The 121,896-nt window shown below is 39.0% G+C and overlaps 3 protein-coding genes across 3 annotated transcripts; 1 reads left to right on the top strand and 2 right to left on the bottom strand.

Moving 5' to 3' along the window:
* Positions 1–15,540: 15,540 nt before the first annotated feature.
* IDS (iduronate 2-sulfatase) lies at positions 15,541–24,651 on the bottom strand. The gene is made up of 9 exons (XM_082488329.1): positions 24,604–24,651; positions 23,735–23,871; positions 22,494–22,671; positions 21,530–21,618; positions 20,078–20,278; positions 19,314–19,484; positions 18,527–18,653; positions 16,822–16,995; positions 15,541–16,133 (listed from the first exon to the last, which is right to left on the bottom strand). Exons 2-9 carry the CDS (start codon positions 23,864–23,866, stop codon positions 15,631–15,633), a joined length of 1,575 nt encoding a protein of 524 aa, XP_082344455.1. The 5' UTR covers positions 23,867–23,871; positions 24,604–24,651; the 3' UTR covers positions 15,541–15,630.
* A 19,404-nt stretch (positions 24,652–44,055) lies between these two features.
* On the top strand, positions 44,056–55,813 carry TMEM185A (transmembrane protein 185A). The gene is made up of 7 exons (XM_082488192.1): positions 44,056–44,135; positions 46,709–46,885; positions 48,351–48,558; positions 51,368–51,451; positions 52,234–52,410; positions 52,748–52,871; positions 54,643–55,813. The coding sequence occupies exons 1-7, from the start codon at positions 44,098–44,100 to the stop codon at positions 54,885–54,887; spliced, it is 1,053 nt and encodes a 350-aa protein (XP_082344318.1). The 5' UTR covers positions 44,056–44,097; the 3' UTR covers positions 54,888–55,813.
* Positions 55,814–60,131: 4,318 nt separating this feature from the next.
* Positions 60,132–62,771, bottom strand: LOC309675781 (protein EOLA1-like). Its single transcript, XM_082488164.1, has 3 exons — positions 62,654–62,771; positions 61,923–62,206; positions 60,132–60,529 (listed from the first exon to the last, which is right to left on the bottom strand). Exons 2-3 carry the CDS (start codon positions 62,173–62,175, stop codon positions 60,312–60,314), a joined length of 471 nt encoding a protein of 156 aa, XP_082344290.1. The 5' UTR covers positions 62,176–62,206; positions 62,654–62,771; the 3' UTR covers positions 60,132–60,311.
* Positions 62,772–121,896: the final 59,125 nt, after the last annotated feature.

Raw genomic sequence — 121,896 nt, 5'->3', positions numbered from 1 at the left:
TGCTGTGAACGCATACTGAAAAGCAGGAGGAATATATTGGTATTTATTGCAGTCTGCCCATGGCTAGAACAGCTGAATGGTCCCTGTATATGTATATTTTCAGTGTTCTGCGACTTTAGGAAGAGCATTGATAAGAACACATAGACTATTTCAACCCACCAAAGATTAATCTAATAAAGTATTAGGGTGTGACCGTTGGAAACGGTTCCCTGCTGGGTACTGCCTCTGTCCCAGGTGCTTTACTTGCTCCATTAACATTTCCTATAAGGAAACACTTGTTTTCTTCAGCCTTTTTTTTTTTCTTTTTCTTTCTTTTCTTTTTTTTTAATCTAACATGTCTCCATAGCAGCAGAAAGTTAATCTTTAATTGATGAATGCAAAAGCTTAGACAAACCACAAACGCGCTATTCAGCATGTCAGGCTTACAAAGGAAGTTCTGGTTCTATCGGGTTTCCACACCACATACAGCTGCAACATTGGCTTATATTACTAATCACTTGCAGTATTTGTGTCTTGGGTTGTAACAGATGGTGTTTGTGAGGCATGCAAAAGCTTCAGATAGCCAAATGGTACAGCAGTTGAGATAAGGAAAAAAAATCCTCAAAACAAAATACCCATCCCTACTGCAGAGGCTGGAATGTGAGCAGTGTTTAAATTATTCCTAGCCTCTGCGAGCACAGTGGATTTACAGACTCTTAACCCTAAATAGGACTAGATTCAATCTTTCATATTTCATTACCCCAGCAAATCCGCACAGTGCCAGCTAATAGACACGAAGCACAGCAACACGAGACAAACCACAACACGGGAAAGTTATGTTCCTGGTGCTTGGAGAGAGGCCTGGCCTCCAGACTACACCAGTGCAACTCAGGTGTAGCTCACAGATGCTTTGGTAACATCTCAGTTCTGACGGCAAAAAGTAGTCCCCCATACGCTCGGGCACTTGAAAATTCAACGAGATGCACCGTGAATTCGGTCCAGTCATCTGTAAGGAGTGTAGTAACCTGCTCTATAGTGGCCCAGTAAGCTGTAATTCTCAGTGCTGAGCTGTTGGCAGGTAATTTTTAGGGGACTTCTGTGAGCCTCCACCTCCAGGGAATCATTTTCAGCCACAAGCTTTTCTGCCTACATGCTGACCTGGCTTAATAGACATGGAATGGATGGAGGACACGATGTGCATCTTCATACCAGCACTTAACTTACTGACATCTCGGGAGATCTCTCAGCAGATTCACATGTTTAACAAAGAAAGAAAGATGCCAGAGCCCAGGGCAGCTGTCAGTCAAGACTACCTAGGCTTGTTGTGAGACGAAAGAACAGAGACAACAGAACTAATTTCTGTCTACTCTTTGCTGGATTCAAGTCAATAGTAAGTCTTTCTAATAGCATTCTCAAATAATACAGTAATAAAATTATGACTGTTTGCCTATTGCCTTTGGTTAAGTTACAATCATTCAGCAACATAGCACAGGTATTAGCTGGGCAAAAAAAGCATACTTCATAACTGATGGTAGCTGATATTGTACTTTTTTGAATAACAAAATAGCCCCTCCTCAATTTCCATCATTCATTCTTTATCTTCCATTTACATTAAAAACATAGGAACAAGATAAAGTTTAGTTTTTCTTCATTCAATAAAAGAGAATGCCTCTAAAAATAATTTGGGAGAAAGTCCTTTTTTATAAATAAAACTTAGAAGATCCTCTGACCACTGCTAGATACCACTATGCAGAGCTGACTCACATTATATTGGACACGGCTGGGCTCACTGATTTATTTCTAGGGGTCGTTCGTTAGCACTGAAAAACCAACCTGTATTGCTTTTTAAACTCTTCCAGCATACAGGCTTCAAATTCTCTCACCACTGGCTAGTGGGCTTAATTTTATGGTGATACTCATGCTGCCTTTGCTTTTCAAGCTGTCCAGTTTTGTTTAAATGATGACAATATTTAAGCATAATGCGAGTGCGAACAGCCCTTACTACAGGTCTACATGACCTTGACATGCAGCAGCACTGCCATTTATTACCAGTGATACCTGGATGATATTTTTGATGTCTCACTATCAAATTTGGAACCACTGAAGAGAAAAAGATTTTCCTATTACTCTTGGTTGAAGCAGGACTGGTTCTGCAGAGGGATGCCCAAGAACATCGCCACGGAATCTTGTTATCGCAGAGCACAAAGCACAGAGAATTAATACAGCATTAAAATACAGAAAAATGTGCTTGAGAGAGGCCATTTCAGATAATGCACAGGCGGAAGTGGAACACACCATTCGCCGAGGATTTATATGAGCACTCAACAAAACACACCTGATCACATCTTTCTGTGGTAGCAAAACTACAGTCACCCGCCCGGATAATCAGCACTTACCTTTCTTCCTCACCATGTCAGGCGTACACAGAAATCAGTAATCTGATGCTTCTCTGAACGCTGTCAAAGGGCCTGACCCTGAAAGAAGTACATGTTTTCTCAGGTCTTCTCTCTGAGAGGCCGGAAGAGAGTTGAGATAAACCTCAGCACCGCACACAACAGGCACGTGGCATAGCCCTATTTCCTTCTGTTGTACCATAAAATCATGAGGAAATCAATGCAAGTGGGAAAAAAATGGCTCAGCACATATAGCGCACAGAGAGGCTCTCAAGAAACCCAGTAACTACTCCTAGTTGTATCAGAGACCTGATGGATAACCTCACAAAGGTCACCTCTTCTCTTCCTCAGGTCTTCAGTTTACCTTACTATAAAATGATAGTGTCAATCATCAGCACCATTTTGCTTTTTTTAAACCACGACCAGTATCACAGCACCTTACAAGCACTTCCTTGCTTCCTCCCAACGCACAACACAGCCATGGGCAGAAAAGAGAGGGACATGCTCTGTCAGGCACGCAGAGAGGCCGGTGTTAAGGCTAACCACTCCTGCAGCAAGCTTCATTGCATGCATTTAATTGGCGATTCTCGTATTTAGCTGCTTCCTAATCTTTTTTGGTTCCGCAACAATCAGAATACTCGTGGTTGATCGGGCAACTCAGCTGTCAGTCATGTCCTCTACTGCCGCCATGAATGACCGAGTGAGCATATCAAATTTGGGTTGAAAATCTCGCAGCCTGTGGAACTGAACGTGGAACCAACCTTCTGCCATCGGCGTACAGCAGATGTCGAACTTGAGGTTGTTGGCACTAAAAGCAGAAGGTCTGAACTGGAGGCCTTCCTACATGGTGGCCATCTTGCAGTAGACGTATCAGCACCTTAGGTGCACCAGCCACTAGAGATGTAAAATCACATGCTACAGTAACACAAGCTACATTTTTAGTATTATTAGGCAAAATCCCGGGTCACTTGATTTCTATTAATGGTTAACGAAGGAAGCAGTTTCTCAAAGAGGCAATCAGTCTTGCTAAAGTACATGAGCATAAACTGAATCAGAGCTTCAGAAACTCACTTTACATTTTATGTAAAAATAGAAAAAGTAATATATGCAATAGAGCCATTAAAATGCATGTGCATTTGTGTGCAAGTTCTCTTTCTTCTTTTCCTTTCCTTCCCAGCTTGATAACTATATTGTTGATAGGAATAAAATATCAGCCTTTACTTGTACACATACCCGAGATCTTGTAAGTCATTACAACGTGTTTTTGAGATTTGCCACTTCACTGCTCTATAAAAAGCTTCCTGGAAAAGTATTAACAGATGGCCTCTTACTCTCTGAGACTGTTCGCAATACACCAGATGGCAACCTGAAAGAGAAAATCCAACTTACATTTTCAAAACTGAAAGAAATGTGACAATATCCTCACAATAAATATACAGCATGAAGGTAGCAATAAATGATCCGTTTGAAGCAAACTGGCTTGCTTTATTTAAGCAGTGAATCCAGCCCTCATTTTATAACATATTGCAGAATGCTTCATATCCAACGCTGGAAGTAATTTCTGATGCAAGCAGAAAGTTTGCTTTAAATGAGCAACAGATTTATGAGAGGCAAGGTTATTTGAAAGAGTGAAAAAAATGGGCCAATAGCCTTGGGGGTTAAGACTTTGTACACTGGATCCCTGGTACCTGGTTTGTGTCTGAGAACTAGTCAGTAGGTTGCAGCGGTTTTGCTGTTAATAAGTATTAAACCCAACTTGCCAGTCAGGCTCTTGTTAGGGGAAGGTAATGACTGTTCCAGATACTTACTGCTTTCGAGCTTTCTGATTCACCTGCTAGGCAGCAGCTTAGCTCCGCTCACAAGAACTGGAGAGCTCTGCTCAATACAATCAACCATTCTCAGCGTTACTAGCTGATCTTCGGGGCTGGGACTATCACTTACACGAATCGGGATATCCTTCAGATAGAGGGAGTAATCCCTACATCACAACAAGTCCCACTAAAACACAAGGACCTAGAGGTGTCTTCCAGCACTCACCGGGAAACTAAAAAGAGGTCTTTGTACTTGTACTGTATCAGCATGACGGGGCTTCTCTTTTGGATAAAGCTTTGAGGTGTCGCTGCAACTTCAGTAACATTCATCTAAGCTGTGATCCTGTTCCTAATGGCAAAGCCCCAAGGGATTCTGAAGAGATTAAAACAATTCTTAAGGGGAGGACAGGTAATTTTCCAACTCTCTCACACCACGGATCGGTGTAATTGTTCCTAGCAAGTTCACCTTTCACGTGCAAGACACACCTGGAAAGCCCACCGATTTCTTCCTCCAACGCCTCTCCAAAGAGGTACCGAGGGACTAGCAGTGGAAACACAAATGCCTACACCTGCCTTCATGGAAATACAGAGTTATCGGTTGTGCCATCAGGTTTTAAGCAGAATTCCCTATTGAAGTCAATATGCCATAAGCACAAAATTGCCTGTAGGACAAATTATAAAATTATAAACTAGACAGCTGTCCTACTATCACCCATAAAAGGAAACCATTTCTACAAAACTGCTATTTATTATTAATAATATAAAATATTTATAATGATACCAGATGTATGAAAATTGTCACAGAGAGAGTTTCCCTATTGGCTTATTGCCAACGAGAAAGCACATTTTCACGAGCTATAAACAATAACAAAAGCAACTCTATGGAGATAAGACAATAACAGGACTAAAGCTTGGCTTTCTGTGCAAGCGTACCACCATGTAGCTAAAAAGGCCTTTTTTGTTAGTCCAAGACAGTAGACTGCATCGGCAGATTTGAGAGTTTCAGGGAAGAGGAGAAGAAATCTGTGAAGTTCCAATCCTTTAAAGTCAACAGCAATATGCCTACAGATTTCACCTGGAGCTGGAAGAACCCATTCACCCTAAACCAAACATTGCTTTAGTTGCCTGTTAATATTGTACACCTTTATCATTTTCTAGTTAGACTATAGATCCATAATGGTAAAAACTGCACTGTACAAAAATTAATCTTCAGAGGAACACGGGATAAAGCAACATCCCAATGTGAATGTCATTAATGTGTTTTTCAGTTGTTATCCAATTCGCCAGTATGATGTTTAAGTAGCAGTGTTTAAATAGTCTCTTGTATCTGACAAAAAAAGTCAGTGTTTTAGGATCTTGAGCTTACCCGATTTGGAAAGCAATAGTATCAGATCCCCCCAGTTTTATTACTCATTAAACTGCTGTTCATGATATGAGCTCACCTCATCCAGTTCCCACCTGGCGCTCATCACCTTCTGGAATCACCTCCACCCTTTGCAACAACACACTACTGCACATCCCCGATTGATTGCACTACTGCCTCCATACAACTACCACACGCCTCGCAAAGCCACTTGAAAAGTTCACATACATTGCTAGGAAAGGGAATGATAATTGCATCACTTCTGTCTGTCTTCTTCGCATAGGTGCCGAGTTCTGCAAGGCAGGAGCTGTGTCTTGGGTCACACGCTCCTTCCTTCTCTGGCACTCCTCTGACTTCTTGGTGAGCTAAATCAACAGAAGGAGAAAAAAAAAATGTGGGTTTTTTTGTTGGGTTATCAAGCTGAACCAGCTCCCAAGGAATCAGACATGCACCAACAGACGGGTGAGGGCAGAGCCAGCCAGCTGCGAACAGCAGCAGGGAGGTGGTACCATCCCTGGTATTGGCAGTCAGCTCAGCCACCGCACAACCCCCCCCTCCCCGGGATGGTTCGCACAGCATCTAGCACAACTGGGCCCCTATCCAGTTAGAGTGTCTAGACCCAACTGAGAATGGGAGATTCAAAACACTGAACGTTTTCTAGTAAAAAAAAACCCCAACACACGGCACCACTTAAACTAGAAATCTACCTTTGCTGTTTGAGTGAAACAATGCAAATCTGCTAATCCCAGTGGCTTTCATGCAGTCACACCAGCAGAGAATTTGATTTTCTTTATGAAAGAGGTAAAAAAAAACCAGAGTTCCCATTACATTTCTTTTCCCCTATTCATTCATCGATCAAATGCATGAAAGTCCTCATTTCTACCCCACAAGCTTGGGTTTCCATTTCAAAACGGATTGACAGACAGGGGATAACAGATGATGACGGCCTGTCACCAGTCACTTCTGGAGCTGGCAGGCTGGAGTGGAGTGCTTTGCCAATGTACGAGCTCAAGAAACAGAGATGCCAGACCCCCAGAGATGACTGCACTGGGCTTTTCAAAGCAGTTATACTGTTCAACCTCCAACCAGTAACTGCTGTCTATGAAGATCTTCTTGCCTTGCTGGTGCTACACGGGGAGGTGCTGGTGTCACACCAAATGGGCCAGGGTTACTGATCGTGAGACGGTAATCATGAAAGTGCAAGCTGGCCACAAGAGTTAAGCGGCTGTGCAGCCTGATGACTGCCTGAAGGGAACTGAAGGAAAAAAAATAAAAATAGGGGACACGCTTTTCAGAAGGACACCGCTTTTCAGCCTGACCCCAGTTCCAAATGCAACTATTGTTAATAACATCCTGACAAAACTAAATACCAACCCTCAAACTCATCTCCATTGTCCTGCCCAGAACATTTCCAAGGCACAATCATTTCTTAAAACCACTTATAGACTAATGCACTTTGCTGCTCCAACACAAGAGGTCTCCTGTGTCTGCAGCTCACAACAGGAGCCCCACTGACCCGGTTTTACATCGTTAAGTTTTCAGTTCAAATTACACTGAGAGTTTCTTAATGCAAACAAGTCTTTATATTCCTCCTATACAACAGGTTCCCTACGAACTTGTCTGTACAGTTAGTAAGCAAGCAGCACCGAGAAAACATGTCTCCGAGACTTTGTTTTCTGGGAAAAATAAAAGAAAAAAGAGTCAAAGTGCAGAATCCAGCCAAAATTAAGTCTTTGGCTCAGTTTTGAGCCAAGCTCATGAGAATCCTGTCTCAGATAGCATAACCACCTCTACTCTTGTGTTTCAGTGAGAGGTTTTTGGAGAGCAATGAGCTCGGTGAAGCCTTGGGGGTGTAGACTAATGGCAGGCCTGTCACTCTTGGTTGCCATTACACTGAGGAAGGCTTCCCTCTCTCTTATCTGGATGTTATTCATTAGAATTACACCATTCATTATAATAGTTGTTAATATTTAACATTCAAGGAATACTAGATCTGGTTCCACTTTTACTAACTCCGGCATAAATCACAACGGAGCATGCAAGTGTAAAACTGGTGCGAGGGAAGGAAACGGGACTTGTGTAAGATGACTGTCGAAATGCCTTGACCTCGGTTTCTTTATGCGGGGGGGGGGGGGGGGGGGGGGAAGGGGGGGGAAATCAACTCAGCTGAGACAAGAATGCTGGGAAGCAGCACTTTCTCCTTCATAAAGAGTTAGAGCACAGCTCTTAGGAGTGCAGCATTCAAATAAGAATCAGCATTTTGGCTGGAGACAAATGCACTAATCACGGTCATGAACACAGCTGAACTAAACGTCTCAGCAAAACCACTCAGTAATGGCATTAGTCATGATAAAGGAAATGAGTATCTTCAGGATAGGACACTCTCAAAGAATACAAACAGAATCCTTTGTGCCTGCTTCTGTGGAGGAATGATTCAGAGTATGTATTTGAACAACTTGCTACTAAAATAGCAGCACAGTTCAAGACATCCTTTAAAGAAATGCGTCTGGAAGAGAAAGAGCTGCTCTATAAATTGTTTTTTAATTGTCCAGATGACCAATTCCTCTATCACCAAGCAGGAACAGTTTAGCAGAAAAAAAAAAAGAAAAAAGAATGGGATGACTACAGGAACAATAAAGGTTATTTTTAAAGTAAATTGAAACAAAACAAAACAAAATCTCTATTTTACCTTTAAGCATTCCCAAACTTACCCCTTATTAAAAAGTGACTGATCTATTTATACTCCATGAAGTTGTAAGGACATGAAAAATAGGACTTTGTGCCTATTTGTAAAGTAATCTATTTTTAACCACCTGTGCTTCACACACCAATCTTTTCTTCCAAGCACATTAGCCAGCACCGTGTGAAGAAATTGCCACTGCAACTGAAGAGATTATATAAAGACTTAGTGGTAAAAATTCCTAGAAATCAGGTTTTTTCTAAACCACATATCACATGGAAATATGCAACTTCCTATGTAAGAACAAATGATATTAAAATGGTGATAATTTTTCTTCTTATTGAAAATTTGGAAGCACTACTTTCAATGTGCTTCTAATAGGAAAAAATAGACAATAGAAGCATTCCACTACTCTGGTCACATATCTCAGTGACTTAGAGCTGCTGATGATTAACCATATCACAAGTCTTCATTTCAAATGCAAAATGAAATGTCTAGCGGCAGCCGATCCCCCACCGCTTGAGTTTCTGTCTCCTGTTCTTCGATGTGTTACTGACCTCTAGTCGAGGAGCTCTGGAACTACAGGGCAGAGCCGCTCCCACATAGGCGGATGACATCTGAGGAACTATTGCAAAATCCTAACAAAGGAGTGAAAAGCGGGAGGACTTTTGCCTCCTTCCAGCTGCGGTCAGGAAGAAGAGGCAGCGCAAAGCGTAGACGGGCACTATCTGTAACGCAGATGGAAGGTTTAGATGAGGTTTGTACGTGAGATTTGATGTAGGAACGTCACGTGTTTGCACTTCCTACTTTTTAGTTTGAATGTCTTGTGACTCATTTAAACCTCTCACGGGAAGTGAAGTGTTATGGATCCGCAATCAAGGATACGAGAAACTTTGAGAAATCCAGCTACTGCTTCAAACTAGTAAGTGTGTGAGAGAGAGAAGGGAGAGATGCCAGAGAGACCTGGGAGCCTTATGAAGCCTAACGAGTATAGAAATGCCATCCTGTGCTACCAAAACCTTGCCATGTAAACCTGACACGTTCCTGAAAAGTGAACAACTGACCTTAAAACACAGAGCACCAAAATATTTTTTTTTTTCTAGCGGAAAAGAATTCTTACTAATACTCACCCACTCAGGTGGGTTTCTTCAGCCCACTGGTTCCTTTGGCAGCACCTGCTCTGGGGTGCATGTGCCACGCTCTTCTGGCACTGGGTCAGCAAAGCATTTTAAATACATACTTAGTTAACGCAATTAAGTGTTTTACTGAATAGGAACATACTTAAGTGCATGACTTAGTGCTTCACTAGGTCAGGGCCTACCTGTAAATGAAGGTTAGCACTTAGTTCTTTCACAAAGTGAGTATCAAAAGAATCCTTAGACAAACCATCGCTTACAGATGCAGTGACAAATTCTGATCTCATTTGCATGGGTTTACATCGGAAAGAACATCATTCCTTCACTAGAGCAACATGGAACAAATATAGAAGATGCTCAAGGTGTTTCCACCAAGTATTATCTTGGAAAAGAGTAATTGCAGGCAAGAGTAACAGTTACAGAAACAAATAACCCTCAAAAGAAATGAGGGTTTGCAAATTCCTAAAATAATGAAGACCCTTTTAAAGCAACCTCATCGCAGCTTCCCTGTACAGAATGCTATACTTCCAAAATAAATAGCTTTAATCTGTGCTAATCTTATTTCAGTAAAGAAAAGCTAAAGCTAGCGACAAGAAAATTATTATACTATCAAGTTCAATAAGCCAATCTATTTGTTTTTAACATCTTTGACCTTGATTTTGTTTAGTAAAATGAGGTATCCAAGTTTTCCAGCAGAGAGATAAAGGAAAAAGATGAGTATCCCACAGCTGCATGTAATGAGGGCTCCCTAAGTAATGGATCACATCCTTCTTGCTGTGAAATATTCAAGAGGGCTCAAGTAAAGAGAATCATTTCCTTCAGCACAAGATCAAACTCACTTTGAAAACAGGAAAACGTGGGAAGTATTAGGCAAGGCTGTAGGTTCAATCAAGGATAGATATTACACACTTCATACCTGCCAAGATTTGTCTTCTAGGAATTATATCCTAATTCTATTACCAGGAAAATATTTCAGAAAAGGCTCTGTTCTTTAAAGCTGGAATAGCAGAAACAGAGATCAAAACAAACTTTTTCCAGACGTGTGATTAATACTTGCCCTTTTATTAGGCAATTTGTTGGGAGAGAAAGCCCTGCTTAAAATTCAGTGCAGCTCTCAGGCCAGGGGAAGCGTTCCTCTGGCTCTGCAGGGGCTGTGCAGCCTGGCTTCCCAGGAAGGAGGAGAGGGAGGAGCGTCGGTCCCACAGCAGGACAGGGGTGAGCCTGCGAGGCAGCACAACAAAGTTTGACCCTGGTGGGGTAAGAGGGGAAAGGGAAGAAAAAGCTGCTGCTCCATTTTTCAGAGAAGAATTACCACTAGGCTTTTCCAGTTGGGCACCTGTTCTCTATGGCAGCGTCTCCTCGATTCAGACTATTTTGTGTCATCTGTAGACCACATTTGGAAAGCTTTGGAAGAGCAGAAACAGCCTTGGGTTAAAAGCACCAGATAAGGAATCAGTGTCTTTTTAGATCCATGTCTGCTCACAATCCTTGTCCGACCTCGAGTAAAAATTTCAGCTCCCTAGGCTGGAGTCCCCCACCTGTAAAAGAGCAGTAATCTTCCCCGACTGTCCCCTCTCGCTTAGTCCGAGCTTTGGGGCACAGACACATTTCTCTTTCCACAGCACTGCAAACAGAAATGGCCTAAACCCAGCTCCAGCCTTCAACACTGTGCTAACGTGAGTAATTATTTGTGTACCCAGACTAGAACTGGCATTTTTAGTACCATGAGAAGCTGCAGGAATTGGGATTTTTCCATCACGCTATTGTTGCCAATATACTGAAGTTGTCCCCGAAGACAAAAATTACAAAAAAAATCTGGTTTAAAAACTTGAATTGACACTTGTGAAGCGAGCCATTTCATTTTGACAAAGGCAAACATTTTCCTTCTGAGGCCACCATTTTTTTGGTTTGGCTTTATTATTTTCACACAGTAATTGCATTCTCATTTGTTATAATACCCTTTTATATTATGTCAAAATTATGCAATATAATAAAAATTGAAATAAAATTGAAGCAAAGGTCCCTGGTCTTATCAAAGCAAAACTTTTCAATAAAACTGTCACCAAAGCAATATTTCTACATAAGACAGTTTGATTTAATCAAATCAGAAATCAAAGACTTTGATTCTACTATGGCATCGGGACCAAAAAGAAAGGGTTTTCAATACACAGACAATGCCAAATTGAATATACCTGGGACAAAAATCACAACACACTGTCCAGAGGTAGATTTTCAAAAGTGCTTCAGAGAGAAATTCAAAGAACTTGTGCAGTCAATCACAACATGTACAAAACTTATAGATTTTATACCTAAAACATGGAAATAAGTTAGAGCAGAAGCAAGAAGATCAGGGCACCCCCAGATGTCTGCAGTGCCTAAAACCAGAGATATAAAATATTTCCCTTTCCAGTCTTGCTCTTACAGATTTCTGTTCTTTCTATGTTCTTGCTGGATCCTAAGCTTTCATGACTTTATATCAGATTTCACTGTTCATGACATCTTACTGTTTCTTTCCTCTCTGCTGCGTCAATCTATTATCCCCACTCCATGTCCAACTGCACCTACAGTAATACCACTAACTTTGCCATTTCCCCTTGCTTACTCAAAGCTCCATTATAGTTGGGGCCTTCACACACTACTGGATAAAAATCTTATTCTACTACTCAGCATTGAGCCAAGTGTTAAAGATAGAGGGCAAAAGGCTCTTTTTGCTGCTTCATATGGTGGATCTTGACACTGGTAGTCTATCTTCTTTCATAAGCAAAACTCCCACAGACTTTAAAAGGAGATCTGTGCATGTAGGCAGAGAAGAACATTGGAGTCAAGATCCACCCATGCAGATCTGAAGATAATTTTCATTAGCTAGGAAGTCAAACACAGAGGCATAAAAAGTTTTGACACAGAGTCATCTTAACTTGGCTAGGAGTTTCTGATGTGAAGAGCAAGAATGCCTATAGCCTAGAAAACTGTAAAGCGCTGGAAAACCTAGTTACCGAGAGGGTGATTTCATTCTTTATGTAGCGTTTCACATTTGCATGCTAAGTAACCACTAGAGGGGGGAAAAAAAAAAAAAAAAAAAAAAAGAATTCCACATTCAACAAAGGATCTCATCTGCAACCACCAGGCGCTTCCCAAATATAGTCTAAGACTCTCTCTATCCTAAAGGTCTGAAACATAAGCTGAGCACAGTGCCCTGCAAAAGCTGGGTGTTGACCATGCCATTATGGCCATTTTGCCAGTGGTGATATTGCTGCCTATCAGAGAAAATACACATTAACACCGGCAATTAAGAAACATCCCTGACAGACGCATCATTTCTGTATCCCATCTTTCATGCTGTGGAACACTCGTTCCAGCAGGGGACTCCACTTGACCAACACAAAACAGCAGCAAGTCACTAATACATAATTAACATGCAACAGTGATTAATTAGGCAACATCTGACCAATAGCCGGGACACTAAACTGCCTTTGCCGGTCACACCACACATAAACATTTGCAACTCACACGGACAGCTATTAATTCAAACCGTACCCCATTTCCCCCAGCAAGCACAGAGCACAGGCCAAAGGGAGGATTCCAATCTGTTGCACAGCTCAGTATGGAGCTACAGCATTTCCATACACTCCAGTGTGCACAGCACGCCTGAAATTAAACCCAAATCTTTCCTTTGCAAACAGCACGCCGTAAACATTCAAGTAGTGTTACAAAGTACACCCAAATACACTGCCATCTCCATTTTTTAAAGATTCTTATTGCTTCTGCTTTGTCCATAGCATATTTTTTTACTTTGCTTTAAAAAACTTTGATTTTAGGATGTTGTACATCTATACACTAGAAACAATGTCATGAGTTATGATTGACTGATGTACAGCCGTTTAGGGAACAAAATTTTAATTCCATTGCTTAATCACTCCTGTACATTAGCTTATTAACAGAGGCCTGTTTATTGACTCTGCTTTGTGCCAAGTGCTTACAACGGCTACTCTGGGGTCCCCAGTGGAATCTCTCCATACATGGACCACAGGTAACAATTCCTGCTGATGCAGCATCATGCTGTTCTTCCAGCTGTTCTGGTGCCATCCTGAGAAATAGGGTCAGCACTGGCATCTCATTTATTTCCCGATGCTTGGCTTGCATCCTCTTCCCTCTAGAGAGAGCACTGTTCACAAGAGCACTTTACTTTTACTGCCTCTGTTAAGCTCTTTTGTTCTTCAGTGGAGGCTGCTCAGCCTAGCAAAGCCCGCAGCTCAGGCTCCCCAGGAGAAGCAGCATTTCGGTTTGTTTGAAAAAAAGTGTGCCTTCTCCCTTTGTCTCTGCTGGTTTCGCATTTCGCTCAACCAATTCCGTAACAAAACTAACTCACATAGCAGTAAAAAACCCTTGGTCTTGCAAGTGCTAAGCCTCACTCGTCCTCAAAAACGTTATGCCTCAACTCAGCAGTGGGCAGAAGGAAACTCCAGGCTAGGTGGACGGCAGTCCCGCTCTCTGACTCGTGCAATTATTCAAGAATGTCCTTGCCCTGAGCACGTGAATACCAGTCTTGAATCACTGGCTGTCAGAGACAATTCTGTTTCATGTCTCCCCAAAAGATTACTGGATTTTGATTAAGAAAGGTCAAGGGCAGCTTTTCCCTTCCAATATAAACAGAATGACTTGAGGAAAAAAATACTCATCACCTAGCACCAGGACTTTTATCTCCACTTGAAAAAATCAAATCGCCTGAAGTGATGGAAAGCTTAGGGCAGGGTATGTATGAGAATGTTTTCATGCAAATAAAATCCTAAATAATTTATCTACATGCTATAGTCTTAAGTCCCCGCAAAAAGTTGGGGTTTTTTCACAGGTGTTTTTGCAGGAGAACAAAACGCAAAGCTCAGGTAGCCAAGTCCAAGATAATACCCATTTGCCAGATCAATTTTAAATGTACGTTGTATTACTGACCTAGAATGCCAACGATTTAGATTAATCCTTAACGCTTCGATACATCCCCCCAAAATAGCTTTCCCAATATTTGATTTTCCTTTGAAGGAAAGTGTGTCAGAGATATAATTAGCTCTAGCTACAGACTCCAAATCTCTGCCTGGCACCGTTCTCAATAAAACACATCTTCAACCAGTGTGAAATTGGTATAGCTACACTGAATCTGCTACGTGCAACTGCAGTATTTCACACCAGCTGAGGATCTAAGTATACATGCATAAGTGAGGGGAAAAATATGTTTTCATCAGGAATAATAATGCTGCAGAACACACAGCATCTTGGGCTGACTCAAACAAGTGACAAGTTCATAAGAAATACATTCTTCTAATTGAGTTTAAGGCACTAAATAACCGCTGTCTTCTAACAGAGAATCAGATTCATGGTGGGTATCTCTACATTAATTAGGAATAAGACTGTCACATAGATTGTAATGAAATAAAGTTATGTCTGTGGCTTCTCTAAGATATTAAAGTCAATTTATCTGAGGAAGACAAGTAAAGGCTGGCTTTTTCTTTTTGTAGGAATTGGAGCGGTTCATTGAAGGTAGCAGGAGTTAGCACTGTCTGAACAAGATGTTATCTGTTAAGGTACAAATTCTGAGAGCCTCGATTACCAAGATGGAATTGCATCTGGTGTTACCCTAACCTCTTAACTTCATGTTTCAGTGATGAAAGCCCTCATTTCATACACATTAATTAAAAAATCAGATCCCCTCCTATATGATAAGAAACATGAATCTCCAAATTAAAGCTTTTATAAAAATAATTAATTTTTGAATGAAACACATTAAGTTTCTATTTTAGCTCTAGTCAGAGGTAAGGCTGATGACAGCAGACACCCCAGTCTGTCACCACTATCAAACGTCTCCTTGACGGCTCCAGCCCCAAGTCTCCCAGATGAAGCAGACAGGACCTGTTCACTGACCCACGTTCTCCACGCACAGCCTTTCAAGCACAGAGGTTTCTCTTTTTCCACATTTCACACCACCAGTTTCAGCACAGATAATGAATTCTTCAGTCACTACAGACCACCACAGAGATGTTTCACGGTATGGGCCTGCATACCCCGCGTGGCCTTCTGAGGACTGTTGTGAGGCTGTGTTTGAAAACAACTACTTCAGTGTAACAAGGGCTGTAACAAGACAAAAGCAATAGCTAGTGTTTCATTACAAACAGGATTTTAATTCAATCCAAGTGTTTTCTGTACAACAGAAAGGTTTTACAAAAAAAAAAAAAAGGAAGTGTCATTTCAGTTGCCGAGCAGGCACAGAAAAAGTTTCTGAACGCTAGCGCTTCAGGAAGCCAAGGATTTTTTTGAAAAAACCACCATGTGAGGTATTGTTATAGATGTTATAATCTTGGTTTGGATCAGTCTCCACCATGTACAACTCTCCTGCATGGACATCCTCAAAGTCAGCACTGAAGTTGTTAGGATAAAACCGAACCCACACAGTATACCTGTAGTCAATTGTACGCATGGAATAGCCCATGATTCTGATGTCCTTCAGCTTCGGCTTGTCAGAGTTCCACTGAGGAGTATCTGCAGGCCGGGGATACTGGCTGAAAGCAACAGGTTCTTCATTAAAACGCCTGTAAGTGCCATCGCGCCCAGTCTTCTCTTCCTCCACCTTCTCTTCAGAGGCGTTAAAATACCGGACAATGCTTGTCCCCTCAGTGCACAGTGCAAGATGAAACGAAGTCTCTGGGCACGCAGGAGGAACTTGCAGGCCAGCAAGTTCAGCAAGCGTTGAAAACAGAGACACAAGCTCAACCACTTTCTTGCTTTGCCCTAGAAAAAACATCAAAATAGAAGTTATGGAACATGATAGTTTGACAGATGCTGGCAGAACATTCTAGAAAGCTGGTGTTTCATTGAAAGTGCTTTATATTGGATTTGTGGTGTAACAAAATCAAGGCAATTAAGGTGGGGCAGTTAGCTCTGAAGATGCTACTCTATGCATTTAGGATGTATTTTTAACAAGAAAATTTTTGCACAAGAAAATTGTCTCTCAAATGTGCAGCCTTCAAGACAATAATACTCATTTCTTTGAAAAAGAACTCTTCAGAAAGCAAATTCCAGTATCAGTAGTTTAACACAAGAGTGCCTCCATCAAAACAGTTTCCAATGCCACCATTTCAAGTACAGATGCCACACAGAGAATGTTCACTAATCACTGTTGGAAAGACAGCGCCCGCCACCACAAAAGGTAGGTCAAGTATCCTTTTAGGCATCTACACCACACAAAAATAAATCGCCTGCTGTGTTAACGCAGACATCTAGCTGTTTGCACTAAAGCAGATCTAACCAAAGCAAAAGTTTGCATCCAAGGATTCTCTTCACCATATTGTGCCTCATTAGTACGAGGAGCACAGTCAACGACACAGACTCAAGCTGCCTGTAGGCAGAGTATCATTACATCACCACTTCTCCCTTACAAAAATCCACTGCAAACAAAAAATAAAGGCTGGAAATTTACCTTGAGGTACCAAGCCTAAAATATGACGAAAAGGGTCAAGGTAGGGGAAGACCCTCTCTCCTCGCCCAACAGAGGAAGTTGTCATTCCTGGTACATAAAACATCAGCGGCACACGGGTAGCAACATCAAAATTGCTGTATTTTGCCCATTCACCATGTTCTCCCAGGGACCATCCTAGATGACAAAGAATACAATTCAGAGCAGATACTGGGTTGTAATTTAGTAGTCATTTCTTTTTCACTGTAAATTGACTCTGGCTGTTGAGGCCGCTAATCTTACCAAGGTTACATTAAAAGGCAAACAACAATCTGTATTTAAATATATCAAGATTTTTCTCTTACGCGAAGACTATTTCAACAGCCACCTAAATCTTGCAACTTGATACTCTTTTATACAGAAATAATTGCATCTTTCCTTATTTCCCCTACTATAGATTAGAATTAGGAAATCAGCATCAAAACAGCAGAAAAGAAGAGCTGGGATGTGTCACAGCGCCTCCAAGAGTCTCCAGATCAATTCCACAAAGCACTCATTTAAGTTTTGGGCAGCTGCCAGCTCTCCAATACTCCTGTTAACACTGTAACTGAACATCCCTTGGAGCCAAGGCTGCTATCCATGCCAGACTGCCATATCAGGATGTTGCCCCTGAGGAAGCAACAGAGATCAAAACTCTAGCTCTCCTCTTCCTCTCGGAAGAGATGCCAACATGACTTCCTTCCAGGCAGATTTATTGCCAACTTCACTTTGGGGGAAGACAAAGGAGTTCTATGACAGCTATGTTAGCACATGATTTTTTTGGATCACTTTGCTAGCCGTGGTAATGGAAACACCAACTGTTCACAGTTAACCACAGCGAGGAAAAGAGGAATTCAGTTTACAACGGAAAGCCCAAGTCAAAGTGGCAAGTCAGAAGGAACATCTAGAGTCACTTTAGTACCAGAAGTATTAATCCCATTGCTCTTCAACACCTTTTTGTAGAGATCGTTTATACACACACACTCACAGAAGTCAACCCAAATTAACTAAATACGTGACTTTAAATTGATTTAGTTAAGCCACATCCTAACTGGTTTAAGTCAGCTAAGACACCCCCCAATTAAAGGGATCACAGGGGGGATATTTTAACGATTATTGAAACAAGTGTATTGAAACAAATATAAAATACTTCAGGTATTTGTCCCACAATTCAAATCCAGGTTTTCACCACCAGGATCTAGAGTGTGCAAGACCTCAATTATGAGGGGGGAGCCATATTGCTATCACTTTTAGATGCTCTGCAAGCAGCAATGACAAGTGCAAGAAAACACACTTCAGCGGTTAATGAGAAAGCCTGTCACCCACTGCACCAGATGGCTCTCTACAAATTATAAGGGAGGAGGAGCGGTCGCTATCCTTTCACAGCACTGTTCCCAGCAAGAGTCACTCCTTGGGTAGGAGGTGGGAATGCAGCAAGTGTCCTGGCAGACAGTCTTATCACTCACTAGCAAATCCTCAACCTGATTAAAGAGAGGTGCCTGCAGGGGGACAGAACTGTGCAGCCACAGAAGCCTGTGACAGTCCATTTAATTAGAGACAGACTAGCCAGGTATACAAGGTATGGTAGCTCTGCTGTACCTTATATAAACACACACTTCATTAATATGCCAGCACTGAGTTGCACAATTAAGTTATTAACAGTGAGCTGGAGAAAGATTTAAATGCTTACCGTGATCAGCAGTAAAAACTACTATTGTACTACTTGAGAGTCCTACATCATCCAAAGCATTCAAGAGCAGGCCAACTTGCATATCCAGGTAAGAAACTGCTGCATAATAGCTCTGACGAATCTGCCGCTGCAAGTTAAGAAAACAGGGGACAGGAAAAAAGTTAGCTTTTCACACACACACAGGAGAAACAGTGGATGGCTGTGTAAGTACAGGAACTGAAGGATTTTACTTGTAAAGCTTTTTTTTTTTAAGTGTCTGTAGCATGTTTAATGTCTCAGAAAACGTAAACAGGGAGGGGCAGTTAGAAAATTCTATCTATTCAGGCTTGCTATTTCAAGCAAGATGCTGCAAACCACTCAGTTCTGCTTCTCTAATGGTCCAGCCAGTGCACCTTATTTTGGCACAAGCACTGGAAAGTCAATGAAAACCTTGCAAAAGAAGATACACTGAATGGTGACTTCAAACAGATAAACCGATTCAGATAATCAAAACAAACACAACACTGGTAGTTGCTACATACATTCCCTTATATACAAACCAGGAGCACATACTACTATCACTAGTTGATGGCTGGTATCTTCCTCTCCGCCCTCACTAGCCTGACCGCAGCTACAGTGAAGGCTTGCTTACAAAGCCAGAGGTGACAGTATACCAGGCAGGGAACACGTGGTATTTGCATACTGTCAGTTGCTGAATACCTGGGAACATCTAAGAGCAGCCGACTGCTCTCGGGCATTTGAACAAGTTAAGGCAGTTTGATTTCAGTGTACTGTACTGACAGCTTACCTGGAAGTCATCTGGAAGTGGTCCGTAAGGGAAACTAACATTTAATGCTTTCACATCATCCCTCTGTCTGATATCCGTCCAGGGGTTGTACGCCACAGAAGGTAGTTTCTCAGGCACCCAGGGATCTGGGGCTAACGTGATGTTTTCCAAGGGGTACAACTTGAGAAATTCCTTTACAATACAAACAGACACGAAGATCACCCTCACCTCTGAGGTCTCGTGTTGTAAAATAGCAACTGTTTCCCCTTGCATGACTCTCTGCTACTCTTACAGTTTACAAGGCTCCACTCTCCCTCCCCCAGAGTGTAAAAGGTAGCAATACTATGCTAGTCAGCCCCAACCAATTCCTGAAAAATACTCAGTTAATAAGCCTCCTGTATGGCAAAGCAACACTGAAATAAAAGGTCCAACATCACTTCCTCTGAAATGAGTAGGAGTTTTGCCACCCACTCTGACAGGGAATGGAGTACAAGACCTTGTAAGGCCTCATTATGTCATACTCCATCAAGCTGAACACTATCTCCATGCAACAGCAGTCACTACTATGGTGGTAGAAGCCTGGCTTTCGACTGACGGGTCACAACTCATTCTCATTAAACGTTTCGAAACGCAACACAGGCAACTGCTAAAGTTACATCAAACCAAGGCTGGTTTTCAGCTTGCTTTCCAGAAACAATAGCAATAAAGCATTTGTGGAAACAGCTTTGAAAAGCAAAAGCAACACTTGTCTAAGTTCCTTCTGCTGCAAGCTCCAGTTTCCTCACCTGCGGGTACCTCAGTGGGATATGTGGTTTGTGGTAACCAACAGCCAGGAAGAATTTTTGCTTGTTGGCTTTCATAACATTCAGTAAGCGTATGGCCTCTCCAGTGCTCTGAATATCAGGCAGAGTACCACTGGGCATTTCTGTCACATCCACTGGGCACACCAAGTTAGCATAAAGTTTTCCATCTTTTCCCCTACAAGTCTTAAAAAAAAAAAAAAAAAAAAAAAAAAATTAAATAACTTAACTTCTGTAAAAGCAAAGAAGAAATCCTCTGTTCTGTAACTTTCCAACCAATTTGTTTCTCAATCCTTCTATCAAGAAAAGACTGCACATTGGACACAAAAAGGAATTTCACAATTTCTACGAACACTAAAGGTACCAAGTACATTAACGACTGAGCAGACAGCTTCAGAAGTTGAAGCATGCAACTTCCATGTTTATGGAAAAGCAGAATCCTCTCTAAAGCCGGGCAGAAGATTAAATGTAGTCATATGGGAAAACACACTGCTTCTGTGAACAGAATCTCTGACCTATTGGCAAGAATGCAGAATTTGGTTACACTATATATATGCGGTTTTACTCCTTCTGATCCCAAGAGCTCATAGAAAACTGCCTGGAAGCTAGTTAGTTTCTGAGCAAATGCCAGCAGTGGCTGATGTATAATGAGTGAAAAAAGATAAATTAGACTAAATGGTTCCCTGGGAAAGGTGGCCTCAGCAGAATGTTTGGGAGAGTTGCTAAATGAACATAAAGTATGTCATGGATGCAAATATTGCTGTTGCTAAACCCAGTCTTTTTCAGCAGTAAAGGCAAGAACAAAGCGTCGCCAAGGCTGTCTACAGTCTCATGGCTTGAGCTCGTAGCTTTGCAGTGTATAGACTCCAGAACACGATGCTATCACAATGTTTGCATAAATGTAAACCAGATCCTTTTGGCTACACTTAAGAGTAATGAACATTCTAGAAAACTGATTCAAATGATAAAGTTTCAGATTTTAAAGATTATTTTCATTATGACCTCCACCCCTCAGCCCTCAGCTCTTTATTGAACTGATTTAAGTTCAAGCCTATTGACAATGCTTTGTCACTTACTAAGCAGAGAAAGATTAGTGTGGAAGTTGACAACTGCACTTTTCAGATAAAGGAGTTCACGACCTAGACACAAATTAAGATCACTCTTTCTTGGAAATACATTTATATCTCAGTAACCTATGTTACTAATTTAGAAATACCAATTTAGAAATACTTAAAATATCTGCAGGATGGGCACATGAATGAACATGACACACAGGCCTTCTTTTGGAAGACTAAGAAAGAGAGTATCAGACTGGCTAGTCGTTTCCTTGCACAAGGCTGCAGCCTCAAAAACCACAGAGTATAGTCTGCTTGACACAAAAAACTTGGTTATATCCTGAAAGCCTTTCTTTTTTAGGGTCCCACAAATCACACTTACCTTATCATTTTCATACTTTTCAGTTGAAGGATGAAAGGGTGGAATGGACCAACTGTACGGATAGTCATCATTGTAATTGGATGAAACCCCTGAAAAGGGTAAAGACAGAAATGCTCTAATAGTTCACTGAACCAGGAAGAGCTCAACCACAAGTTTAACGTGTTTTCAGTTCATTTTTTTTAATATGCTAAATGAGAAACATTTCAAATGATCTTTGACAACTGAGAAAAAGAAAACCAAGACATAAGTCAAAAAGTTTAAGACAGAGATTTTTCCCTGAAATACACCTTTTACTGGCGAGGGAGACTCAAGCCTCTTGCAGAACCTTACTTCAGGGAACAGCAACAAAAAAAAACACCAAAACCCCCAGAATTAATAACAGTCTTCATGTACATCCTTAATTACCTTTACTATCAACTGAAAGTTCATATATCCAGACAATTTTAGTTCTGGGGTAAAGAAGTGCCAAAAAGAGGGTCAGTATTACAGTATTTTTCAAGTCAGTAGTGTTACTGCTTTTTAACTAGTGAACAAATTTCCTGTTTAATTGGTAGTATTGGTCATACATTCTTTACCTCCTGATCCAGACAGACAGCTTATTACGAAACATGAAATCTGTACATGCAGAACTAAGACAATGAAGCTGTTCAGTAATTTCATCTTCAGCAGATACTCAACTTCTAGACATATTTTTAGAATGTTAGACATTTATTCCCATAATCCCTAGACAAGGTGTGAAAATATTCATTAGATAACTCATTTAATATATTCATTTCTAATGCCTTAAGATTTAAAATTAAGATTTAAAGACCACCTACCACCATTGTACAATCCGGCTCATGATTATGTTTTAGGTACCCAACATACACAAGAATCACACAGTCAATATTTATATGTAAAGTCTGTTTGTAAGAATATACCCATTAAGCGCGTGTATGTTAAGCAGATGACAATCAAACCATACCAGGATGAAACACTTTCCCCACAGACAGGGTCACGTAGCCATTCTCCTTGAAATACTGGGGCATCGTGGAATAATTTCCTGCATGTACTCTCCAGTAGGAATAGAAATCATACAGTCGGGTAGTATCAGGTCTGCGTCCAGTAAGAAACGACACCCTACTGGGAGCACACACAGCTTGCTGAGGAGAGAGCCAGCCAAAAAGAGAATCAATTCAGAAGAAAAAGCAAAGCACACGTACAAACTGACTTAGGTGTAGCTGGGCAAAACATCTGAAGGCTCAAGAACTGCAGCAAAAGTGTTTCATAGCACTTCAAGCTGGAACGAACAGCATCCTTATTAAGAATATCAATTCCTAATTGCAAGCTTTAAGCAAGATGTATGTTTACTTATCTGTAATTTTTCCTCAAATAACCAATTCCTAAGCACTAAAAGCTTTAGTTATGCAGCTAGTAGCACAAAAAAAAAAAAAAAAAAAAGTCAGGTTGCATTAAAGACTGTGCTTTTGAAACCTAGTAGCTCACACTCACACAGAATTAAACAGAAGTGGCAGATGGACTGCGCTGACAAAAGCCCAAAGTCTAGTTGATCTAGACTGCCTTAAGAATAATGAAAAGGATACACATATGGAAGGTCCAGGTTACGGTCCAAAGGTCTCACCAGTTCTGTCTCAGATTGGCAAGAGCCAAGAATTATTGCTTTAAAATCCTAATTCCTAGTCAGAATTAGACTCAAACGTCTCATTTCTCCGCAGACAGAAACTTGGGAATGTAGGCATCCTATGCAAAGTATTTAAGTAAAGAGCAATTAGTGAGATTTTGAGTCCTGTATTTAAGAGAGATGCTTACCACAAAAGCTGCCCCTTCATAAAAGCATATAGAACAGTTTTCCTCAAAAGAAAAAGTTAAAAAGTAAAAACTAATCTTTTGTAAACAGTACAAAAGAATTCAAATCTAGTAAAAGAGCACTTCTAAGCAGTGTTTAGCTGCTAACAGTGAAAATGTTTGAGTGACATTAGACTCTTCCAAGAGCTACACAAATATCAGCATTCAAATGTCCCCTTTTCCTTTTCCTCACCTTAGTAAAGACAGGCTTGTACAGTTCAGTCCAACCATTTTCTACTGGAAATACTTAAGGTTAATAAATACTTGCTTTTTCCAGTGGTCTGCCTAACACCTACTGTGATAAAACCAGTAATTATTTTGCACAGAGAAAACATTTTTTTATTAAGCTATTTATCTCACCTGTGCATACGCATTGCTGAACACAACACTTCGAGAAGCAAGTTGATCAATGTTTGGAGATTTCACAAGCTTATCTCCGTAACAGCCCAAAACAGGACGCAGATCATCCACAACTATAAACAGGACATTCATGCCATCTATGAAGAAACGCAATTAGGAATATAGTAACTCGATCTCCAGCAAGTAGAGGCTATTTTATGCAGGTTTCTTCATCAGTTTTTAACCCTGAAGTATACTTAAGGAAAAAAGTAAAATAAGTAAAATCAGCGAGATTGTAAGGAAATGGGAAATGTAATACTGGGATTAATTCCTTCAACATGTAGGAGCTCTTACTTGGCCTAGACTGAACTACAGTGGTTTTCACTTCCCTTCCTATTTCATTGCTTCCTCCCATGGTATTTTCTTCAGCTGCCTTCAGCTGGCTACAGAAAGGTGGTGTGAAATGAAGAGTTTTTTTACAGTTCGACCTACTACTTAATTCTACAGCCTACGAACTTTGCGAGGGGTGTTAAACCACAGGTGAAACTCAGACACTGTTATGCTATCTAATCCTGCTCCAAACAGCCGAAAAGAAGTCATTCTTAAAAAAACTGCGTATATTTATACTTTCAAAACGCGCTCGTAAGGTGGCACGCTGCGTTATGGTTCAAACATCGCAAACTGCCGAGGGCGCTTCGAGCCCGCGCCCCCCCGAGCGGCAGACGGGGCTGAGCCCGCGCAGGGCGCCGCTCCACCGGCGGACACCCGCGGCCGCCCCCCCGCAAACCCGGGGCCGGGACGCCCCGCCGCCGGCCCGGGACTCGCCTCCCCTCCCCTCCCCTCCCCTCCCTTTCCCCTCCCGCCGCCCGGCAGAACGAGTCCCGCCGCACCTCCGGGCCCCGCCGCCGCCCCCGAGGCGAAGGCGAAGGCGCGGCGGGGAAGCCCCAGCAGGCAGAGGCAGAGCCAAGCGGCCGCCGCCATCTCCCAGCGAGGCGGCGGGCGTGGTGGAGGGGCGGGCACGCCGGCTTTCAGGCCCTCCCCGGGGCGGGCCCACCGCCGGTGCCGGCCCCACCGCCGGGGGTTAACCCTCCCCGGTCCGACGTCTGCGCCGCCGGGAGGTGCCATTGCCGCCTGTGCCCACAGGGCGGCGCGGCGGCCCCGCGCGGGAGGCGCAGAAAAGCTGCGTGTTGTCCCCTCCCCGGAATATTAAAAGTTTCGGGAAGAAGTAGTTTTATTAAAAGCCCTGAAAGTTTTAATGGTTTCTGTCTTTACCCGTGGAAGAGAGCCTGGATTTACTGCCGGCGCTGCTGTGCAAAATAAACTCACTGTTAACTACACAGATGCTTCCCAACCTGCAACTGTTAAGATCCCCAAAGACCAAGATGGTATAATAAAGCTGCTCACAAGCAGATTATAAAAGAATTAAAAGCCTGTAACTATGTGGTCTTAAACATTTAACAAGCAGCTAAAGTGATGACAAACACCAATACTGAAAATACACAGCCACCTTTTTGCCCACCCCCATGTGAAACCCGCTGTGACAATGGTACCCGTGACGGCACGTGGATTTTTCTGTTTGAGTAACTGTTGGGTGCTCCTTTGACTACAAATGGCAGATTAACTGTGAAATATACTGGCAAATATCAATGTCTTTAGGATCAGACTATTAAAAAAAAAAAAAAAAAACAATTAGGGGAAAAAAGCCTCCATTTACAGAAAAGCAATGCATCTCTAATGGAACCTATAATTATTTTTTTTTCCGTGCTTCAGGACTATATCGGTTGCTCTTTCTTATCAAAATTAAAATGTTGGCAGCATGAGTTCTGAGACAAAAATGCCCTAATTCATCACTTTTTTTATACTGAGGACTAGCATATGGAAACAAAATCGATAGCTGAGTGTGAAAAGTTCAGACAGCAAAGCCTGCCTCATCAGAGGCAGACAGGTAGGTGGATTAGTCCTTCTGTGCTGCTGGGTTTGTGCAAATTGTGGTATTTCTGCAACTTTGCAGTTATCTGCACTAAGAGAAACTGCTGTGAAAGCAGTCGTACTGTTCAGACTTTCCTAGATGCTGCTCTGCCCCTTCTCCCCCCTGAAATGTTATTCAAAGGGAATATAAAGATTTTGAAGGCTTGTCTGGGATTTCTGCGTACCCTGCCACTCAGAAGCACGGCAGTAGATTCACCAGATGCAACTAATTCACAGCAGTGTCCAATGCATAAATGACACAAAGCACACAGAAAACTTGAAGCCTTCTCGAGATGTTGGACATACTGTGCATGTGCACATCAAATGGAGAACACATCTGAGAAGCCAAGCTCTTCTTGGGGGGGTTGGATCTCCCGCACACTTGCTGCATTGGTGGCTCATACAAGGCTCAGCACACATCGCACGTTTGTGCAAGTTCTCTACATATGTACATGTGATACAACCCAGATATGCCAACCATACTGCACATGTATTGAACTACATGTGCAATGGAGAATATAAAGCAGAAATAGAGGAAACTATGTGCTTGGAGAACCTGAAGCAGAAAGATAGGAACTTTACCCTAAAACCACCAAGGAATTCCTATCAATATCCCCCAGTTTGGTGGCTTCTTTCACTGGAGCAGATATCAACACTTAAAACAGAACCACCTCAGAACCAGAAGGTGGCTTTTTCTCACCTCTGAAGAAGCTGACAGAACTATGAAACTGAATTAAATCTAAAAAAAAATTGTAACGCGAGATAGCTATTTTGTTAAAATACTTACAGGAATACTTCAGAAGAGAGCAGATTTACTGGAAAAACTGTAAAATCCAGGAAGTGTAAGCCAATTAAGAAAAACACAATTCATCAGAGTTAAGCATTTTCAGATGTTTGCAAACAGTACTGAATGCCTTAGTTTCCTGTAATTGGTTTGCTTTGCTAACTCTCTAAGAGAATGGGGTAGAAAATAGCCTGTTTCTCTGCTCTATAAAGCAGCATACCTGAGGCTTGAAATACGCTGTGCATGCTCTCACCAAAAGCTTACCAGGAACATTGGCTAAAACGGTCTGTCACAATCCTATTGTTCAGTGGGATGTGTGGTTCAAAAGTCCAATGTATTATGTATTACACAGTGTCTGCATACACATTTAAGCACATATACTTCCTCTAAACTATTACAGTGAAGTTTATTTTTATGTGGATTTTACACTTCCTTTCTACACACGCTGGAAATGCTTGAATGAAATAAAGAACCCTGTTACTACAAATTAACACGACATGCAATCAGCTTATGAATATTATTCAGTGTATTTGATGACTGCATATTTTGGAATTAATTTTGTGTATAAGCATTGTATCTCACAGGTATCAGCAACTCTCCAAGCATAGATCAGCTGCTGGAAATGTATTGAATAGTGCATCCCCAAGTGACACTTCTCCTCATTTGGAAGCTTTTTATGGAGAAAGCCAAGGAATTATTTTGCTATTGCACATGCATTTAATTACCATAACGCTTGACTCTCTCAAATGCAAATACGTTAAGTAGTACTTGATATGAATTTCCTGGTTTGTCTGACATGAATATTTAGCAATCATCCTAAGTTCAGTCCACTAGAAGAACAAAATACACAGAAAAATTATTTTTCAAACAGCACACAAGTTGTAAAAAGGAAACTGGGATTATGCCAGGTGAATGATCGCAGACACTGAAATTACAGCCATAATAGTATGTCTTTGACAAACTGGTCCAACAGCTTAGATGTCCACTCCACCCAGGATGTACGGGCATTCGAGCTGCCTGTCATTCAGCTCCTGAATTAAACCACTGCTGTATTGGGTGTGATGAGTCAGGAGTGTAATAGGAAAGGTTAAACCTAAACCTTGCCTGCACTGGAGATACCTTGTAGACTCATTCTGCTAGAAGTCCCAGAAGCCCTTAGGAATGTCAGCCGCCTCCACCTACCGCCACCACTGAGTATCAAATCTGATAATTTGATATCTTAGCAATATGCTGAAGCATATATTGAAGGCTTGGAGGTCTACAGTAGTGCTTGCACAAGTGCTAGTAATATAGATGAGGCCACTAACATAACAACTAAGTATCTTAAAATCAACTATTTTCTATGACAGACACACATTAAGACATGGTAAAAATTCAGCACAGCAATATTTTTATTGGGCGAAAAATCCTATTAATGCAACTCCGTAAGAAATAGCTATCTGTACCCATAGTAGATCTTACAAAGTAGCATCTTCATACCTGGGGATGTTTTCCCAGAAAGTTTCCACATGTAGACTTTCTGTTTAAAGGAGGATCTCATCAGTTTCGTTTGGAAACTGTACTTCTTTTGTCTTCCAACTTCTTGAGCCAAACCCCATGAAACTAATAGGTAACAGTCTCTCAAGCCAACATATAAGAAATGGGTTATAAAGAAATCAATGCAATAATTATATTTCACTTTACAAAGTATGCGATCAACTTGGCTTTCTCTGCTGTTTCCCTATGCTGCAAAATGGCTTTGATCCTCCTCTGTTGGATGGAGGACAACAACATGCCAAGGAATAAATGGGAATCAAAACAAACATTAAGATTTGCAGATTTTTATGTTCTTTGTTTCCTCTGACAAGGAAGATAAAGTGTGTTTTTAAGACCAAGTGAATACAGTCAGGCAATATAACATAACGAAGGTGTTGAGTTCTGCCTAGGAAGGATGTCTTGGCTCTTCATGTATGTAACCTGTCCTTGCACATGTCCCCCACTGATTTTGCCAGAAGTTGCATTTGGCTCAAAACAGTAACTGCAAATACCACATTAGATTCATTAGCAAGTGAAAGGACTTTTTTTCTACATCTCTCAGTAATTCTAAGGAAGCAGGTTTTCACAAACAAATGGTTGGGCACTGTGATCAGTTCACTCAAACAGCGATGCTGTTTCCAATGAATCAATATAACTAATCACAAATAGATTATAATTTATTTCTCATGCATTATAGAAAGTATTTCACTAGCCACTACAGGAAGCTTCTGACTGGCAAATTTATTTATACCTAAACTGATTTTTTTCAAAGAAGCACTGTTTTCCTTTTTGGTTTATGCACTGATTAAATTTATTTCTGTACAAGTTGCTACAAAGAAAATAACAGAGAGGCCTGTTAAAAATATTAACACATGCATTACTATATGTATCCTTCTCTGGCACATATGGTGAGGAAGTGAAATACCTATAAGATGGAGCTGCCTGAACCATTGAGACAGAATGTTGATAAATGTCTAAACAGCATTTTTATTTTTGAAAGATTCCATAGCTCTACTTTCATAACCAAAGGAAACATACTTTTAAGTTGTCTGTGAACATTAGCACTCAAGGATAAGCCAAAAACATCGTGTCAGAGGCATCTGCATAGACTTTCAGTTTGTTAACATTCTTATGATAAATGGTAAGACACCATTGTAGTCTGTCCTTGCGGTCTAATCTGCAGAGCTATACACTAGAAAATACATTGTAGGCCTTAGATAATACATTCCTAATCAAAAAATGCTCATTATAAGCCTATTTCATATACAGTCTTTTCTCTATGGTTGAAGTGAGTCATGCAGATCTGCTCACCTGCAGCTCGCCCTCCCTCTCCCCTAAGTCTGGGAAGTAGCTCGGAGGAGAAGGATCTGGGGGTCGTGGTAGACAGTAAATTATCCATGGCCCAGCAATGTGCCCTTGTTGCCAAAAAGGCCAATGGAATCCTGGGCTGCATAGGGAAGAGTGTGGCCAGTAGGTCGAGGGAGGTCATTCTCCCCCTCTACTCAGCACTGGTGAGGCCACAACTGGAACACTGTGTCCAGTTTTGGGCTCCCCAGTTCAAGAGGGACAGGGAACTGCTGGAGCGAGTCCAGCGAAGAGCAACTAAGATGATTAAGGGCTTGGAGCATCTCCCTTATGAGGAAAGGCTGAGAGAGCTGGGACTCTTTAGCCTGGAGAAGAGAAGGCTGAGGGAAGACCTTATTATGGCATACAAGTACCTAAAGGGTGGGTTGAAGGAGGATGGAGCCAGGCTCTTTTCAATGGTTCCCAGTGACAGGACGAGGGGCAATGGGCACAAGTTAGAACATAGGAAGTTCAGTTCAAATACACAGAAACACTTCTTTATGGTGACAGAGCACTGGCACAGGCTGCCCAGGGAGGTTGTGGAGTCCCCTTCTCTGGAGATTTTCAAGACCCGCCTGGATGCAGTCCTGAGTAATGTGCTCTGGGCAATCCTGCTTTAGCAGGTGAGTTGGACTAGATGATCTCTAGAGGTCCCTTCCAACTCTAAAAATTCTGTGATTTTGTGAAGTCTGAGGCTGGTGGTCTCTCACAATGAGTTTTCCCAGGCACACGTAGTATCAGAGCTGTTTCTAAGATACTATAAACACTGACATCAGAGTACTGGGCAATAGGTAAGGCGTGCACTGTTACCACCACCAAAATCAATGAATCAAAGGCACACCTCAGTCACGGTTTCTCCCATTTCCTGTTTGGCCTATAAACATGGCAAATTAGATACTACCAGCTCCGTCTCTGATGTGCTGGCCAGAGAAGAGATGGGTGGATTGAGGAACTGGAGTTCTTCCTGAGCCTCCCTGCACCCATTTCAGGAAATGGGCCTGCAATTCAGGTAATGCTCAAAGTCATCACGTTGTCCCAAGTGCTTAGTGAGGGTGGGCAAGCATGCTGTAGCGCAGCCCCTAAGAAATAATTTTCATACACATAAGCACTGGCACAGGCAATTTCTCAAGTTACATGGTGAGTACAATAAAGAAATAAGGCCTGCAAACAGTAAAGCCTGTGTAAACAAGATGTTGTGTAATACTACTGAATTCTTTAATGTAGGTATCTGGCAAGGACTGGTCTATTATGTAAACAGACTGTTTTGTTTGCTATTCTGGATTAATAGTTGCTGCAGATTTTAGAGGGTATTTTGGATGGCATCCTCAGTGCAGTTACAAAACACAGTTGTTAAAAAAAAAACAACAATAATCTGATCCCCATTTATTGTTAATAGTGAAATCTAACCGACCCTCTATTCCCCTTGGTACAAATGCCTTAGAAGGGAAGTGAATAAGCTCATCAGTATTCAGGCATTGCTAACAGGGAGGTCACCTTCTTCTGTTAAGCAACTCTCCATTTCAAACATTAAAACCTTGCAATTAGTAATCTGACAAGGACGCCGAAGTACACAACTATTTGCTCTGACTAAGGTGATGTTTTCTGTAGTGTCATTCTACTTACAAAGCATGAGAGAAGTGATTCCTGTGAAGGCATAGATCCTGCCTCCCATATACGTGAAAACTGTGGGATGCAAAGCAAATGTCATGAAGGCAGAAGCACAGGGGAGGATAAGCAGGGATCTGTAATTAGGCAGAGCAAGGCAGAATTAAAAAGTGCTCAAGGTTAGGATAAAGCCTTTTAGAAATTAGCAAGGACTTGCTACTGTTCAGGGTTCTTTTACTAACGCTTTTTATCCTGCTTGACTAATACAGAACAGTAACAAGACCAAGAGGCACAGAACTAGCAATTGTAATATAATAGTGAGTAACAATGTCTTTTGACAGGATCAGACTCTTCCTTTCTTTACTATCTCCTTTCTTCACAGTTCACCTCAGGGAACAGTTCTGTGAGGTAGAAGATTCAGAACTACAAAAAAACTTTTGCTCACAGTCACTGTAGACATTTCTTACCCTGCTCTGAGTTTACTGTGTACACACTATGCAAGTAGTTTCCAAATTCTGATTCACAAGACCATACAAGGTGAGCTACAGGTAGTAAAGTAATGCTGTTTCGTGTTCGGAAGATGGCCTATACCTCCAGAAGCATCCCATCAATGTGCCAGAGATGACCCCAGTACACAACAAGCTCCACAGCCGGCTTTCTGGTCCACCAGAAAAAAAATTTCTTGAGGACCACATTTCCACAACAGTCACTTTCCCAATTCAATATGTAACAGATCAAGATACACTCCACAGCGTATTCAGAAATTGGTACTACCCTGAGTACGACTGTAGGATGGAATAGCTTGTGTCTGGTTACTAAAATAGTGATTCTGCATTTCATTCTTTTGTTAGTACAAAAGGAGACAAAACTCAAAGATTATTTTTATCTAACCTGCATCCTCCATCTCCTACCATAACAGCTGTCAGTGCACTGGATCCCAAAGGCCCTATACTGAGTTTACACAGCGCTTTTAAGCATGACACTTCAACAAGGTAACTAGCCCTTTCTGGATACCGTCACTTTCCCTTGAGCCAATGAGACTCAAAGGTGCTTTGCAGGAGCTGTTTGATGAACAGCTCAAACTAGCATGCCCTTTACAAACACTCTTTTCCCCATAATTTGTCAATAGCATTCTGTAGCCCAAAAGGTTCAGGTAAAAACTACAAAGGGACAAATGCGTTCTACTATGTGTTTGTTAAAGTGAAACAATACCTCTGATCACTTTTTATGTAAAGGACTTTCACAGGTACCATGTGTTATGGTTTGAGACACCCATAACAATTTGTTGTCATTTAGACAATCATTCTATCACCCAATGACCCCTCCCCACCTGGGAAAGGGAAATCTGGAAAAACAAGAAACCCGGGAGCTGAAGTATAAACAGATTTAATAGAATAAGATTAGATAATTAACAGCACTAAAGAATCAATATTGATCCCAACACCAATACAGAATGTGCAAGGATTATACTCAGCCAATTATATCGCTAGGAAGCTGTGCACTCCCAGCAGTGGACAGCAAATGTCGGACACTGCTAGCACTACGACAGCAGGAGGAAGGGAAGGCCTCAGGGGTCCGGCACCAGGGTACAAAGTTCTCAGGATGGCAGCCATCAAGGGAGAGAGCAAACTTCACAGCAAACTTTCTAATTTATAATGAGTGTGACGTTAATGGTATGAAATAATCCTGTTGGCCAGCTTGGGTCAAGTGCCCGGGTCTTGCTCCTCCTCATCCCTGCACCTGACTAGTTCAAAAACACCGAGACCTTGAGACGCACACACCGTAGCTGGCTGTAAAGTAAATATTTTCACAAATTCAGACACTGGAGTCTTCTAAAAGTGCGGTTTTCCCAAGTATTAGAAGATAAATTAGTCCTGTGTCTCTCAAACCAGGACACCATGTCAATTCACAAGATGAAACTCATGAGCCACCTTTGCTTTGAAATGCTCTAGCAGCAATAAGCTTTGGAAAACAGATTTGCTGGGAGGAGGCAGCCATAGTGATAGTGGGGAGCAGCAGGATATGAAAATTCCAAAATCCATCAGAAATTAATGGGAAAACCAGAGGAGTAAAATTAAGACAAAACCCCTGCAGGTCTTAAAAGGTGAAACTGAACATAAATTGTAACTTTATAAGCAACAGCAACCAAAAATAAGTATTGATCTAGCTGTCAACCTTCATGAACATGATCATGTTATAAGACTTCTTTTAAAAATAAATGAATAGAAACCACTTTACACATGGTCAGCAGAAACTCCAGCTTCAGCTGAGCAAAATTTTCTGCTGCTCCAGGCAATCACAAGGGAGGCACAGGACCAAGCAGGTAAGTAGGAAGCAGTTGTGATCTGGTTACCCCTTCTGCAGTGCTGCCTCATGGGCAATGCTCCTGTCTGCCTTCGGAAGGCAGCAGGCCAGGAGTGTGGAGGCAAAGCTTTCCTGCTATTTCAATACTTAGAGCACAGAAGTGTTTGTTTCTTCACTAAGATTTCATCCCTTTGATAAGAGGATGGAATTAAAGAACAGGGAAAAATGGGAGACAAACAGAGTATGGCCCAAATTGTAGTTGCTTATTTTATCCATCTAGAATCTGATTTTCCAAACTTTTTGTTGTTACCTCGCCCTATAATACAGGTTTGCATGAGCACAGTTCCCCACCACTGCTACTGCAGGTTGAGTGAACTAGGTCCCAGGATTTCCAACACAGATACCCAGTGGGTAAGGAATACAAAGTGGGGAAAAAAGGAACTGGTGAAGCCTGGTTTGTACTCACACAGAACAAGGTAAGATTTGATTGCCTTAAAGGAGAACATTCTTTCTCTTCCTGAAATTCCTTGACTCCTTCACAAAACACCTTTCACCTTCAGTGACAAAAGCATACACAAGGTGATGCTTCACTAGACAACCCCCAACTTACTCCAGGAATTCTCTGGGGAAAACCAGCATTTGATCATGTCATTGAAGATTGCTTTGCAACAGCTTGGCTGTGTGAGAATACCAATGCTTTAAAATACTGATGTTTTTTTCTTGTAAGATATACATGTGTTCACAATACAAGTTAAAACAGAAATGCCTGATAGACTTAGGTAAAGCTGAAAGCCCAGAGAATATAAATCACCTCATGCTGTCCTCTTACTTATTCATCCTTTGTGAGCTTGTTGGTAATCCAAGACTCCCCTTTCAACCATTTTGCTGGAGCTTTCTGATTTTTCTCTTATATTTCATTTGGACAACTCCTAGATGATTCTGAAATGTCACCTTGCTAGATCTCAGACCTGAAATCAAGGTAAAAAAAAAAAAAATCTCATCTCTCTGATCTTGTTCACTTTCATTCCCTCTATCCCATACAATTTTGTTAACAATTGGCTTCTTGCTTCACGGGTGAAACATCAGAAACTTAAGTGAGTTGTATTATTTTTAGATATCTTTGTGTGTCTTTCCAATGTGGTGAGATATAAGCAGGTCCTTGTCAAAGAATAAAATGCAGCAAGTAGCTGATTAGTGTTTTATCTCTGTAAGAGCTATGTAAATTTGCCACAATCATATTGACATTTTACCTGATCCTTTTCCTTGAATACATTGCAGAAGGAGCTATGTTATATCCAATTACTGATAAGATGAAGCCTGATTTATCATTGTCCTGCATCACTGGTTAAGGTATATGTTGCACAATGGTACTACATCAGTGTGCCAGTATTTCAACCCACATGCTATACTGCTGCAAATTATTACACTGCTGCAAGGCATGCTGAACTGATCTCACCTCTTGTATACAAAATCCAAAACCTATTATTTCATTTGGTGGCATTTAAGCATTTATCTTGTGCTATCTGGCTTGAATTCTGAAAGAAGCCCAGAGGAGTCATGGACAGAAATCTCATTTGAAGTCAGTGTTACACAGACATGCAGATCTTTGAAATTCTTGGAACACCCCACCTGTGTCAGCACTGAAGTTCTTAATCTGAATAATGCTTTAGGTAAATTTACTAGGTGCCTTTACTTAAAAAAGGAAGAATGAAAATAGTAGCATCTTAATGTTGCATGCAGAGCTCCCATCAATTCCCCTAGGTGTAATATGACAGGTACAATCAGTTCCTTTAATGCATAGCCTCTGTCCTTCTTGGTGAAAGGTTTCATCCCTAGTGAAATTTCCTTAGTTAAAATAGAAATGTTTAGTGAAGACAAGAGCTCCTAGTTTTCTTAACAGTCAACAAGTTAGTATTTTCACATGAATTATCAGGTCAAGGCAAAGCTCAAATTGCCTTCCCTTCATAACATGCAGGACTGATCAGGTAGAGGTGGAGTGGAAGTTAACAAAAATAATAGCAAATTTAGATAAAATACAAGCAGAATTGTATTGCAATTTTTAAGTTACTTAGAAGCTTCATGTTAAAGACCTCTATACTTTTCAATGATAAGAACACAAATTATAGAATTAAATTACTTTATGTTGGACTACGGTGATGATATTAGTCAACCACATAATGAATTCTATAGCAAAACCATGGAAATTTTCTATCAAATATTCTATCTGTACAATCAGTCTTAGTTTACTCTATTAAAATTAAATGCAACATTTAAAGGTAAACCAAAGAGATGCTGTATTTCTATTATGTAAACTACTTAGTGCTTTTTTTCCCAAATGCAAATTAATACAATTTCTTATTCAAAAATACTGCAAATTAAATATTCTCTTTTCTATTTATAAAAGGACATTTCTGCTGCAGATACATTTTTTGGTAATGATAAACATGAAAAATTTTAAAAATAGCAAAGAAATGTGATGCTTTGCTATTTAAAAAAAAAAACTATTTGGAAAATTCTAGTTATAGAATAAACTACTCCAGGGAAGAAAATCTACACTTTGGTTAGTTGTGTTTAGAATTTGGATGACTTATTTTTGGCAATTAAACAAGAACAAAGTGTGAGATGAAAGAAAATATGAAAATCAGCACTGTGCTAACTTGAACCGACAAAGTTCAATAGCGATTAAAAAACCAAAACTCTCCAAGAGATGTGACAGGAATATCAATGAAGAAGTCACATAGTGACAGTGTTTGAAAAAGCCATTAAAGGAAGCAAAAATCAAATCTCACTAGTTCCTGGATCTGTTTACTTTTAATTAACGAAGAAAACGTTACCTGAAATACTTGATGAATATAGTACACTGGTCAAACTAAAGACATCTAAATCCAGATCAGGTTGACCTATTTCCTCCAGTTAATACAAAACAGACCTCAGTTTTACTTCATTTCACTCGATAAGGATACCATCAACACTAATTTTTGTAAGAGCCATATTGGGCTCCCACTTCAATCACCGTAATGCACAAAGCTACTGTGGGGGTAGTTTGTTGGTCACTATGTACTGAAATCTCCAATGCTGTAGACACCTGACACATTGTCTGGCACAGGACTTATGCCAAAAGTTAGAAATACAAGAAGAGAAAACCATGCTGCTTCAATGACAACTGAGATGTCACTGAAAGTATCCGTAATTCTAAACACTCATGACACTGGCAGATATATTAGCTATGGCACCCACAGCACTGATTTGGTATGAGAGGACTCTGGCCTAGGGGACTTGCAGGTAGTTCTTACTGTTTTAAGGTTGATAGCATCCCTAACATCTCCCTGTGCGTATGAAAGCAAAAATCTAGTTTATTCAGTTTTCTGTTTGGCTGGAGCTTTCTTAAACAGCCTTTATCTCTTGGAGCTAAATATCTCTGTTGGTATCTTCTTGAAGAGTTCACTTCCTTCTTCTCTCAGAATCATATCTCCACTGACAAATTTATGAAACTCCCTTAAATGGTTATGGGTTCAGCTGGTTCAAGCAGCCTGATAGCTCGATAGGGTTGAAAGTTAAACAACTGCAAGTAAGAGTAATGTTTTGTGCAGGATACTATGCATGGGTTTTAAGAATAGAACATTATATTAATTTTGCAGGACAATACGTGTGACCTTATCCACCATCAAAGCCTAATGGAATTAAGAAGGCCTTGAAGGAAAGCATCGCCTCTGATAAATCACCATTCTTAGGAGATTGATAGGATTTATTTATAGAGCAATGATCCAATGCCTCCTTTTCCAGCTTTATTTCAACAGCTCCTGAACACAGCGGAAGGGAAAGGAGTGGCAGAAAGCTCAGGCATTGAGCATCATAAATAATGAGTAACTTTGAAGCTGTGTCAAGGCAGGAAAAAGACAGATTGCATAAGAAAAGGGGCATGGAACATGACTTGTTTAAATGAGCTTCCTCTCAACAGGAAGACAAGTAATGAGTGCTGAACACTTTAAGATGGAAAAGTAGAGTATATATAATTAAACCAGACATCTTCTGCAGCTGATGTCAAGACATTGTGTCAAATCCTGCTTTGGCCAAATAGCTGCACAGCAATGCATTTTCTACCATCCCACTGGCAGAACAACTTACAAAATTCATAGTGTTTTAGTAGCATAATTTGCTTCACATCACAATCCCAGTTGGCATTAATATAAACAGCAACTTGCTGAACTACTACAACTAGGTTTCAGGCTGGAGATTATTAATTTAGGGGCACAATATCCAACAGACAGATGCAAATAGAATGAATTGAAGCATTTGTTCTTACTAACTTCCCAAATAGGACACAAAACAATATTCTTACAGAAATTATTGAAATCTGGATTGAAACTGAAGGCCCTAATTTCAAAACTAAGCAGCTGCACGTAATGTCAATGACAAAAACATTTGTGTAGATATTAGATCATTACTGTTTTTAACTGTGCAAAATTAGAGGCTGGTCTAAAGATTTTATAATAGATCGAGCAATCTCTTCTTTGTCAATTACCAGTCAATCTCTTTTTATTCTGTGAATAAATGTTAACAGTGAGGCCTACAGTAAAATCAACAGAAATTCAAATGAGGATTTTCAAACCCAGAGATTTATTTTTGTAAACAATTTCATGTTCTGTCATAGACCATGAAAGATGATCCTAGAAACAGTTCATGGCTATGCTGTCAGCCACATAAGTCAATTATTACTGAACTGCTGTCCTCCCTTTAAATGTTACTTTATTCCAGTCATCTACCAGTGACAGTTTGAGAAGTCTGTAAAGCAAACAGGACATATGAATGATAAAGTATGTTAAAAAGGAGTCAAGGCTGACTGTCAACAGAAAAGCAAGCTTGACAAACTAGAAGGCTGATTCAGGGTTTTTTTCCTTCACTTAACTTTGGCAAGTCAAGGATAGGGAACCTCCTGGTATATGTTTTTTTAAGCATAATAAAAATACAAGTGGATGGATTATGAAAGCAGTAATGCCAGCGAATATAAAATAGACACTATATATGACTTTTTGAACTAATTTGAGGAACTAGATAAATGGAATGAAAACAAAATGTCTGCTTGGTCTCCAACATAAACTATCTCAGGGGATTCAGTTAAATTCCTAGTGTTCAAGTCCCAATCAGCAGTAGACAGGAGGTCTTAACAGAAAGCGGATGACTTGCTACTTCTTTTATCCCCTCCCCATATTCTTCCTCCCACCTTTAAATCACCATAAAATGTAAACTCGAGAAATCTTATAATTGTTTAAGTTTAGACAACACCTTGATTTTTCTTTGTTGCCCAACTCCCCTCATCATCACCCTCACAAGTGTAGTATCTATCCATAGCAATCAAGAAACCTGAGACCACCAAATGATCTAAGCCCCTAAAACCCTAGCTTTCCTGAGGAAAAAGTACAAAAGTAAGTCACCTGAGCTTAACCATGAATTTAACAGGAATTTAATCATGGCTAACGATGCAGTAACAGTTTCAGGTTATCTGAAAGTCACGGCTTCAACCTCAAGATTAAGGGATAAAAAATTAGGGTATAACAGTTAGTACAAGAATGTCGCTCTCAGTATTGTGTCTCTTATGAGCCACAAAAAGGGCAAACAGATCGTCCTAAATCTCAAAGGAATCAGGTTAGAATTGAAAGGCAAAGAATTGTTTGACTTTTCTAGGGATCAAAGATATTGCTACTGTTTTCTCATTACCTACCCTAATACAGAGCTGTTACTATAAAATATCAGCTGTTTTCTTGCAGCGCTATGAACTTCTGGACTGCATTATGAAAAAACATGTGGATTAATTGCTGAGATCAGGAAAATAAATAATTTTCATTACTATGCTATTAGACTTACCTGAAGGTGAACAGCTGGATGGACCTGACATGAGAGTTTTCTGTCTGCATACCATGTCGTTTTGGTTTTCATTTTATGAGGCACAGCCGAAATGAACACATATCCTGCACTAGCCACATTTCAGACTACTTTGCACTGTCTCTCTTGGGTCTGAAATCCCACAGCAAATGAAAGTTACCATACTGTATAAAACTTCCCAGATGCAAATGAAATATCTTTTTGAAAATAATAATAATAAAGAAGACCATCTGAGTAAGTTAAAAGCCACTTAAAGAAACTTAACAGTCAAGCAAAGAAACAAAGCCATTTAATTTGGCTCTGAGTAGAAACACCACTCACTAAGAGTTACCAGCTGCAAGACCAGGCAGTGTGAGACAGCGATTTCCCTGGGTATGTACACACACATGCACACAAACACACACCCCCTGGTACCCAGTACCTGTCAGCTTGGCACTGTCTGCAGCCTCCCAGCACAGCTCGCTTGCCCACAGGCATGGTCATTCCTATCCCTACAAAGGTAACAGCGGATCACACAGAGGATGAGCAGGATGGTGAAAAGGAGGAGCGCAAGGAAGACAGCCATTGCCATGGGCTGTATGTCCCCAGGTGAGGGTGGGAAGCTGGGACACAACAGGAGGCACTGCTGTACACACAGATGTGTGTCTGTGCCACACATGCATGGTCACACCCACAGGAGACTTCTGGGGCCCCCGTTCAATCCCAGCCCTGCCTGCAAAGTCCTTCTTTCCACCATCTTTTCTGTGCCCGCTAAGTCCTGCCTGCACAGCATGGCTTTGTTGCTTACAAGGAGAACAAGGTATTTTACAGGCAGAAAAATGTCACCCAGTGCATTTATCAGATCCGACAGCAGCTGCTAAGCTGCCAGATCTTAACTTTTCCTCTGGAAGAGAGAAGAGGGAACAGTCTACTATATTATAGGGGGTTAAATTAGTTATATATTTCTTTGGGGGAAAAAGCAGATAAAGTGAGTGGAGGTTTTCTCAGCTGTGGCACCTGCACGTTGGGTCCAACAGCAAAGAGTTGTTTTCTTTCTGTCTAGTTACCGCCTTGGTTTTTTTTTTTTTAGCTTCATCTCTATCATGTTTTCTGTAACTAGGGATTTCTTTCATAGTCCTTTGTCCCTCGTAGGAAGTATTTTGCTGCCTGGGCAGTCAGCCAAACGTTGTAACTGCAGAAGAAATCTTTCTTGATTTACTGCTACAGACCTTCATGAATATTCTTAGAAATGGCATGCTGCTTTATTAGACTTCTGAATTATTAACAGTTCTTAAGTTAAGATAATTCCTTGTTAATATTATTTTGACTTTGTTTTATGATTGCATCTGGCTGAAGATAATGCTTACAGGTACTGTCTTGTCTAGTAGCTTCTTTATGCATTGCAGTAGATTTATTTTACCTTGGATAAATACATTACACATAACTGTTTCCTTTTCAAAACTAGTAAAGCTCAACTTTTGCAAAAGCAGAATGAAAAACAAGGTTCTAGTTTCCAATTTTTTAAGCCTGGTAATTCTTTTGTTCCTTAGAAGTTTGTGTACTGCCCTGCCACAGGTCCCATCACATAGGCACTTTTCATCTTGTCAGTCTCTAGAGACTGCCTGGCCCTCATCCTTTCCTTTCCTTCTCTTTCCTTCCATTATGCTTTCATGCTTCTCTCTCATCCTGATTTCTTACCAATCTCCTCACACCCCCTCCCCACTGCCATTACTTGTGCTGGGACGTCCTTGCTTTCTTGTAGCCTTTGACATACCCTTGCTTTATCAGTTGAATATATTTTGCAGAAAGCTCCTGCTGTGGAACTGTCAGCTATTTGTGCTGTTGCCAATGGAGTTAAAAATTTTATCTACAATTTGCCAGTGAATATTTCCAGATGAATCACGTCTTTGAGTAGATCATATTAGCTAATGAATACTGTCAAGGGCTAGAAGTAGCTATGGCATTTAATAAATCACATTGCACGTAAACCTAGCTTCTTAACTGGTGTAAATTACCAGTCCTGTTAGCACTGGATGAAGACTTAGACCACTTACTTTTCGGTCTTTTTTTATCTTTCTGCAGATGATAGAACTTAAGATATGATTAAATTTTTCTTTTATTAGCATTTCACTTACAATGTAATCTTGATTAGTGAGGAGCTATGGGGATTTTCAGTTCAGAGTCATCGGATAATCTATCCCAATATAGAGTCATCATATAATCTGTCCTGATCTGCTATATAATTTCATAACCCTTGTTATAGACAAGCTCATTGACTTGAGTTTGATTAGTATGTATCTTCCAAACAGGCACCTGAATTTCATTTAAAAATGAAAAATCTCCTGTTTGTCAGGGTCATTTGTTTCAACAGCTAATTACTTTCACTTAAAAAAAAAAAAAAAAAAAAAAAGACAAAAGAAACTCCAGCTCTCTCCTCTCTAACCAGTACTTGTTCAGCTGAAGTCCTCAGCCTGGATTCTTCTAATGCCTCTCCTTGGCTGAAGAGTCTTTTAGTATTTTGTCTCCAAGAGGGCACGTACATAACATAATTAAGTGATCTCAGTCTCTCTGAAATACATTCAACTCCTTGTGACATTTTTTTTCTGAGTATTTAGTCACTTTTGCAGCATATATCCGTATCTGCACAAATTTCAACATTCGTCCTGATGCAAGGACATTTAAAAGGCTGATGCAATCAATTCCAGAATATGCAATGAAGTTAGTTCTCAGCCTTTTTAGAATGCACTTTTTCCCCCTCCCCTCTTTTTTTTTCTACTTTTTCTTACTGTATCATATCTAAAGTAATAAGGAAATGTATTGTACAGGCAGTTTCCACAACAATAAACCAGAACTAAATTCTTGAAATTGTGTTCACAGAAGAGACATTACTGATAATAATGTAGTTTAAAAGAATTGCTGGCAGAAAAACTGCCTCCTTCTCCATGTTACTTTTGTATTCCACTGGGCATGTGTACAGTCCAAGGACAAAGCTAAATAACACACAAAGACTACAAGTTAACCTAATTTTTTTCCACCTTTAAAATAACACTTTGAGATTTCCTAGTAATTTTCTGGAGATAAATTTAAACAAGCATTACATATCAGTGCCCTAAAAATCACCTAGACATTTAAAAAAAGACAGTGAGGTGAATGTTTCCAATGAGTATACAAAGGAAAAACAGACATAACAAGAGTGCTTTGAGAAGGGCACATCCCTAGGTGTTATTCCAATGCGACTACAAAGAAGAAATTTTGTCCAAGACTTGTCAATTGCTACCTCTGCTTCTACCACCTAGAAGGAGCTGATCTCACACTGGGTAGCATACCCAAGGTCCAAACCCACTTCTTTAGTCTCCTTGTGTTAATTCTTACTTTCCCTTTAATTCTTACTTTCCATTTAATTCTTACTTTCCCTGGTGTCTTCCCTTCCAGTAGCATTTGTTAGTATTCCATTTTAATGTAAGATTAGCCTATTCAGTGCAATGATGGCCAGATATCATTATCAGTTAATGGGAAGATCCCTAAAGACAACTAGACACTCATGGCGTGTCCAAGTAATGTGTGATTTAATGCTATACATATAATGCAACAACAACCATGTCACAAATTGCAGTAGAAACTAAGTGGCATAACCACAAACAAAAACTCCCTCCAGATCCTTTGGGCTTGGCTTCACAAATAGTTTGAAGAATGTCTGATGACGATTTCTATTAACACTTACAAGACAGTATAAGCTGACTCAAGTGAGATAAAACACAAATGAACAGGTAACAAACAGATTTGAACAGATTCAGAACAGATTACCTAAGCCCATATTTTTAAAATATCCAAGCTCAGTGCTTAACTTCTGAAATGGAGTCATAAATTTAAAAGGAAATAACACGACCTGAGATAAACATTGCTGACATGCCTCCGCCATCGCAAGAAGAGGATGTTCCTTTATGTGTCTCTGCAGCAAGCCTCTTGACAAGAGTCAATGCGAGCAGCCAGTTAGCGCACTCAGGCTTTCTGAAGCACAAAGTAAACACAAATTTAAGTCTACACAGGAACAGGACACAAACAGTGTTCTTTACCACACAGTCAGACATATTGCATGGGGTTTTTTTTTTTCCAGTAAAAGCTGCAGAATTGTGCTAGTCCATCAAAAACCTTTTTAAACATAAGCTGAAAAAGGCTGTAGTGATTCCTCAAATCAAAGTTAACAAAGTTTGGAGTTTTTTAAAATATGTATTTGAAACGTTTCTCAGCACTGAATTATGACAACTTTTAGCAGAGCTGTTTCCTAAATACCAAAGGTACATCGCCCCATGCCCCAAAGGCCACCGCATCCCCGACCACCGCGGGCCGCTCCCGCTTTTGGCCCGAGTCCCCTCAGGCGCCGCTCCCAGGAGGCGGCTTCAGCGGAGAGAGACTCGGTCCGCCCCCTCCCCTCTCCCGGTGGGGAACGGCCCACCAGCCGTCTCCCCGCCGGGCCGAGCCGGGGGTCGGGCAGTGCCCCAAACGAGTCCTGCGAGCCTGTGGACGGAGGGGCTACCGAGCAGGCAGCGGGGCAGAGGGATCAGAGCCAGACCGAGCCGCCATCTGCGCACCCGGCTGGAGCCCCGGCCCGTCTGCTAGCAGAAATTCCGTCTTGCTCAGTGCGCATGCGCGAGTCGACGGCGGGCGCATGCGCGAGTCGACGGCGGGCGCATGCGCGAGTCGACGGCGGGCGCATGCGCGAGTCGACGGCGGGCGCATGCGCGAGTCGACGGCGGGCGCATGCGCAGTGCTCGCTCCTGAAGCCCGGCAGAAGGGTAGCGGAACGCCGCCGCGGGGCCTGGCGGGCGACGCGCCTGCGCGGGGCGGGGCGGGGCGGGGCGTGCTGGGCTGCCCGGTTCCGGCGGGGGCGGAGCGGCGGTGAGGCCAGGCCAGGCCAGCCCAGCCCAGGCCAGGCTCGGCTCTGCTCCGGTGGCAGCCGCACCATGCGTCCCTGGTAGAGTGCGGCGCGGCGGAGGGTCGAGCCGCGATGAACCTGCGCGGCTTGTTTCAGGATTTCAACCCCAGGTGAGGGCGGCCCGGCGCTTCGCGGGCGGCCTGGGCCCGCGCCGCCCCGTCAGGGCCCGTTCGGCGACCGGTGCTGGTCTGCACGGTCCTGGCGTCTCCCTGCCCCGGCGTTGTGGTGCTGTTAGGCGGAGGCTCCCCTCCCCCGCGCCGGTAACGGGACGAGTCCGGGACGAGGGGGGAAGTACTGCCGGGCCCGGCTCCGCCGCCCCGCCCCGGGGGCCGCCTGGGGCGGAAACCGGTTTCGGCGACGTGAGACCGGGAGCCTTTCTGCGAAGCTCGGCGTTAGGGCCTCTTCCGCTGGGTGGCTGGAAGCGCTCCGGTACCGGCGGCTCGAACGCCCTGTCCTGGCCGGTTTCGTCCCCAGCGCCCGCGGGTGCCGGTGCCTGCTCCCCTCGGCTGGCGCTTCATCGGGGTGGCTGTAAGAGTGGGTGTCCGTCATCTGGTGTCCAGGCGGAATTCCAGTCGTCTCTTTTGTTTTATTATGTAACTTTCTCAAATTGCTCCAAGTCCCATTCTGTTTTCTGAAGTTTTCAACTTGGTGATTTGGGGTATAGAGCTTTATACTGGAAAGCAAAGTTGCTTTATGCTCTACCACAAGCATTTAGGGTATGGTAAAGGCTCATTTTCTGCAGGCATCGTGCTTAATAGTCCTGATTTAGACATGGAGAACGGCTGATGGCCATTCTTCATTCTGGGCTCTCTTAAAATTAACGAGTTTGATATTCACTACAACCTGGGCTTCTGCTGTCTTGCCAACCAAGTACAGATACATGTAACTTTTAGAGAAGCTGAGAGAATGAGTTGAACTTTACTGGTTTTTCTGTTACCAGGTATTTTAAGACCACAGAATAAAGGCCTGCAAGTAACTTGTTCAGGGCGGCATGAAATACTGAGTGTCCTAGAAAAATCTTGCTTGTGAGAGAGGCCTTACATGATTGCAGTTAGAAAAAGCTGTGTTCAGTCAGTTGTTTAGACAAACAGAAGGGTAACCAGTGCTTCAGGAAAGGCATTATTGTGCAGACATTGAAATAAGCAATTTGAATGTGTGTGGTTGGAAGTAATGGAAAAGTAGGAACAGAAGTTCCAGGAGCATGTAAAGTTTTTGTTACTGCTAAGCACTGCTTGCAGCTTATTTGGATGCTGTCTAAATGATGAATGAGCAAGCTGAATATTGCACTTGTGCAGATAACTTAATCTTGGATGTTTTGATGTTTACTGGAACACTCGGGGAGCGCTGGTATTTTAGCACATGATACTTTACCTCTGTATTTCTTGGGGAGCCAGGGAAAGTACAAATTACACAAGTATTGAATGTTGGAAAACTATGAATAGCCTAGGAAGCTGAGGGATCTCTGTTGCTGTGAAGTGACTGTTGTTTTATATCATCCTATCCTGAGGTAGTTTCATCAAGCATACAAGAAGATGCCGATAAAATAAAACTGCTTTTTCTTATTAAGGGGCAGCTAAGACACTTGTGAACAGAGGCAAAGCAGCTTGATATCTAAACGAGGCAGTGCTGATACAATGAATGTTTTATTATTTAGTGAGAGTGCAGGTGGGTAGTTTGAGTTGCGCTGTTGGAGTAAGGGTAGTATTCCTGACTGATGCTGCTTTACTGCATAGCAAGTATTTACTCTGTTCCTTATGTTATCTGTGTTTTAAAATACATATAATTACTTCACTGAAGTGGTGTTGAAGCCTAATGACATGTTTTATAAAGCAATCTGTGATCCTCTGGTGAATGGGTGGGTGACTTTTTCCCTTCCTGTAGTGTGAGGAAATCGTGTACTGTGTAATTATTTTGTCTGTTTTTTGGTGGTACAAGCAATTGCTGTGCCACTGCTCTCAAGTATTCTGGATACATTTATTCATTCTTAGGTTGACTAGTTTATAAAATATATCAACATAATTAGTTTAAACTTGTAAGCACCATCCTCAGTATTCAAGTTCGAAACTTTGCTCGATAATTAGTAACTTTGTTAAACGTTTATTTAATCTCTTGGGTTTTTTCTATAATCTTGCTTTTTTTTTTAACTGAATGTAAAAGTTAAAAAAAAAAATCTCTGAATTCTACCTTATTACAATATGTAATAGTTCTTAATCTTTAATTTTTGATGTTCACAATTAAGTTACATAATTTATGTAATTTTTTCCACACTATTTTTAACTCTCTGATTTGTATGAAAGAGCACATTTTCTCAAAACATGTACAACCGGTATCTTTCTGAGTGTCTAATAATCCAGCTTCTGACTAGATCCTTGTGGGAGGGAACTATTTATAGATGTCCATTCATTAAGTTTGTCATGCAAGAATGCTTTTGATGTGTTCCCTTGAAGCAATGGTTTTATGAGTGAAAGAGATGACATATGTTGTATTTATGATGAAATAGTTGACTCTTCAGAACTGATTTGATTCTTTGCCAAGAAGTTTGACACGTGTTTTCTGTTAGGAAGTATCATGACTAAATTTCAGCTATGACCGATTTTCTTGTTCTCTACAAAGTTCATGTTATGTTGCCTGCCTTAATTTCTGACTCTGGGGTTGGTTTTTTTTTTGTTTGTTTGTCTAATAGCAAATTTCTTATTTATGCCTGCCTGCTGCTTTTTTCTGTGCTGCTCTCTCTACGTCTGGATGACAAAATTCAATGGAGTTACTGGGCCGTATTTGCTCCAATATGGCTATGGAAGTTAATGGTGATTGTTGGTGCCTCAGTGGGAACAGGAGTATGGGCCCGAAACCCACAGTATCGGTAAGTTGAGAATATTTATTTTGCAAAGCAGAGGGAACACAATGTGTTTCGCATACTGAATTGAATTCATAAATAGTTTTTTGATAACATGAGCTATAGCATTCAGAAGGTTTTTTTTCCAACCTATTCAAAATAATTATCATCACCTATAGTGTATGCAAACATATGCATACATGTATGCAGCTATGGATGTCATAATCCTAGTTGCAACAGTTTATCACAAGCTTCAATAATACCGTCTTTGGGAAGCTAAAACGTCTTAGAGTGACTTTTTGCACTTTTCTGTTACAATGGTGGGAATTCTTTGCGTAGTATAAGCCATATAGAAATATGTATCTTCATATGTACTAGGAATATACTATATTTAATTGGATCATTTTCTAAATCAGTTTCCTGAAATGTACAGATCAGCCTGAAGAACGTTGATTTTTTTTTTTTAAATTTTTTTTTCTTTATTCCTTGGTGTGCATGTAACCTCAGTGAACACATGGATGAATATTCAGTGATTCTTGAATATGCAGTGAACATAGAGGGTTTTTTTCAGACTTAAGTAGCAGTTTTAATAGAAATATTCAAATAGTTTAATATACTAATATAGTAGGCAAACGTGTAACATTTGCGAAGTAAGATGTTTGTGGGAACAAATTCTGTAAATTCCTTTTCATTTTTGTCAAAGTTGTTTAATGTTGATATTTTAATTGTCAGGCTAGGTAAAAATAACTTTCAGACCTTTAAATACATCAGTCTTTACTTTTTTGGTAATCCAAGTAGGATGTGAATTTGAACATGCTAGGGGAAAAGAAAAACTGCCTTGAATGAAGTGCAATAAATTCAATCCCCTTTTCTGTTGATGGTGAATATGAAACGAAAAATTTTCTGGACAGATCTCATTCTGATACACTCTATTCTGTGGTTCGGGTCTTGTTTGCCCCTTTTAGTTGGTTCTACTTGGGTAGGAAAAAGCATGGTTTCTCTGTGCTGTTATTTTACAGGCATTTTATTTTTTAGTAAGAGAGAATATTCTGTTGCAATACGCTGATTGGTGACTAAAGAAATTCTGGGGGAATATGTTGATTCAATGAAAGCTGGTACAGGAACCAAACAGATAATTTTAGACTTAGCTTATTTCCTGACAGCCTGCATGACATCTGAGTGTTTACATAGTAGCAAAGAAATCCCGTTTTATCTGCACTGCTATGGAATACTGAAACAGTTTTCAAGTTGTGAAAATCCCACTCCCCCCTTTGAGTGAAACACTTTAAATGTGCAGCTTGGTGGGCAAGAAATCCTGTTACGTCATCAGCAGTGTAGTTTAATAGTGGCTATTTGGGCAGAATGTGTACATTTAATAAAAGTGTTAATATCTGTAAATTAACAATTGTAAACAAAGTGTCTTGGGATGTTTACAGGATAGTGTGATTTCTTACTGACAAGTGAACTGAATGCTTCCTTATCTTCTCTTTAGAGCAGAAGGAGAAACCTGTGTGGAGTTCAAAGCTATGTTAATTGCAGTAGGCATCCACCTGCTGCTGCTGATGTTTGAAGTTCTGGTGTGTGACAGGATTGAAAGAGGAACCCATTTCTGGCTTCTGGTCTTCATGCCACTGTTCTTTGTATCTCCGGTGTCAGTTGCAGCTTGTGTGTGGGGATTCCGACATGACAGGTCTCTGGAGGTAATGTTCATTTGTTGTGTGTAAAACTTGTGGCAATGCAAGACTCTGTGTCAATTCGGTTATAGTTCATGTCTCAGTAAAGCATGATATGGATGACTGCATCAGTTGAATTAATTGTTTGCACTGACCTCCTAGAGTGAAAAAATGGGATCAGGAACAATCTAATTTTTTGTAATCTTTTCTAGATTGTTGGTTTTGTGTTTGTTTTTGTTTTGTTTTGTTTTGTTTTTTTTTAACTACCAAATGGCAGCATGTTTTAAACATGCCTTTTTATTATTGTGTGTTAAAAGACCTCACCACAAACAGTGCAATATGGACTAATACTAGACACTTAAATGGAAATTACTGAAGAAAATTCCACTGATAGTAAGCACTGTCCCTAGGCAGAATTGAACTTCCACAGCTCTAGATAATCAGGGATGAAAACTTCTTACTATCCCAATCTGTGTGCTTAATTTTTAGTTTGGGAATGCAGATAGTAGGCATAAACCAGTAGGTTTTTATTTTCTGTCTCTTCTTTCCTCTCTCTCTCACTCCTTTTGGTTTTGGAAGAACTTTGCAAGAATTCTCAAGATCTTCCCATGGTTATGGCATTTTGCAATAAATTTAGAATTCTTATTGAACTGTGGTTTTATAAAGATATTTTTTTTCTATATCCTCAAACTACCCCACGACAATTAAAAATCTGATTTTTAGATTAGATTCAGCTTTTCCAGTTTTTCTTTTTTTTTTATTTCGAGGGAATAATTCTCTAACACTGGCATAAGCCGAGTTTTTCTCTAGAGAGAGAAACATTTTTGGTAAGCAATTATACAGGTATCAGTTTACCAGCCATCCTCAATTGTTGATTTTAAAATGTTGCAAATAGAATTTCATCTTGCAGAGTTCTATTCACCATTCCTAAAAGTAAAATTTGCATAGAAGTACTTGCCTTCTACTGGATGATGCTTGATTACCCATTGATTTACAGATAACTGCACAGCTGCTAAGTATTGGCAGAAGAAAATGGCATCCACTCACCCCTAAGAGGCAACAGCTGTCTCAAAGACACTAAGTTATGCAGTTGAACTGTCAACTCATTTTTTTACTATTTTGTCGTCTTCACTTAGTGCTGTTTTACTTTCTTTTCTTTTTACTCTGGGAACATTTTATTTCCCTTTCATTTGCTAGAAACATAAGAGGGACCTGTCTTTAATCCAGAATATTATTTTTTGACATGAATAATCAAAGTAGTTGGTAATCTATTATTTTCATAATTAATCTGAAAAAAGATTGTCTGCTTGTTCCTGTTCTGAGACTGATTAGGTGATCAGTAAGTATATAGTGGGGTTTTCTCTCTGTATCATGGTGGGGTCAAGAAAAGCTTTCTTTTATGTGTTACATTATTTTTACAGTCAATACAGCACCATTTATTTAAGGCCTATTGAATTCATTAAATTGTGAGCCTAGCCACTCCAAATATACACGCACTTGCCACATATAGCTCAAATGTTAACTTGACTCTAAAAATTATTTATAGCAATTCATCCTCGGATTTATTTTAATTATTTTTCTCTCTTTGCACTTGCAGTTTCCAGGTTGTTTGGTCTTATGCTCGAGTGTGAGGTTTTTGGGGATTTATTCATTCTCAAAAGCCAGTGGTACAAAGCTATTTTAAATCTAGTTTTCCAGTCTTTTTAAAGAAACCTGTACTTCAACAGTGAAGATTTCAGTGCAGTCTCTGAAGTAGGCAAGTGCCTGCTGCCTGCAGGATTTTTTTACTCCCTTTACTGAGAATTTCAAAGGCATTTGTCCAAGACATCCTAGTACACAATCATTTGTTAGTGAAAAGTAGGATGTAGTGTCTGCCTTCTGAGAAATAGTACATTTCAAAGATGCCTTACATCCCTCCATGTTTGTGTTTTTTTTTTTTAAACTTATGCTTAAGAGCTTCAGTTAGTCTTTTCAGATTCTGTTTGATCTGTGAAATTCCTACCTATGTAGGTTTGCCTATAAACTTTAGAAACAGAATCTTGCCAAGTCTGATGCGCTTTCATTATTTCACTTTTTTCAAGCTAGACACAAATGTGATTTTTTTTTTTTTTTTTTAAAGTATAATTCAGGGTTGGTTCTCATAGTGGCAAGCAGGACACACAAAAAGCTTTCATTAACATTTTTAGTGAGAAGTACTGCTTTTCTGTATTGCCCCAAAACCCGAGTGTCTTCAGTGTCATTTAAAATATCTCTCAATTATGCAGTAAGTGATTGAATTTGGATGTCATCTTCCACTATTCTGTGTATTGCTTTTTCCCCCCAGATAGAGCTGGGACTTTTAAACTGGACTGTTGGTAGTTAAACCCATGTAACTTTCATCTTTACATTACTGCAACTACTAAACAATATCTTTAAAGATAAATTTTGCTATTTTTAAACTGAAGGACTTTTTCCTACTTGTTAATTTAATTCTAGCAGTATTTCTCATCTGAAGAAAACAGTTGAAGTTGTTTTGATGCTTTGCTTTTTTCAGTCTGATTAGTTTGGCTTATTTGTCTAATCACTCTAATTGGTGTTATTGTTTGTTGTTTGTTTTTTTTTTTTTTTAAATAGCAGGAAGGTCTTTCCTTGGGAGACAGCTACCTCTACAGTTACTCTATTGGGATCACAGCCTTCCAAATTTAGGGCTGCTTAGTAATAGCTAATGTAAATGCAAATGATGTTCCATATTGTAGTGATAAGTGTGGAATCAGAAAAGTCATTTGACAGATTATTTGGTTATCTTGGAAATAGCTTTAACATGCGAAGAGTTAACTAATGTCTTTTCCTTTTCTAGCTGGAAATCTTGTGTTCAGTCAATATTCTACAGTTCATATTTATTGCACTCAGACTAGACGAGATCATCAGATGGCCGTGGCTTGTATGTAACAAGTGTTTTCTTCTTATTCTTGTTTAAATGCTGACTTTCAAAAAGATATTTAGTGTAGTGAACACATTAATGTATGATCAGAGTCCATGATCACATTCTTGCTCTTGGTATTTTATTCAGTGGTCACAGGAGAGGCTGTTCTTTGGGCATTTCTTCCTTTGGGAGAGAGGGATCTGCCATCAACTGCAATTAATCTCTGATCAGTTGGTGAAAGAGAAATCCTAACCAAAAGTTTCCAGTAGGAGCACTAAACTAGCCATGAAAATGATTGGTGAGTTAGGGAATATGTTGGCAAATATGGTGTGGTAAATAACTAGTTTTATTTGTTGTGTTACCATGCATGTAAATCCACTTATTGTGCAAGCGGCCACTGTCAACACTGCTGAGATCTCCTGTCCCAAGTGTCTCTAGAATACAAAAGCACTCTTTCTCTGAGTTTTTGTAAACTACCATAAAACTGATAATCTGGCATTATTATGACTGTCCTTTCTATTTTCAAAAAAAAACCCAAAACCAACCAAACAAAAAAACAAAACCTAGGAAGATGATCTAATTTAGAAACTGTGCCAAGTAAGGTGTCCACTGTAGAAAATACTTGTTAAAATCAATTTCAAGTACTGTTTGAGCCCACGAAAAATTGCAGAAGTCTTATTATTCTTGTTTAGACTTAATATGTAGCCTTGCTTTATTTAAAAAACACACACTGGAAACAAATCAAACTGATAAAAATGTATCACTATTGGGGTAAAGCAGTTAATTTCTTTTTCTTTCAGGTTGTATGTGTTCCACTGTGGATCTTGATGTCCTTTCTGTGTCTAGTAGTGCTGTATTACATTGTATGGTCTGTTCTGTTCTTGCGCTCTATGGATGTGATTGCTGAGCAAAGGAGGACACACATCACAATGGCTGTCAGCTGGATGACAATTGTAGTTCCGCTGCTCACATTTGAGGTAGGAAAAAGCATAACAAGTTTTATGCATCTTGGTTTTTTTTGGTTGCGTGATGAATGTTGCTGTGTCTATTTTTGAACATACTAAAATAAGAATACTGCTTTTTGTTCTGGAATAAAGTATTAACAGCAAATATGACAGAAAAACAAGAATGCTATGTTTCTTTAAAGTTTTTTGAGTAAAATATGCATCACACTGGAACTGTAAATACATGTTTCTGTGGAGGCCATTTTTCTTCACAGATGCATGAAGTTCAAGATCCGAGATAGCGTATGTTTGAAGATGCTTGAAAGTGGGTGTTGCAATTAAACTAACATATAATTTTTTTGCCATTTAGATCTTACTAGTACACAGACTGGATGAGCATAATTCTTTTTCTTTTATACCCATATTTGTTCCTCTCTGGCTTTCGCTGATAACTTTAATGGCAACAACGTTTGGGCAAAAAGGAGGAAATCACTGTAAGTATTTAAAAATCATAGAAACAGCTTGAAACTCAAAGCTTAAATGTGTTTTCTTAAGATTTGTATTTTCAAAAATGGCTTTTTTGTGTTTATTCTCTCATAAAAGAACTCAGATGTGTCTGTTACTATTGCTTTCGGGTGATTTTTAGTAAGTTTTCAGTGTTTATAGCGTCTCTTGCTTTTTGTTCCTCATTCCTGTAAAAGCATAACTCTGCTTGGATTCAACTTGAAATCTCAATGGGATTTTAATTGTAACTTAGCCTTTTATCCTTCCTTATTTCCATGTGTTTCATTTTTACGGGATGTGACTGGATCTTTCTACTCTGCATTCTGGAAATAGTGTAGCACCTACCATTTTTAATTAGCATTTTTCCTAGTAGTCTGAACGAGTGTTCTCTTTTCTCTGTGGCCAAATAGTGCTCTGTGCTGCTTAATTGTAACTTCAGTTGCGCAGGTGGCCGGTGTAGATTTACTAGGCTTTTATCCCCACCACAACTAGCACTGCTGAAAGGAGCATTTGCGCTTTCAGACATCTGATGTTGTTGACCAGTGCAGATGAGTAGCCCTTCCCATCCATACTGCAGTTTGTGTTCCTTGTTGACAAGGCAATAAAATTTGTGACGATGTTTTAGCATTGAAAGGAACCAGCTGCGATGTTTGTTATATAAACTCACTTCAGTTTTGGTCTGATGGTAAAGTATATTAAGAATTTTTTCCATATATTCAGTTTGCTTTTATATTGTTATTGCATAGAAAATTGTTACTGGTGACTTTTTTTAATGCATGCCCTTGATAATTTATGGCCAAATTAGTCTTTTGGAAAGCCATATGTCCATTTTATCTTCTTCAGGGTTAGTAAATATGCGTGTCGATTTTTAAAAAAAGACTATTCATCTGAAGTGAGCCTTAAGATTTGCATGAAAATCTACCTTTAAAGTGCTAAGCAAAATACACTGGTTTGCCATGAAGTATAATCTCTGAAAAAGAATGGGTTGTGTGGGATCTTCCTTAATATCTTGCTTTTCTTCAGTGTGAAAGATATAACTTGGGCAGGCTGTTCCTTTTAACACTGACCTTTGGTATTGGCTAGTAGAGGAGTGCTATCTGCTGAATTACAAGTGCTTAAATGCTCTCTTTCCAAGTCTGCATATAGGAAAAAACATGACAAACACAGAATGTGTACTGTTTTCTAATCTAGCACAGGTAGTATCCTGGCATCACATCACTTTTGTTGCTAGCCAAATATATTTGGGGAATACTGAATACATACATTGACTAATCTGTGTCTGCCTACACCATCCTATTTCCTCTGGTATTGTAACCTATATGTATCAAACAAAAGTTGGCATGAATGTCTTCTCATGTGGCACTGATTGCTTTGATTGAGATGCAAAGTCTTTTGTGTTCTTTCTCTGTGTACTGATGTGACCTGACACTGCTTAACATGTGAAATGAAACGGATTCTTGCCGTGGTAATATGGCTGTAGTTTATACATATGGTTATACACACACAGACATGCATGTGCAGACATGGAGAGGTGTGCAAATGCATGTATATATTCTGTATGTATATCTGTGTATATAACCTGAACTGTAATGTTGTTATATGGTAGGTGCAAGTAACACCTGCTGAGAAGCACTAACAAATTTTATATTATTCATATGCAAACACTCAAGAGAACTTAAAGGAGATTGCATAGTCTGCTTGGTTAATTAAATTTTCATTCTTTTCTGCAATAAAGTGAAATGACTTTTTTTTTTTTTTTAGGGTGGTTTGGAATTCGCAAAGACTTTTGCCAGTTCCTGCTTGAAATTTTCCCATTCTTACGAGAATATGGCAATATTTCTTATGATCTTCATCATGAAGAAAATGAGGAAACAGAAGAAACACCACTGCCTGAACCACCAAAAATTGCACCAATGTTTCGAAAAAAGACTGGAGTGGTCATTACACAGAGTCCTGGAAAATATGTGATTCCACCTCCCAAGTTAAATATTGATATGCCAGATTAAGATGACAATAGCATATTAAATTTGAACTGGGAATCAGCAGACAAATGTATTTCATCTCATGCCTTGTCCCAATTACTTTAAAATAGGTATTGCTGAATCAGTGGCTTGGATTACACAAATCAGAGATTTTGAAGATAATCTGAGAGCTTTTTTTTCCAGAGATACGTGGTGGTCTAATTTGTGAACCTTCCCAATGGGTTGGTTGCACATTTGCCTGTATAGTATTTATATGAACATTTTAGCAGTGTAATATATTGTTTAAAAGTCTTGTCGTGTACAGTATAAGTATTATCTAAAAGTATTTTTTTAAAAACCCTGTATGAAATGCCTATGCTATTCCAGGTGTATTTTAGGTCCTAAATATACAATTGATTTCCATGTCTGTTTTAAATGCTTTTTCTGGGATGCTTCAGTATAGTACCTCTTTACTTCTTTTTCTCTTCAGCCACAATCGTCTTAACCACAGAGGCACAGAACTGTTGTACTTCTCAGGCAAGACTGGAAAGCTTTCTTGGGAGGAAATAGAATGTATAACAACTTACATGATATTTTTGAGTTAGCTATGTAAATTTTCATGTAAGTATTACAAGTTTTGCACTGGCTTGGGAGTTAAGTGTTGCTTTTGTTGCTTTTTCAGTTTCATGTTTTAATTCCTCTTGAGCAGCATGTACACTGTTCTCCCATTAGACTGGCTGTTTAATAAGCTGTTCCCTTCTTGCATTGTGCGTGCAGTCTATGACAGAAACGTTAGCTGCAGGTTTTACAGCTGTTGGTTAGCTAGTATAAATATTATAGCTTGGTCTTCGTTACCAACTTTGTAGAAGTGTTGGTGTAAATGATTAAACTTTTCAAGATAGGAAGTCCTTGGTGTTGGTATAGCATTTTGTTGCTTGAAGAAAGACCTCCTTTGACAGATTGTCTTGGACTTCCAGGTGCTTTACAGAAATTTAGTCTTTGAGACCTACACTCTAGTAGCTTGTAACAACAGATGTTGGATACTCCACCATTCTTGCAGCTGCTCTTTGTGTTTAGGTGAACCCACAGTTTAGGTAGTTTAAATATCATGGATTGTGTTTCCTTAGTGTTTGCATGGCAGTGAGATAAGAGCAAAGAGCATATGGACATTTCTGCATGCGTGAAAGGTGCGCACTTGAGAAACTTCAGAGATGTGGTGCTTTCATTCCTAACACTGCAGACCTCCCTCTTCCTCCCTGTGGACCAGCTACAGGCTGCAACCCAACACAGCACTGTCCTACCACTACACTTAAAATTTCATTGCAGTTTTATTTACATTTTTGGCTCTTGAGTTAAAAATCTGTAAATGAAAAGCAACAAGTGCTATCTAGCACTTGCTGCTGCTGTTTCATGGCACTAGGAAACGAATGCTGCTCTGTGATGGCACGGCAGTGCAGCGTGGGTGGCATAGTGATGTTTGAGAACTCTCCCTGTGAATTCTCAGTCAGTTGGTCACTTCCTTTCAACTGGCTGTCTGGCAGGACAGTCTAGCTGCTAGGGTAGATGGCTTCCACTGAAAAATGTACTCAAACGGAGGAAAAAATTTAAAATGGAGCTTTCCTCATTGGAAACTTCATGTGATTCCATTCTGGCCAAGGGAGTTGATTCGTCAGGCTTGACTTCTGTCTGTCCAGCACGTGACAAAAGAGCAGCTGGTGACACTGCCTTTGGATCTCCAAGAGAAGAAGGGTTTTTACAAACTTCGACTAAGCAACCTTGGTCAAAAAGAGCATCTGAATTCACCTGAGGAGATCTCTAGCAAAGGCAATGATGCCTCTACATGTCTTGGCTCTCTGAAGTAGCTCTGGGATGTTGAAAGCGATGGGTTTGAGTCCATTTGGTGGGGGGATAACATAAAGTGTGTATTGATTTATGAACAATTGTTGGAAGAGGAAGTACTAGCAAGGAGAGGACTTCTGAGAATTTTTGAAAGCGAGAGCATGAAAAGCTTCGCTCATCACCTCCATCTGTACAGATTCACCAGAAAGCTCTGGGGTTTTCCAAAATCGGGCTCGTGTAATGACTTGCTAGCAGAAGAAACAGCTAGAGAGGTATGTTGGATCCTCTATATGCAAACTAAGTCTTAGAATATTCTAGTGGGACAGATTTCTGAAATTTCTTTATTCTGAAATAAGCTTTTCCTACATAGGAGATGAGGATGGTAGTAAACGTTCTCATTGTTAGTTGTTTCTCAGCTCATGTTCAGGAGTTATTGAAGGTAGCATTTCTGAGTAGTAGAAATGCTGATAAAATATATGTGGGTTATTTCCAATTACTTTGAACACATAAAAAGAAAATATATTCTCACCACATTGGAATTTGTTTCTTGGTATTTGCTATGTGTCTTGCCATACCAGAGGTGCAGTTTTCTTGTGGCATTTGCTGAAGGCTGAGAAGGTATGTCAGCATCATATAGTTACCTACATGTTCACTCCACACTAAAGTTGCTGAAAAGGAATGGTATTCAGTGTGCATGCGTTTGAAAACCCTACACTTCTCTGCTACCAAGCGGCAAAACCACAAGGCTGATAACTACTTAACAGGACTGTATTGCAGCATTTTATTCAGCCCAAACTTCAGGTTTAGAATGCCCCCAATAGTCCTTTTGAACATCTGCATTCCGCTTCTTCTTCTTAGTTCTCATATCTTTGTGGTTTCCAGTCTAAGGTGGTGGCAACTACCCTTAGCACAAGAAAGACATGGACCTGTTGGAGTGAGTCCAGAGGAGGGGCACAAAGATGATCAGAGGGCTGGAGCACCTCTCCTATGAAGACAGGCTGAGAGAGCTGGGGTTGTTCAGCCTGGAGAGGGCTCCTGGGAGACCTTATAGTGGCCTTTCAGTACTTAAAGGGGGCCTACAGGAAACATGGGGACAGACTTTCTAGCAGGGCCTGTTGCAATAGAACAAGGAGTAATGGCTTTAAATGAAAAGAGGGATCGTTTAGACTAGATACAAGGTAGAAATTCAAGGGTGGTAGAACACTGGCCCAGGTTGCCCAGAGAGGTGGTAGATGCACCATCCCTGGAAACATTCAAGGTCAGGTTGGACAGGGCTCTGGGCAACCTGACCTAGTTGAAGATGTCCCTGCTTATAACAGGGGAAGTTGGAGTAGATGACCTTTAAAGGTCCCAGAATATTCTATGATTCTATGAACTAATTCTTTTCCTTTGCATTTTTTAGTTTCACTTCTACTACAACCCCGTTTTCCACATCCGCTAATGAAATATAAATAAAGCTTTGGTCCAAAACATCAAACACCAGCAGGATTTTCACTGAACACACATTTGCATGCACGTCATCAGAAAAGAAAACCTGTCTGGTTTGAGCTTGTGTGGAAAACCACATCGAGGAGGATAGCGCGCATTGAGGAGGGCAGCAGTCTGTTCCCAGGAGGTCCAAGGGAGAACATGCACACCTCTGCACCTGCCAAGCGACATGCCAAGGCAAGAGTCTCCTAAGTGTTCCAGTACACTATCTGAATACAAAACATCTGCCAGTTGTCCTGTCCTGTTTTTATTTTCGTGTCTGTGCCTGGCCTTGCACCTTGCTCCACAAAGTCAAAAGGATTTTCACTGTAATGCAGGGTGTGAATTTTAAAAAACTCTACAAGTTCAAAATTAGTGATTTCTATTTGTTACTCTTCACGCTTGTCTCTAATTCAATGTTACATTTTTCTAAACTTACTAGTATTTTTATCTTAAATGAGAGCAAGAAATATTATTATACTCAATTTAATTTTGTACAATCACCTTCTTTCTAATAAAGGCCTTTCTACAAAGGCTGTCAGGTCACAGAGCTGTATGCTGCAGCCTGCTGCTCCTTTCTGGAAGCTTTACGTTTACAGCACTAACACACACCATGTGTAGAAACCTTATCCAGCAAATCTTTGCCTCTGTTGGAGAAGCCCCTAGGACTGTCCTTACCTCAGATTTCTTTCTCAATGTTCCCACAAACATAACAGTAGGAGTGGGCTGTGAGACAGTTGTCATATCACAGAGTCATAGAATCTCAGGTTGGAGGGGACCTCAAGGTCTCTCCCCAAAGCTGTTCCACAGCTGGGTACATCCCAGGCTGTGCTGCACTCCTGGACTAAGTTTTCCCAGGTATTAAACCGTGTTGGGGCCAGTAGTGATCCCTGGGGAACCACGCTTGTGAGAGGCTGCTGGTTTGAAAAGGAGCTATTTACCACCACCCTCTGGGTTCTGCCTGTCAGCCAGTTCCCACCCACTGCATAGACCACTTGTCTAGACGGTAACAGATCAGTTTCTCTGGGAGGAGGCTGTAGGCAACCATGTCAAAAGCCTTGGAGGAATCCAGGTAGACAATATCCACTGCTCACTCCACACCAACTGAGCAGGTTACTTTGTCATAGAAGGCAATCAGGTTTGTCAAGCACAACTTGCCCTTGGTAAATCCATGCTGCCTTTTCCCAATCACGTGCTTCATTTGATTTGTGATAGCCCCGGGAGGATTTGTTCCATAACTTTCCCAGGGACTGAAGTAAGAATGATGGACCAATAATTTCCTGGATCCTCCTTTAAGCCATTCTTGTAAATGGGGTTGATAGTAGCCTTCTTCCAGTCTTCTGGGACATCCCTCAAGCTCCACAACTTCTCAAAGATTATAGAGAGTGGCCCCGCAATGATGTCAGCCAGCTCTCTTAACGCCCCTGGGTGGATATTGTCAGGGCCCATCGGTTTGTAGGGCTCAAGCTCCTGTCATAGTTTGCATACCAACTCGTCCTTCACTGGCTGTGGCTCTGTGTTTGCATCAACTTGGATTTTTGTTCCCAAAAGGCCTTGGGCTCAACAGCACTGGTAAAGACAGAGGTGAAGAAAGCGTTGAGAACCTCTGCCTTTTCAGCACTGTTGGTGACTAATTCACCTCTTCTGTTTAACAGCAGGCCCATATTTCCCTTGTGTTTCTGCTTTTTGTTTATGTACCAGAAGAACCCTTTCTTGTAGTTTTTGACATCTCTGGCCAATTTTAATTCGAGCTGAGCTTTTGCTTTTCGAACTGCATCTCTACAGGCCCTGGCACTGCAGAACGTAGTTTTCAACAGGTATTCATCTGCTTTTCCATCTCTGGTATGCTTCTCTTGGTTTTGAGCAGACTCAGAGCTCGCAGTTAAGCCAAGGGGATCTCTTGCTCCACCTGCTTCCCTTACCTTTAAGGTTAGGTTAGTTACCTTTAAGGTAAGCTTAGTAAATAATAATAAGTTCCAGTAATGGTAATAAAAATTACATCTTGTTTATTTTGCCTCAGAAGAGCAGTTCTTCAAATGCATTTGCTATTTCAAACAATTAGTTTTGGAAGGGAATCGTAAACAACTCACTGGTATTCAAGATGCTGACTTGTGAATGGCAAGTTTGCATTTGGGCACGAAAAATAATCATGAGGGGCAGCACCTATGCTTCTGAAGGGATCAGTTCTTCAGGGATGTCCACCTGCCACACACCTCTTACCCCTCTGGCAGGAATCGGTTCCAGGAGCCATCTTGGATTTGAAACAACAGTCAAGTATTTCTGTTCTAGATTACTGAGGACAGCTTTATTTTCCAGCTCCAGAATCTTTTCAGTAGACAAGTTTTCTGGATATAGTGACGTCTCTCCAATGTCAATTAATCCTGTATTATAAAATTGAAATATAAGATTAGTTGGCTGTTTGATCTCCTAGAGAAAAGTTTTCCAAAGGTAAACTTCCCAGAGAACACACAGAACAGATAATTTGTTACCAGAAGAACACAGTATGAAGCACGCAGACCTCAAACCAGTGTCATTCACTGCAGAGTGAATTCGGGTCAGTGAAGAACAGGTGAAGCATGCAGTTGTAATAGTCACAACTCAGTGATACAGAACTCTGATAAAAGAAGCCTGCATCTAAGGAGGTACAGCTGCTACACAAACTCCCAAGCTACATTTGGCCTTGAAGCAGCTTCATTAAAAATAAAACTCTCTCTGCTCCTACCAGGATGTTATTCTACTAACACTTTAAAACCCTTAAACTATACGGAAATTCCTGCTCTATGGAACTCTTTTAATCTCACAAAAGGGAATTTCTATAACGCCTAACGATTAAGAATGTTAAAATAAAGATCAAAGAAGTTTTGATACCTACTCCACAATTTAGTGTGCAATTTATGTTGAGATTACAAATCTGCACATTACTTAGTACCTAATAATTTTCAGCACTGTAGAACTGGAACAATTTTTCGGTGTATGTGATGGAAGTAATTTGTGGTGCAGGAATAGTTAAAAATATTCAAATGAGAATGCAAGACAGATGGTGCAACAAAAGATACTTAGAAGAAAGGAGTGCAAAATGACCACTGGATAAAAACTTTCTAAGTACATAGTGCAGCAACATACATTGTATTTCAACACAACATAAGCAAAGAAACACCATTCCATCCTAACTTTGTGTTACAGAAACAAACAATTTTGCTGCCCAAAAAACAAGAGTGATGGAGCATTTGTAGAACTGAAATAGGATTTATTTCTGTAATACCCTAATATAACATGCAAAGCACTGCAACATCATGACTTGACTACAAATACTGTAAAATGGTCTCAGCAAGAGTTCCTAAGCTCGAAATGCAGAAAGTGTGGAATTGACATTTATTATCATGCAACAAAATAACATGCAACCCACATTATACTACCTTAGTTCATGACAAGTTAGCACAAATCAATTTTATTTCTTGTACAGACTATTAGACTTGTAACCTAAAGTTTTTAGTAGAGTAAGGTGTATTTTAAAAACTGAGGCCTGACTAAAACTCTTTATCCTAAAGGTCAAAGATACTTCACTGAAAAAGAATAAATTTTATTTACCACTGACCTCACTTTACAGTGTTAAGGAACTGAAATAGCCTGCCAGTCACAACTCTGGCACCACTCCTCCAAAGCAGGTCTTAAAGCAATGTCAGAATAAGCATAGCTGTGTGAAGCAGATGTGTATTGGACTGAATATACACCGATTGAAAGTTTGCTTGGAAAATATAATCCAAAATTGCTTACCTGCAATAACTCCCCTGCCAAATTTTTCCCCTTTATCCAACAAATCTTGCACTTGTTTTGGTGTCATACCGAACCTATTCAAAAGAATCGCTCTCCAGGTGTCATCTTCCCAGTCCTTAACAGCTATGTGAACAGCGATGGTGCAGTTCTTGTAGCCCGCTAGCACAGGACGCCAGCGAGTCTCTACTGTTTTGACTTTGTTTAAAACCAATCCTGCATAGGGCTGTCGGAAGGAAAGGCAACCAAATTTCATCGTTTTCCTTGCATCAGAACCCGTTTGTTTCCTATAAACAAACACACACCCCGAAATTAGTCTTCACAACGTCTCTGTGCCCACGACAAACGCCCAGACCAGCCCGAGCAACGCCCGGGCCACCAGGCGCTGGGCTACCCCGGGCCGCCCGCCCGGGAGGTCGGTGTCCCGCCCGGGGGTCCCCGCTTTGCCACAGCCGCCCGCCCGCCCGCCGCGCTCCGGGCACGGGCCGCCCTGGGCCGCCTCAGCGCCCCCAGAAACCGCCCCGGCCTCGGTGGGGGCCGCTGCACCGGCGGCCCCAGGCATTGCCTCCGCGGGCGGGAGGGAACGGGGCACCGCGGCGCGGCCCGGCCGCACAGGCCGCGCTCGGGAGCCGACTGCTGCCGGGGCCCGAGGGGGTTTCAAAGCCCGCTCCTCAGCGCCCGCCGCGACCGCTCGGCCGCCTCACGGGCGGGGAGGCCCCGCGGCCGCCTCCTACCTGGCGCCGCCGGCTCCGCACCCTTCCCTTCCCGCCGCTCCGCTCCCTCGGGGCCGGCGCGCCGCGCCGCCGCTCCGCCGGCTGCCACGGGGAAAGGCGGGTGACGGGGAGCGGCGGGGCGGGGCGGCGGCGAGGAGCGCGTCCGCCGTCGGTGTTTGTTGTCGTTTCTCTCGCCAAAAGAGCGGCCGTCTCCCAGCCAGCGTCCGGCTGGGGAGGGAGGGTGGCGGTGCGGGCCTGGCGAAGGCTTTCCGGCGGAGCACCGCGGCCGGGGTGTGTTTTGGCGGGGTTGCTGAGGGGAGGAGGGAGCTGGGGTGTCCCCGGCGGCTGCAGGGACCGCCTGCGGGCCTTGGCTCCGGTGAGGAGCCATCCAAGGCCCCCGGGGGTGAAATGGCAGCAGAAGCTCCCCGAGTGGCCTTGTGCCCACAGCTGGAGGCTGTGCCGGGGGCCTCCCGCCTCCACAAGTGACTAAAAGCCATTTGGCACATAAAAACGCGGCAGCCTCTTACCTCCCTGCTTTCGTGGGCTAATAGCTCCTTTGGGACGGAATTTCCCACAGTGTTTTCACTCAACCCCACTCCTTGAGGAGAATCCCGTTTGTATGCTGTTGCCATTTGAAATGTACACTTTGCATCAATGTCTTCCCTTTCTAATACAAATATTTTGAACAACAGAGTTCTTGTTTGACAAGAGGGGTCTTGCCTGTGCTCCTCTCCTTGTGATCCCCGGTAGGCCATCCCTGGCAACACGGAACAGTATGGGAAGACCTAATGAACAGAATAAAAATCAGAGATCTCGCAGCAAAGGATAATTTAGAATAGAAAGGGGTTAAAATAGACATATGGTCCTACCGTATTTGTTCAGTTTTAATGGAGTAACCAATATACATGTTGCGTCGGTGAACACGTGTTTTATCAGAGTTCATTTCCAACATGGACTAACAAACTGACCTTATAAAAGGCAGACCCTAATGCTGAATAGCGAGAGGCCGTGTAAACGGCTACTGATGCAGCAAGTTCAACAGCTGAGATCCTGCCTGAATTTCTGCAGGTATAGAACATAAAAAAGGCAGATGCATCCATACACAAATAGAAATTACAGGACAGTCATCTTTCCTGTAGAGCCACATCTATCAGTTGAGGGTTATAAACAGGAGAAGTATTTGGGGAGTTTTTCCATGCATGCAGCGTCATAAAGAGTGAAAGCAGGAAGGAGAGAAAGGAGGAGAGAACATTCACAAAAGAACTGAGTTTGCAGTAGAAGTAAAGGGAGACAGGCAAGGGAACAAAGGAGGAAAACTGGGAGAGATGGAAAAGAAAAATTAGTAGTATTTACAAAGGGGAAAGAGAGCAATCACCAGCATCAAATCCTGTTTTTGAATGCTGGTTTCAGTGACTTAAAATTTCTCCTATGCTCTATTGAACCACATTTTTCAGCCATGAGAAATCTCAAAATCATTTTAAATCATTTTAACAATTGCAGGAACTCAGAAGTGGAAAGAGAAAAGCGATCTGCCAGGATTCCACCGAAAGAGACATGGGATGTTTCTGTGCTTAAGAAAGGCAGAGGAATGTCATACAGCAAAAGGTAGGAGTAAAGAGATTTTTTTTTTTTTTTGTCCAGGTCTATGACTTTGTGAATAATGGGTTGTCATGGTCTAACCCCAGTTGGCAACTAAGCCCCACACAGCCAGTCACTCCTCCTCCTCCCCCCCCACTGGGAGAGAGAATCAGAAGAGTAAAAGTGAGAAAACTCATGGGTTGAGATAAAGACAGTTTAATAGGTAAAGCAAAACCCACACATGCAAGCAAAGCAAACCAAGGAATTAATTCACCACTTCCCGTTGGCAGGCAGGTGTTCAGCCATCTCCAGGAAAGCAGGGCTCCATCATGCATAACGGTTACTTGGAAAGACAAACACCACAAATCCAAACATCTTCCATTCTTCCCCCAGCTTTATATACTGAGCATGACATCACATGGTACGGAATAGCTCTTGGATCAGTTGGGGTCAGCTGTCCCAGCTGTGTGCCCTCCCAGCTTCTTGTGCACTCCCAGCCTGCTCACTGGTGGGGTGGTGTGAGGAGTGGAAAAGGCCTTGACTGCTTAGGGACAACTAAAACCACTAGTGTGTTATCAACACCAGTCTCATCCCAAATCCAAAACACAGCACCATGCTAGCCACCAGTAAGAAAGTCAATTCCATCCCAGCCAAAACCATGACACAGGTATTTATCAGTAAACCTTTGCCTGTAACCTTAGTATTCTCAGTATTCTAAGGTTACGTGGTTCTAACCATGCTGCACTGGACAGCATGGTTAGATGATTCTTTTCTGATGAGAAGTACTTCACGTAGCTTTTATGATAGCTGTTTTTGGTGTACACTTCAAATATACCTTCAGTGAATGTTGTGTATTCCAAAGTATTTTATGACTAGTAGACTTTAACTATTGAGACCTATTTTTTCTTATTACCATTTTCTGAAATTCCTACTGTTCTCATTATCCTTTCTTCCCCTGGATATTTCCAATATCATGTTGAAAATGTTCCAGGTGGAGTCATTCCAGTCCTTTATACAATGCCACAATAACAAGAGAAAGTAATAGATGACGTGAATTTAAGGTCATTGTAGTGTTTACAGGGTTATTATTTTAAATGTTCTTTGGCTTTAAGCTATTTCCATCTTACTTGATGTGCATGGTTAGTTGAAGAACCTGTTGAATCTGTTTAGAGTTGCAAATATGTAATGAGCTTTCATGCTTTTTTTGGTATTTGCTTATGGTATTTTTCCACTGCATAATTACAGTTTATGTAAGGGTTAGTTATTTTGGGGAAAATAGAGGCCAAATTTTTTTCCTGTTGTATAAGTAAGTGTTAGCCTTGTTTTACATTCATATAACTTATAGCAGGATTTGTATGATGCATTTCATCACATAAATAATATATATTTTTTCCTGATTGAAGAAAAAAACTCCGAGGTACTTAAAATCTCAAGTCTAACAGTTCTAAACAAAATATAAATAGCACAAGACTTGTGTGCTACTAGCAAAGGTGAATAAATATTATGTTGCAAGTCTCCTGTCAGAAAACTAGCTTACTTGGTTTGTAGAAACCCTGTCCAATATAATGTGACATTCACTGGAAGGCTTAAAAACAATTTATAGCAGCACCTAAATAAGGTCCTGAAATTATCAAATTTTGTGTATGTGCGTGTGTGTTCAGCCTTTTGTGTGATGAGTGGCAAATGGACTTTAGTAGGTTTCCTCAGGATATAAGATAATGATTTGAAGTGTACAGCAGTCAATATGAGAAAGAAAATTCATTCTGATCTGAGCGGATGATCAGCTCACGCTTGACATCTTAGATTCATGTAATTGTTTTTTGGTCACTGTGGCTTTCACATGCTAACACCAATCCCAAATTATCTAAACTTGGCACAGTACCTCACATGATGAGAATCTCAACAGGAAATTCTGCAAGTTTGGTCTATACTTCTGTAAAGTATACTTCATTTCAGTATCTCTAAATTAGCTTTCCTTACGGTGCCCCCAATTTTAATTTTGATAGAATAAAGACTGCATAATTCCCATTACAGAGTGCACTACTGCTTTCTGTGGAGCTAAAACTATACCTAGTACATCATTTATAATGACTCGGGTCTGATCTCATCTAGATAAGCACGCATTGCCGTGTTTCTTGTCAAATTCGCTTAGTAGCTGATTTTACATGATTCAGTACACAGCAATATATGCTGGGATATCTTGGGTCAAAATCAGGTCAAGGTACTTGATCAGATACAGTTCATTTCAGAAGTGGTAAAGATATGGTGCGGTATGTTCCAGGATATTGGAGGTCAAAACTGAAATTTCAGCTGTTAATAATCCGTGAAATACAATACAATATAATTATTTGTATTGAGTGGTCACTATTTAATAATCGACATTCATGAAAAGCTGGGGTATGTTGGCATATAAACATCCATTGCATTTTCCTGCATTTTAGAACATCAGACAATGTGAAGTGTGATCCTGTGGCTCTATTCTTTTGGCAGCAGTTACATCTTAAGGACTTCTACCAACCTTCTACATTTTGCCCCCTTGCCTTTAATTTTACTCTGTCTCTCATTCTAATATTGTAGTTTATGAAGCCTCAGTACATGCTGGAAAAACAGCTTTATATTATTATTATACCTAAATAATGAACTTCTGATTTTTGGATGAACTAAAATACTTATATTTTACCATGCTGATCTATATTTCTTTGCATATATTGTGAGAAATTATGACTGTCTTAAGTGTTTTAGTAAACATATCTCCAGTTTCTTTAGATTATTCTCTTATTTCCCGATTTGTTGCAACACTGTGTTTTCTGAACAATTCTGTGAGAATGTAAATCTGTGGTTGTCTCTTTTTTACACACCCACACACCCACCACCCCACCGCGTGTTGAGTACATTTCTAGTTTGTACCACATCACTGACATTACTATCCTTGTCAAAAGTTTTGGCATTACAAATAATCAGTAGTCATAGTTTGTCAGTTACTTACAGCAGAGTTTTCCTATGTCTGAGAAATATTTTAATGAGGTTTCTCAGTGTGGACAGCTTGGTAGTAAAATGCAGTTGTATTTCAGAGTGCTATTCAAGACTAAAATGCATACATACTAAATTTTCTGTTACGCAGGTTTCAGTATGTTTTCATAACAGATCATGTGCATGTGACAGATCTTATATAAGAACATATGCACTGTTCTTTTTTTAAATACCCAGCATGAAAGCATAAGGTAGAGTGTGAGCATTAGCCTCTAGCATTTGCAGTCATCATACTGCCTTTGTAATGGTATATCATAGTAACTGTGTACTGGTATGTGGTAGCTAATATACTAGATTTTTTTTTTTTTTTTTGATTCAATGAATATAACTTCTTGTCCATATCACAGTTTCTGTACAGAAAAAAAATCACTGGAAAACTTTTCCTTTTTTTTATCAATATTAATGGAGGTAGTATCATTTGAAAATCAAGTGCATTGTTGTGGTGTAAGAAGGCCTTGTTTTCTTGATTTAGAATTAGCTCCATAAATCAAATGAAAAAACATTATTTTTTTTGTACAGAACAAGTACACTTTCTGGACAAAGACTGCAAGGAAACTTTCTGGCACACTGCCAGAAATTAAAAATAAGACTAATGTGCTTTGACTGTGCTAGGTGTTCTTTTCTGTTTGCTTTCTTCTTTGAGTGCCTTCTAACTTCAAACACTTGAATACGGACAGAATAAATGGTTTCAGAAAATATCTGCATGCGCATCTTTCTAAAAAGTGCTTTGGGTGATATGGAAACATGTAAACTGGACAAAGATGAATTGTGACAGAGAGATATTTAAGAAGGATCCATTTGATGGGGTCAGACAAATTAATATTTTAAACAGCTTCTAATCACATAGTTGCAGCCTAGGTGGGAACCTCCAAAACTCTTTTCAGATCTTCCTTTGGCTATGGAAGGCATTAACTTTTTTGGAGTACATACAAATGAATTTTTGGCAAAGGGACATGTTTAGTCACATTCCTACTGAGGATGCTCCTGAAGTGGTGCACATGGCTTATACAGCTTTGCAGGGTTTGCAGGAGAAGAGCGGGCCAACAGTTCACATGTACTGAGACAGACTAGATGTGATGCAAAGTAGCAACAGGGATCTTATTAACGTGGGAGTTGAACTCATAAGCTTCCATCATAGATGAGGGGTTTTTTTTCAGCCATTTTATTGCAAATTACTGGGATTTTTGACTGGATGATAATTTATCTCAGGAAAAAAAAACAAAAACAAAAACAAAAACAAAACACCAGGACATACATAATACTCAGGTGAGTGTCTATGTGCTAAAACATTATTTTGGTGATACATGTGTTGCCTTCCAGTCTCTGACTTTATGGCACCCTTAGTCCTCAAAAGTTGTCACAGGTGCCTGATTTTCTTACTTGTCTGGGACAAAGAGGCAAACATTGTTATTTCTCTCCAGAATATTACATTCTGATTAAAAAGTTTTCCAAACACTGATATTATGATTTGGACCTGTTATGCAATTGGAGTCCAAAGATTTCTGATAGGCAAACGTCTTTGCTTCCTGCAGCTATGCTTATTTCTGTTATTTAAAGCAGCTAAATCTCTATATAAGGTACCATTCTGTGCACTTTTCTTTGAATGAAAGCTTCTTCTGAGTACTATACAATGTGCTAGACACCCCTAAACCCCCCACTCCTCCCCAACATATGCAATATGTCCTGCGTTACCCCTTTTACATCAGGTCTTGCTGCTGAATTTCCTGTGTATTTGAATTGGGTGTCAGTTGTGTGAGCATGAGACAGGCCAAGTCTGCTGGTGAGTTTTGTCTGCTTAGTGGTTTATTTCTAAACTTTAAGATTGCTAATATTCAGAGACCGTCCTGGTTCTTCTGCTTTTCTGAAGGTTAAAAGAAGGTTGTAACTATAGGATGAACACCAAGCTAGTTGATTTAGAAACATCTTGTGTAGCTCTCAGTAGCAATCTTTTTTTGGTTGAGATACGCACTTCATGCTGAGGTGATCTGCAGGGGAGAGAGAGATTGTAATAATGAGCTCTCCTTCCCCTACTGATTATTGTGTCCAATCCACAGGCAACTCTGAATGCGGTATGTGGCTGCATAAAACAGTTTTAGAGATAAGACATCAACACCTGTGTATGGCCATGGGTCCATGACCAGGGTTCATGCCCTCTAAAATGCTGGAAAGTTGTTCTAAAATGCTGGAAAGTTGTTTTTGTTTTTTTTTTTTAACAAATCTGCACTCCTGCTATAAAGGGAGTAGGTATCCTCACTTCATCTGATTAATACTGTCCATCCAGCTTTATAATTATTGCAGTTTTTCATATGTTTTCAGATGCAAGGTATTACTAGAAGTTTTGAAAGATCATTTAGAACTATTTGTAATAGATAGAAAGTCTGCGCTACCTGTGGCAGCTGAAATATGAATGACTTCCTTTGTTTCCTTAGCACCATCTACCTTGTATGACACTTACAATTCTTAGAAATACTTCAACAATTTCTGCTGTGTTTGGCTAAGTACCTTTTGATTCTGTCTCATCAGGAGACACTTAAAGAAAGAGGAGAAAATGAATTGCCTCACCATTTTAAATTAATCACAAAAGATACTCCTGGCAAGAACTACAAGAAGAAGAATTCATGTGCAGAAGCAAATGCATTTTCAAACTGCTCCTGTATGTTCTTTTGTAACTAAAACACCACTTTTTGGCTATTGATAAAACACTAATAAAAATGGGAAATGCTGTTTTCCTCTCTGAATTCGAACTAGCAAACTAACTAACTAGCAAACACTGTCTTCCCTGAGAGAAGTGCCTCCACGTCACGGGTCAATCCTGTTCTGTTCCCCCTTGGCATTTTTTGGTTGTTTTTTTTTTTTTTTGTGTGTGTGTGTGTTTTGGTTTGGTTCTTTGTTTGGTTCGTTGGGTTTTGTTTATTTTGTTTGGAATATTGGTGTCAATATAGGCTGTGTTAGAAAAGGCACTGATAAACAAGTTGTTATATTACTGGGAAGGATGTTGTTAAAGAATTTAGGAAAGGTGTTCCTTCTAGCTGATAGAGGTTGTTTTTCTATTCTTACTGTCTAAAAGTATTTGAGATAAAATGGAAACTTATAAAACAGATATGTGCATAGATGCCTTTATAGACTTGGCGTGCATGTCTATGATCATGATGATTAAAAAAACGTATAAAAGCCAAATCTAGAACTGATTGGTTTGCTGTGCAATAGTTAAAACTGTTTTTAGCATTCTAAATAACATTTTAAAATAGATAGTTAACTTCTGACTTGCTCTTTCTAATAAGAACATGTGTATTGTTTTAGTGAGTTTTGTGGGTTTCACTGCAGTAGTAACCATTTTATCCATTTGTGGTTGTTGGTTTTATATACCTTTTTTTCTCATACTTATGTATTGAATTTTTAGGTCATATGTTAAAGTACACCATCTCATACTTTCTCTGCATTTTCTTTTGTTTTCTGGAATTTGTCGTATATATTGGACTTAAATGGTCTCTTAATTGTCAGTTGTCTTGATTTCCAGTTCCCTATTGTGCCCATTAGTAAATTTTCAAATTTTCATCGTGCATGTCTAGTTGATGAAGTGTTACCTTTTCTTAGGCATACTTTAAAAGACAAAGCAGTACACTATCAGTTATTGACACACTGTTAACCTAAATGTACACTGGAGTACTCCGTATTTTATTTTAATAATTAATAAAAATCTCAAATGAACCTCATTTCTAATACATTAGCAATAAGAAATTAAAATAAAATATAGGTTGATTTTGTCCAAAATCTGGACATTTCTGAATTATCAAAGTAGTTTTGAATTGTAGCTTATATCCCCTTCACTGTAAAGAAACTCTGTAGAATACCTTGTATCCTATCACAAAAAGAGAGCTCAACATACAGCTGAGATCTTAAATGAGACACTATTATTTTTCTCTTCAAAGTTTAATTAATTCTTCATTTCTTATAGTTAGGTGAGCTGGACCAAATTTTAAGAGTTTGGTTGATTTACTGTTGCTGTTTTCTCAGTCCTATCTTTCTTGGTCTTTTCCGGCTTTCCCCTAGGTGGCACCATGACCCACAGAACAGCGCCTATAGACTTCAGAGCAAGTAACATAACTACAGATGTGTCTGCTGAGTGATGCAAACACATTTTCAAGCACTACTTAGTCATCCTTCTTTTAACCACTTGTACTGTTTCTCGGAGACAACGTTGTTTCCATACTAAGTCAGAAATAGTAATGATTAGAACATGAACAATAAATTATTTTGGTAGTATGAACTGTTACTTACTTTAAAAATCAACTTGGAAGTATCTCATGTAGATAATTTAATTCCTTTACATTAAAGGGAGGGAGGACACTGATACTTTGTGTCATACAATAGACTATGGCACACTTGTGTTTATTTAGGTAACAAAGAACTACTGTTGTCTGCACAGAGCTTCATGTTACTACATGCTGAATTTATATCTAACTCGGTTTTCTACTCCCAGCTCCAATCCTAGTCCTGCTTTACGGCCAATATTACCAATTCTTCAGCATTGTTTCTCTAGGCCCTAAGTACAAGTAGCTGTGGGGTAAATGAAAGTCCTGCTTCTTGACCACGCTAAAATTAAGCAAAAGGAATTTAATCTGATGATCTGAAAAGCCACATAGTTAACTTTTACGGGAGGACTACACTGTATGATCAATAGATACGTGTTTTGTTGTCATACTCATTGTCAAGAAAGCATACCAGTTCTTCTTTGGAATAGAGGAGAATAGAGATTTAATGATGAGGAAAAAAGAAAAAAGCCAGTCCTAGCCCACAGTTTTGTTACAGGTAGAAGCAGCCTTATGTCTTCTGAGATATCTGACGGCAAAATAGGAGCAGACGTTTTGGATAAAGAGAAGCTGTGAATCTATTGAAGTTAGTGTTGTATTGACAGTAGACCTTAAGTTGAAAGGCGGCATGATATCTGCTGCCCAGTCCTACAGGTTATTTGAGAATTTTCACATAATAAAAAGGATGATGGGATTATTATTATTGTCTCTGTATGTGATGCTGTCTAACGAAAAGCTGGTATTATGAGAAGTCTTTGCAGTCTTCTATTTGGAGCATGATTCTGGGTTTTAGTGATTTTTAGAATAAATAAAAACCATTTTCGTTGGAGTTAATGTTGTTATCATAGTGAGATCAGAACTGTGTCCTAGAACACTTGTCTTGGAGGCTTATCACAGCCTAACTGAACATAACAGGTTCATCATGCAGGCAGTTTATTTTTGCCATATAAAAATATGACTTAGAAACAACAGTAAGCAACAAATAATGAAACAATTACAAATTGTACTGCTCCTAAGTCTGTCATTGTTGGTGAAAAGATTGTTCTTGATTTTAATATCTCCACAGTTGTAACTTTCATCTATTTCTATCAGTTGCAGATTTGGAGTGCTATTAACAAAATTCTAGAACACTATTTTCCCACAGATTTTCTTCATGGTTTTCTTCATTTGTTAGACTGATTCTTTGTGTCTGTGTCTACATTAGAATTTACCAGGGTGCAGAGCTGGTGCTGAGAACCTGGTATTCCCAGGATTTGTATTTCGGGGGATCAGACTAGCTCTGATCTGATGCCTTGGGGTCTGTTTCACATTTTACAATCATTTACTTCAGAAGTTCCTAATCTGAACTAAAACACCAATATAAATGCAACCTGTATCTACTGTATCTGAGAATACCAAACTGATGATGTCCCACAAGCAATGCATAGTTTAAGGTTCTGTTCACACACACATGCATGTGCACTTTAATAGGTCTTCATTGTCTAGTTACACTTCTGAAAAAGTAACAGCCCAGCTTCACAACGGTGAAATAGTGTTGGCTTTTTGTTGTACTTAGGCGCTTTTTGTCAGACACGGAGGGAGAATGCTCGTTGAGCAGCAAATTCTAGTTCCAAGAGTATATTGCTTTACTGCTCATCTAAGGGGCTTTCTCAAACAGATCTGATTTATATGACTGCTTAGCAAAGCAAAGTCTTGCTGAGTTACTTTCTTCCATTTTAATACGGCATTGATCTTGTGAGTTGAAATTCATATCTGGAAAGACAGTATTCTTCTGGAGTTAAATTGTGTCACTTGGTGCTATGGATCAGTATTCAGTTGATCAGAAATGCATTACAATGAGACAACATTTCTTTCCAAGTATTTATTGTGGTTCCAGTTCATAGATTTGGAGAAAGTCCTAAAAGCAGAGGATAGTCTTTTAGATTGACCAGTCTGGTACAAATATTCTATGTTTAATATATGCTTGTATAGTGTCATTCCAATGGGCTTCCAACTTTTTTGTCTAGTTGCTGGTCAGATATTAATGACAGAAGTAACAGTATGCAAGATTAGGAGTACATTTATTTGTAAAGAAAGAGGAAGTCAGGGCTGTGTGGCAGAAATTATAAATCTAGAACGGGCTAGGGCTACTTAAAGTGTTCTTAACTGATAGAGAATTCAAGCTTTGGTACCAACTGGAGGGTGTCCAGAACCCTAGTGCCCTGTTTTGTTACTTCATAGGGTTTCTACAAAATGTAAACTCCAAGTGCTGCAGCGATAGTAGTTCAGTATCTCTGCTTCCTGAATTATTTTTTTCATTTTGTTACATTATCCCATTATTTCTTGAAGTTCATGTTTCTTTTGAGTGTTAGGGTTTTTTTTCAACCTAATTTTATTAAGTTTGATATGTATAAGTGTAAGTTCATGTTTATACTCAGTTTTAAACTTTGTGATTAATCTGTGCATGTTCCCTTTTCAATGCTGTAGGAATAGTGGGGTTTGCTGTCATTTTTTTTGTTTAATCACCTTGTTTGGGGGGTTTTGCTAATAGTTCTGTATTGTTACCTTTATATAACAACCAATGTTTTACATTATAGTTCCTCTAAATATTTTGATTCCTTTTGGAAACATTAAAAGGAAGGCAAACATTTTAGAGCACGGTTACATAAGTTCAGCCTGGGAAAATCTGAGCATCTGTAATTTATATGTTGACTGCTGAGAACGCAGACAGAATTTTGTGAAATGAGTCAGTGATAGTCATATCTAGAACTCAGAATTGGCAAGTCTCTCGCTACAAGTCTCATCAGAAGGAGGTGTTACCCCCTTTGGAAGGTGTCTTTTCTCTACTTCCTTGTTAGGCGTCTGCATACATGAGGAAATGGATCTATATAACTAAATAAGTAATAATAATCCTCTGTGGCATTTAAACATCTGGCATACTTAAGTTTAAAGTGTGCACAGAAATTACCAGAGTTAAAACTAAATGCAGTTAAATCTGTGCAGAGTCTGAAAATAGCAGATCAAGACATAAATATTTAAACCTACTTGAAGTCTGATATATCAATTTTGGCAGTGTTGAAGACAGTAGAGCCGCCAGTGTTGTTAGTGCCTGTGAAAATGGCACAGGACAAATGCAATTTAACAAAGCTTTGCAGCTTTAGATTCCCACATGTAAATTATTTCTATGCCCAGTACTTAAAATCTAAAGCCACAACAGTTTTTAACCTCAGGAGCTATGGAATCATGTTGATGTGAAAGACCAGGACTGTGAAGACACACTACAGTATTTACTTGTGTATCAGCTATTACATAGTTTATCGCTGTTTAAAATGTTTGTATCATACATCACAAGCTACCAGAAACATTGTCACCTATACTATGTTCTGCTTAAAGAAACTGAACATCCTTAGCTGTAGTTGTGTTCTGTTTGGATTTTTAAATGCCTACTTCCATTTTAGTAAGGTAACTTACTTTTTTTTTTTTTTTGCTTGTAATTGCCAGTTACCACAGACAGGTAGTAATTTTCTATGCTGCTTCAGGAACAAGTGAATAAACAAATAGCTGCTAAGTACTGGTGTGTTTTCACACAGTGGATGCTTCCCCACCCCAAACTGTAATTCTGCAACACCACAATTTTTAGCCAATCTAGAAGAACTAAATGCCATTGATTCATTAGTATACTTTTTAGTTGTGCTACTTATGAACATAGATATATGTTTTAAAACATTCTTCTTTGCACTGAAAATTTTTAGTAAATAATCTTCAGCTTGTTAATAATGAGCCATTTTACATTTTTTTTGAAAATCATTGGGAATTTTTTTTTACTTCATTGCTGTAGGATCGTATACATTTCTTCTTCTTTAGCCTACGGTGATTCTTCAGTTCTTCATCTGAGTGAGTCTTAACATCTTTATTAAAATGTATCTTGCTCCCTAGTAGTTTTTCAACCTCTACCACGGTTGTGTTTGTCTGAAAATGATACTTAGAAATACTAACAGCTGAATCTTTTGTAGTTTATTCACATAAATAAGGGGTTCCACTTATATTTACTTATTTCAAGTGAAAACTCATGATCAAAAGATGATCTTCCTGGTATAAGTGCAGCATATAGAGAGCCGTCATAGAAGGAGTGATACACTTCACTCCTAAGAGAGAAGCCACAATATATTTATTGATATAAAACAACGATTCAATGAAGTTTGATAGTAAATGCAACACTGGTTTAGCAAGATCCCATGGCAAGGTACATTTGGTTATTTACTACACAGAGGACAGGGTCAGACAGAACTTTCAGGGGTTGAGTCATGGGGTTCAGAGAGGACCCCCCTTGCATTCCAGACTCCTCCAAGAGGAGTCTGGGTGTGGCTGGATCCAGTCCTAGTCCCAAACTTGGTCAACGGTTTATGTCTAAAGGATTAAATATGTGCAATTAATCCTTTATATCACTTAGCTGAGATTTTGAAGTTTAGCATGCTATTAATCTGTTACCAAGGATCTGTTGCAGCAAGAAATCTCTTAACCTCGAGGAATAACCTTGAGCGGTATCCCTACCCAAGGGGAGAGCTCAGCGTGCAGCCTGCTGCTGCTCAGCAGAACTCAACGGACCCTGGGCTATCCACTATTTATAGAGTAAGACGATTGACCTATAGTCGTACTTGCATACCAGTGAAACATCTAGGTCCCTGTTCCAGACAGCCTTTGGCTAGTGTGTTGCCATCCGTCCCCCGAAGTACAGGTGCAGCCATCACTGCCCCCACTGTTGGTTATGTCTGGAGCAGGAGTGGGGAGGGGGGTATGGCTGGGTGAGGCTAGCCTTGCCAATTAATTTTTTGTATTAGCATTTTCAAAATTATCTACATAGAGGAACTACTGAAATATAGCTTATGTTAACTAGGACTAAACATCATCTGTCCAGACTTAAATATGCAAAGAGTTATTAAACTCAGTGGTATATTACTTATAAACAGATTGATCCATAGTGACATATTTATTTGGCATGCCAGAGTCCAGCTTGTAAGAATTTTGATCTAGTGGATACTGTTTGGCTCTTCTGCATCACAGTAAATGAGGTAAAATGGGGTACTGTGTTTGTGGCCTTCACAAGCTGTACAGACTTCCGTAATGAATTTTAGTTACCACTCTCTGCTGCATTGTCAAAAGTGTCCCTACTGAAGTTTTCTTGAATGTACACTCTTGAAAGGACAAGCTGTGTGTAAGGAAATTTCCTGGAGAAGCGTGAGAAAGAATTGATCCTCTGCAGGCAAGAGGACACAAACTTCCATGCGATACCTGCTGTACTTGGTGGTGTGTGCTATTACATGTCATGAGTCTGATTTCAGTCAATATAGGAATTACTAACTTCCAGAGCAGATTCAGAAAACATGGTTGTTCATAGAAAAAGAGAGGTAATGATATATTTAAGCACATGTAATTGAGTATTAAGAAATATTTCTTCAACTTCCTGGTTGTTTTTTTTTTTTTCCATTACTGTATATCAGGATAGTTGGAGACTATTTCTTTCCCATTTTAATTGGTAGCAGCTCCTTGACATATATTTTCTTTGTTTCATCATTTTCACTTACATTTTTTTTATGTTTTCCCATTGCTTTTACTTTTTAAGCTTTGTCCACAACCTAACCATGAGAGCTCTGAGAAGCTGTTATTTGTTTACTTTAAGACTCCATCTGCCCAAAAGATGTTTTGAGGAGAGACTGATCGTTTTCCTGTATCTCATGTTTCAGTGATTCTGTAGGCCTTCCTCATGAATAGCAAATCATAAACATTTGGATTTTGAGTGTGTTCGAGTATAGGGATCATAAGTAGCAATTTCAGTTGTGACACTCTACTGGGAAGACATTTGCCTGGAAGTCTATTTGAAAATAACAATGGTATGCTAATTCTCCTTTGAAACACACACACGCTTTTCCACACACTGAATTGCCAAGTGACCAAGAAAGCTAGTGATAACTATTAAGGATGCAATGATTGCAAGATCAAATCATCGCAGAAGTCTCAGGTCATTACACAGGGTCTTAAATTCCTTGTAGGTTTCAGAAACTTCCAAGTGTCCATGATGGTAGCCCTAGGAAAGGACTGCCCATAGTGTTAAAAAAAAATTCCAAGTCATTCTGTCATTCCTGTGCGGTGTACCAAAGGCTGGCATTTGACAAGTAAACTTCAAGAAAAAAGCTTAGAGGAAAAAAGAACAAGTTTGCTTATTCAATAAATTACTTTTATTGCACCTGTTCAACCCTAGTATCATCTTCCTAGAATTCCTGTATTACTTCTGCTGGTGCACTTAAGATTCAGATTACTGTCATGTGATCCATCAAAATGACTTGATCTTACATTGATTCATTACAGTGCACAGACTCTGGTTTCAGTGAGAAAGAATTTAATAATTATAAAGCCCATACCTTTGGAAAATATTTACAAGACTATGTGATGTAACTGAGGTAGAGCAAAGGATATCTATTTCTTTGTTCATATTTATATAGATTCATAGAATCATAGAATCAGTGAGGTTGGAAGGGACCTTTAAGATCATCAAGTCCAACCATTAACCTACCCTGATAAAAACACCACCACTTCTAAACCATGTCCCTAAGCACCTCATCTACCCTTTTCTTAAACACCTCCAGGGATGGTGAATCCACCACCTCAGGGATTGTGAATCCACAATATGTGTGGGTAATTCTTGTTAGAGGTGTCTAGAAATGTAAAATTATAGCAGACTCCCTTTGTAATAGCAGTGCATGTGGGGATTTTCAGAACTATGTGGGTGGCTAGAAATACATCTAGGCTCCTCGGTCTGCTCTCTGAGTTGGTTGGATGCAAGCCAGATGATAGTCACACGAGCCTGGACGTCATGCTGTGCTAAGGCAGTTGTCCAGTTGTCTGAAATGCAGAAAAACTTGGGCTTGTGTACTCTTGTTTTGTAAGCATATTCCAAGGTGTTTTGTTTTTTTCCTCAGAAAAGTCCTATTAATTTCAACTGGGTGTGTGACTTAAAGTTTCTAATCAGTTTTATAATTTCAGACACGCACCAAGAAGACAGTTTCTGCCCAAAACTGACACAGAGAAATGAAACAGCAAAAGATAAAATCATTTAACCAAGGTCACACAGGAAATCTATTCAAAAGTATTAAATAGGTCTAGAGATCCTGAGTTGTAGTTCAGTTTTTTAACCTTACATTCACTTTTGGGTGCAAATGTTCATTTTTCATAGCTGTCTTTTTGACACTGTCGAAAAGCAATTGTTACAACTGTTTAATCTGATCTCTATTTTCTATTGTGAGATAGTTATTAGTGCACTATAAAGCATTGTCTGGACCTCTGATTTGCTGTCAGAATGTCACAATTTGTTTTAAGAGTTTCAATCCATTAATACTAGCCAGAAAGCGTAATAGTTTTTCAGAACATTTGGAATGAGAACCAAGGCTTACGTAGATTTCTTTGTATGGATATACATTCAGGAAAAAACAGTGGGGTCACAGAGCTTGACTCTCTCATTTATATAGCTAACTTGCTTTCAAGGAGTGGATAATGCCTTGTACAACCAGGTAAGTGAGCAAAGTGGGCCTCTGAAAAATCCTGTTCAAACAACGTTATACTACATCTGACAATTACTGCAGCTTCTTTGAAAACGTTGGTGTTTCTATTGTTTTAATGTGGGAAACATAATATTCTTTGCCTTTCTTTTTGAAAGATACTCTGCTAAGAGACTAGACTGCTGCAGTCAAGATGTACTATAAAGATAAGAATTCTGTACGTTTTTAGCAATCTTTTTTGATAGCACATTTAGAAACTAAGTCAGTACAATGAATTATCATCTAGACAAATTCAGAGTTGCTGTATGTATCTCAGGACACTTCAACAAAGTTTATTGTGATTCTTTGCGGAAAGCTGTTAGTTAAAATGATGGATGGCATTCCAAGAACCATCTAACTTTACCACAATATATGGTTCTTCTTAAAAGGAAACTATCACATTTTTTAAGTTATTGTTTTTTCTGTTTTAAGCTCCTAATATGACACTTCTAAACACAATTTCTTTCTAACTTTATTTTGCTCTTTGCCTTTTGACGCACACCGTTTCTTTACCTCTTTAATGCCATTGGCATATTTGACTTTAGGCTGTAGTTATTCTGCACAGCACTATGAGTCAATGATGTCAACATGACTTCAGAATAAGATTTGTTCTTCAGCTTGGTGTTCCCACTGAAACCTTGTTGAGGTGACCTTTTTAATTTTTTGTCAGAAACATCCATCTTGATAAATAACTAAACTGTTCTAGGAAATCCCAACTATTTCATTCTGATCACGGGTCTTTACCTTACTTTTTGTATGTATTATTCATCAACATGAAATAGAGCAAACATGAAAAATACGGTGTATGTAAAATGTGGGTTTTCGTAAATGCATTTTGTAGATTTCAACTGAGCCAAGCACGTGAGTCTAGCAATCTGAACTGAACTTGCTCTGTAAGCTGAAGATGGAGGATGTTATCCAGTGATCAGTCTGTGTGCTGCTTAACTTTCTGACTATGACAGCTCTGAAGAAATCTTGAAATATTTTGACCAATTTCTAAAAAAAAAATTTAAAATAATCTTAAGAAATCTTAAGATTCCCTATATATTTTGTAAATAGCTGTCTTACAAAGCTAAGTTAGAAGCCATAATTTTCAGTAATGTAAATACTTAATAATTCCTTGTGATTGTAACTTCTGTGTTAAACTCTGTCCAAAGTTGTCATTTTACTTTCATACTCATCTGGATAACTATTTGCCACAACGTAACTGGCCTTGGATGGTTCGAGGACTGTTACTGAAAATGGAAACAATGAGAAACTTGATGGCCATTAAAAGAAAGCTTCCAACAGAACATTTTAGAAGCAGGTCTCGTGTATATTTACGTTTGTTTGTCTCATAGGCTGCAAAACTGTTTGTAAAATACTGTGCTCAGTATGTCTAAGCCGTCTGAGTCAGCTTTAGTGTGACCTGTTCAGTTGCATTTCTCATCACAGATCCGCTAAACTGTATGACATTGATGGATGCTTTTTTCAAAGATCCCGATATACTATGCTTTCTCTAAAAGTAAGTGCAAATTAAGGCCAAAAACCAAAAAAATGAGCCCTTTTCAAATATTTTTGTCCCACCCACTCATCATTCTCTAGTCTTCTCATTTATTATATGCGTATATATGAAAGAGCTAGAAATATCCCAAATCAATGTATTAAGCTGAACAACTCATGGACCAGCTACCACATTGAGCTATTCCTTCTGTAATTGAAGTCAAGCAAAGTGCAAAATAATAATTAAAAAGAGGTATGTATATAAGGGTTTCAACTGGAAAAAATACTGCTGTTCAAGGGAATCCCTGCTTCTGGATTAGGAACATCATTTCAGCCACTGCAGAACTCAATGCATGGGTAGTTTATTTGTTTAGTGACAAATTGGCTGTTAACTGCTGAAAGTGATGATCAAATAAAGAAAAATGGCTTAGCTCTTGGCAGCTTGTACTTTATCCATGATCTCTTAGCTGAAAATTCCTGGTTGTCAGAGTTCCAGAAGTCATTTGTGTGTTACCTATCGAGCTGTAGGTACCTCAAGAAAAAGAAATTGCATTATGGTTACTGGGACAGATTAGGAATAGGAAGAGAATGAAGTGTTTTCTTCTGGATGGTTCTTCACTAAATTGAAGGTATTATATTGAAAAAGAAGAGAAGGTTGCAGGAGAGGGAACTGTGATGGTTTGGTCAATCTGGGTTGCTAAATCCTGGAGTAAAAGAGTGAGTGCACTGGAGACTTCTGCTTATCTTTAGACTTTTAATCATATTTGTTTTGTCACGAGGAAATTAAGTTTAAAATGTAATTTACCCTGCGAAGCACTAAAACAGGGTTTAACAAGCTACCACACAGGTATGAAAGATGATGTGTAAGGAAGCCCTTTGTGAGTGGCACAGAGCAGAGCCGGCAGAGGGCCAGGAGTTTATAGCCAGGAGCCGTGGCATCTTGAGAAGAGGCATCTGTGAGAAGCAGTTGCTGCCAGCTCCCACTGAGGTCCAATCTCACTCAGAGCTGGAAGCTCCTGCCTTGCACATAAGCAAGATTCTGGGGATCCACAGCATCTTGCCTGTGTGAGAGGGAGAGTCTTCCAGTTCCACCAAGTGTCAGCTGTCACAGTACACTTTAATTTGTAAAATAAAAATACAGACCAGTACACACCCCTCTTGAAAGATGCATGAGCTAATGGATAGGACAGTCAGAACAGATAAGCAAAGAGAAAGACGTTTACTAAAATGCTTTAAAAATTCTTATGTTAAAATAGCCAAAAAATAAAGAAATATTATGGTTAATTCACTGCTAATCTTGAGGATTTGTCTAGTAAAGTCAAACAGTTGATATAACTGCAGTTGTATTGTGCATGATTCATCAATGAACTGCTGGTTGTCTTCAATGATGTTCCCATAACTGAAGGGGAATTTTTACTCTTATTTTCTAAACAAAACTTGCATGGTAACTATCATATTTGTGGGTTGACTGGTCATTGCTAAAAGTGAGCATATTCTAGTGCTCTTTTATTTAGATTGCAGTCCTTGCCCAAGAGCTCAAGCTGTGTTTAGAATTCTGAATTCGAGAGTTCTAAATTGCAGGTTATTTGCAAATTAACACTTCTGCTATCTGAGCATAATATCTTTTATTGGTTTCATTTTAGAGATGGACAAATTGAAGTACAGAAAACTAGTGATTCTGCAAGTCACAAAACACAGTACTAGCAGTGTATTGCAAGTCACTTGTATCTGGAAACTTCCCTTCATTTTGAAGACGTATCTGTAAGTAAAAATATGTTCCTTTAAAGAGAAAGCCCAGACGCTTGCTATGATGACAAAAAGTCTTATTCCTGGGATTCTTGTGGTTTCTTTTCATATGCCTGACTGGGATGCATGAAAATTATAGCTGGACCTAAAATGGGTAGAATTTGGAGCTTAAGTTTTGACTTTCACTGGCTTTCTTGCATTTCTTGCATTTTGTCCTGAACGTAGTAAAGCTGACAGTCAGCTTTAATTTTTGTGAGTTCAAAAGTGTAGGTCTTCTTCCTGTGAAGTCCTGTGATTGCGAATTTCCCTACTGCTGAATGATAACTTATTCTTTTATAGTTACTGCCTGGATGACAGAAATGTGTGTTTCCTTATGGCTAGTTCTGTGGCTTCAAGATTGGAGTCTCTATTACCTGATTAATATGTTTTATACTGCTGCAAACTGTGAATCTCCGTACTGAGGGTAGAGGCCTCCCATGCCCATTTACAGGTATATGAGCTGCATACAGAATGCAAACTGGTATGCAAATGTTTATGTACTTCCATTGGAATTATGTCCTTAAGCTTAGCGAGCTATTTTATGCAAAGTGAAAGAAGACATAGTGAGATGCATGAAAAAATTCACGTTTTTCTGACTTTATTAATACTTGCATTTTTTCCATTCTAATTCTTTTAGAATGCATTTTCTGTATTAAGCGTATTTAATTTGGAGGATTTTGGGGGAGGAAAGTGCAATGAATAGTTTCTTTGGAGATACATTAAAATGTTGACAGATTTGAAATAAAGCATACAAGTTTCCTACGGAGATTCATACTTACTACTGTGTGATCTGCTGTATTATCCGTAAAAAATGTCATTGTACATAGAGAAACAAAAAGACCTTCAGCAGATTGTTTTATTGAACTCTTAATAGATATTAAGAAACATAACGCCAGCACTTCTGCCACATTGCTGTCATTAAATAATAAATCATTGCTGTAGCTGCCTAATGGGATATGTAGCAGTGCTGATGGTGGCAGTCTAGACCTGAGCTGAAGTGGATTAATTTAAAACATAGAGCAAAAATAGTAGATAGCAGTGCTCAGCAGAGCAGTTTTGGGGCTAGAACCTGGCGACTAACCACAAGAAAGAAGATAACAGAAGTTAGATCTAACTAAAAAATGATAACGATGTCTTTCACAGTCCTTAGATATCCTCCAACATCTAATTATGAAACTGTCATATAAGCATTAATGGATGTATTTTCAACAGTCCTATTTGTCTGAGATATCCTATCCTAATATAAAGATAGAAAGGGAGGCACTAGAAGACAAGTGGCTTTATCCCAGAAATGGTTATGACCTGTACCTGCCTTTTATCCCAAAGGAGGTACAAATGCACGGGACTGGAAAGTAAGGTCTTATGGTACTTATTCCTTATGCAGGGCCTTAGTCACGTAAGTTTTTTTGTGTTTTGTTTTTTTGTTTAGCAGGATTTGCTAGTTAGGTATCTTTCCAAGCAAGCAAAGCTATAGGGTTCTGTGCTTCTGCCTTGTGTCTAAGCCCAATTAGAAAGTCCTGTCTTTGGAATTGAGACATGAGAGTAACATACCTAGATGAGAGCTACCTCCTAGTCAGGCACAGTGGGTCTATCTGACCCGACTACCTCAAGTGATGCACTCTTGAGATGCCATCAGTGGTGTGGCCTGTTGTATAGACAATGCATTAAGCAGAGATGCATGTAGCCATCTACCAATATGGTTATGTGTAGCATTTGTAACATGAAATACTTTGTCAAATTATTAAAGTTTATCCATTTTTAAAAATTATTTAACAAATCCTTAAAAACAATCTGTTCAAAGACAATAGACTGCTTGGAAAACAAGAAAAAGAGATTGTGAGGAGTATGGCAGTAAAAAGCCAAGAAAACTGAAAGCGGTTGTTCTGTCTGTGACTTTTGTTGTTTGCTGTATGAAGGAATCTGTTAAAATGTGCAAATGTTGAATTTGTGAAAATAATCTGCACATAAAAATCCTGTGATAGTAATCAGAACTTTCTGGTTCAATAGACTATGGGGTTTTTTTCGTATTAACACATCCTGTACACATGTTCCCCAGTTGAAGATCCGGAGCCGCTCACAGCAGCAAGTTAATATAAGGGGATTTAGAAGCCCGTATTTATTGGTGGCAGTTGTGGAACCAACATGTGGTCTAACTCTAACTGGTGTTTCCAACGCTGTTTGGGTCTGTAAGGGAAAAAAGGAAAAAGTGACTGGTGCTGCTCTCATTATCCTCATACTGTATGAAAACAAGGTACAGTGTTTTAATGGATGTGTTGGCTGAGACTTCTGTTGGAGAGGCCTTCAGCTGATGAACTGTGGCCTTGCTAGAAGCTGTAACTGCAGCAACAAGGAAATACTGTCGGTTTTCTACAAGTCATTGTTGAGATTTACTTGTTCGTGTTTGTTTAATTATAGTACCTTGCTGGCATTTCTTTACGTTCTTTGTTTGTGACAGCATCAAAGAATGAAGAAGATTTTGTTTTACATCCTTTGGAAACATAAAAAACACTTTTTCAGTTAGCTATCTCACAAATCAAAACAGGCTATCTTGTTAAATGTACTTTAATAAAATAATTTTAAAGCAGCTCTTTCGCAGATCATGAATTGGCAAGTCTTAGCATTTAAATTCAAAGTCAGAAGTTTAGATGTTTCAATGGAAGGAGAAACTGAATCTATTTGGTATTGTCTTAACAAAATACTTGAAGTAGCTACTGGATTGCAAGTAGCTTGTAACTGACTAACAAGGCACTATGAGTAGATCATTTATATAGCAGACACAATTTCTGGCAAGAGATTTTCCTTAATGTGAAAGTACGGTGCTTTTGGCATGATGCAGCTACCTTTGATCTCTGTAAATGACTAGCAGTAAATTTTGAATGTCAGAAACTGACCACTAGGATGTCTTAGGGAAGACGAATGGATGTGATGTTACCTTGCAAAACCTGCAGAGCATTACCAGGGCTCATATTTTGGTGGGAATCTATGGAAGGCACTTGATGGTAGTTAGGCTACATATTTGTAAAAATACATATAGTAAAGCACTCTTCTTCAAATATGGCAGCGAAACTAGTACTTTCACAGTGAATAAATCAACCTAGACTCAGAGGATAAGATGCTGATGTTGCGTTCCCTTCTCTTTCAATTTCACTTCAAAGTGGTAAGAATGGGTTTTCTTAGTACTTTTTAAGGCACTTAAATTCTTTTAAGTGCTTTTCTCCTACTTGAGTGAAATAATTCACAAGATTTTGCTATGTTTAATCAAAACAGGATTTTCAGATACCTTATTTTGATAGTGATTTCATTTGTGATATTGAAAAATAACTTTGCATATTTTTTCTTGAAACTGCATTGTCTTGTATTTCCGTGTTGAGTACTTGCAAACTGTTTCATGAATAATAGGAAACCTTATTGCAGGTAAAGTGCATACTTCTGTGAGACAGAAACTGCTGTTCTCTTGATTTCATAGTATTATATATTGCATTTATTATTGGTGTGGGTTTTCTTATATTGTGTTCCGCTCCCTTCCTTTTACTCACTTAAATTCAGAACTTTAAAGTTCTGCAATTTATGAACTGAAATTCTTTGAGGAACATATTTCATAAGAAAGCGTACACCATTTTAATGAAGAATATGTTGGAAGAAATCTTCTAGTCCTAGGAATTTTGTCTGTTGATAGTGTTGATGGTGTTGTTTGAGCAAACCACATACAAAAGAATAGACAAAAAATGCACTTCTAAAGCTACTGTTTCTATTTAAATTTTTTCCTAAATTTAGTTTTCAAAATTAAATTTGAGGTACACAGTCAGAATCCAAATATATTTGATTTACAGCTATTCCATATTTTCAGTAATTAAAAAAAACATGTTTTATTACTAGTATAACTGAATCTGTAAGCATGAAGTATAAAACTGACAAAGTCAGAGACTTAGGACATTCTGTATTTTACAGAGTTCTTTCCTCCCCTAGCATTTCATCAAAGCCACAGTCTTTATGTAAATTTAAGCACCTTACAACAAACTAATAATTTTATTACATTCTTTCCATTTGACAAGCTTTATCTGCTTGGAAATTTAAAATTTCATTACAGAGCTAGGATAGTTTTGCTTTAGAATATTCAATTTCTGGTCTCTGTCTACAGTCGGTACTGAATATGTTTACAAATAATGGGCTAAGTCTTCCATGATTTATTCTTTGAAATAGTCTAAATGATCAAGCTCTACAGTATTTAGTGCAATGCTAGCTAAATTTATTTTGTGTATCTATCTATACACATATCATAAGCAAATTAGTACAGTTACAATGTGAAAACACATATATGTTACATATCCATAATGCTGAAGAACTAGTAGAACAAATCCCTGTTTTGAAGACTATTCCTTGTCTTTATACATGTACACACTAACATTCAACCCCAGGTGCTGTACAGTCTGAAAAAAATATCTTCTGATGTTATGTTGTTACATTGATGTGGCCCACGTTTATACTGGAACTGTGACCTAGACTGCGACTGTGATCCATCAAAACCTTTAATAAAGTGCTTAGCTTAAGTATGTGAATAATCCCTTTGAAGATCAGTGGAACTGCTCAAGTGCTTAAGACTATGTGCATGCTGTAGTATTTTGCTAGGTTGTGGCAAAACTTCCTGCAAGCATGTGATGAAACATACTGCAGTTTTAACACGCAGTACATTTCAACAGTTATTCTGATGGTTTTATCTAATACAAATTTAAACGTACAGACTTTTCATCTGTGTTTTACAACAGTATTCTTGCGCTAGATGCAACTGCTCAAGTATATGTCTTCAGGAGGATGGATAGAGTTTTATCCATTAGGGGCTGTAAATCATGAACTCCTCATTGACCTCTAACACGTGGAAGAATCAAAGAAGGTGGAAAATGGTTCTGGTTGTTAAGGACAAGAACAAAAAAAGAACCAAACATCACAAGTTGCAACAAGGAAAGTTCTTACTAAACTTGGTGGAAAAAACCCCCAAACTTCACAACAGGGAACTCCAGCACTGGAACAGGTTGTCCGGAGATGTTGTGGATTCTCTGCTCTTTGAATTAGTCAAAGCTTGCCTGGATAGACCCTGAGCAACCCAGCCTAGCCCTGTTTGGAGCAGGGTATTCAGACTAAATGACCTCCAAAGGTTCTTTCCAACTCAAGGTGTTCCACAATTGTAGCATAGTTATTACTGCACTAGGAAAGGTAAAGATGCGGAAAGGAGTGCATTTAGCAAAAGGGATCAGTAGGAGCCAGAAATAATTCTGCAATTATGTTGTTAATAAGAGCAAGACTTGGGTTTGTTATTCAACAGAAAATTAAAGCCATCAACAACAGTCAGCAAAAAGCCTATAGTTCTGGTGGGTGGTTTTGGGGTTTTTTTGACTTAGACCTTACGTTCAACAGTGGCTATGCAAAACTTAGCAACAAAGTGGTAAAATTTCAATGACTGCAAGGAAGAAAAGGCTAGAGGGGAAAGAGATATGCTAGATATTTTCTAAAGAACTGCATCTGTTAAAAATGTTATCCTAAAACTGATAGTGAAGTTATTTAAATGCTTGGCTTGCTGCCCACGTTTAGAGTACATACTTTGCGTAAGGCACCTATGGTATCAGACTGGCTGTACACTGAATATAGAGCCGCTTTCACATGGATGGGCTGAAGCCTGGCCATATACCAGTCTAAAATTTAAGCCTGGCCATATACCAGTCTAAAATTTAATAGTTGGAGTTTCATAACAGTATTTGGCTCAAAGACACAGTAGTGCAATTCTAGCTGCTATTTTTCTCAGAATATTTGTCTTGGTCCCACCCATGAGACTGTAGTAGTGTTTAAGATGGAAGTGGAAGAATTTATGGAATAATCAGTGCATAGTAGTAAGTGTAGAAGACATTCCAGGCGTATTGGGCAGCATTTGCTCTTCCAGATACATGCTTTCAGAACACCCCTCCGAAGTTTGCAGTTGTTTGCCTTATTGCTAAATGCTGCTTTAATTTACACAGTCACTGCACCCTTTGTCTTTGACAAAGCTTTGTAAAGCTTGAATAGGAGAGACATTGCAGAAAACAACTACGATAAATGTGTAATTTTCAGTCTCAGCTTCAGTCTTACTATTTCTTTCTTACCTTCACTTTTAATGTAACAAGTTTCCATTTAACACAGTTGTTTTTATGCTTTTTGCCTTGCCTCTGGTAAAATTGAAATGCCACCCTTCCAGTGTATGATTTGTGTTGCTCTTCACATTGAACTTCATGATTATGTTCTCAAAGTTCATTGTTCTTTAACCTTCAAAATGCCTACAGACTAATTTAAGAATGTGTGAAAACTGTTACAGATAGCATTAAAACTGGTAAAAAAAATTCTGTACAGTTCGTCCTTGACATACATTACATGCTTCATTAATTTAAATATGTAATTTGTATTTGCATTCTTAAAAATAAATTCTTCCCTCAGGTATAGATAAACGAGATTCATTCATATCAGTAGGGATTGCATGTACATACCAAAGTGTGATGTACAGTCCTTACCACAATAAGTCACTATGATGTCTTTTTCAAACTACTTCCCTGAAGATGTCAAATGTTGGTTTTCTTTTTATCTCAGTTCCTTTCAAAAGAATAAGCCCATTTTTATTTTCTTCCTAATTGTCCTGCTTCCAAATGATGCAAACTCCCAAACTGCTAAATAATTCTAGTTGTGTTGATCAGGAATTATCTAACTAGATATTTTATTGGTCAGATTTCTTTAAACCGGAACTAGACTGTGTCTCCTGGATTAATTGTAGCTCTCAGTGACTGTGTGTCTGGAGTAATTGAACATATATCATTTACCCCCAAAATATTAAAGGGCAGGTTGTTATTTCTTGCCTAACTTGAATTAATAATTTACTCAGGTTTTACATTACCTAGTTAATCTTATATACTTGTGTAGTTACTCTTTGAATGGTAAGGAACTCTTGAGGCTTATAGCTTCCAGAAACAATTTTTAGCTGAAGTAGTGTTTTAGCTATTTGTTATCAGTAAATAATTGTATCCCAAATCACAGATAAAAAAAGGAGTATGCAATAATTCCTCTTTTCTCTAAGTTGTTGTTGCCTTTTGACAGAACTAGTGAAAAATCTCCTCCTTCCTCCTTGTTCAGTGAGGCATTTACTTTTTCTTTGCTGTGACTGCATAATGAGGGCCTGCTGAGACAGTGTGTGTAATGCATACTTGTGTGCATCAAAACCATGGGAGCTCAGACTTTAATCATAGGTCTTTGTTTACATGGAAAAAAAGAAGTTACGTGGGTGTTCCACTTATATTGTGGAATTCTCCTTGGGACTGGTTATGCATTTCATATCACATTAAAAACAAGATTTTTTTTTAAAACTTGGTTTGAATGCATGTTGGTATGAATCTCAGGAAACACCTGAAAATTAAATATATGATTTATAAATACAAAATTATTAACCATTATTCAGGAAAATATTAATTTTCTGGTTTTTAAAAAGCCCCTGTTCTTGACTGTGCTCAAGTTATTTGTATTTGCTGTATGGCTTTAATCCCAAGGCAAAAACAAGGAGCTTGAATTTGGCTGATGCTTAGCAATTCTTCACAAGCTATGTATGCAGGTGTTCTGTCCAAAATCTGTCCAATTGCCCAGGTGCAGATGACTTTCATGTTCTCTAGTTCTATTCAACTATGGGTTGAAAACAGAAGATTTCAAAATCCAAATCCCATTCTACCATGAAATCTTACTCTTGCTATAAGCATGTGCTAAAGCTATTAGGAGTGTTGGTGACTTTTTCTAATCAGGTCAGGTGCCAATACATCTAAAGATGCAGCTCTCCATTATATTGCCTGATACCTCATAGCGAGGACACCATCTCGGAGCTGTGGTTCCTCAAAAGTGAGGAAGGATATTTGAGAGACAGTTTAGATGAAAGTTCAACTTTCTCTCCTTATTGACATCAATGAAACCAATAATGGTATGTAAAATATTACAGTTGCCTCTGGGTACATCTTTGCTCACGTGTTCTGATCCACGCCTTACAAGACATAATTTAATCCTGTTTTTCTTTCTAGTGAGTTTTTTACCTTGTTTTTTCCTTAGATGTCAACAATATCTTAAGCAAAATGCAGTTGACAAAATTAATTTAATTTAAAATTATTTTAAGATTCAGTTCAATGCCCACATCTTGTTGTTACAAATATCAGTACGGATGCACTGAATATCTGTGTCAGCCGTGGAAGTTAGCTTTCTAGAACCTACTGATTTCTTTGGTTAATAGGACTTAAGTTTAAAGAAATTTGCAAACAGAATCCACAAATAGCCAGTGTTTCAGTTCTTAGCTGCATTTCATGCTTTCAAAATCATGGATTCTGCATTGTTTCAAAAATCTTGTGCTTTTGTGAATTATTCCTGTTCAGGGGACATACAGTACACTCACTCTGGACAGTGCCCCAGTGACCGCTGTCTGAAAAGCTGAACATCTTACAATGTCTGCAGGAAAATCACTCCCAGAATCAGCAAGCCTCTGTGACAAGACTTAATTTATTTTAGCTTTTGTAAAAGTTTTTGATTACACAGCAGCTGCCAAGATCTAAACTCCCCCACCCACTTCAGGGCAGATTTTCTAGTTACCCATTTTGTAATATTTGTAATTTTTTATCCATTCCCCTGGGCATGATAAAAATCACATAGAAGGTTTGCAACCTTTTTGCGGGGGGAGAGAGGGGAAATAGTGATATTTAATTGAGAGATACCTCTCGTAGGACAGCCTCAAAGTAGTGTAAGTACAGATAAAAAAACACCCTTTTCTTTGCATACTGTGACGAGCGACTATTTTGATGTTAATGGTACCGTCTATTTGGGAGCTGACTGCCATATAAATACAGCATGTAGGGCAGGTACAAGGAATGTTAATGTTTTCTGACAGAGGCAAGCTATAGATCTAACAGATTCAGGACAGTCTTACCTTTGAATTGTGCTTTGGCTAAAATGCAGTCCAAATCTTACCTTACTTCAGGGGCTGTACTTGCAAGTTATGAACACATTAATAATGCCTCCCCGTTACATAAGTGTCTATTTTTTTTGAGCGAAGGGTGAGGCAGACCTGTGATATATTACTCATCATATTAAGGTATTTATTCCCAGGTCATATTTTGCTCTTTAATCTTTGCCATCAAATAATTTCCTATGTTAGAGAAAAAGTGCCTTCCCTGGCAAAATTAAAAATACAAAATAAAGGTATAAATAACAATAACTAAAAGCATTTTGAATTTGTATGCATGCTGTGTCATGGGGTGGCTCCAGCATGGGAAAGGAGTGCTACTGTATGCCAGTTTAAATACTATTAAGCAACTGGACATTTCTAGGAATCTTTTGGCAGAAGTTATATAGGAATATATATTACAAATATCACAAATTATTAATATATTAATTTGAAAAACAATTACATCATTTCAATCAAATCAAGCTTAATCAAAGCCATTTTGATGACTGTATTTCATTCTTTTGAAATACGGTAGGCAGCAAAAGCATAACTAGCTCAAAGTATTCAAAAGAAGAATTAATTTGGTGCCTACTGCTCTGTAGCATTACTGTTCAGGCACTCATACTGTGACTAATTCAGTTTTTAAAAAAATCTTTTGTTTTCAAATCACTTTATTTTTAATGCTTTATGGCATTACTTGAAATATTAGTGTTATAACAAGAAAGTTACTCCTGGACCCCCAGTGAAAGCATTTACAGTAGATGATTGCATCTTCAGATGTTTGTTTAGCAAATGAATGTCAAGCTCTCAGCCAGTCCCTTTTAGGGCAGTCAGGTTTCATTAGCCTGTTGGATATCTCACAGGTTCTTGTGTAACTACAGTTAGAACCAAACTACAAATGGTATTTTTCCGAAGACTGGAAAACAGACTTTGGTTTATGGGGGGAAAAAAAAATAAAAAATCCTCTCTCCTGTATTCACAGGATAAAAACTTGTATGTTCAGAGATCCACTGCCTGGAACAATGCAATGATAGAAATTTAAACTCATAGCTCTGCAGTATGGTTTAAAAAAAAATAACAGCTCTTGAACATTTTCAAGATGCATTTAGCTCTGCTCTGCTTTAGGGATTAAGAGGACATCATTATAATTTGTGCACAGCTCTGTGTTTACTGTGAAAGAGCTTGCTTTGTAATTTATGCACTGTGATTTTGCAGGGGGCATCCAATAGTGTTGCAATGTGCAAATGTGTTTTGATTACTTTTTAAGGAAAAAACTTAAAATGAATGTGACAGGATTTTTTTTTTAAGCTAACACGTAAATTAATCACCTTTTGAGATGATTCTTTGAACACTTCAAGCCATTTTAATACAAGGACCTTTTCTTACTTTCTACAATGGATGAATGAACCCATTGTCAAAACTGCATTCAGTATATTATGATATCCATTTAATGTCTTTGTTGTCAAATTAAGATCAAATGCAAAAGGCTAATGAGTACATTCAGTACTGAAGTGTATTTTCTAAGGATGACATTTTCATTTCAATGGGAAAAAAATTAGAAAACTGCACATTAACACTGTGCCTCCCTTTATTTCTCAAATTCCCTTTAATAAGGAAATAACTTGTGGAATTTGGCAGAGTTTCCCTTAACTATGAGATAAAGACCATACATAAACAATAATATCCTGTTGTACTTGGTACCAAATTAGCTGACTTTCGTTGCCCCCAAATAGAAATGTGTAGTCTGGCTGCTTGCAGAGTTCATGCTTGGAATTCCAGAAATAACAATATTGAAGTAGACCACTTCAAAAGTGGTTGTTCATCATCAGAAAACTTTTTGACTGTTTGCTGACTGTTGATCTTCACACTCTTCTACATTTAGAGTTTCTTTGAAATCACAAAAGAGGCACATGCTTTGTAAAGGAAGTATTTTATGCTCAAAGGGCAGGTGTGCTGACTAAGTCATCATTCGATAATTAAGAATTATGGTTATCCTTGGGAAATATGGGTTACTTTGAATGTGGAGGGGAGATGGCTTCTGGCAGATAACGAGGAAGTATTATAGTAATATTTCACATCTTTGCTTATTGATCTGTGTGTACTGTACAGTGCTCCTTAAGTAAATATTAACTTTAACAGAATGATGCATCTAGTGTCTGTACTACTGTTGTCTAATGATATCACTTACCACTAAATTCTCAGGAACCCCTGCGAGATAAATTTATATGTGCTGTTAGTTTTGCAGTAGGGGAAATTGCGACACACAGACATAAAAAAATATTTTTGCCTAAGTGATAGAGCCAACGTGCATGCCTTCAGACCACATTCTTTCCTACAGTAGTAAACTGTTGTCATCTTTGGACAGCTACTTAAGTTGTTATGTTAGATATGATGTTGCTCAACAGCCCATTTTCATTTTGCTTGTGTTCACACATCTCCAGTAGTAATTACAGTGGCACAGAATGAGTTCCCTGATTGCCTTCCTCCTTTTTATCACTTGGAAAGTTGTATTTCGACTGATTTTCTTGACTTTCCAGTAAATGTAGGGTAATAGGGAGCTAAGGTCACAAAAGGCTATTGAATATTGTAAAGCAGATGGAGCACGATTGCTATAATCTGAGGACTATGTTGAAGAGATTGCCTTAAGATTTGCAATGGAGTAAAAACAAAAGTGAAATATGTGATCATCAGTGGAGGGAAGCTGTGACAGACACCTGCATGGTGATTTGCATGGGTGATTGTAGAATCCCGTAGGGCTTTCCCCTACTGGTTGGTAATGGAGGATTTATGTGATTATTGTCTCTGGGAAGTGGCACGCATGGGAACAGTGTTATGATTTTGTGTGTTGATGGCAATACCTGGAGTCTTCATATTTCTTTCATCCCGGTCAGTTTGTAGGTGATGTATGCGCTGCACTAACCATAGCATAGTAGTCAATTCCTGTAGATACTGAGCACGTGCTATTCCCCCTGCACTGCCTTAGTGCCGTCACCTGCCTGTAGCGCTGCTGTTCCTTTGAAAGGGTGGGGAAATTTGTTTTGGAGCAGCTCTGTTCTTTATTTTCTGAGAAATCATACAGAGTTTTACTGAACGGTTACATACCTGTTCTCAAAACTTGCAGCATGGATAAGATAAACCCACCTCTACCACCTCTCCCTTTCTGTATGCATAGGCCAGTAACAAGAGAAATCAAGGGATAAGTGTGATAATATCCCCAGTAAACTGTTGTTCATGTCTATGTCTTCATGTTAGCCAACCTAACAGATCAACAGATTAACAGTTCTCTGAGTTATAACGAGATTTGGAGAAGAGCTAATTGACTTAACCCAGAGAAGCCGGAAGAAATACTCATTGTGTGGAGAAAGCAAAAAAGAAATAACTGAATAATAATTTCCTCTTAAAAAAAAGTTGTGGGGCTGCCAATTTGTTACTCAGCTGCATTTAGTTATGTAAGATTATACTCATACAGCAACAGGGGGCCAACGATGCCTTTTGTTCCCTTTGTTCTCTCTACCTTCTAGTGAAATGAAAACTGGTGACCTATTGGACTACATATGCTGAGTATTTTGAACTTGATACCTGGAAGATTTCATTTCCCTAGGCAACAGTAATTTGTATAAGAGAGGGGACATTTGAGCTGTGGTATGGCCGAAGATTCCCTAGCTCTGGAACTGGAGACTGGATTTGTTATCTTTAAGGTCACACTGCAATGACAGTCATCCTGAATTTACAAAGGCAGGATTTGGGGTTGAAAGCTGTGAAATAGCAGTATTTCTGGTAGGTTCTGTTAGATTTACTGAACCATTTGTTATTTATAAGTGGGCCATGGCATCGAATGAACTGCATGATAAGGATCTTCTCCAATAAAGAGTTTTATTTACTATTGCATTTTAATAGTTATTCATGATGGTTCTAAATGCATTTAAATATATTTTTAATGAAAGAAAATTTCCTAAACAGTCTTATAGCCTTTGTAATCTGAAGTAAAATGCTTCTAAAAAGTTGTTAAAAGAAATTTCACATTGATCTGAATTTTTTAACCAAATGGGTGTTGCATATCTTCTTAATGGGACTTGGTGCAGTCCAGGTGGTTTGTGTCTATTTTTGCTTTTCTTTCTGCCTGATTTTGTGCACATGTGTATGGATGCCCATTTCAAGAAATACAGGGGAGTGAAATGCCAGCAGGACTTCCCCAGGAAAGCAACCAAAATTTTCACTGTTATTGATTCTTCCAGTTGATTTGAAAAGCTAAATTTCCAAATCATTTAAGGTTTGCCTGGTGTCGATAGTAGAAATACTACAGAACAAGGGGGATGCACATAGGCCTGTGCTTCTGGTGATCCCACCAGGAGCAGCCTGAAGATAATCTGCTTCCAATTAACATGTCAGTATTAAGTGTGCATAGCAGCCTTCAATAAATATTCTGTGCTGACAGCGGTTTGTTGGAACCTAAGTCTGGGAACCAGTGCTGTATCAAATTGAAAGTGTGTTGGGATTTTAGACATGTGAATTATAATGACCAGAGTTGCCAACTTTGCCAGGAACTGCATTTAATATCCCTAGTTTTACAGAACTTGCAAGGGATCCTGAAGGATTTTTTTCAAAAAAGTATAGGCCCTTAGTTTATTACACTGTATCAAGTTCTGAAGGAGTGAAAGAAAGTAGATTTTCTCTTAATACATAGCTAGGAGAGCAAAGTACTCGTTTTTAATAAAATCTCTTGTAATAATCTTATGGTTGCATTCATTTTGTTTAAGTGGCAAAACAAATATTCTTAAATTCAGAGATTTTAGCTTTACCTTGCATGTAGTTATTCACAAGCCTGTTTCAGAAGATGTTAAATGGATATCTGTTATATTAACACTATTTTTGCTCTGCTATGCATTTGATATAAGCAATGAATAAAGTGAAAAGTTAATACAAAATAGATACTGGTTAATATTTCAACGATAAAGATATCCTATCCTTTTGAAACAGCTGAAGCTAATATAGAATAGTAGGTTGCCTTTTCTGCTTACTCTTAGGCTATGTTTTAATGGTGGTCTTCATGCTGAACTTAGATCGGTACTAAATGAGAATATAATAATTTGTTCCATTTTAATAGTACTTCCCTCACGCTGTCTTTCCTTTAGTCTCTTCAGATCATGATGCTTTTCTACTTACTTTCTGTTTTTTTTTTTTTTAACACAAAGACCGGATGTTTCTAAATCAAATTTAATTCATTGTGTTTTAAAACCCAAGAAGCGGGTATTTCTACAGAAGGTGCTTGGTTGTCAAAAGCTTATAGTAAATATTAGGAGAGATAGCAGTTAATCTTTCCATTTAAAGACTCGTTTGTCTATCACATTCTTTATTTCTTTATAATACTTTGCTCATGCCCTACTTGGTTGGTCTTAAGATAAAGAATAAACAGACACGGTCACCACAGTTTATTCATCGTTAACATTTTTCTTCTGTTAGTTACCCTATGGTGAACAGCCACTCTTAATTCTGCTTGCTTTTAAAGCCTCTGTTCTAAGGACTTGAGCTTTTATAGATTTCTGTTATTAACACGAGTTTTATTTTCCCATCTATGAATTAACCTGCATATAAAGGCTTGCGCACACCTCTATGATACTCAGTGTGAAGAACGTGAAATAGGAAAATTGTACATTTGTTTTTCTGTGCATTTGAGCATGGATTCCTTATTCAGAGACCATATCTCTCTTTTTTTGAAGCATATAATAAATCTGACTGTGCACTTCATTTGGTCTTTGAAAACAAAGTGCTATCCTCCAGACATGAGCAGGTTTCATAATAGAGGATGTGAAGCAGCCTGTATAGATGTTGTTCTTAAGCTCTTCTTTCTGTTACTTTAATGTCTCCAAAGCTTCTGTGTCCCTTTTCTCATCTGTCGATGCCTTGTACTCTCCTGGGTATTATGAGAAATCAATGTACTTTGTTTCCAACACAGCAAGATGAAAGTAAGAAATTAAAAGGTTTCTAAGAGAAAATATTCGTGTTGGAGGTCTCTATACTCAAATGGTGTATTCTGATAATATCAGTGTACCTAGTTATCCCAACCTTGATCCGAGATGCAGTAGTAGAGAGAAAAATGAAATTGAGAAAGAACAATTAAAATTAAAATTGATTGCAACAAAAAGAGGACACAATATTTTTAATTAAATATATTCATTTATACACATGCATACAGAAAACATTTCAGCAGAAAATATCTATCTGGTTTGATAGTGAAATTGTTTATTACAGGTTTATTCTGGAACAATATTTTCTCATAATCTCTTCCTGCTGAAGACAGTTAAGATGTCAGTATGTTTTCCTATATCCATTAAAACTTATTTTGGTTATCTTTTTAACTACTCAATTTTTTTTTAAAGTTTATTGCTTTGAATGATACAATGATAACCCACGAAGAGTCAGATGAGGTATCTGTGTGGTTCACATTTCTGTGAAGTATGAATTCTGTAACAGAAATTCAGGTTTCATTTGTCTGTCCTTTATTAAGTGTTTATTTATGAGCTTATTATGAATATATGTTTGTCTTAGGTCATCATCCTCTTCTCAGTTACTGTCCAGCTCTCAAAGGCAAGTCACTGAAGACCAGATTTAGTTTCTGACATTTCTTAGGTGAAAAGTAAGAAAGGAAGGAACCTAAGAACACCTATCATGACAAAGCCAAATCTTTTCATGCCTTTCATAACAAAAAGCGGAAATTTGTACAAAGTTAATGTTTAAAAGCCCTTTGCAACTTACAGCTAATTTATAAAAATGCCTCCTGAATGGACACTGTTCTCTAAAGCTTGCCAGGCAGTGGGTGTACCTGGGACTGTGCCCTCGTTAACTTCCCCCAGTGTACAGCAGCCTGCCCTTCTGCCTGTATTCCCTCCTGGTCATTCCACTGCTCCAGCCAGCCCTCACCCACCTGAAGCAGTGAAAGGATGTCACCTTCTGCTTAAGATATGTGCAACTTCTATTGGTGCATGTGAAATTAGACCTAAACATACTGCCCAGTTCCGGTTTTGTTTTGCTTCTGGGTTGTATTGACAGCAGATTCTTTGTTCTTTTCTGTGAATGACTAATACACAAAAAATGTCCATGCTGCCGTGACTCAGGCAAGCTTAAGTTGAACGTTGGCAGGCAAAGAAGCGAACATCTTTTGCCAGGCCTACCTCTCTACCAAGGGACTCTGACAGGGAGCAGTTATCCTTGTCTTCCCCCAAGTCTGCTCCTCTTCTTAGCTAAGCACTAATTAAGCAGGGCTCTTCCTTTTTCGTTCCTCCTTTGAAGTCTGTTGTTCGCCTCTGGGAGAGGCTGATTAGGTACCCAACAGCCCATTAGCTCCTTCCAGACTCATATAATGGGGTGTACAAACCCTGCATTATGCCACTGCAAAATCGTCCCATTGGGAGCCAAAGGACAAAAAGGTTATGGAAAGTAGATTCATAATCTCCTACCCCTTTCCAGTATTGCGTACATACAGTCGTCTGTACACAGTCTGTTGGGCATCTACGTAATCACCCCAGCACAAGTAGAGCGGAACCTTTTTGTAGTGCTTGATTATTAGAGCTGCTGATCACAGAAGAAATCCCACTGAAGTATAATTCAGAGAAGACTGTGTAGGAGTGAAACTTTGCATAAGCAAAGTTTTCATGAATTTCAAGAACTGTTTAAAGTGCCATAAGTGACTTTTCATTATATCTGAGTTAATGGTATGGCCTTCTTTATGCTTCTCTCCCCTGCTTTATCTGCCCCCTTCAGCTTTGCTGATAATGCAAGAGTAGAGTTAGTGGGAAATTTAGAGGTGAAGAAGTGTAGAATCATCAAAAGCAGACACCATTGTAATGTATCCAAGTTACTTTTTTATATGTATTACATAGAGGATTACCCCTTCTTCATACATTCCTGAATGATTAAAAAACAGAGTGAAAGAGCTCCCTGTTCAGGGAGGCTCTGGGCTGGTCAACAAAAATGGATTACTATCCTGTGTGCTGATTATTACACTGTCTTTAGAATGCTAAGAACTGTAGAAATCAAACTAAAATACGACGACTCTGTTTTGTTAACTGTCTTGCATGCCATAGAACACTACTGAAAAAAAGATCTATAAGTATGATCTTCCCAGAATTTGTACTCTATTTTTTTGCCTCTTACAAAATGCTTTTTTTTCAGCTAACAGTCACAGATGATTTATTTACAAATACGTCAGCCCTTCTCCCAAGATTTTTGTTTCATTAATGAGATTTTAAGACAAAACTTCATACGCTCTTCCTAGATATGCAATGTAAAACTACTCTAAAACTATTTCATTCCATCTGATCACTTCTTTGAATGTTATATTGACTGTCTGAAAATTAGACACTAGAAATGAGTCTTAAGAACCTGAAGTTTGTAAGCAGTAAATATACTTAGTGACTTATTTTGTATTTTATTTGTAGACAGCTGAGCTTTGATAGTGTCTGCAAGTCTTTCAGCTTTGTTGTATTCATTGTAGTATTAACCCATGTTAAATCCACTTAAATTAGCCTAGTCTAAGTCAAAACAGATAACTGGAGAAATAGTGCTTGAGCTGTGAAGATGTACAGTAAAGCATGGCTGTGCGGGCATCTGACAATATCTGCTTACTGCCCTGCAATGCCATCGAGCTGGAATAAAAAGGTAGGCGTTTGACACGTGTACGGGCCTCTGACTGTCTGGAGCAGTTGAACTAAAATTCATTTCTGCTGTAAAGAGTCTAATAACTGACAATGCTTGACTGGTTCATCTAACTTAAAGCTAGTGTGTCATATACACTTGCAGTTCAGCATCAATTTTAAACCATTCATCTACATTTGATGCTAACTGATATAGTCATGTTTGTCAACATATAGTGTCAGAACCTTAATGTTATTTTGATCCTTTGTTTCCTAGAAAGAAAATTCAGAGAAAAGGTTTTCAGTTGGTAGTGCGTGCATAGTCCGAACTAATCTTCAGTTTAGCAGTCTTGGTATATCACACAGCGAGAAAATACAGAGAATCACATATAAAGTACTTAAACTGAGTTACCTTTTATAATGTGAGATGTTCAGTCTGTACGATAGAGAGATAAACAGCATAGTCAAATGTAAGCTCGAGAATATATTAAATGTAGAGGGACAGAATTACTTATATATCATCATTGTCATGAGACCAGGAAGAAGGAGGTGATCTGGAGAGCTCTGTGAGGAGAGAGCACTTTAGACAAAAAGCAGTCAGTCAAGGTAACACAGACGGTACTCTAGAGAAAGTGTACAGTATCAGCCATGGGACTACTGTAATGCAACCCCCAATGCTGAGGAGAAAGAACAGATAGTGGCTGCTGAGAAACTGTTGTTATTCTCACTGTGCAGATATGATGTGTTTTCTGTTCTAGGAGGATTATTGGATCTGCACAGACATTCATTAGAATGCCATCTTTTTATATGAAGGGGAAAAAGTGGTCAAATGATTAATTTTAAAGCCACAGAATATCATATAGTATTTGTATGTATAAAAACAAAATGCCAAAAATTAAAAGTAAAGTAAACTCTTTATTAGAGGAATTTGCCGGCAGGAAATTGTGGAAGTACTCTGCTGAGAAAATAATGGTTCAAGTAAATTATGACTGAGGTTTTTTTCTGAGAAGGGTCATTTGTCACCGTAGTTACTTGGGGCAGTCAGTAGCACAGGATATACGTGCAAGCACTAAAATAGTGTAGAGTTTCTGAATTGTGCTACACAGGCCACTAACAGTACACCAGCATCTTCAAAGCAATATGCTGTACAAAAAGAGTTTTGCAGAGCCTGGTCAGAAGTGTTGTTGCTACCGCTGCTGTCACTGCTCTTGAGAATAGTATGGTCAAGCAGGGATTGCTGGCAGTAGGTTGTTTTTTCTTATCTCAGGTTACCATCATTTTCTAATGCCTGGCTGTGGACTGCTCTCCTGGCTCTTCGATGCTTATGAGCATCTGATGAATTCAGGAGGCTGTATGGATCTACAGGAGATATATTGGTTTCAGGGGAAGCTGTCGAACTAGGACAATATGCATTTAGGAGGGTTGACTGTGTTGGAAGGAATAGTGCTGGGCAGAAGCAGACCTGTGTCCTCTGAATGAGATGTTCTCTGTCTATACAGATATGTGCAGTCCTCATAGTTCCTGGAACCTCATGAGGGTGCCATGGTGTTGATTGATTAGATAAGTATTGAAGCACTTCAGTGACACACAGAGAGTCCCCCTGCCTGCCTTGCCAGAACAACTGGCTTAAATCTGTGATAAGAGGAAGAACAAAGTGTTTTCATATCTCTGCCTTATTCCAGAGCATGGCTCAGGGGCACCAGAGAAAACTAAATCGGGAAAACTATAGCTCCAAGGAGCTCCATGAAAAAAATTTGATCACTAATTGTTTTTCTGACCAACGAGTGCTAACCAGGCTTGATTAAAAGGCATGATGTTTTTTTTTCACACGACCAAAGTGAAGCTAGCTTGTGTGAGAAACATTTTTTCTGCTTATGTATCTGCCCACAGAGATTACTGTTGTTGTTGTTAAATAAAACAAAATAGCTTTTCACTTAGCTACTGTCTTTGAACTAAGCAATAAAAATGTTTTCCATGCATTAAGTCTCAGAGTAAGCTTGTTGAAACAAGGACTTTGTCTTCATTTGTGTAAGTATCACTAGGCTGGTTGAAGAACATACTGTTTTGGTCATTTTCATGACTGGTGGACTGGGACACTAAGCAAGGTGAATCAGTTATCATAAAGCCAGTTAGGAAGTCAGGAGGGACCAGCAAATAGGTACTCAGAATTTTGTACTCCAAATACCCCTCTAAACTGTGATTTCCTTTCAATATGAACAGCAATTTGCATTTTTTCTGTCTCTCTACTTAACACTTCAATAGGATGTGACATGTTTTTAAAGGACTGGGAAAAGCAGAGATTATAAGTGAAAGAATGGAGTGGATAATATTTACAAAACCAGGTTATTCAGCTCCTGGATGAAGATCATCCAGTCAGATGAGCCTAATTTATGCAGAAAGGAAAGTGTGCTATTTGTTGAAAGATCTGTTCTTTGCTATCCAGCTTGATGGATGGATTAAAAGAAAGGAAGAATTTCATTAAAGGCACATTTCAAAGTCAGCATAAGAGATACATCTCTACAAATATTTCCACTGAACTGGAGGCAATCTATAATGCCACTGAGTCTGGATCTGAATTCTGTTTTCTCCTACGTGTACAAAGACGATGAATCTTTCCCCCTTGTTTTAATGCTAGCCAGATACGCTAGCCATTGCCACACGCTATTATTTCCTCTCATACAAAAAATACATCTATGCATTTACTCTCATTACTGTGTGCACTAATCCTAAGCATTCTGAAAACAAGTTTATCATCAGCCTTGCTTTCCTTGCATGACTTGAGTAGAATTGTGTCCTTCCTTCTAATACAAAGAATTACTACTCAAGCATTCTTGTTAGGGACTGCTAAGATGAATGAAGATAGCTGGAAGTCTTTTGTGACTGCTGCCATTCTCCCACTACTGTTTTAATGCTGTTCCTCTATTGTGCCCTATTTTTGCAATCTGCATTCCATCCTCCTCTTTCTCAGACATGCAGGATCACAGAAATAAAAGCTGGCGATGACAGACTATTTGGAGAATATGTCGTACAGAGAAGGAAATTCAGATCTGGAGGAATGCAAATGGAGGATCTGTTGCTAGTCTCACAGGTTTTATCCCATATTTCTACCATAACACCTTTTTGTAGCTTTGGGATATCACTATGATGCAACTCTGTAGTAATAACACCTTCAGTTGCTTAGTTTCCTTTTCTTTAACAACCGCCTATCAGGTTGTTAAATAGCAGCATTTTCATCATGTTAAATATCTGTGATTTGGGAAGGGAAAGGTATGTAAAGGCTAAACATACTGATATCAGGTAGATAGGAAGAGAAGAAGTTGAGACAATTTTTCTCCAGCAGACTTGAGTGGAAAAGAACCCAGGAACAGGTACTTAATATTTTAACAAAAAGACAGCTAAAAAAGGGAGCTAAACCTCTAACAGCAGATCTTCCCTTTTTGTGGATATTAATCTTCCGAATCTCAGAAGGACTAAAAGGCAGCCTCTCGATGACAAGCACAATACAGTGCTTTTTCACGTACTGTTTTATTAGTGTGCCTAAACTGTGACCTGTAGCAACTCTGTCCTGCTGAAGTGTTGAACCACCCGTGGTATTCCACCGGGAAGTGGTATTCCACTGGGAAGCTGTGCATGACCCGCAGCACTGTGATGTTCTGTGGAGACAGAAGTTTAAAAAGCAGGGTACAGTAAGTGGCCATGATGCTGCTGTTTTCACAGAGGAAAAAACAATATTCTAAGCTGTGGGCCGTCAGTCTAAAGAGGAACAGTAAGTTTCTCACCATGATTTACCTTTATTGAACAAAGCCATAAGGTATAGGGGAGTGAAGTTAAAATGCCGGAAGGCAGTTCTTTCTCATGTTCCATCTCTTCTTATGTAGGACTTTGATACAACATAAGCAGTATAGAAGCTCCAAGATTTTTGAACAGTTGTCAGACACAGCAGACTCTCTGCATACAGAGATGACAGCTTGAAAAATATGTAATTCATTCTTATTTTACCTTTATATATTTTTTACAAAAAAGGTATTACAAATTTATCAAGGGTAATGATGGGAAAAAAAGATATGTATATTTTAAAATATATGTCGAGATAAATTTTTTGGGATATCTTTGGGATATCTTGAACTGTAAGCATAAAAACTACTGAAAGGCAACTTCTGTCAGTAGACTTCGTGGTTTCTTCTGTGCTTTAAGTAGACTATGTTTCTTTACACAGTTAAATAACATAATTCGTTTCTCCAAAAATCTTCCCGTGGCCTAGTCTTTGTCTTGTATTTCTTTGTTTCAGTGTGATCCTTAAACTGCTGCTCTTTATTCTTTGTGATGTTCTTCAGTCTGAACTCTCAATTTATCTGTCTTCAACTCTCTTTTCACTTATTTCCCCAACATATATCCGATGGTAGTCTTTGGGTATATGTCTGTACAACTCATGGTAAATATATCACTCTGCTTCCCTTGTAAAGTAGCTTACCTTATGTGCATGGGGTTTCCAGCTGGAAAACTTGTTGTCAATGCCTCAGGCGGTTGTTTCTGTTTCTTGCTCTTACAACTATCCTTGTAAACAAGAACTATGTCTACGTTTAGGTTTAAATTTTGCCAGAAGGCTTTTGTATTCCAGTTGAAAGAACCTGTAGTTGGAATAGACTTCTAAATGAATTATATAAATGCAAAGTTGTAATATATGATTCTGTGTTTGAGTATTTAATTATTTTACGTTTGGTTTTTTTTCCAGACAGGTACTTCTAATACACTAAATGATTTTTTTTAATGTTTTATGTTTGAATAATGTATCTATTCTTACAATTAATAACAGTATATTATTTCAGGCTACCTCCTTTGTTAGATTTTGTGTGTGTGTGCAGGTTGTGTTATTCACTACACTACTGTCCAAGTGACTGTGATCATACTTGTTCCGAGTTGGAAGGGAACAACGGTGGCTCCCTATTCATATCTCGGTTTTCTGTGAGTTGGACAAATGCATTATTGCATCCCTGATGCATAGGCCTCAAAACCGTATTCAGGATCCAGTTTTACATGAGGGACCTAATAAAAATGCATTATCATGGTTCTTCAGGCTTTGCCAAAGCGTATGTATTCATACACATCCTTCTTCTTAGAATGCGGTTCAGAACCAGCTGCACTTCCGAACAGATTCGTGCTGTAATCATAAAAGGGGACAACTAAATTAGAGCTGAGTCAGCAAATGCTTTTGCATTAGTGATATGAATAGGCTCCAAGCCAGGAGTAATCATAAAGATAACTGATTATTTGTACATGAGTGGAACATGTGAAAGTCTGGAGGAAAAAGTAGCAAGGAGATCTTTTCAATGTATGTCTCTAAAGGATAAAAAAGAGAAGGTCTGGGGTATGTGTATTAATCAGGTCTTTCTCAATCACTTGACTTTGTACTTTTATTCACTCTTCTCAAGAATTGTTCTCTTTTTTCTTAGAATTGTTGTAAAAATGTATTTTCAGTATGTGAGAACAGTTGAATTACTTTATAGATGTGCCTTTAAATTTTTGCTGTTTTTTCATGGGACTATTTTTGTAGATGAAAAAAATCTGTGTAATATGAATTATGCCAGCTGTGACCGAATTCCTCTGTAGTGACTTGAAACTTTTTTATTATGTTTAGTTTGTCTTTGGAGCCATTGAGTTAATTCCAGATTCAGTATTAAGTCTTTCCAGTAGTTCACTCTCTGGCTAGTCTCAGATATTATCCTAAATATTTACAAGAAAGGGAACATTTTAGGAGATTTGAAAGATAAGCACAAGATTTGGAGATGAACACAATGTAATTCTGTGTTGAGGTTTGGGGTTTTATTTCAAAAGCAGCACCAACCATTTGAGGGAATCACAGAACCACAGGACGGCTGAGGTGGGCAGGCACCTCTGGAGAACAGCCGGTCCGACCCTGCTGAGAGCAAGGGCAGCTACAGCAGGATGCCCAGGGCTGTGTCTAGCTGGGTTTTGAATATCTCCAAGAGTGGAGACTACACAGCCCCTCTGCGCAACCTGTTCCTGTGTTCAATTACCCTTTTCTGAGGTTTAAACTATGTTTTAATTGTGTTGAATAGAACAGATGGAATGGTAAAGTTATGGAGCCTTTCACTTTTAAGTCTCTTACATACAGCTTGTTTTTTTATTAGCATCTAAACGGCAATCGTGTGTTCTCAAACTGCCCTTAATATTCAAATGAAGATTTCTGCCTATGTTGTGGCTATTCTGTGCATAAATGCTGTCCATTGCATCTCTTGCTGGGAAATTTCTATAACAATAATTTTTCTCATGACAATGCATGGTTTTAGTTCTTAATATTCTTAAAAGATTAATAAATCTTTGGCATCCTTACAAGGAATTTTATATTAGCATTTGCATACTTGTAATGAAAACAATTTTCATGCTAGCAAGCCAGTGACCTGCTTAGTATGATACAGCAAGTCACCAGCAGATGGGAAAGCAATCCAAGAGTCTTGATTATCTCTTACCTACCTCTAACTTGCTGGCAAATGAAATCAAAACAGAAGTTGCCAATTAATTGTACAAAGTTCTGTCTTTCTGAGCATACGTTTCAGAGAAATATAATGTTATACTGTGCAAAATAACAGAAAATCAAGGCATACTTTATCTTGTCAAAAATAATCCAAAAAATAAGTTATAAGCTCTGAAAATACAGTATGCTGTTATTTATGTGTGTAGACAACACTGCGGTGCTTCTATACCTAAATTTTGTTTGTGCTAAAGTACTGATCTTGGAACTAAAATATTCAGCCATGGTTTGAAAATAGGTTGCAGTTGCTACTGCCATATAAATTGCCAGTCCAAATTTATATTTTAAACTTACACGATTACCTCTTTTTATATATATATATATGGCTATGATATATAATGAGGCAGGTGAGCAAAATAATTATGTAAGGGCAGTTTGTACTGCCACCACTTAGAGCCGTTATTTAGAGTTCGTGCAGTTAAAACCAAAGCCATTAGATGGTGCCATGCTGTAACCAGAATTTTCTCTTCATATGCTTAAAACTAGCTGGATGCTATATCTGGCACGATCTTAAATGACTAAACCTATTCTTCTAGCGCATTGACTTGTATTGGTCAGCCTTAGTCATTATGCACAAAACCCAGACAATAAATTAAATCTGTAGAATTTTTTTTATTTGTTTCAATGAAAAGACTGCACCATCCTGAAAATTCAACAAAAGAGAAGGCAATGGCAGGACAGATTTACTGCCCCTTTTTCAGTTGAAAGCAGTGTGCAATCTAAATGATTTACTTGTTTGCTAGCCCTGCATGGTGCTGTCTCCTGGGTTATCATTCACCTAAATGGCCAATGTAGTACAATGAAAATGATAGTGCGGTTACAAATTCACAGCAATTTACTGGTTAGAATCTGAAACTGGTAAATTATTTAATTTCCATTTTTTCAGTTACTGCTCAAGGTTGGAAACTTAGACACGGAATGTTAAAAAATAGAAAATAATTTAGTTGCTTTGGAAGCCCAGGTTGCAAAACTGTGGTGATAAAATGGTGGGCTTTATTGTGTATGTAGATGTAATATACTTAGGGGTTTGTACAGCATTTGACTTACTACTGTGTGACATTCTGACAAAAAATTAACACTCTACAATATCAGCAAAGCCCATCTTAAATGGATTAAGTGCTAGTTAACTGACAGATACCAAAAAGTAATTGTTAATGGGGCATCATCCTTTAACTGGGAGTGGTTTTATCTTGTTTGTGTGAGAATGGTAGGAGGCCTGCCTCCCTGCATTTCCGCATGTGAATGATAGATATAAAATAATTGCTAGTATCTAAGGGTGACATAAAAATTGTCGGGGTGGCAGGTCATGACCTGGTCAGGGCACCCGTGAGAAGGAGTTTGGATTACTGTGTGACCTCAGCCCATGCAAACAAACCTACCGATTCGTTTTAGTTAGTACAGACATTTGCAGAGCTGTAAAGCTGGGTAGTTAGGAACAAGCAATGCAATCTCGATAGAAATGGGGGCTGTATTCTGAGAAGTGAAAATTGAAAATAATCCATAGGTGAATTTTAATGATGATGTTAAGACAAGGTAAGTCCTTTTTCTTGAAGGAAGATTCTTCCCTGCCATTCCCATTGGCATGTGGCCATGTTGTCACCCAAATGACAGCTAAGTATTTTCTTTGGTAGGTCAGTTTTAAGCTGGATCAGTTCCCTTATCTGACTGAATGTGTGGCCTCGTAAGCTCTTCTGCTTGGCATAGTTGGGAGCTGGGGAATAATTGGATTGCCTTTTTCAGTGGAATTCATAATTGATTATGAAAGCAAACCCTGTCACCACACAATTCAGCAGGAGCTCCCACTAAGAAGCCGTGAATAGTAACACTGTAGAGTAATGCAAAGGAGCTAGGGAAAGCATTTTTTATATATATAAATATATATGTAGAGAACAGATGTGATGGCAGTTCTGGTGTCTGTAATTTTACAAGATTTTTGTCTCAAGAGTGAATCAATGATTGGAGAAAACCTTTGGAGGAGAGAGGCTTCAACCTCAATAATTTATCACCTGAAGAATGTCGAAGAGGGACAATGTATATAACAGCCCAACCAATAACGAAGTTCAGCACCATGTGGTATGACTACCCGAATCATGACGACATTTAGCAGTATGCTGACTACATGTTCACCAGGGCATAGATAACGAAAGCCCAGCTGCAGCAGGGTGTATTCATAGCAGCTGGACATTGCACAGGTGCCTTCTGCAGGTATCTGATCAAAATCCAGATCTTGTCAATCAGAAAACTCCTGCTGACCTTGGAACATTTGAAGCAAGGTCTGGTGAAACTTTTGAAACAAGTTCAGCAAGTGCCTTTCATGTGCTTTCAAGTTAATCCAGAAGTTATTAGCATTTCCCCTAACGAGGAGGTAGCCTACGTATCATAGTTTTTTTAATCACCTATCATAAACTTATTTCTTTGAGTTTTCTTTGCATCTTCTTGAGAACTGCATTAAGACAGCATGACAGACAGTTACCGCTATATTTTCTTTCTTGATATTTCATATCCTATGAAGGAGAGAATAAACTCAAGGTACCGTTTTTAGGAAATGAGAGAATAAATTCCAGGTACCATTGTTAGGCTTTATTTCTTTTAAAACTCTAAGATAATAAAGACTTTGATAGACCAATCTCAATTTATTTTTTTTTCCCGTTTGGCTACCAAACATTTTAAAAAACAAAATTCCTCAGATAAATGAGCATAAATAGCTCTTAAAAAGAGAGAAGCAAAAGAAAAAGGAAGGAAGGAATAGGTCAAGTTTTGGAATGAGTATATTAATTCATAACCTTCCACCTCTGGAGAACTTGCTTCAGAACCAGTTTAGGACAGGTGAAACGAGCTCGGTCCATCCACTCAATTCGATTCCAAGAAGACATTTGTCCAAATGACAAAACCAAGCCAGAGCCTGGCCCGGTTTTCCATAACTGACAGGTTCTGCTCAGGAGAGGTTCGGTAGCTGGAGAGTGGGGATACTGGAGGTCAGGACTAAGCTGCACAGGCAGAACTGCGGGGGGGAGTTTTCGCTGAGTTCTGGATGCCCCTCTGAACTTGGCAGGTTGGGCTATTTCTTTGTCTCAGCCAAAGCTGCCAAAAAGTGCTGAGAGTTGTGACAGCCTTTTTCAAAATTTTGACTTTTATTCTATTATGTAACCACAAAATAGTGGTGACAAACTGAATCGCCCTAACAAAAAGACTTTCTAACACGAGCAATTCACACTTTCACTTCATTTTATGGGCAGGCAGCATGTGTTACAGGCAGTGAATTGTTGGGGTGCATAATGTGTGACCATGAACTTAAATATTTGTTCTTTTAAGCTTTGAAACTGAAGATACTTGATTAAATAGAAGTCTTTATACATTTGAGAGGCCTATTTCCATATGTGGCTCAACTGATCTAATTGCATTTAATTATTACCGTGGATTCTGATTTTGTCCCTCTACAGCTCTAACATCACATTCCTCATATCAAAGCAAGAGAGGAGGATTATATCACAAAGTTCTTGTCCTCCTTATAGTTTGCAAGATCTGAGAGATGCAGAACGAGGGACTGCATTGAATACTCATATTACGTGATTATTCTAACAAACATTTGTTTGTGATATGGTTGTCTTCACTGCTTAGATTGCGCTTGCTTGAGACAATAGCTAAGCATCTGCTAGTCACTGCAAAATCCTACAAAATAAAGACTAAAATTTTACCTCAACTGACACCAATCAGTGAAGCAGATGCTGCGGAAACACTGAAGAGAATTTTAAAATTGTTTTAATTGCATGTTAGAAGTCAAATAGTGCTCATCTGAGTGGGGCAGTGAGTTAGAGGCGAGAAAAAAATTATTTTTTGGTCAGTTTTTAGTCTTTTATTATTATTTCTTAAACTGTTCCAATTTTTTGTATATTGCAAACTGTGCTAGTTTGTTTGGCATTATTCAAGGTGATTTGAGAATGCACTTCAATGCTGATAGATTTTTATGGCCAGTGCGAGCGCACCAGCTTTTCACTCTGAAGCAGAATTGCTTAGTATAAGCATTTACTTTTTTGAATTTGAAACTTTTTAAAAAATGTTACAGTTCCTACAGATTTTTTTTTTTTTTTTTAAAAGGCAATATAAAATTGTAGTTGTATTTTAGAACCCAGTAGCCGGAATTTTAAAGCTGGCTATAATTCTTGTTAGGAAGGAGACTGAGTTTTAAGGTGAACTTTGTGTCAGAGCAAGTAATTTTTGTGAATGTGATGTCTATGTGAGATGTGAACTCTGATAATATTTATGAACTCTTGAAGCTGAAACTGATGACACCACCAAATACTGACTGTGGAGATGTATCAGATACTGATACTGTTGCAATTAGAGGAAACGGAAAAATACCTTGTTGAAGTAAAAGCAGCCGAGTTCTCTATATTCCACTCCAGCCACATCCTCTTTTCACTGATCTCTCAAATTGAAAGTGGTAACTGCTAACGAGGAATCCGCATGGTTTTCAGATGAATAATGCTTACATCATCAGGAACCTCATATTTATTCTGTTACTTCAGATGTTGGATTTTCCCAGATATTTTGTCAAGCTGTTTCTATTATTACCAGAAAAGAACAGAAAACAGAAAGGAAAGAAAGAAAAGCAGCGTGTCTTAATAACCGCAAAAGAGATAGATAGTGTTGCATTATGTCACTACATCCGCTTAGTTGTTCGGGTGAAGAGATCATACTTGTTCTCTGTGCTTACAGCTTCTATGTCAGGTGTGGTGGTGCAAATGAAGTTGTCTTTACTGCTGCAGTTGGGGACTTACTTGATAAAGTTATGCATAGAAATGACTTGGGGTTACACTCGCTTTTATTCACTATAAAAATATACAAGGTAGGAAAACATTATATTCCAGTGCCTCCAAACAGACTTGGAAGGAAAGTGAATTTAGGAAAAAAAATCATCTAGCATCAAGTTCTGATGACAGTCATACTTTGGTCATTTGTAAAGTCCTGCTTTATTGTATCAATACAGTATGGTCTGGGGAAGCTAGACAGTTATCCCGGTAAACAAGGTTGATTATTTAATTATTATGAAATAATTAATTATTGTAATATAATTTAAGGGCAAACTTCAGCTTCATCTACTGTTTCTCCTGATGTGAGGAATCAAGGAAGTATATACGGTCATGTTGGCGAGAATGGGGATAGTAACAGAAAAGAAAGCTCCACTGTCCGGATTGGTAGCCAGAAGGTGTCTTTTCTGACCCTTTGTTTGCTAATTTTTTTTTTTTTTAGTTTATAAACATTCTTTGAAGAAACTCTTTACTGACTGCATTTCTGTTTTTTTTTCTTTTTCTTTTCTTTTTTTTCTCTTTCGTGCTGACTCAGTCAATCAGTTTCCATTAGCTAGGCAGAAAATTCAAGGAAACATTCCAAGAACAGCACAGAGATACATGCCTCTTCTGAAATACTATGAAATTAAATTAATCCATTATACGTTTAAAGCGAAGACCTACCAAAGATTAGTAAATTGTGCCGTTACAGACATTCTAGAAGATAGTTAAACTGTATTAAAACTGGAGTACATGTATGTAAAAAAAATTGTTACAAAGAGCAAATAAATATGATCAGGCAGAATGTGATGGAGCAAAATTACTTATACTCCACAGCAGAACAGATGTTTGGGTTTAGTGAAATAATATTTACAGATGGGAACTTACCTCTCTATACACATGTAAACCCTTTTACAAGAAGTTTATTCATTTGCTTTTCACCACGGATTTTACTGGCACGTACCAAATACAGGCTGAAGCCTGTGGATCAAAGCCCAAGAGTCACAATTCCCTAATGCAGACTGTAGAATTTATTTCCCATGAGCAATGCGTGTTGGGAAATCCCTGAGGCCAGAGAAGAAATGGTGCACATTTTGTAAACTTTCTTCCACTTATCTGCTCTATTACACGATGTAGACAGGAGAAGACTTATGTTCTTACCAGGCCCATCTGAATCTCTGAATAGAGTGCACGATCCGATTAATTTCCATGTATAACTCAGTTGTCTTTTAGTGGCTATTCACGGTGCTCATTTATAAAAACACATTTGGATTATTTTACCACCAGAATATATGGTACCAGGGAAGGAAAAAGAAGCATTTGCCAGCAGCTGCTTAAAATGGTACAACCTAATGGAAACTTTTCTGCACTTTCCCCCAAGGATAATAAAGTTGTGAAGAATGAGCTTTTTCTCAGTAACGTCTCAATACAGAAGAAATTTGGACAAAGACGATTAGTGTAAAAATCAGTATTTCTGGATCATGGAAATAAATAACTGCTATATACATGGAAAATGCAGGTGGTTTTCAACCATTTTATGCTTGCTGAACACAAAAACATAATATAAAAAACTTGAGTGTTATATGGTACAGCTGATTATTCACAATGGGTTGGGAACATATAAGCTGCAGCATCTGTCCCATTGTTGTTATTCTTGGGTACACAGCCAGCCATTACCCTACGTCTTTTAATTCACTAATGTTTATTGCTCAGTAATGGAAAAAGTTAGCGTGTTGCCTGACTAAAGGACCTTCTGCACGTGCTTGTGTGGAACCCATTCTCCAGGTGGAAATAAGGAGCACCCCTAGAAGAGAAACACTGCCAACCCAAAACCGTATACAAAGACACAGTACTCCAATTGACAGTGATCCTTGCCAGCAGGACTTCAGTCTGAACAGAAGACTCCTTTGAAACATATTCCTCTTCTACAGAGTACGGCAAATGCCCTATACATAAAATCATGAGCCCAGTTTTTATTTTGGACAGCAGTAAGAAAGAGGGGATCTGGGGATGGTGCTGCTGTTTTGGTTTTTTTTTCTTCCCTCCCCCCCTGAAAGTGTAGATCACTCATCTAGGAGGCAGATGGTCACAGTGGTCATACTCCCCGCTTTGTAACTGGCACTTGGTTTTGGCATGCTAATGATTTCTTGTTCCCAAAAATAGCTTTACAGACAGGGTCAATTATATTTTTGGATTGTGCAGCATGTAGAGCAATTAGTTAGTTGCACAAGGCAGTCGGTTTATAATGTAGTACACCCCTTCTTCATAATTGGCACCTTTTTGAGATCCCATTTATAATGGAAGGTTCTATCTTTACAAACAGTTCCTTGTATTAGCATGCAAATACACTGGCTCCCCCCAGACAGTTTTACACACGGAGTAAATTATATTTTTGCATTGCAGGATCTGTGGGCTAATTAGCTATAGAGAAACGGGGCAATTGGTCTTCAGATTTCAAGATCTTACTGCACTAAGTGATTTTGAGACGCTTTCAAGGGCAGAGTGCTAAGTAAAATTATCAAAAGAGATTGTTCTGGCTCACCTCTCAAACTTTCACTTGAATGCAATAGGACACATTTTATAGTTATGTTGTTTCATTATCCTTCACTGTCCTCACTCTGAAGTGGATCGGGTCAGACGCCACACACAGGACTCCACGGATCTGGGTGCAAATCCGCATGTGGGTTTGGTCAGGTGGGAAACATCCTAGAACCAACGTGGTTAATAGCGTACTTTAGATTCAGGTGGTAGTTCAGATTTTAATGTGCATGTTATTAGTAACTGCTCACTGATTCATTAACTGTTTTAATATCAAATACCACTTTTGTTGACACAGTTAAAAGTTTTAATTTTGAATATAAAAATATCTGAACTACTCTCTCAGGAAAGCAGATAAATGAGGGAGGAAAAGTTTTCATACATGGTATTTAAGACAAGATTAGTCCTTAAAGTATTGCAAATTGAGCTGTAGCTCTGCTAAAAAAGTGGTGCTAAATCTAGAGATGAATTTAATCTGGAATTTTATATAATTCTTTTTCTTGCATGTAACAAGACTACAAATGAACAAGCAGAAAATAGTGAATTTGCTATGCTGTCTGTAGTATTTATGACAGAATGGTCATCTGTAAAACATGGGTTAGTGGTACAATATAGTTACTACAAATACTGCCTGTTCCAAGTATGCTAAAAAATCATGTACTGGATGTTAGCGAGTGGTTTCTGAAATACTCGGGGTTAGGAGGTTCAGTTTTGGGGTTTAGTTAATATGTTTTTAAAGTGAGGAATGCGCCTTTCGTCCATCGATTTACCTATTTATTTATTTTCTTTAATACCTTCTCATATGTTACTGGGGGAGCAGAGAGGAGATAAGAAATAGCAATGCCATTAGGGAATGAATGAAAATTATAGATTCGAAGCGACCCTAACAGAAAGGTTCCTGCTCTAGCCTGTATTATAGGGTTGGAGACTAAGTGATTGTATGTTCTTTTCACACCGAGGAAGAAAATCACACTTGTTCTTGATAGCGAATAATGATACCGCACAGTATGCACAGTCTGAAATCAAGCAGAGAAAAAAGATAGGTTTCCTGCTGCCCAAGGGGACTGATGTGATTTATACACAGTTCTGAAACATCTTTAAGAGTGGATTCAAATGCTGGAATCGTTTTAGAATACAGCAGAATCTACAGAGTAGATGTTTCCATGGCCTCAGCTGTTACTGTCATTGGGACATGGCTTACACTGTTCTTGCTGAAAGTATGGCTACTTGTAAGCGACAACCCCAAGCGTTCAAGTTTTTTCATGTTATTGATAAAAAGAAGGTGACGTAACAGCCTGTGAAGAGGAGACACATTTTAATAGAAATGCTTTTAAGAAAAACTCGGGCAGTTTAGCTATTTTATTTCTTGATAATGCATGTGTACTCCATGCTATTCATTTATACAATATATACATACTATACATACATAGGTTTTATATGGGTTACTGCTCCTAGGTGAGAGAAAAAGGAGAGGCAATAGGTAGAGACTTGGCTCTGCCCACACTGTGCATAGATACTGCCACTGAGATTTGCCACTGCTGTTACCGTCTCCTGGGCCAGAAAAAGCAATCCTTCTGTGGACTACTCCTTTGGTCAGAGTGAAAAAAAACCCAGACCTGGTGTGTTTTTTTTTTCTCAGGTGAAATGTCAAAATTATTACCAATACAGTTGTTTGGCAAATAGGTAACTAAGCTAATTCAATAATTTACAGATTAATTTTTTTACCTAACAGCTTTGAAAACTTCTGTTTTCTAATCAAAAGTTAAATGTTTACACAACATTATTAAAAGTATTTTCTTGCAAGTCAGAATTGTTTCTCCATATGAAATATGGAGAACATTAATAGAATTTTTAGAAACCTCAGCAAAATATGTAATCGGATAGTTTTAACAAAACCCTGAAAAATTAGAAATCATGTTTTATATCATTCTGGTTTTGTTGGAATGTTCCTAAGACTAATATGCAAGTTTAAAACTTATACAGGAATGGTTTTCTAAGTCCAATGAATTTTGTCATGACTTTGTGTGAGAAAAATAGCACAAGTCATTTGAGCACTGGAAGTTCTGTGTTCTGTGTTGTTTCAAATCATATTTGGAGATGTTTTTTTGTTCTGTTGACAGCAATGCCTTGTGCTTTACTCAAGAGAAAATGTTGTCCTAGGATATAGCTTGCTGCTGAGATTATCAGAAATACATTTTCTCCCCCGTACCTCTGAACACACGGTGTAAGTGTTCCTCTTCAGAGAGGCTGCTGCTTCAGATTTCACATAAGATCACTTTGACTTCTTACCTCAGGATGTGTATCTTATCTGTATCTTTCCTGAGCATCACTCACTCTTCAGAAATTTGTCCTCTGTGAAAACAAGCCCTTTAAATAGAATAGCACAACAGATAGATGACCCCATATATTATGGCATATGGTGTATCCACATTAGTCAAAATAGAAGTGCTGTAATCATAATTTGAAATAACTTTAATTAAAAAAACTTTTGATCTTTCATTGATCATAATCTTAAACTGATCCCAACCAATGGAGTCTACATCCTGGGAAATTATTAGGAGTGATTACTATTTAATCAGCATTTAAGTAAGATGCTCACAGCCATTATTACATTTATTTACATATTGGTGAGCAACTGTGGATCAGAAACTGCATTCAGATTGACTAGAGACAGTAATTTTGGTAGAATTCAGTTAACTCAGGTTTTTGGTTGAAAATGTATCTCTGCTTATGTAGTGTGTATATATCCTTTAAAATATTACTAGTAAGACAGGACTAACAGCGTGACAAATTAATTCCGGCAAAACCAGAATGATATAAAACATGATTTCTAATTTTTCAGGGTTTTGTTAAAACTAACCGATCAACAATCTGATTAACGTATCTAATGCACTAACTCCAAATTTACTTGCAATTTGGAAGAGACAACATTTCTTATTTATCAAAGGAAAAGGTGCACGCTACTTTTTGTGTCAAATTCTGATGGCTCAGCTGCTAGTGTCTTTTCCATGTGACATTAAAAGTGATATGGATATATCATATCCAAGATTAGTTGGAAAAGCACCAATCTCATGTAGGTGTCTTGAGGGTGGCCAATGGTCATGTCCTTGTATTAATGATACAAATGAACAGGCTGTTTATTTTTAGTGATGTGAATTCAAAAAAAGCATATCCAGGTTCTCAGGGAAAATATAAACTTGAAGGATAGTTAGTTTGTGGTACTGGGAAATCCATTTTTCTTAAATCTTTATTTTATATAGAGATCTTGTAATAAGTTATTTCTGAATAAAATCTGTGAGATATTTACATGATATAATTCTGGAGCCATGTATAAGATATTCTGTCATACATCCCACAGCACAAAGGCAATGTCTCCGTGTCTGTGCACATATCTCTCTGCTCTTCACATTGATTATATATATATATATGTACATGTATTAATCTATAGATGTAGCTATATCAATGCCTGATGCAAAGCAGCTGTCTCTCAAGGGCTGGTCCCGTAGAAGGGCAATAGACTCCCGAGGCCTCGTCTATTACAAATTAAGACCAACTCTGGAGCTTTGTTGTTTACTGAAGTTTATGATACTATTTTATTCCCCGGTGCCCAACAAACTCATTCTCTCTGCGCAATGTTTCCCCCTGTTGTGAAAAGGAGTGTGCTTTTTATGTAGCCTATCACCTTCCCCTTTCTCCAGAAATTGGCACCCGTGTTGCCCGTTTTCAGCTCCCCAAAGCAGATAGCTCTCAGATTAGCTCACTTCTCTTTCTTTGGGAAGATTTTTTTTCCCCCGACTATTGAATACGCTACTTACGCTACTTTATGTTCTTAAGCCATTGTGTTACACATGAGGAGCATCCTGGATATGAGTGATTGCTCTCAGCTCTAAAGATCTGTCCTCCAAAAGCAGCACGCTCTGGATCGTAACGTGCTATAACAGTGTGCGATGATACAAATATTAAGACATAGTGAGAAACAGTGTTGTTTATTCCAGAGTCATTCAGCTGTGGATCAGAATAAACTTGTTTGTGACTCACAGACTAGGATATGTGAGGATACGTGTTCAGATAAGCAGATATCACATTGCTTCAGCTACAACAGAGAGCTCCAGACATTTTTTTTCCTGCTTGCCTTTAAAATGTGCCTATGCATAGTATAAAAGTTATTGCGCTTGCTTATTAAAATGTCATTAAAACTGAGTTAACAAAAGCCAAATATGAATGTAGGGCCAAAGCATGTTCTTGCTTTGCATCACTATAATTTGCAGCAGAATTTTACCCATCATTTTATATTCAACTAAATGAAAAATATATGGCAGGCTGCACTTAAAGCAAAATCAATACAAACAGAAACAAGGATATCAGCAATGGCTCAGCTGAAGGATCACAAAGACAGATCTCCAGTATAATTACACAGCACAACACTACAGCCAGATTGTCTTAAAGTCTGCATCTACCTCTCAGGCTCCAAATACAATTAATTATTATGAGAAATAACTTCCACAGGAACTGCTTTCCTTTTGCTCACGAAAAAAAATTGAAAACAGTTGGGTGTAAACTTCAGAGAAAGGTCATAGGTTAATAGAGTTCGTAAATAGAACAGCAAGGGAATCTAAACTTTAATTACTATAATGTAAATTACCTTAGAGAGCCCAAATTAGTGATCACTTAGCCTAGCCATTCCACCTTCCCAGTAGGTTGTGCTCGCTTTGGGGGCTTAACCCAAATTCCCTAAATTCCATCCAGACTGCTGAGATTGTGAACAATTTGCACAGTTGTGGCTTCTTCTCCAGGAATTTTAGTATGTCTTTTTCCTTCCAAATCCCTTTCTGCCTGTTTAGTGCAACTATTTATAGAGATGGATTGCTGAAGTATCACTACTTACTAACTTTTGTCTTAAATAACATGTATAAAGGAACTGACAAAATCAACTATATTAACTCTTTAGGGGAGAAATGATGGCATACAGATGAGAAGAATATTGGGCTGGGGAGGGGTATGGCATTGCAGTTCACATTCCTAAGCAGTAATTGTTCTGTGGATTCTGTTTGCTTTTAATGACAGACCTGAATACATTAAAATTTACTATACAAATAAATGTATTTAAGAAGTTGTATATCAACAAAAAGCTTCAAACCATTCCAAATTTTCAATTCAGCTATAAAGTGGAAGTTGAAACACCCATTTTGAATGATCGCTCTGAATAACAACGTAAAAATTTCTGTTCTTACCATTGTGGCTGTGAATAGTCTGGCTGAATAGACCCAGTGTTACAAGAGCTGGGATATAGGAAGAAGCTTTCTTTTATGTTTGTATGTATTAGGTTTTTCTCATAATTTTAATAAGTGCCTGAGTTTCAAACATAGTACAGACTTTCTCCCTGGCAAGTCTGAAATAATGCGAGCAAATGCAAAAAAAAAAAAAAAAAAAAAAAGTTTGACAAGATCTGTGAGGCTCCCATTCCAGGATTTGGCATTACAGGGGAGCAATGGTGCCTCTTTCTTTTTATTACCATTTTAGTGGAGATTATCCTTTGGTAGGAGGTATCTGTGAAATTATTTACGATTTATGGGTACTTATGCTGAGGAACAAACAACAATATCTATGTTTGTAATCAAGATGTCTTCAAAGTTTTGGTGGCCCAGCTCTATAATCCTGATTCCTAGTTTGTTTCGTCCTATGAGTCATGCAAAGGCATGCTGCAGAGAAACAATCCAACAGTGTCTCTTCTTAGAAGACAAAAAGAAATAATTAACTTCTTTGAGAGTAAATCTAGACATTTTACTTTTAACTTCGCAAAATGTACTGATTGATGAAAAATCATGGTTAGTTTCCAGTTAAACATAAAGCATCCCAACTACAGAGTTAGAAAGTTCTAGAAGCAGAGAAGATTTTGAAAAGGGAAACTTTTTAAATTAAAAAAAAAGAAAAAGTTTAAATATATTTATAAAAGTAATTGCCTTGTTTTTAAAATATTAGATTAGCAGTTTGGAGATGTGGATTTGATTCTTGACATTTTCTGTAAGACTTCCTATAAGACCATTCTATCAGTGATTATGTCCCACATTTTTAAAAAAATAAATTAAAAAATCTATACAGATGACAAGATCTCCAGGACAAAGCACTTACAATATATTTTACAGTGCCCAGCACAGTATGCTTTCAATTGAAATTGGATATTGTAAATTTTACCGCAAATTTATTTAATGACAATTTAAATAGTAGTATTAAAATTAGTAAGAAAATTAAAACAAATAAAAAATAGACCCTGAGTAGGGAAAATTGTAAGTAAGGATGTTATCTTTTAATTCTAGCCTCACTGGTGTAGAAGACTGATTCTTAATTAGGTTAGTTCTGTTAATAAAACGTCTACAACAAAATCTTATATAAGGCTCTGGAGATAAGAACTGCCCTCTCCCAAGCGGCAGTGTAAGATCTTATTTCTCCACCAAAGAGAGCATCCTTCCAGGAGAGGGAGCTGCTAAGCCTAGTGACTCAAGGCTTGCCTGCTCCAATTTTACTTCGCTTCGGGCATGTGAACTGCAACACGTTCTAAACTTACCCACGCGCGGCAAACCTGCAGCTCGTAGACTGGGGAGCTAGATTAGCTATATGTCCGCTAATTGCAGCCTCTCGGTAGAAAAGATACCACAAGGTGTCCTAAATGGAGGTTGTGAAACAGGCAGGCCAGTCTGTGTTTGTTAACGCGTGCAAAGCAACGCAGGGAAACCAGATTCCAGGACAGTCTGGGAGGGATCCCTGGTACTCCTGCGTGTGTTACTCCCTGGGACATAGCACTGTGAGGCCGCTGGGCATAAAGAAGAATTAGCAGAGTCAGTGAGAAGTCAGGCAAGAGGTGCCAGGGCTAACAGAGATCTCCAGAATGCCACCAATAATTTTCTTCAGTTTGTTTCTATTCTATAATAAAAGCACATTTATAAATGTGACAAAAACGGTAGTTGATTTGTTTTGAGCACAAGAAGAACGAGGTCTGAGTTATACAATGCATTTGCTGTATATTGTTGTACTTTGAGTGGGGTCTGTCTGCCATAGCCAAGAAATAGTGTCTTTGCGTGGACCAGGAAAAAATGTGCAATATTCAATCGAGCTGTGCTGATCTGGTCTGCTTCCAAGCAGGAAAACAGAACATGAGCTGTTATGGTAGTTTCACTTTATAGTGCCCGAAAATGTTTGCTGCCTTTTTCTTATTGTGGCCATGCTGGTGCTGCTTTCTGTTTAGAGGGGATGCTAATTATCAGTTTCTAAGGTAGAATGTGAGCATTTTACCTGATTCTTTGAAACTCCTCTATGGAATAATATTCTCCCGTGGGAGGCACGTGCTGTTGGTCCTACTGAATCTGACATATGGGGTTGTCATTCTTGTGCTTAGCTAGCATTGATCTTTTCAGCATTGTTAATGGGGACTGTGTGTCTCTACTCACAGTCCTGTCTTCTCTCTGTAACCAAATCTGTGAAATCCATGTTTGGTAGAAATAGAAGGGTAGTATTTAGTATTCTATTTTTCATCATCAAAATCAAGAAGAGCTTGTTACTGTGCTTTGCATGGACAAGCTCTGTTACTCTGTGCTGCTCACTCTCAGATCAAATGTAAAGATATGTTTGCTGTTGACCTCATTTAAAAGCCCTCTAGAGGAAAAGTCTGAAAAAGTTGATACAGTTTGGCATAGTTATTCATTATGCATGGGAAGTGCATTGCTTTATTTTCATTAATTTTACATAGAAATGAGATACAGCACAACATGCTTTTCTCATTTTTGGGAGCTTCACAAAGCTTATGTTGTTACATTCTCTACGCAGAACCACTTACAGACAGGCAAATCCAAAAGCATGCTGTATTCCCCAGCTCATCAATCCATGTTTAAAGAGGATGGGGTTGTCCCTGTGTTAAATGCTGGCATTCTGTTACTTCTCCTGGCATAATATTTTGTCTGAAAACTGGTTCTGCAGAATGACTGGCACAGATGAAAAAAATTCAGGTGTGCTAAAAATGTAAAAAATTCCTTTG

This window comes from Vanellus vanellus (assembly GCF_965231255.1).
Source record: "Vanellus vanellus genome assembly, chromosome: 10".
Classification (NCBI taxonomy): Eukaryota; Metazoa; Chordata; class Aves; order Charadriiformes; family Charadriidae; genus Vanellus; species Vanellus vanellus.
Note: the sequence above shows the minus strand (reverse complement) of the source record. Positions and strands in the feature narration are given on the sequence as shown.

Coding starts and splice junctions, on each gene's coding strand:
- IDS (XM_082488329.1), bottom strand. CDS start 23,866: ATGAATGTCCTGTTTATAGTTGTGGATGATCTGCGTCCTGTTTTGGGC. Junction 21,619..22,493: donor GGGGAAAGTGTTTCATCCTG/GTATGGTTTGAT, acceptor TACCCTTTTCAG/GGGTTTCATCCAATTACAAT. Junction 20,279..21,529: donor AAAAGTATGAAAATGATAAG/GTAAGTGTGATT, acceptor TTTTTTTTTAAG/ACTTGTAGGGGAAAAGATGG.
- TMEM185A (XM_082488192.1), top strand. CDS start 44,098: ATGAACCTGCGCGGCTTGTTTCAGGATTTCAACCCCAG. Junction 52,411..52,747: donor TTCCGCTGCTCACATTTGAG/GTAGGAAAAAGC, acceptor TTTGCCATTTAG/ATCTTACTAGTACACAGACT. Junction 52,872..54,642: donor GCAAAAAGGAGGAAATCACT/GTAAGTATTTAA, acceptor TTTTTTTTTTAG/GGTGGTTTGGAATTCGCAAA.
- LOC309675781 (XM_082488164.1), bottom strand. CDS start 62,175: ATGAAATTTGGTTGCCTTTCCTTCCGACAGCCCTATGCAGGATTGGTT. Junction 60,530..61,922: donor TGGCAGGGGAGTTATTGCAG/GTAAGCAATTTT, acceptor TTTATAATACAG/GATTAATTGACATTGGAGAG.